This window comes from Echiichthys vipera (genome assembly GCF_963691815.1).
Source record: "Echiichthys vipera genome assembly, chromosome: 6".
Taxonomy (NCBI): Eukaryota; Metazoa; Chordata; class Actinopteri; order Perciformes; family Trachinidae; genus Echiichthys; species Echiichthys vipera.
Window position 1 is genome coordinate 20,674,829 of NC_139831.1, and position 144,179 is coordinate 20,819,007.

At 39.4% G+C, this 144,179-nt stretch overlaps 2 protein-coding genes across 2 annotated transcripts; one reads left to right on the forward strand and one right to left on the reverse strand.

The window, feature by feature from the left end:
* The first annotated feature begins 6,594 nt into the window (after positions 1-6,594).
* Positions 6,595-94,800, forward strand: ctnna1 (catenin (cadherin-associated protein), alpha 1). Its single transcript, XM_083915563.1, has 18 exons — positions 6,595-6,718; positions 8,670-8,787; positions 9,029-9,224; positions 19,808-19,974; positions 20,512-20,631; positions 24,015-24,284; positions 29,664-29,867; positions 54,119-54,199; positions 54,746-54,898; positions 62,024-62,116; positions 63,632-63,788; positions 64,509-64,709; positions 68,431-68,582; positions 73,758-73,868; positions 76,115-76,296; positions 81,460-81,565; positions 91,390-91,524; positions 92,465-94,800. The coding sequence occupies exons 2-18, from the start codon at positions 8,683-8,685 to the stop codon at positions 92,753-92,755; spliced, it is 2,724 nt and encodes a 907-aa protein (XP_083771689.1). The 5' UTR covers positions 6,595-6,718; positions 8,670-8,682; the 3' UTR covers positions 92,756-94,800.
* Positions 46,183-52,106, reverse strand: lrrtm2 (leucine rich repeat transmembrane neuronal 2; the record flags this gene model as incomplete). Its single annotated transcript, XM_083914889.1, has 4 exons — positions 46,183-47,828; positions 48,431-48,533; positions 49,148-49,369; positions 51,906-52,106. 4 exons carry the CDS (start codon positions 52,104-52,106, stop codon positions 46,183-46,185), a joined length of 2,172 nt encoding a protein of 723 aa, XP_083771015.1.
* Positions 94,801-144,179: the final 49,379 nt, after the last annotated feature.

Here is a 144,179-nt window from a genome sequence, read left to right on the forward strand (position 1 = left end):
GCTGGTATTCTAGTATGGTCACATATCCATTCGTTTTCTATGGATCACATGGAACCAAAAAGGTCCTGATGATGTCAAGGTTCTCTGTATCATAAATATTGAAAGGTTATTTCCCTTACTCGGAAGTCGTGTCTATCACATGCTGGGTTCAATTTCCAATTTGCCACAAGACTGCCTGGGTCATTCTTACTATTTATCTGGGAAATGACCTAACAGTGTTATAAAATTGCTCTTGAAATTAGCTGACTACTTCCTTTATTGTTTCCTATGGAGCCCTTGACTCGGACAGGCAGCACAATGTACCATCTACCGTTTTATAGTCTGACTCACGTCACCCTGTTTTCAGTGGATAGAACATATTCAAAAAACGACCCCAAAAGACCCTGATGCTCAAAGTACAAGCACATACAAAAAGGTCCCATATTGTAAAAAGTGAGATTTACACATTAATTTATAATAAAGCAGATGGAGGTGCGGTATAAAAACTGTAAACGTATCAAAACGCTCAATTGAAAATGTTGAACAAAATTTTTGAACATTAAAGCATGTGAAAACGTGAATATTATTGGACCTTTAAGTAGAAATTTGCTTTGATATTGTAAAAACCAAACAGACACCATACCTACGCCATATGTACTGTAAAATGTTAGATTCAGGCTTCAATAGTATTTGAGTCATGACAAGGATTTCTTGCCAGTCTTAACACCAAGTTTCTATTGTTTTATTTCTTCTTCTTCTTCTTCTTCTTCTTCTTCTTCTTCTTATTATTATTATTATTTCTTACATAGATGACATTGTTCAGCTATTCTGGCACATTAAAAGTCACAAATTCAAAACTCACTGTTCTAATTAGGAACGACGGTGCGCTCACATTTGGTGATCCGTGCCGTGCTTTAGCATGATTGTCGCCCCTCCCTCCTCCCAAGCTGGTCAGGAGCGGCTTGCACTCACATTACTTTAAAAGATCCGGGCTGCAGCACAATTGCTTCTTGCTTATACATCATCACCCCTCAGAGAGTTTTTGTTCTGTCCAACTGTTTTAAAATATTTTTTTAACCGACCAAATCTGCAGTAAATATTACTTCTCCCCATAGGACCACCACGAACCCTTCGGAGGCATCTTTTTAAAAATCCGTAGTGGGGAACAGTCATATATAAATGGTCGTCAGGACCTCCTTCAATGCTTATGCTCGTGCTTGTACGTATGCACATGCTCGTGCTTGCACATGTGCAATCGTGCCACGCCAAAGCCCCTCTCAACCAGGCTAGTCGATCCGACTTTAGCAGTGAATTGTGCTTGGGCACGGTACGAATGGTAAGTGTGAGTAGGCCCTAAGACTATAGAGCAACTTTGCAGCATAATATGTTTTGGAAACCTCAAAGAAGTCTTCTTCCTATTTTATTCTATTTCCAAACCAGTTTCACTTAAAAATTTGTCCTGAGTATAGGACACCCTACAAATACACAAAGAAAAAAAAATGTAGCCTACTTTACTGCTACAGTCAGATTTAGTTTAATTTTCAAAGCCTGTGGAACTTACTGAAAAATTAAAGCCATACAGTAATGTACCATCTGATGTAATATTCAGTACTCTTCAGTGCAAGTGATGTTTTGACCTTGTGCATGTTTAGTGCTTACAACAACAACGTTTATACTGTACACTGTATATCTGAAGCACACAGGGATCTAGTTGAAGAGCTTTTGATGGAGACTGAGCCTGTAACTCATTACAGCTTTGGAATGCATTATGTTTAATTGTGTGGCTTCCTCCACATTGTTCACCTTCCTTTTTAACTTGAATCCCATTTAGAGAGCAAGAAATTAGGCCAGTAGGTCCCTGGAGAATTTTGGAATAAAACAAGGTTTCTGGAATAGTGTGTGCACTGTAAGTGACAAGTGTGTTTCCAGTTAGTGGTCTGCTGGTAATTGCATTCCAGTCAGTAATCATTGATTGTGTAAAAATGATTATGAACATGCTATTGTCTCCACATCTGTGCGACACATCTGGAAACAGAGGTAATATGATCACACAAGCAATTGCAGGGAGAGCAGAAACCAACACCTCCTCATACTTAAACAAAAGAATAGGGTGATTACTTGTGACTCCAAGTAACGACTTATACGACCGTTCTATTTAACGTAGTGAATTGAAACTACCCACATACATTACCAATTTTAATCCAGGCATGTGTCATGGCAATGTTGGCATTTAGTTCAGATGAACAGTGTTTGGAGCCTGTGGACCTTCTTGGGTTCTGACACGTCTTTCCGTTGGTGGAATGTCACTGTAGTTGGTGGATCTCCACCATGAGTTGATATATGTGAAAAAGACGGATCCCCTTCACTTAAAATAGGGAGCAGGAGGTTCGGCTGCCCCTTGTGGCATGTAGCCACAAAAAACATTTGTATTCACATACAATGGTCAGTGAGAGCAGAGTAGAGGCAATCCCAGTCTATTTTTTTTTCACTATTTCTAGTATAGCTCCTTTAAGTTTAGGCAACAAAACCATGTGGTTAGGTTTAGGCAACAAAAATACTTGGTCAGGTTTGGAAAATAAATTGTGGATTGGCTGAAAATGAGTCACGGAGTAGAGGTTGCCGCCTAACAACAAACGTAAAAAAGGGTCATTATAAACTGCTTGCACAATCGACCAATACGGCCATTTTTTGGTTAAGGACGGTCTGGCAGAAACATACACACATACAACACTATTCCTCAGAAATGTGGAATTCTCTTTAAGTGGAATTCTTGCTCTGAAACTACTTTGAAGAACCCTATCAGACTAAGCTTGAGAGGGGCACTGACAGATCCAAGTTTCACAAGTAAACACAGACCATCTGAGGGGAATGATTCTCTAGGTTACTCAAAGGTCCCACAACGGGCCAAAAGCATGTCATTCAGTTACTTCCTGCCCTTTCTAAAGCCGAAGAGTGGTACTACATCAGAAAGCAACAGTCTTACACTACAGTCTAAACCAGCAGATGGAGCTCAGATTGCCAGCAATGTATTAGCAGCAGTTGAATCAAGATAACTGCAACCTCCTCAGTGGTCCAATCAGATGGCAGGGCTGCCTCTTGAAACCACCAAATCACTGTTCCAACATCTAACTGTAAACATTTCTGATATGTCCTCCCGTTGGATTTCTTGTTGACTCACTGCATTCATTTATGTTTCTTTTCACCCCAATAATGTCACAGTAAACAACTGCTATCGAGGATAATCATCAGTGTTAGTAGCCTGTTGATTTTCCTTTTCAACCCTTCGGTATTGCTGCGGAAGACTGACGCACACATTGCACCACACTCATTTTTAATTGTGACGGTCTTACTCGGTAAGGGAGAGCCTCCAGATGACATCATGCAGCTCTATGGACAGCTGTCAGGATGAGTCAGGTGAATGTGGGCAGACTGAAAGTTGCTGTGTTTGTTATGTCAGGGAACAAAATCCTCCTCCGATGAGGGAGCTTCCAATTCAGTCAACATCAAAGTATGAGGAACTACACTGACAGGAAGCTATAATGTACAGTAACTTCTATGTCTACAAAACAATAGATAACACAATTATGAAAGAAGCTCACCTGTGACTGCAATCACGAGTGATTCTCTTATCAGCATGGAGCAGTGGAGCAGTGCCAGGACTGCCATTTGATAAGACATTGTGTTTCCTGAATAGAAATGTAAAACTATTCTATAGAATTACTGAGCAGTAAGCTCAGACCCCCCCTCCTTCCCCCATTAATAACATAAAATATGTTTTCAATATATTGGAACAGGGCATTATGATTACAAAATAACATATATTTATCATCTTTTCTTCTTTTTTGATGCACCATACTGCATGACTCTACAGATTTGCATGTGCTCAATTATACATTCAGTGTATGACAAACATGTGCACCATTCTTAATGAGAAGGAATTATTTATAGCATGCTGTGCTCTTATCATTTGTCGGGCCCAACAGGTACAAAAAAGATTGAAGTTCAAGGACACCCAAACTTGTCCTTCCAGCAAGCTGTTACTTGGACAAACATTCATCATTCAAGCACACAATTGCACCACATCTAATCCCTCTTCACTACACAGTATTAATTGGATAAACAAATCTCTGCGACACTATGTAAGAGGCAGCTCCCCCTGTGTCTCACTGAAATTAATATTGCACACAAGATATTTCACTGATATATCTCAGTTTGCAGGCATTTAATATGCCTATTTAACGCATGACCCTTCAGCTTCGGCATGGTCAAAACTCTATGGAGAAAACAATTACTTGGCAAATTATTATTTCACAAAAAATATTCAAGGCTGTCTTCCCAGAAGATAATTATATTCTGAGGCCTTTATTAAGGGCTTTGTGAGTACATTTGTAAACTCATTCTCTTCAGGACTGTAATTCATGCTGCATTGGTGGAGCTTCTTAATTAACACCGACTCCAGCCAACTCATAGAAGTGTGTTAGTTGTATTTGCCTGCAGAACAAAACACCATTGTTTTCTTATAATGTTCTTTGTGGCGACCTTCTTGAATTGACAATAATTGTCTCTTTTTTCGTTGCATTTTTCTACATATAATTGGAATTATGACCTATCTCCTTGCATTGCTTTGACATATTTGATTATATATTTTCTTTTGTATATACACTTATCGTTAGCCAATGAGGTTTACTGAGCACACAAGCCAATGGAAAGGAAAAAAACATCATTAGAAAACTGTCAGACTCTTTCCAGTTACTTTATTAGCATGCGACCACTGTTTAAAGAAACAGCGTATCCATTGTGTGTGTGTGTGTGCGTGTGTGTGTGTCAAGTGAGGCGGGTGGAATGGCACCTGGCCTCCTTGGATAATCTATTTATGGCTTTCACACTTCATTAGGCCCAAACCAAAATAGCTGGCTCTTGAGTATGTTTATAAAATGTCTGTGTTATCAGTCATAGCAGCAACAAACCATGAAAGTGTGACAGCTGTTTATCGATCATCATAGTTTATACACAGTGGTTTTTCTTGACCTTGGAATTGTATAATGCATGGCTTCTGCAAACTCTGGCTATCTGAATAAAAGTTGTATCTGAAATGTCAGTGCTGCTGTAGTTGGGTGCTCTTTAAATATTAATAAAATATGAGAAATCAAAGCTTTAACCTGCTCATTGTGTGGGTGAACCTGATCTTGCATTAGATGACTCGTGCACTGTCTTTCTCATTTGACCTAAACAAACAAACACACATATAATATCAACAAACGATGACTAATGATACATCTACCTTACATACATGTGGGATTTGAAAGGATTAAGGTAGGATTTCCCCCAAATGGATACATAGTTCAATGAGAATTAATTGTGAGAATGCAAGTTAAACGATATTATGTATGAATGCCAATCCCATTATTCCAAGGCTCGAATAATGGGATTTTTTTTTCATTAATTTCGGTTGTGAGTTTTGAATGCTACAGCTGGACACTATAAAAAAAAAACAGAATGGATGTGACAAAGGCACAATTAAATTTCCCTACAACAGAAGATAATTAATAATTCCTAACCATGAAATCATTTACAAAGTGGCAGTATGGTACTTTGTATGTTGCCTTGTCAAAATTTGCCTCGAACACTAAACATTTCCCTTTCACTGCTTGGATATCTGTAACTGTAAGAGGTCATTTGGTAATCTAGTGTAACAAATTGATAACTGTCTTTGGGGGATGCCAGTGTGTGTTTTTTGTTTGTTTTCATTTTCTTTTATTCATCTTTACCCCTCTTATTATCTATAAGGGTGTAGCCTATCCACAGTTAGCAAGATCCACAAGTGAAGTGTTTCTTGCCAGTCTGTGTAGCCTTGTTTGAACTTTCAATGAAATGTTGAATAAAATAAATAAACATAGGTTATTCCACGTATCTGTAGCTGCCACAGTTTTTAACTTCAGTAAGGCTATGGTTTGTCATTCCATTGTGTTCCTTTCATTTCATTCTTCTTTATTTGTAACAAATTAAAAAAAAAGGAAAAAAGCAAGTGACACAACATAAAACAAACAAACAAACAACAACAATATTTATAGACAAATTACTCATATGTGTCCGAGAAAACATATTTGTACAAATGTACAGCTTTTTCACATATATCATATATTATATATAATATATATGAGATAAATCAAATCATTCATTAGAACGATCGTCATTCATTAGAATAATTTGATTTATACACTAGTCAAATATTTACAATAGCACACAAAAAAGAGAAAAAACAGTATCTCTTAGTAATATACAACCCACCGACCTATAATCATCTATCTCAATACAATCAGTGACGAACATCCCACTCACCTACCGTGATTCCAATATCCTTTAAAAAAGGTTGTTGTTCCTCTTCTTAAACTGAATTATGTTGGTGATAAGTTAGACTTCCTGTTCCAAACCATTCCACAAATCCACATATAAATCCTTCTTTGGACCAAATGTTAAGTAGGTAAAACTTGAGCCCACAGCTTGTCTTGGTCGTACACTAGATTTGTGGAAGCAGTAATTAATCCATATATGGACACGTACAGTTGGTGCCACGCCCAAAACACCTCCTCGTTGTGCAGGCTTGCTGTGTCCTGTGGTTGCCCTGCCCCGCTGCCAGGAAGTTCAGGAACTCGGTCACCGCCCCAGTCCCCCTCCGTCTCATCCATTGTTGGGCAATAGTCCGCTCTGCGACATCGAAAGCTTAACCGAAACTTTACAGGTAAGTAACAGCTGAAGATCATTTTAAGCTACTATTGTATTCACCTTTGAGATATTTTTTTTCTGAGAGGAAGTACCTATGTAGGGTTAGTAGCACAACAAAACTGAGTTAAGGAGAGGAGGAAAGGGGAGTCAAACTTTTAAGGGAAGGAACTCAGTAATTCCCATTCCTCCATTTTGAACTTTTAAACTCCAGTTTCGCAAGTGGATTTATTTTCGGCAAGTTTACAATGTTACCGTACTAACATCACTATTTATTACGTGGAGTCGCCTAGTTAATTGGACAGTGCAATAACACGACAGTTAAAAGTTTGTCGCAGAACTAAAGTAGGCTAATGGAGCCAGCGTTCATGTTTGTTGTGTCGGGTAGCATTAGCATTAGCAAGGTACCGTGTTTTGCACACTGCAAGTTAGCAGGTAACGTTAACTAACGGACGTTAAAGCTAAATTGGTGTTAGCGATGACCAACGGTAAAATGCCTTTTGAAAATCGGTAAATTTGGTCAACACCACTTTTATAGGCGGCATAGTCGAGTCGTTAACTTGCTGCGGTAGCAATTACTGTTACTATAGCTGGGTAAAACCTACGCTACTTTAGTAAACGATAAGCTCCTTAACGTTAGTATCAGCGCCTACAGTTGACGTTAGCTGCGTAAGTTAGTCGTAACGACGCTAACGTTAGGTGTTGGAGCCACCCTGTTGTTGCGTCTCCACTAGTAATTTGTTTTAGCTTAAAAGTGTTATTATCGTATATTAAATACACTTTCTTGTTGTTGTATTTGAGGTCAAATTGCTTAACGTTCACTTACTGAGAGTTGTACGGGTTTACTTCACCCACACAGCCTTGCAGTTTTTTTCCCATTTGACCTTATTTCGAGGTATTTCTCTCTGAGACTTCTTTTGCCACACCCATACAGGGGAGGTGTGAACCAGTTAGGCCCCTTTTTAAATGCAACTTTTTCCCAGGTAGAAGCAATTTCATTTGACACGGTCCTCTTACCTGATTCAAAGGTCTGGACCCAGACAACCACACCTCAACAAAAGACACCAAAACTAACTGTGAATGGCTAGATACCGGCAGGGAAAATATTTTTTGTAGACTTTTTGAAATGGCGTTTTTGAATTATAGTGGATGACAAACATTGGAGTGGGTGATAAATAATTGTATCTTAAAATCTATGTGAGTATTAGGGAAGGATTTGAAGATTTTTGTCCCATGATTAAATGAGTTACAACTTGTCAGACAATCTGCATCCATCCATACTGGCTGTCTTCTTTTGGATTAAAAGTTTAACGGAGCCATAGATCATAACAGCAAACTGATCATGCAAGCATGAATCAGTTCAATATTAATGCTGTTTACATTAAATGGTCATTATTCAAATGCTCTCCTGGTGTTGTTAATATTTTAGCCTCTTTGTTGACAATGTAGTGGCTATCTACAACATTCATCTCATAATACAGCTGGCCAACTTTTCAGTTGAAGCCATCCGTCCTCAGGGCTTGCTGATTATCTCTGCCCATCCATGTTAGATAGCTAATCAATGGAGCTGCAGTCGCTGCCTGAAAAGAGAAATCGAAATTGAGCCACAGTGTGACTGTGCTCTGCCGCTGGAAATCTTTCTTTGACAGATGGAGCATTGCTGGCTTAATGAGGGGCCTTAATATTTTGACTATTGTACAAACCTTTTGAGACTGGTCTGAAAATAATAAAGGAAGCTTAATTTAGTAATCAAACATATCCTTTTCCTTGGCAAACTGAAAGTCTACCCTGTAACATAGAGCGATAGTCGTCTCATATAAAAAATATACATTCAGTGTTTTGGAGGAAAAAGATGTTTATGTTTGATTCAGTCTAAATTGTTTTATCATTGCATCTGAATAAATTTAATTGACTCAGTTCTGGTCATCTTTTTCAACTTTTTGTTCTGACTGCCATTTCTTTATCCCCAGAATTCCAGACACCATGACAAACATCAACACAGCTAACATCAACTTTAAATGGGACCCAAAGAGTCTAGAGATCCGTACTCTGGCAGTGGAGAGGCTCCTGGAGCCCCTGGTGACCCAGGTAATGTCAACACAGTGTGCATTTTTATTTAGAATAAAAGCTCATAAGTAGAATGGCTGCACTGTCTTGGTTACAAAAATGCTTTAATATACAATCATTCAGATGTGATGCTAAAGCATAGTTGATATTAATTGATTGAAAAAGCAGCTCCTCCCAGCTATATTTTAAAAAACAATAGCAGGTGACATTATCCTGAAACAATTGTCGCTGTTATTGAACCATTTTGTATCCCTGTCCATAGGTCACCACTTTGGTGAACTCCAGCAACAAAGGCCCATCTAATAAGAAGAAAGGCCGCTCCAAGAAGGCTCATGTTTTGGCGGCATCTGTGGAGAATGCCACCCAGAACTTCCTGGACAAAGGAGAAAAGATTGCAAAAGAGAGTCAGTTCCTTAAGGATGAGCTTACTGCTGCTGTGGAAGATGTCCGCAAGCAAGGTATATTGAAAATGCATATTGCAACAGTGTGTGATTGCCAGCTTGTACAGAGTGCTATTTTTTAAGATAGGAGAGATGATAAATAAATCATAAGCTATGTACATATCATCTGCCCCGGTGGCAGACCGTGAAATAAGAATATGCTTTGAGCCTGATATATTTCTGTGTGCGATTGGCTACATATGCAACAGCAGCACAGCACCGCTGCTAAATAATTAGCGCCACTGCTGTGTAAAAATCTTCCCAAACGCAATAAACTTGTTATCTCTACTTTAAGCAGCCAGAGTCAGGGTTGAGTAATGATTATATATCAAACACCCCCTGACATTGCCACCCAATAACCAGTATGTTATTGGTTATTTGTTGTTTGAAAGCACAGTTGGTGCGTCTCGCCACTGACCTTACAGCAAAGTGAATCGGGGTGGTCCAGGGGTACAAATTCACAAATGTTAGTTAAGCTTATGCCAAGATGGTATTGGTTTCACTAGCCTATGTTGGCTCCTGTTAATGTTGTTAATGTAGCAACAGCTAATGGGTTATTGCTACTTCAGCTACTAACTAACACTGAAATATACTTCCATCAATTTCATATAAGCCTAATAATAATTCTCACTAGGCGTAATCATTCTAAAAAATGTTAACATTTCGATCACATTTCTTAAACATATGAGAGTAATAATATTACAGTATTAATATTGACAGACTTACATGGCAGACATGTTTTTTAAAGAGGATCTCTATATATATCTGTACACTTAGCTTATTAGTTAATAATAATAATATTAATAAATAATATATATATTTTAATTTTCAGATGACTTGGTAAACTGGTCGGTAAGAAAAAGATGCTGATGATGGTCATGATGAAGTTGAGGTTACTTGAATAGAACTAAAGAGTTGGGTATTTGTGTATTTGGCATCATGTACTTGTAACGTGAAAATGCCTCGTATTAATTATTTGACTACATTCTTGTAAGATGTCTAATCAGGCACTTTACTTCATGTATTCCACTATTAGACAGGGTGACAGGTATTATAGGTGAGACAGGAAAGTGTGGAAAGAGAGGTGAGAGGATGAGGAGAGGCAAGCAGTTTTGTATTTGACATATTTCGGCGTCTACAACTTGGTACAAATAGGTGTCTAAACCATTCTTGTGTCAGTGGACACACTAAATATGTTTAAAAATAAAACTGCTGGAAACAATTCTTGGAGGAACACTGGTTTATTTAGGAGGCCCATTAATACAGACTTTCATTTAAGCCTGCAGATGGTTCACATTCATATTGAGCTATACACTGTCATTACCGTGCCTCCTTCCAGGATCCAATTTAACAAGGTCTTTTCTTCAGAAGCTTCTGTTCTTGTAGCCCAGATTAAGGTTGCTCAGGAGGTATGGACTAGAGCACCACAAACCTCATTCCCTTTTCTTTTAATAGCATCCTCTTCTTTGTTTCTTGTCTATTGTGTTCTTCTTTGAAGAAAAGTGAGAGATGGTCAATCAAAGACTTGCATCTAGACCATTGGAGAGAAATAATACCATTGTGGTGAATATTGATTTACCAAATGTTTCTTTCTATGTGTTCACTAAATTTTTTTTGTGTAGAGTTTGGTACGCCCTGACTTGTAGAACAAAGCGCCATGTTTAGCTATCTACCCCTAACTACTGACATAGGACTGGAGTATACTGTATATAGAACAAAATCAAGATTTAAATTGCAATGTTGGTTGGAAAAGAAAGATATTCCACCAATAGGAGCTGGGCAGTAATGTAACGTACATTTCAGTATAACGGATAAAAAAAAAAAGAAACGTTAACTCGTTGTAACGTTTGGCTGTTGGTAAAGGTTGAATATGTAGAATCTTTATTAAAAGCTATATTTACAAAAAAATACACCCACGGGGCGTTTTGAGGGTTACCAAATGAGTGAGCGGAGACGGGCAAAAATGAGTCGGTATAACCAAGCATTCACTCGATGGACTGAGATAAAGGAGTTCAACGGTAAAGAAATGCTTCTCCTTGACCAGTAAGCTAACTTTCATGCTTACTTAGCTGTAACGGCTAACGGTAATGGTCAGTCTAACATCTCTGCAATACTTGTTTTTATGGTGCGATTTGCCAGAGGGGATGGGTTCAAACAGGCTGAAACAGACTCAGGTCTCCTGTAGGCTACTGGGCAACAACCATGGCAATCCGAGTGCCGGAATTATTTTTTTGTTATTGCGACTGCGAACTTGGGACACTAGATGGTGGTGTTCTGCTCATTCTCCATATTCAACCTATATATATGAATCCCAAAATCCCCTTAAATTAGTAGCTGTACAGTAGCTGTCCTTTGTTATGCCGCGTGAGTTCCACTTCTTCCTGACTTCCTACTTCTGAATGCAAGTATAACTGGAACACTCGCCATATACCATTTTAAAGATGCCTAGCAATTTAATTCCATCGAAAAGGTCCAAAGACCATTGCAATGGAATTCCATTGCTAGGTAACAGCCTGGGTCCTAAACGACTTCCTGTCAGAAGATGTCATTTACATCCACTTCAACAGGAAATAAACTGGGACACATTTAGAATGTTTGTTTACAACTGTGAAATAGTCTATACTGCCCCCATTAGTTGGGGAAGACTCACAGCATCGACACTTACGGTGCTTTGGAAAAATAGGTATCGTCTGAATTTTTTTATTATATATATATATATATATATAATCTAAAGGTATCGGTTTTAAATGTGTCCCAGTTTAGGACACATAGGAAGTTAACAAGGACACAGGCTTTTTCCTAGCAATGGAATTCCGGGATTATACTACTCAGCCCTGCAATATAATTACACTCGCCATCCTGCCACCACCCTTTTGTGTGAGTAGTGTTTGACCTTTGATAGAGGAGCATATAGTCAGCTCGATTTACTTGTAATAGCTAGGGGTGGCCCCGAATAGTTGACTATTCGACCCGAGGAGCCTGTTTCAACTGTATTACAATCTCAGTCAAATTGTCACAAAATGTGGTTATGAAACAATGGATTATTCCATTCTGGCTCTGGCGGTGCTGAATGTCTGATTTTACATTTCGATGCTTGGTTTCTCCCAATGAACCATGGTAAATAGTCTATTTGGGTATAAATATAAGCCTATTAATAAATACTGTTGCTAAAAATAAAAATAATTTCCCCCTGGGCTTTTAATCTATCTACTTAGTGTGCGGAGTTAACCTCCTCACCCTCGTAGACTGTCAGAGCACATCTTGGCTAGGCTTTAGATCTATCTGGGCACCAGAAATTCAACAGTCTGCTACTGTTTAATCATCAGCATCATTTAATTTGAATATTTTCCCATTTGTTGTTTTTCATTATATATAGACGTTTTATCCGACACAGTCTGACACAGCCCCGTGAAAGTGAAACTACATTTCTAAATATACCGTCAGCTATTGTCAAAGAAAGATACAAACAAAACACATTCATGTTATAGCAACAATTACTTTTAATAAGATGCCTGTATCAGAAATTAGAAATCACATCTCTCAGTGACCCTCTGCCTGACTTGCGTGGCCGTGCAGCGCTGGGCGTGAACCCGCCGCTGTCTGCTTCAGATCATTGGATCAGAGAGTTTTTCATGAGCAAAAAAACCCTGATTCGATGATCAGTGGACTATAGGTAAGATGTAACGAATCAGATTCGACTATGAAAATTTTTAGTCGGGGACACGCGTAGTGTCATTCAATTCTTACCAGTCCTTCCTGGATTTTTGTGTCAGCCTGTAAAATGGATCCGTTTGTAACCTCTGCAGCTAAAGTTGTCTGTTCTGATGCAGACAAAATCAATCAGTAGTGTGGATTTGTCTCACATTTTGTGTATAAAGTTATCTCTTGGAGTAGCACTGGTGTGACCGAATGAACAACTTGTGCATCAAGAGACCAGAATCCACAATCAAATCACCATCCAGTTACCCAATTAAATTACCTGCTTGTTATAGTGGATTTCATCATCTAACAGCCACACTTGCTAGTCTCATTTATTCCTCTCTGCTCTGGATGTCTGACTGTCTTTTGACACAGTGGCAGACCATTGAGACCAGGGAGCTATGACTTGAGGGTGGCTGTTATCACCTAGTGATGTGACATCTGTGTCACTGTGTCTTTTCTCCCCAGATGCCTAGTGAGTTAATGTCCCCTGCCCGAGCTCCGGTCTGAGTAGTTGGGAGGTAGATGACATGCCGCTAGATAGCCTGTGCAGTGCTCAGTGCCCAGGAATGTTACTGTAGTTGTGGTAAGCTGTCACTGGGCTGGAATTCACTGGCTGTTGTTAGCTGGTGCCTAGGCCTGGCTGTCAGCTATGCCATGCTGCTCAGCGGAGCGTGCCTAGACTGATAATACGGCTATTGAGCAGAGTAACCCCCACCCCCGACCACCCCCTTGGTTCAGAAAGCATTTTCCATCCAGCTGTGGCTTACCAGCTGTTTGAAATGGGAGAGAAAAAAAGTCTGATATGATCATTAAGAATGACTGTGCATACATGAATGAAGTGGCTAGTGTACTTTTCCTCAAATCATTTGAAGTTTTGTGGATGTTTTTATCCAGTTAAGGAATATTTTAAATCCTATTTTATTTACAATATGCATCACTACAATCAGTAGACGTTACTGACCCTGTTTTAAGGGGATAGTTCAGCTCTTTTGAAGTGGGGTTGTAAGAGGTACTTAGCCACAATCGAGAAGAAACAGTTAGCAGACTGCCTGTTTGGAGAAGGAAGAGTCCTAACACAGAAGCGAAGCAATGTACTGCCACTACTGTACCAGCCACCTAAAAAGACACACCTAAAAAATCTATTTTGGTTTAAATATTCTTTATATTTAGAAAGTTTTCTCCGCTTTACCTTGCTGTCAGACAGCCCTTTCCTCCACTTTCGACAGAAGTTTCCCCTCTCTCTTTCAGCCGCTCAGTCTCCCTCTGCAAAAGTTCTACTTCTGTATACTAATGAAGGTATCCTCGTTTCCACAGTGAACAGAATTTCGTTGTCGATCTTATAATCACTCATTTTTATTTTGTTGTATTTATTTATTACCTTAAATGTGGAAAGTCAGACTCAAAACAGCTGGCCTGGAGTGTAATACAATGTATGGCACTGTTGCGCTTATGAATAGCAATACGTCGAGAAAATGTAGTGAAAAGGAAAGGGCTGTCTGATGGCAACGTAAAGTGTACATTTAAGTAGGCCTTTTTTTAAGGTGACTAAATTATGTTTTGCTGCAGCTCCTGGCCCTGTCCACCGCAGCTTCTGTGTCAGTTCTCCTGCCTGCTCCTCCAAACAGTTGGTGTTCTAACTATCTACTGTAGGTAATACACTGACTATGGATAGGTACCTCATACAAGCATACTTTAAAGAAGCCTATCTATCCCTTTAAAGACTTTTTCATTACACAGCCCTTTCTGGCTCTCTTTGTCATTGTTCTCTCTGTCCTACCCTTCCCTCTCAGTCTGTGTCTTTGTTGCCCTGCTGTTTGGCAGGCTTAATGTGTGATATACATTTAATCATTTCATCATGCACTTAGTGGGCCGCAGGTGAACGGTAGATGGATGCACCTTTATTAAAGCAGCACTGATCACGTTCTCCGCGTGTCTGCGTGGGGTTTTTCAAGGTTCTCCGGTTTCCTCCCACAATCCAAAAGACATGCACATGTTAGGTTAATTGATGACTCTAAAAAATTGCCCATAGGTGCGAATGGTTGTCTGTCTCTGTTCGTCTCTATGTGCCCTGTGATAGACTGGCGTCCTGTCCCATTACGCATTACGCCCGATGTCAGCTGGGATCGGCTCCAGCCCCCCGCGACCCCGACAGGGACAAGCAGTTGAAGATGAATGAATGAATGAATGATCACTATCTGGCTTCTGAAAATGACCTTATTGTTTTTTACAAGATGGAATAACAGCCTGAGGGTCCGAACTGTGTTTGAGGTCTGTGTCGGGATAAAATGATCAGAATCTGTCAGATCCCTGTTCTACACTTTTGATAGTGCAACCCCTTTTCTCTTCAAATCAGTGCTTTACCAAATTTAAAAATGAATAGTAAAATGTCCATTTGAAAATACAATGGGCCTCATTTATCAAACGAACGTACGGCAGAAAAACGTGCGTACGACCATTTCCTGGCAAACGTCGGCATTTATCAATTTGGACGTGAGCGGGAGCTACGATCAAATCTCACGTCAGGTCTGAGGTCGTGTACGCACATTTGAGCCTGTGTATTTGCGGTGCAGCACAGCAAAATCTGGCTGAAAATAATGAACAAACCTCAGCTGTCATTAAGCATAAGCAGTCACATATTAGGAACAGATCAAAACGGATTAAACGAATTTAAAAAAATAAAAATTGTGGTTGGAGCGATTGATTGTAACCATGTGCGTCTGAAGGCATCATCCATGAATGATTACGCATTCATCAACCGCAAAAACTACCACTCGATAAATGTACAGGTGATTTGTGATGCCCAGCTGTCGCTTTTAAACGTGGTGGCCAGGTGGCCGGGGGTGGGGGGTGGGGGCACACGATTCTTTTAAATATCAAAACAGCTCGGCTCCAGCCCCCCGCGACCCCGACATTGAATGAATGAATGTGTTGGCGCGTGGCTGCAGCAAGACGCACTGCAGAGCCAAAGTCGTCTCCTCGCTTCATGGCTACCCTCGATAAATTGCATTAAATCAAACAAGGTATCAGATGATTAACATCTTGGTATGATTCTTCTAGATGACAAAGGTTATCCTCTTATGGAATACCTAATGACCCACCGGTAGCGCTAGTGTTGTGCCGTATTCAGCACCCCAGCCGTGAAATGCACCCCTTGCATTATAGTTGATATTCTGGATCAGAAGGCTGTTGTTTCCACCTATAGGAGTAGTTTATATACAGGTAACCCACAACGGTCAGAACATTGGTTACTTACAGTCTTTAAACTATTTTAAAGAGTTTAAAATCACAAACTTGGATAATAGCGAACACAAAACAACACCTTTTTTTTATGTTCTGTGGAAATAAACTGCAGCCATAATTATAAAATGAATTAAAGGGATCTTTTGAATATCACCTATAATGCGAGGGGGTGCAATTCACGGCAGGGGTGCTGAATACGGCACACCTGTCCAACAGTGCGCACACGCGCACTCGGATCACAGTGGAGCGCTGCCTCGGTTTGACTGCCTCCGTTATTCTTTTCCATACAGCGTTTTTATAGGCCCCTTTTATTCCACTCTTAAGACTGCCAAATAGCACGTCCTTATTTTGCTCCATCTCAGATGTCAAGATGCCGATCTGTGTGTCGGAAAAGTTTCTTTTCTAACCAGCGTTCTTCCTCTCCATGTTTGACCTCAGTGGGCGAGGCCTCCGAACCAGGAATATTTAGGGGCGTAACATGTTAAAGACGATCGAATTCAGCCGCCGCATTTATCAAGGCCCGCTCATTCGTACGCTGAGATTGGTCAGATACGAATGTTTCATAAATCACACGTGGGTCCTTTCCTACGACCAATTCTGCGCTAAGATCTGCGCCCGTTTCCACGCAAGTTTGATAAATGAGGCCCACTGTCTTTACTGGAATAATTATGGCTGATTAGTTGATCAACAGAAAAGTAATTTCCAATATAAGTACCAAACAACACTTAATGACAATCTTAATGTCTCGTGATAATTTGGGGCTTTACTCTTTTTCGTTTGTCTGATATCCGGCCGAATTTTCAACTAGTTGCACTCCATTTACATCTTCAGTCTGACATTGCCTGCACTCTTAATTCTTTATCATGGGGGAGGGGATTCAATTTTCCCTAACTAATCACAAGAGACTTCTGGTGTGAGCTGGCCAACTACTGGTTTAGCTCTATACTAACTTGAATAGGGGTAAATTAATTAAATAGTGCAGCTCTTCTAGACACTCCAAAATCTTATCAGACTGAATTGTTCAGATTCCGATAGTGAAATTAGTCATTTCATGGGGGTTGCAAAGCTCAAAACTGAGTTTATTTAAAACCACAGTTTTGTATCTGCAACAGTAGCAACTATAGACTGTAGCCGTGGCAACAGAGAAGGATATGGCGAAGCCTATGAAATAAGTGCTGTCTATGTAGACACTCAGCTAACGGTGTTAGTCCCGCCTATGATGCTGATGGGCATGCGTGATGCTGGTCTTCACAAAGGTTGGGAATTGTGTGCATTAGCACAGCAAGCAACAATTTTCAGGGTTTGTCAGTTTACCTTCCCCAAGGAAGGGAGGTCTGCTTTTCTTTTACTTAGGGGAGTAGCCATTATTTTTTCAGACACTGATGTTTCTCAGTCCAAATAAAGCTGTGACAGCTCTAACATTAGTTTACTGATGAGTGAGACTGCATTTTAGACAGTCTCCAACCTGTTGTTACTAGGTGCTTACTAATTGATGTTGTTCTATTAATGAATAAAATAAGGTTATCTATGATTGCAAGTCTTCCCCTGTGAGAATTTGTATTCATTGAATTTACTTGTATTCATTGAATTTACTTGATAACCTAACCAGATATTCTTACTTACAAGTAATTATTGAAATGCTTAAATGAAAACCCATGCCATTGCTAGTTTGCCAGATGATCATTCATTATATCTTTTTTTTATTTTTTAGGTTTGACAGCTTCTTTCTTTCCAAGAGTTTGATAGGGAGATGTATACCACCCTGAGTGTTAGGTGCCGAGCTGGAGCCAGGAGCCAAACAGCTTAACTTAGCATAAAGGCTGGAAGCAGGGGGGGGCTATTAGATCATGATTTTGTCATAAAGGTTAACAGCACATGTATAAATTTGGTTGGATTACTATTATCTAATCCCCAGTTCCCAAGTAAAGGTGGACGTTCAGTTAGATTTTAGATTGCTTTGAGGTGGCCTGAACGCAGGGTATGCCTGCATTAATACATGCAGCATGAATGCATGTCAGCTGACATATTTGAACATAGACAGACAGAAGAAACTTTAGAAGCTGCAAAATATGTCTGCTCAAGTTGATAATGTTTATTGAAAATATGTAGTTTTTTTGACTCGCAGGACTCAATTAGTGTTGAGATACAAGTTCCGAAAGGAGATGTCCAGAGCAAAATTAGAGAAAGTGGAGTTCCTGATGAATTTGGAAATCAATCTGTAGGTCAGCTGTCACACCAACAGTCATTTTTGTACATCAGTTGGGGGACTCATCCATTGGCTGCTTGTGGCCAGAGCACTCAGAAATCATTCCAGCGGTCAAAGCCAAGAAGTCACTTAATGTTGTATCTAAATACAGCTCCCTTGTTATCTTGGAGTGATAGAGTACACTGGCACTTTGACGGTGAAGGAAAAAACATGAGCTTAGATGGATAGGACAGCGCTACTATATATATATATATATATATATATATATAAGTTATTGGACTGCTGAGTTGCTCTTGCAGCTACCTGCTGCTCACCCAGTTCCAACCTGAAGAGAGGAGTGAGAAGCGGCCGTAAATGACAAAATAACACAATAAGAACTCTCACACTGAGTTGAAATGGAAACACTGTGCTGCAACGCCTGTCTTTCAGTTTAATTAAAGGCATTATTTTTTTTAAGGATTCTTTTTTGAAAATAAAAAACAAACATCTGAATCCCAAAATTTAAACCGATGAACCCGATGATTAGAGCTGTACCACACTTTCTCTATTTTGGCTTTGGATCCCCAATACAGACATAGCTGTTATAAAGCATTTTTTAGAGTTTTAATTTGGCTGTTCCTCTATAAAATTAAACTATTTACGGATTTACTTTCTTGTTTATATTGTGAGCTTACAAAGTCTATTTGTGTGCCCAGTCAACTGTGCAAGCCCATCCAATGTAGGACAAAGCATGGTGCTGGACAAACCAGACACTGAGCTCTTTGTTGTGGCTTTGACCTCCTTTTTTTTTTTTTTTTTTTTTTTTAAAAGAGGGCTGTGTGCATATCTGTGTGAAAGCAGAAAGTATTACTGGACATTGAAGGTGTGTGTGTGCGCGCGTGTCATTCGCTCTGTGTGACACGTGCTGACTCTAAGCAGGCAGGGGAAATGTGTCTGTCGCTTTTCGCCTACACACTCCTCTTTGTCAAATAAAGACTTCTGACACAATTAACTTGAAGCCTGGAACCGTAGTTCAGACTTTTTATGTCAGCCCCTGCAGACTTCTGCTAGTACTACTACTACTACTACTAGGCCAATAATACTACAAATAAAACAGATTAAAATGTGATGGATTATGTCTGATTTAATGGATGACAAATTTCATGTGATGTTATGATACATGGATGTAGTTTGTGGATTTTTTGTCTCATATTTCCAAATCATCACTAAGGCATATTGTGATTCAAATGAAAGCAGCTAGGTAGTAGGAAATTGTTCTTTAATGATTGCAAAATATGGAAAACGGTTTCCTTGTCACTGATGACCAGGCATTAAGTATTATTCATTTTAGTACTCTGAAAGCTAATTCGTTGTGGTTCAAAACTGTTGAGGTTATTGATGACTCATTCATTTGAAGATTCAAGTTTAAACCTTGAAGTTACAGAAGATGTTTTGATTTGTCACTCGTTCTCAGGTGATTCGATGCGGCAGGCTTCTGGAGAATTTGCAGAAGACCCCTGCTCATCTGTGAAGAGGGGCAATATGGTCCGTGCTGCCAGAGCCCTCCTGTCAGCAGTCACACACCTGTTGGTGCTGGCAGACATGTCTGATGTCTACAAACTTCTACTGCAGCTTAAACTGGTGAGATGGTTACATTCTTCCGCATATCATACATTACAAACCATTAACCCAAATGTCTCAGCTTGTTTTGGAATGAAGAAGAGGGATGTTTGAATCATTGTTTCCTTTCTTTGTCAATAACTCCTGTTTAATAAATTAATTTTCAGTAACAGGCCCATATTAAAACTACATTTTTGAATTTCTCTGGAAAAAGCCTATTACCCCCCCAAATGGATCTTTTCATTCCAAATTGATATAATTTCAGCTGGCTGGAACATTTAACTTCTTGAAACTTAAGATGAAAAGCTACAGCAAATTAAAACCACAGCTCGAGTGATTGGCTAGATTTTATTGCAATGTTGAAAATTGCTCTTTGGAATCTTTGTGTTAAGCCCCAGCTCACACCTGTACATAATAAAACATTGCAAACATGAGTTATAATTTACAAGTTATAGGTTAATATTGTCCAAACTAATTGAAGTGATCATTCAGTATGTTTGTGTGCTAACTGAAGTTTTTTCTAAGTATTGTTTAATTTTCCCCACCTTCCTGGCTCAGGTGGAGGAAAATCTTGTGAAAGTGCGTAATGCGGGAACTGAGCAGGACCTTGGGATCCAGTATAAGGCCTTGAAACCAGAGGTGGACAAGCTGAACATCATGGCCGCAAAAAGACAGCAGGTAATGTACAATTAACAAAAAACAGAGACAAGGTCAGATCATGGGAGTAGAGAAGTCTGGTGTATTTAATTGGGTTTGGAGGTTATCGGATACCTGAATGGGTGTTAGTGGTGTTGTCACTCCTAACAAAATGTGCTTTCCAACCCACATAGCAAATGGTAAGTAAAACAATGGGAGAAGAAGAGTGCCTCATGCTTCAGCTGGCTAATTAGATGCAGTTACCATGAACAATCTTCTTATTACCAATTGCAGTGAAGTGGGCCGAGAGTGCAAGAAAAGAGCATAAAGGCTTGACTCTAAATGTGACGAAACCCATTTCCTTGTGATGAGAAATGGCTCATCGTTTTTCTCCGCTGTGGTGCGAATCATGATGCATTTTCCAGATTAAACAACTTTATAAGGTTCTTGGTGCAGATCCAGGATATGCTCTCATCTGCTAATTACTGGAAATGAAGAAAGCTTAGTGAATAGTGTTTATATATACACAATACAAGAATTTTAAACTTTGATACAATACTAGTAAAAAATAAAACCGCTTTAAATACCACAGCAGAAAAAAGGTCCTAGGACACATTTTTTCTTTCCTTTTTCTTATTAACATCCTGCTCAAATTCCTGTTACAGAAAAAGTAACTGAACGCCCTGTTGTTTCATATGTGTAGCTTTGGGTTGAAAGTCTACCTGTAGCTCTGCTTTTGTTATGGTTTCGGTATAGGGAAGGGCACGAATAATCGCATGAATTACTTGAGGTGGGATCGGTTCCTCAAAGAGGGAAATCTATTTTTAGAACACATCTTCCTCGTCCTAACAGTAAGACAGCATCCGAAAGCTATCCGTCCACACTTAAACTGTTAAACATGCAATGAATGTGTGGAACAAGCTGGAAAATATGTTCCTGCAAAACAGTAACATTTCATAAAAAGCTAAATAAGGAGCCACTTCAGAAAAAGCTCTGCTACAAACACATGCACACACGCAAGTAGCCCTGGAGTGCGCCACACACACATTTCAATACATTCGATACAATCGACTGTGGATATTATATCTGGTCCATGTTGCATTGAAAAGTATTAAAGTATCTATACTTTTGACAACCTAAATACTAGGGGTGTCCCCGACTAAAAAAATTCCATAGCCGAATCTGATTTGTCCCGTTTTGCCTATGGTCGACTAATCGTCGTATCAGTTTTTTATTTGCTCATGAAAAACCTTCTGATCCGGGGTGGCGAGCCATGGACATGAAGCAGACAGCGGCAGGTGCACGTGAGTCCAGCGCTGTGCAGTCATGCGTGTCAGGCAGAGGGTCACTGAGTGATGTGATTTCTGATCTTATTAAAACAATTTATCGTTAGAACATGAATGTGTTTTGTTTGTATCTTTCTTTGACAATAGCTGACGGTATATTTAGAACTGTAGTTTCACTTTCACAACACTGTGTCGGATTAAACGTCTATAAAACAACAAATGGGCAAATATTCAAATGAAATTATGCTGATGATTAAACAGCAGCAGACTGTTGTATTTCTGGTGCCCAGATAGATTTAAAGCCCAGCCAAGATGTGCTCTGACGGTGCCGCGCGATCCTGGATAGCAACAGTATTTATTTATTTATTTATTTATTTATTTATTCATTAATAGGCTTATATTTATACCCAAAATAGGCTATTTATCATGGTTTATTGGAAGAAACCAAGCATCTATATGTAAAATCAGACATTCGGCACCCCCCAGAGCCAGAATGGAATAATCCATTGTTTCATAACCACAGGTTGTGACGTTTCGACTGTGAGCTTGGCAGTCGAATCGGGCTCCTCGGATCGAATAATCAACTATTCAGGGTCACCCCTACTTAATACATATACTGTTCACCATTATTTGTCAAGATTTTAATCAAACTAAAAGCAAAGGACATAGTGTATATATTTTATAGGGGTGTAACTGTACACAGAAGTCACAGTTCCGTTCATACCTATTATTTAGGATTCACGCTTTAGTGTGAGTTTGTTACAGCGTAAATTAACCCAAATCCATAAGGATATGTTTGGTGGAGCAACAGTGATTCACAGTCTTTGTCTTATTACAGCTCGGGCATTTCATTTAATCTCATCATAGTGTGACTCTCTCAGCAATACGCTTGTTGCGCTAACTTCAGCAAATGTTGCAAACGGTGTATAGCTGGAACTTGGTTATATGCATTACATGCATCAATCTACATATATAAATACATGTATTCTTTGTAAGGCTGTGTGAACCCTATCATGACTCCTACGGCGTGACATTTTGCCATGGATACACAAACTTACCGCCTGCCTACTTTTTTTTACACAATACTACCACAAACATCATAAACTTAAATTATAAAGTTTATAACCTTTTGCCATTTCTATGTGGTGTGCACATTTATAAACCATCAAAACTATTATAACTTGAACCTTGTTTGCAAGTAAAAAAGAGTAAGTTGATTGATGATTGTTTGATTGTTTATTGCACAGCCTCTTCTTGGTCATACTCTGACCTAAAACACATGCACCAGCAATCGTATAAAACAACTTTGTCATAGAATTTATTATGATAATTTCTGCCACTATAGGAACTTGATCCAGGCACTTACTCAGAGAAGTTAGATAATGAATATTTTAATGTTTTTTTCATTTGTCAAATCACACTGAAAAAATGATTGAAGGATGAAATTTCAAGTTAAAAAAAGTTGAAGCCCTGATGAGTACAAACATCATGCTTCAAAAGCACTTAAATAGTATCTCTAACTTCAAAATCCACCCCAAGATGAGACAATTCCTGTTCTCCATATCACCTTGAAATGCTTGCCAAAATGATCTCTGATTATCTTGTATGGAAATTGCTTTTTACTTGTAATTGCACTTTTTATGGATAGCAAAATATGTTTAACCAAAGTGAATGCACAAAGTAATGGGGCCTAAAAAGTGTTTTTTTCTTAAAGCTTGTATCAAGCAATTGTGGTGAAAAGGGCCCTGGGAGTATTCCAAATTGGAGGGAATGCTTTCATTTTGTGTATGCAAGCTGTTTTTTATGCCATAAATCTATGCCAGCGATCACTATCTCCTCTCCTCTTTTCTATGAAGATGTATCTGTAATATAATGCTGAGGTCTGAATAGCAATGCATTAATTTGCAAAGGCATATTATAATGGCCTGATTATGACTGTGTTGTGTTACCGCAGGGGACAGAAATAAATCTGGGTCATCCAGAACAAACTCTGTCACACTTAGTGTCTCCATAAGGGCATGACAGGCCCATTTTGAATCGAAGTACATTACCACCCAGCCCCCTGTAAGTATTCCATCCTCCCGTCCAACCCTTTTTTTTTCATCCTTTTATACTTTCCTATTCATCTCATTCTGCTAGGAGCTAAAGGACGTCCACCACAAGGACCAAATGGCTGCTGCTCGCGGGGTGCTACAGAGGAACATCCCCATGCTGTACACCGCTTCTCGTGCCTGCCTCCAGCACCCTGACGTGGCAGCCTACAAGGCTAACCGTGACCTGATCTACAAGCAGCTGCAGCATGCAGTCTCCGGCATCTCCAACGCCGCTCAGGCCACTGCCACTGAGGACTCAGCACTCAGCCAGCCAGCAGGGGGCGGAGAGCTTGCCTATGCCCTCAACAATTTTGATGTAAGTCAAATGAGTGGCTTAGTCACAACGCATTTGCTTTTCCACGTGAATATATTCGAGTCAACACGGCAGACTGAAAAAGTAGCTTAAAATCTTCCTTTGGGGAAGAGGTTAGAACATGCAAGGCACAGTCCTTATGTTGCAAACAAAAGTTTACTTTAATTTTGACATATAGTACAGGAACCGTTATCTACTAAAACACTTTCCATGTTGCTGTCTAGTCCTTCATATATTCTTGCTTAAAACCATTATATCTCTAAAAGTCAGTGTCATCCAGTGTTTACCTTCTATGTCCGTGTCCCTAAAATCCACAGTTGACTCAGATGAACTAGATTTAAACATTATGTTTTGTTTAAATTAGTGGTGGGACACGATTAAAAAAATGTATCTAATTAATTAGAGGCCTCTGTAATTAATTAATAGCATATCAATATTTGACACAAGTAGCAACATTTTTCAATTTAAATGGATTTTGATATGAGTTAATATATTATAAAAAAAAAAAAAACAGTTCTTAGTATGGTATATTCAAGAAAAGTGGAAACCTAACATTGCAAAAATATTTAGAATAATTTCCTTGGCATGAAATAAACAGTTTAACATGGAGTCCTTTTTCTCCCATGTTTTCAAAAACACAGAAACAAAAATGATCCATCAACTAATGACAGTCCCTCCTAGGAGGGTTGTCTGTGCTAACGTTATCTGCAACATGTTTGGCATTGGGGTGGAGCGGAGGCTGATGAGCTCCGGTGGGAGGTGAATTCTTTCTTGCACAATTTTTACACAGCCGTGCTCTTGTCCATGTTTCCACTCGCTCGTTTTTTAGAACTCAATTGTCCGCACACTGAACCCAGCAACAGCTCATCTCGCTTCTCATCGGTTTCAGTTCTCTCGTGTTGCATCCTGTGCGTCAGTATTACGGGCTGAGCGGGAACTCATGCAATGAGCAACGTTCCGCACTGAGTGCAAAAATAAATTGCGTTATGTTTTTGTCGCGTTATTTGTTCTGTAATTAATTAATCGGCATTAAGGTGTCCAGTCCAGTCCCTGTCCAGTCCCTAGTTTAAATTCATTGAATTGTATTTCTGTATTCTTCTTGCGCTTTAGTTGTTCATATAGCTGTTATTGAAACTGCATTTTTTATTTTTTTAAAGACTATATTCAATGGAAGATAACTTAAAATTACTAAGAATGTAGAACTAAAAAGGTATATGAAACATGACATACTAGTCATCATAATATTGACATGAAACAACATCAAGCTAGCAGCTGGATAAAACATAGCGCTAATCATCTTAATACTTCCTGGGGTGATAAATGCAAAGATAATTAAATTGTTTTTTTTCTCTTCCTCTGACTTCCATCAGACTTGCAAGACACCTTTTTATCTACCGGAGATTTGTTAATATTCAGACAGCTCCCAAAGATATATAACAGATCCCCATTGTGCAAGCTTCCATTGTGCGTCTCTTTCGCTTGACGCATCACTCATCTTGTGTTGATCAACGATTGCGTGTTTAACAAGTAGCAGTGTGTAACTTGATGTGTTAATCCTACGTGACATGTTTCATATAGACAAGAGAAGACGCACCCTTTGTAGTAGGTAGATTTCTATAATAATTACCTAATTTTATGATCTCAAGCAAATAACAGGTGGCCAAGTTTCACAGATGTAATTTGCACTTGCAGGTCTAATTCCTCTGTGGACATTGACAACATGACTCCTTTGATAGGATCTATGCTGCTCCTGAAGTAGCACATATGCAATCACAAAATATATTGGACAGTTTAAATGTATGCAGGTTACTACATGGATTTAAACTTTTTTTTTTTTCATTTTATTCTTGCCTCTTAGTGTTTTACATTACATATTTTTACAGTTAACCTTTATTTAACCAGGAGATCTCTTGAGATACCAGGGCTCCAGACCAACTTTTTTCACTAGGAGCACTGCGGCCCCCAACTGAAAATTCTAGGGGTGCAACCAGAAATTTTAGGAGCATAACCAGAAATTTCAGTGGCACACACCGTAACTCAACAATAGATGCAGAAATTACAGTGTGCGGTTTCAAATTCAGTATCAGATTTTTAATTGTGCTCTTTTGAAGATTAGAAGATAGAAGGAAAACCGACAGCACCATCACTGTCATGACAGTACAATAATAAAAATAATATACCGTACATTAAGAATAAGTCAACGAGAACCAGACGCGACAGGATTTTAACACTATTTTAAAATTTCAATATTTTCTTTACAGGGGGTATTTTAGTAAAGAGCTGTGGTGGTGCTGCAGGTGTCTTAGCATAGTGCTTGTTAGCCGCGGTGTAGCCTACTGTACTCACGGCGGTATAGTTCCTGTTTTATCTGTCACTCTGTTGCTGTTTATCATCTTACATATTGATATGGCGAGACATCTGGTCACGCATGTTTATGTAACTAGATGTAAAATTCATTCATTCACTCTTTCCAAGAGCGACCTGGGCAAAATGGCAACATAATGCTTAAAGTTCCCATATTGTAAAAAGTACGTATTATTATAAAGCAGGTCTTGGTGATCTATAAGTACTATGAAAGTATTAAAACATTCAAAAACTGGGCCCTTTAAATGAGCTGCTTATGTTTGTGTTTTGTAACTATACATACATAGGTAGATAAGTGCCACTTATATTATAAACACGTTCTAATAGAATCCCATGATACAAGTATGAAGTATGCACAGCATATCATGGTGAAGTTAATGTTACTAGTGTGAACGTTGCGTTTGCATACACATGTGTGCAACCACATCGGACAGTAAAACAGTTAGCTTTACTCCTGACTGCCTGGTGCAAATCTGATGGTGAAACAAGTTCATTGTCATAAAATAAACATTCGCTTAGCTTAACGTTACATCCGGGGGATATTTTTATAATTTTTAATTTTGTATCTTGTGCAGGATACATCTCTCTGTCTCTCTCTCTCTCACGCTCATTGGGCCTCCGATTGGTTGATTGGCTGTCGAAACAGGTGGCCTGTTACGTTCTAAAACCAGCCCCATGCGATTTGACAAGCTTAATCACAGGAGACAACATCAGCCTGCTAGATTCGCAACGAGACGGATCAGTTCACAACGCTGCAACTTTCACCTGTGACGTTCTAAAACATTTTTATTGCGCTGCAAATCTTTGGTCTGAACTGGGCAGTAAGATCTTTTACTGTTATGTCAACAAGATTCAACAAGACATTTTCACCTGGCTATACTCAGTGTTTAGATCCGTTGTGGTATTTATGAAAATTAGAGCATACATAATTAGTTCATGCCCTATTTGCCCATGTTAACAATGTCAAAAAAACTTGGAATACATATTTTGTTTGTCTTGATGTAGTCATCTCAGTTATTTCCGTGGTGATATCTGAAGGTTATTTTTTTCCCTATTAATGTGAGGAAATTAATGAATAGGCGAATACATAGGGTGTATTTGGGTCTTTTTCAAAACTTTCCCCTATTGGGATTCGTCAGGTTTTTTTTCCCTTACTCAGGGCATATTGAGGCTACAAGATCTGAGTATGCTTCTGTTGCAATTTGTTCAACCTTTTTTCATAAAATGACTGGACTAACTAGCTCCTCTCTGATGTCCAATTTCAAGTGAAAGGCAAAATCAGCAAATGAGTCAAACACCCAGCCCCCCCCCCCCCCCAATTCTCTCTCTTGCTGTTTCCTCCTCTGTGTCTCTCGTGTTCCTGTTTCCATGGTGATATGACACGCAAGCAGGGGAGGTCAGATGAGATGGAATGGAGGGGGCTTGAGGGCGCTGTAATAGAGGGCGGGTTTCCTAATAAAGCACATATCTAACAGATGAATTGTTTAACATTTTGTAGCAGTAAGGCATCTGCAGAGTTTGTTTGTTATTGGGGGAATTGGCTTGCTTTCTTTAGCTGCCACTAGCATCAAGGTGATACCTTAACCCTCTGCAGTGCCTCTCTAGCATGTCAACTAGTTGCCTCCCTCAGCAGGCTTGCCCCTGTGAAATCAGACATTTAAGTGTTCTCTCTCCCCCTGCAGATATAAAAGAGAGGACAGTGGTTTACTATAGCACTTTTGTGATTCAAAAGAAAGGTAGCAAAGGCTATAAAAATCGGAATCGTTTCACAAAAAGGGTAAGAAAAAGATCTTGTAGACATGGTACTACTGCCTTCTTTTTGATTCATACATCAGGTCAGAATAACTGGTTCAATTTTGTGACTTATTTTCTCTAGTCATGACACTGAGAACGTGCCTTTTGAAGCTGTATTCATAAATACATAAAAAACACTGATTATCAGCAGAGTAAGCAGGCCTCACCTGGATATAGATGTAGAAAAAAAGGTTCCTCATCAGTGCTAACTTTTTTACTTTGTGACTGACTGAAAGTTTTTGGATAAGTGTGTGTGTGTGTGTGTGTGTGTGTGTGTGTGTGTGTGTGTGTGTGTGTGTGTGTGTGTGTGTGTGTGTGTGTGTGTGTGTGTGTGTGTGTGTGTGTGTGTGTGTGTGTGTGTGTGTGTGTGTGTGTGTGTGTGTGTGTGTGTGTGTGTGTGTGTGTGTGTGTGTGTGTGTGTGTGTGTGTGTGTGTGTGTGTGTGTGTGTGTGTGTGTGTGTGTGTGTGTGTGTGTGTGTGTGTGTGTGTGTGTGTGTGTGTGTGTGTGTGTGTGTGTGTGTGTGTGTGTGTGTCTCATGCTTTTCTGACCACAGAATTTGAATTCAGAAATGTTGGTCTCCTATTTTATGCCTTATTCATCATTTGGATAAATAAGGACCTTGGTTATGAATTATTTCAGGTGAATAGAGCACAGTTGTTGTTTTTTTCTTATTTTCAATATTGTGCTGTATTCAAAAACAATTATGTTTATATTGTTATTCCTATAACTTTTTAAAATTTAGTTTAACTTAGAATAAATTTAAGAGTAAGCATATTTGTATAGTAGCTCATTTCTTTTCTTTTAAAACAAATCTCTAACTGGTTTCTTTGTGTTAACTTTTGAGTGCTTGATGACAAACATTCAACTCTTACTACTTAAGTCCTTTATATTTCTTTATTGCTCACACTGGACTGGTGACATCACATTGAATTGAAGGCAAAAGTGACCGTACCTTTATTTCCTGGTCATCATTAACGGTACATTATATCACCTCCAGTGGAACTGTAGACCAAGTTATTGTGTTTCGGCCTCTGGACAAATGAGACAGAGTAAAATATTTTCCCTGCAGATTTTCCAGCCATCCTGTCAGTCTGTCAAAGCAGCCCTCTTTGCCTGCCAGATTTCTCTCTCCGGGCTTGTAGATGGAGAGATCAGTGTACTATGATGACTTTTAGCATTTTTTTCCTCCCGCTGTAATATCCCCTCTGATCCTTTCCTTACAGAAACAAATCATCGTGGACCCCTTGGCGTTTAGCGAGGAGCGCTTCCGTCCTTCCCTGGAGGAGCGCCTTGAAAGCATTATCAGTGGTGCTGCCCTCATGGCCGACTCTTCTTGCACACGTGACGACCGCAGGGAGCGCATAGTGGCTGAATGCAATTCTGTGCGCCAGGCCCTTCAAGATCTACTGTCAGAGTATATGGGCAATGTAAGTGTCTTACCTTTTTATTTATTACCCGTTTCCGCCACACTCACCTATCCAACTCTGTATCCTCAACACAGCAGCTCTCTAAATAATTTTATATATGCATTTCTTTATTATTCCTTTATTGGAAAATAACCAGTGTTTGTAATGCCTTGTATTTGATAATAAGTGTAGAAATCGCTGGAGCCATTTTTTCCATGTTGCTTGAATGATACCTAACTTTAGTGATAACTTGAGCTGCTGTTCTCACATGACAGAGCAGAGTGACAGTTTCACAGAATGCTAACTGACATAGTTACAGTATGGGAGGATGAAAGAAAGGGACACATTAACCCTTTCACCATACACATGGCATACTACCTTGGATTACCTTGGATCTGTCTTGAGTGCTTCTCTGATACATTTACATGTAGCATTTTTAGATTAGACCTGTCTAAAGTAACTAGTTTTCTATGGGGTTGGTGCATTTCTGGGAAACACAGATGGTAAATCCTGTTTTTGTTAAACAAATAAGCTATTATGTCAGTGAAATCAACATCACTTTTTCAGGGTGAGGGTACAAATTGGTACAAATAGCATAAGCTTCACTGCAGTCCTGCATGTCAGAGGTTTCATTTTCAAACCAAAGAGACAAAAGTCTGGTGTCTCTAGTTGACAGTAGACATCATAGGCACCATAGTTACTTTGTAAATGCCAGGCATACTGTTTAAACTACCCCAGGTAACACAAGTAAGCACTTTTTTCTGTTGATTGAGTATTGGACTTTTTGTTTACCATCAACATATTTGCCCATGTATGCACTGCAGAAAATTAAACTTTCAATACAGGCGAACAGGACAAATAATGTTTACACACTGATACTGTTATCGATCGATCTATCTGGCAGATAGAACAGATTTAATATGTTTATCATATATCACAGTGTTCTATACAGTCTTTATTTGCATGGATATAGTTTGTTTTATTTTTGTTTTCAATGTGTTTGTTTTTAAAATTAGATTAGATTATTTCCCACACCTGTAGCGTTTTAGATCAATCAAATCAAATGGGTAGATGCAAAAAGAATGCCAGCACAGCGTGTGTAATGACACTCACTCGCTTATTTTCAGGACAGATGAAGTGTCTTATGAGCCGGTTCGGACTGCCGTGTAGTGTTCTCATGGTTCGTTTGGACCTCTGTGAACAGGGAAGTAAAAAGGCACAAGTTGCAGCAATGTCCTGTTTCTCAAATATAATCGGTGCTGTTGACTGCGCTCATGTTGCGATAAGAGCACTGAGTGAGAATGAAAATGCTTTCATTCATCTCTTTTTCATTTTGGCAACGATCCAACCTTCTGATGCATTAGCTGTGTCTGCAACATGTTGCCACTCATGGCCGTTTTGTCATTGGTAATGCCCACACTTTGACCACCCAACAACGTGTTTTTTTTCTTCTTTTTTTCCCCTCTCTACAACAATAACATCCACTTCACATTGATTGTTGTCTTTTTGTTTTCTGCGTTTGTCATGATGTCGGTATGAATGAATATTAATTTTGGGCATTTCATTGACTCTTTATAGGCATCTATGGGCGTGACATGAAGCCACAAAAGCTGCACCACATTTAGAGTTGATTGTGATTTATAAAGGGAAACCGGCGTAGGACGTGCGTGCACACTGTTTTATGAATCCCAACAATTTTATGTGCATGCATGTCCTATGTTTTGTCCGTACACCACCTTTGAAGTGAATCCTACGCACATTTTTATAAATGAGGCTCCGGATGTGACCATTTCTTGGTCAGACTGACTCCTTGTAACAGCAGGATTTCAGACTGAGTCAATCAACCAGAGAAATGTCATTGCTGGGATAGTGCCTTTCTTTATTTATTACTATATATGAGATTGATGTGTTTTCTGCAGTTCTTGCTGTCCTTTTTAGAGGTAAAATCGTGCAAAGATTTCCCATTTGATCAGTGAAATGTTAGTGGTCCTGTGACTGTAATTGATGTCTGGCCGGGCAGGGTGTGAAAGTAGTACAAATTCTAACTCTTATCCAAACACAGCAGTGATTCTGTTAGAGCACAGATATCATCACAATGCAGTTGATTATTAAATGGAGGCTGCTAATTTAAGCATGCCTGACTAACTTACTTACTACCTATAGTAATAACCTTCCTAAGTCAAGAGGTAACCTTACATTATCTAAATTCAGTATTTTGTGGTTATAAATGGGCCAATTTAGGACTGCCACTTCTGCTGCATGGCTGGGTTATTTACTTTAGCAGAGAACTGGGCAATGTCCTAAGCCTGCCGGCTTAATAAGTGGGCAAGTCTGCACCCAAAAGTAATCTTTGTCTACTTGGCCCTTGACCAAACTCTCCACGCAATGTCATGGAAATCTTTTAAGTAGGTTTTGAGGGATTCTTCTAAGGAACAGACAAACACACAGGACCAAAAACACAACCTCTGTGTGCAGATATGATGCATGTCTAGGTGGTACTTAAATATGAATGGCAGTTGCAGTAATCGGACATATGGAAAATGTTTATTCTTCCTCAGTACTGATGTCTTGTGATTGGATTTCATGGGATACATTGGGCATGAGAAATAGAATAATGGTCTTCAATAGCATGTTCCAAAACTGGATGCGGAGAATAAAACCAGCTAAGAAGGAAAGTGAATATAACATTTGTAAACTGATAATTGTTACAAAGTCAGTGACTGTTTTGTTTCATAGTGGCTCAGTTACAACACCATATTTTGTGTGTGTTTTCACTGGACATTGACAGGAAAAATGACAAGCAGTCAGATGTCAACTAAGTTTACATGTCATTTCCTTTCATCACTGTCCTGTCCATGCTCAGGCATCACAGCCGCAGTTGGCTCTCATTGCTCATCCAGGACACTGCAGGTTTATTTTAGGGTTCAGGCCATTCATGCAGCATCTCTGGTTTGCTTCAAAACAGGTTTTCTCCTTGACTGGACTTCTCGCTTTCACTTGTGTAGCCCTGTATGTACTTAAGAACTTAGATTTACAACAGATCTCATCACCACAGTGATAATGAGTGGACATGACAGGGATTTGTCTACTCTTTCGGCCAGATGAAGGAAACTGATGAGAAGCATCACTTGTCTTTGTCCACCTTGTGCGGTTAATGGCCTGGTGTAGCCTCTTAGAGCTGTGACTGACATGCAGTTAGCGTAGTGAGAAGGCTGGTGCCTTGACTTGCCGCCTTAAACCAATAGTAGACAGTGTGACAGGTAACCTGACTGTATCTGTGATCAAGCTTGGCAGACTAAACAAATCTCACATTGGCTGGATGAGGACGTATGTGCTCTCATTTTAAAGCAGAGCTGTTGGGTACGATGAAATATGTAATTCATGCAGGAAAGGAAATTGCCTCCTTGAGTACACACTATAGGGCCACACTTAACACTGATTTGGCTGTATGTGTTTTGATGGCCACAATTTTGTCCACATATTATTCAGAATGTAGATGTGACAGTACAAGTCATTAAACAGTATGTTGCCATTACAGCATATGGGTTTCCACTCACAGCTGAGGCTGTTGGATGGACTCCTAACTCATTTTCTTTTTCTCTTCCATCCCTTCTGTTTCTTTTGGCCCTCCAGCTACACGTTGTGTTTACCCCCCTGCTCAATTTTTCTTCCTCTTCTTCAGACTCTTTGACAAACATTCTGTTGGACATCTTTACCTCAGGATCTATTCAGAAAGACATTTCAAGAATTGGAACTTGGGCTTTGCACCGTTTCCCACAGGTTGAGAATATACTTGTGCTGGTAGGCGTGTGACAGTGCAACGTCTACTCCAGCTAATGTAACAAGTTTAAGCTTGCTCAATGTATTCTGTGTTCAGATTCCTGGCCACACCTACACAGTGAGAAGGACACAAATATATGTATAAATTTTTTTTATTTATTACTAAGTCTCTTTAAAATGCATGCAATATCATTAATAAATCCTTTTTAAAAGAGTTCAGAAGAATTAAAAAATATCCTATCTCCCTTTTGGGAAGGGCAGTTCGCTCAAAGAGATGTAGATTTTCCTTTACACCTGAGAGCCAGGAGCGGGCCAGCTTCATTAGGACTCTCTATGTGAGTCCAGCACCTGGGATTCCGTGTATCCAGTCCGCTGCTTTCAGAGAAGAAAACTCCCGGCAAAATCAAAAGGTCTGTGTACATTAAGAAATGACCAAAGAAAGGAATTTGGAGTTGATCTACCTGGGCAGGTTGTCCAAAATCATTCCATTTTACTACATTTTTTTACATTTAAAAAGAATCTATGTTGCGAACTATGTATTGAAAAAAATTATAAATTAATTTATTACCACAGCAGAGTTGAGGCTGTGCAAAACTATGATTAGCTGAAAAGAAACACACACGGACATGCACACGCACACACACACACACACACACACACACACACATTCTCGCTCACACAGCTACAAGACTAGAGGACCGATTGATTAATTGAAAAAGGTGTTGGAATTCTACATCTGTTGAGTAATGTAAATAACGTCTGTGCAAGAATCGGCTCTCTCCTATTTTTAAAGTGATTTTCTCTAATAACAGGCATTTTATGCTTGGAGTTTGTATTCAGAATACATCTCCTCAAATGGCGTCTAGAAATATGCAGGTCTCTAGGCTTGTTGAAACAGGGTATTCAGCGGATTATGTGATTCTGCTCTGAAATTAATGTCTCCATGAAGAACAGTGATTGGGCTAATAAAAGCAATGAGTACAATGACCAAAAAGCTCAATTTCAGTCTAATACACAACCTTAACCGTACGTGACCATACATAACTATTACATTTTGTTTCAAAGGTAAGATGTCAGATGTTTTTATTTAACAAAAAATTTTGTTTTTACATTGCCTTCATTTTTGTTATGTTCTTTTAAGCTCAAATTTTGAACTGTCCAAGCTGTGTGTTAATGTACTATGATGCAGCACATTTTTAGGGGGATGGGTGTATCCTTCGGTTAAATTATCAGGGAAAAGAAGGCTGACTTTGAGATTTGGGGGATTCTATAATATATAGAAGCAGAGATTGCATTAACTGAATATTTTCAGTCATTGATGGATTTGTCTCTAACAATTACGGAAAACTCTGAAGGCCGTCCTTCGTTTCTGACAGATTAGAACCCTGGGGGCTTGTCTTGTGATTTAAGGTAATTCACACCTCCAGTTAAACTGAAAACTTGGAGGATTTGGAATCAAAGCGAAAGCAAAAGTGCCTGTTTGGCAGTATTTCACATTTAAACCCGGTGCTAATGGGGGAACCTGATAATGTTAATGAGGCAATCTGTAAACTCCTGGCGGCCGCCTCTCATCCAGAATGCAATGCTGGTGCGCTCGCTCTGTGGTGTAAGCTCGGCCACAGAGGCCAGAGATCAACAGATACTGCTGATATCAGCAGCCTAGTGTCCGAAGTTTCTCTTAAAAAGCTAACTAATTGTTAGGGCACAATGGCTGCAGTGTTTTTTTTTTCTTATTTAATGTCACATTAAGATAATTTAACAAGACTAGGATAAGGTTGTCTACTCAACCAGTGAAGGGGGAAGGTGGGGGGTGGTAATGAAGCCCTGGCATGGCCTCATTTATTCTATATTGACATCACAGTTTGGCATGGCACGTGTTGAGGGTAACTGTGTCTGCCACTTTTTATTAATAATGCATCTCCAGTTCCCATCATCTGTCATGGTTTTCTTTCACAGAAGAGTGATACTAGGTTGCTTTGACATATTAAGCTACTGACATTTACATTCCTTCAACGTGAAGTGATGCATTATCATTTGGAGCTGGCTATTGCAGTGGGACCCCTGCGTCTCCCTTCACTGGATTTATTTTCTGGTTTTCCTAATACAGTCCTCCAACTCTGAGCTATTTAGCATTTCCCTTAAAGCCAAAATAAATGAAGAATGAACACACAGCGTACATAGGCAGGGCAGAGTGTTTTTTTTAAACATGCTACACAGACTCCTTCTCTAAAGTGGCGTTTCTACCAGCTTCACTGTGTGCATGTTGAGTTTTGCCAAGTGTTAATGCAGTTGGTTATGCAGTGTTTGGAAGTGTGGGTTATATTAACTAGTATTGACTTAACAGGATCGGACAAGATAATGGATACACATTGATTTCGCTGATTTTTTTTAATGTGAAATGTAAAATCACCCACAAGGTTGCTCTAGTGCCTAACATTGCCCTGTGGTACAACAAGACATACTGTAGGAATCTTTAGAATTTAATTTTATCCTTATTCCTCAGTGCCTGCATAGTTGCTGCTCATTTTATACAAATTAACTACCTGATCCTGTTCAGAGCTTCGTGTAACCTACTAAGAAAATGATAGTTACCTTTAGTTTACAAATCCTTATGTATGACAGTGTTTCCCACAGACCAGGTAGCAATGTGTGGTGCAGGGCTGTACATACACCACTTTTGGCGGGCACCTGGTCTGGATTTGCTTTGCCTTTTCTTTTGCTTTATTATCATATTTGCTTGGACAATCTTTAACCATGCCAGGTGCCTGACGGAGAAGGAAAAATGATACTGCAGCTGGACCAGAAACGCCATTATTTAACACAATTTCACGAGACTGATCAGTAGAGATGTATGGATACACTGACTGAACTCATGATTGGAATCGATTCACGATACTGAGGTTCACAATACAATGTTTTTAACAAAAAGTGATAAAATCTAAGAAATATATAGGCTATTTTCTTTTCTTTTTCAAATTAAGTAATGATTTCTGAGGTATAAACTGCTAAACAGTGCACATTTAATTTTGTATAAATATATATATATATATATATATATTTTTTTTTAAATTAATTTTAACTAAATTGACCCACATGGTCAGAATGTAGTTTAAATCAAGAGCTAGAAAACTAACACACAATGTAGTAGAATGGTTCAAAGTGGAAGAAGGTGCAAAGGGGCTAGACCTGATGCAAGATCAGCGTGAAAGCAGTTTAATTTATCTAGTTGTAATCTCATCTAAATGCATAATTAAAACAAATTACACTCTACACAATGTAACAGGGAAAAGATTTAGTGTCCCCAAGGCTTTTCGTATATTTACAACCTCCATAAAACATTGGTCTGTCAGTAACAGCCTGTCAGGCAACGTTTCCCAGACCTGGCCCTTGATCTTTTGCTGGTGAATTCTAGGCTTTTTAATTGGCTTTGCTGGCAGGTAGATAAGATACACCTCTCTCCCGTGCAACAGCTAAACAGGATCAAGTATTCCATGACCTCACAAATGACATTTTGTGATGCTACGACTGTAGTCTAACTATCCCTTTTTAGCAGTTGTATGGGTGAATGAACTTAACCTATGGGAAATATGCTTGCTGCATGTTTGTCTGCTAATGGATGATTTCATTAGCAGTTTTGGAAGCATTTTTCTGTACAGGTTAAAACATATTACTAAAATATATATATATATATATAATTAATTGTTTGACTCTCTAGTCTCTTCCCCATTTGTTGTACAGTCCAGGCCCAATGTGTTGTTCTCACCATAAAGTTGCAGTACTGATTTAAGTATGCAATTGGCCTTCAATCCTTAAAAGCTCTCTTTGCTCTGTTTTGGCCCTTGGGATTACTTAATTCCTCCAAATATCCCTTTTGTGCATACATGGCAGATGTGATGCTGCAGTGCAGTCTAATTCATCTCACATTCTTCTTTTGGATTGGAGTTTTATTGCTCCTAAGGAGTGAGGAAAAGTAATTTTGAAGGTTAAAGGAAACCCCTTTGATTGCTGCTAATGTTTTCCAGTTCTACCTCATCCCTTCAGCTGTGTATCTTAACTAGGGCACGGCCGATGGGATTTTTGAGAATGATACTGATTTTAGAGGTAAAACTTCTCCAATTGCTGATATTGTGGCTTGAATGAAAATAGACCGTTCTGTGTAGATTGTGAAAATATGACTGCAAAGGTACTCAGAAGGCTGCTTTACTAAACAAATAACTTTACTAAAGAATATTTAACATAATTATACTTTATACACTGGAGATCAAAATAAGAGATTAGTATCAAACTTATTAATACTTGATTTATTCTAAAATATTGTTATTTTTTTATTGTTCATAACTTGATAGAATATCCTCTGTGGCTATACCACTACTGTACTAGCATGTTTTTTACTTCAGCACTTCAACAAAAACTTTTATCGTATTTTGTGTAAAAAAACGGTGATTAAAATTGGAGACCAGGAACCACTGTCAGAAGAGAATATTTCAACAATGTTTTCTTAGGGCTATAGGATTCAAAAATGAATAGGAAGTGTAGAGGCCCTTGCTTTGAATGACTTCAGAACATCTGCACCCACTGGACATCACTAGTTTCTCACTCTGCTCTGGTCTAGATCTAGAGGATTTCCCCAATGTTCTCTATGGGGTTTATGGAATCTGGGCTGGCCATATCATTGTTTCAATATTCTTAGCCCCAAAAACCTGCATAACCTGTTTTGCAGTTTGACAGGAGGCATTGTCTTACATAAAAATTGCGGACTGATTTGGAGACAATTGCAGTGAATGTATTTCATGTTGCCAAAGGAGGTTCACATACATATTTGCATTCACCCTGTCATGTAGCTGTACAAGAGGCCCTACTCCTGCTGCAGTTGTTATTACGATTCAAGATTAAAGCTTTTAAATGCAGCAAGAAATTGATCCTAACTTATAACTAAATATACTAAATTCCACTATATAATGTATATTAGGGCTGCAGCTATCACATCTTTTTGTAATCAAGTATTCTGCCGATTATTCCATCAATTGATTGAGTAGTCGGATAAAAAAAAGTATATAATTTTGCGTAAAAATGTATATGCAAAAATGGTCCGTGTGGAACATTGATCCCTGCACTGCACAGGCCACATAATGCGTGAGGTAGGAATTAAACGAATCATTGAGGCAGAGATGCATCTTTGTAACCGTCTTACTCTAGTAATTGTTTCAGTCCTAATGTATATGGTATATAAAGATAGAATTAAATTTAATAGATCAGCCCCATTGCCACGATACCTGATCCAGCGATTTGAGTCAATATTGGCCTGATATCAGTATCAGATCATTGGATCCTTAGTAATCATTACTTTAATGCCTAGAAATTCTGTATAGTTGTGTTCACGAATGTTTTGTCTGGGTCTGTGCTAACCTACCGTTGATATGAGTAATGATTCATTTATCAGGAATGTAAAGAAAGAAGATGTAAATAGCCAATGTTTTTGGTTTGAGTTGGTGTCTTCTCAAAAAAAAGATCAACAGTAAATTATTTTAGCATTTTGCTGTTAGTTGGTTTGCTCATTCCTCTATTTGAATCTGGATCCCTAAATGATGGGAATAATACATATATTAAGAAGGTATTTGCTGATGAAGTCCAGATCAATATACTCTTCCGAGTAAGCATTTTCTAGAGTTATTGGAGGCAGAGTATGTGAAGCATACATGGGCTCGAGTACTTGAACCCTGTCGACTACTAATGCCATGTAGACCCTGACTCATCACTTTAGGGCTTCCCCACCTGGTACACCGCAGGTTAAGTACTGAAGCTTGATTTTTGCAGACCTCATCAAAATAGAGCAGGTAAAATCGAAATGGTTCTTGCAGTTGGATAGCAACATCTGTCTGTATTCCTCACAATGTTTCCATCTTTCAAAACTCTAATATGCTTCATACAGTAAGTTGCCTTCAGACAAAGTATATCTGTAGGACTGTATGTTTGTCATCACATGTAATGACATCACCTTAAAAAAATTCTTAAAATCCTAAAAGTTAGGCTTTTTTTTATTAAATCAAATTTCTTTAATGAATGTTTTGGCAGTTTTGTCATCATAAATCCATATAGGCAACATAATAATCCAGTAAGGGAATAAAATAATAATTGCACCCATTGGCTTATAGCAGCATTATGCAATGACAGGAACAATGCTCTGGAGTTATTGGATCACAAAAGTTGGAAACAATCCTATGCAGCCACCACTGGAATCTAATTCTACAAATTGTATACATCACTCCTGATATTAGTGTAGCTAAATCTTTATCTGCAACTCTGCAGATATGCCAGGTATAAACAGAATGAATACACCTACAAAAAATAAAAAGACATAATTTGAATGTTAATGACTGTGCAGTAAGAAAATATAGGCCAAATCCAATTTTTTTTTAAAATTTTGTATGGTGTCCCGTAAACAAAATATTACAGCATGATGTGTGAATGTGATTGTGACTACACAGGTACCGATTGTTATCATTTGGCTCTATATGTGGTTCAGATATTGTCAACAGCACCACCAATACTACAGCATCCCACTCACCACCCAAACTCCCACTTTAATAAGTGCCTGTATTCTTCATGCTCTACTTCTGACTTCTGTATGTAGATTTGTAATTGTGAAATAGAGACCCTGACATGCATTTTTTTTGTTAAAAACAAGTCAGAGCAAAAACAGAAGTAAAATGTATTCCCTCTGATGTGCAATCAAGTCAGATTTTTAACTCCGCCCCTCATATAGTTTTAATTCACTAATATTTAAAGATTGTTCAGTGAGCGTCATTGGCTAGAATAGTCAGGGCTCCAGACTATTTTTTTTTACTAGGAGCACTGTGGCCCCCAACTGAAAATTTTAGGAGCGCAACCAGAAATTTTAGGGGCACACACGGTAAATTATAATAGATGCAGAAATTACAATGTGCGGTTTCAAATTTTGTGTCACATTTTTATTGTGCTCTTTTGAAGATGCAACATATAAGGTAAACCGACAGCACCATCACTGTCATGACAGTAGCTACAATATAAAAAAAATAATAATCATACATTCAGAATAAGGGGTGTGAAGAGATGCAACATTATTTTAACAATCTTTACAAGGGGTTGATTTTAGCAGAGAGCTGTGATGGTGCTGCAGGTGTCTTTTCACAGTACTTGTGTTAGCCATGGTGTAGCCTACAGTACTCACGGCGGTAAAGTGAGATAAGAAGTGCTTTGATGACCGTCACTTGCTCATCTCACAGAACAGATTTGTTTCCATTTTGTTAAGTGGATCTACTCAAGACCGAGTTTTCTCCCGCTGTATGTGTTTAAAACATATGGACCTTAACTACACTGAGTGATCAGATCAGTTTGTGTGTTACCTGCTGCTTAACTCGCTGTTCTGGCAGTAGAAGCAAAGTCAAACAGTTCATCACTGTTGATTTCTTCCCATAGAGCTGACATAAACTATTTTGGTTAAGTAAATTTTTGATGTCACTCGGCCCGGGAGCTGCAGAAAGACAGCAGAGACCGTCTGTCCCAGCTCGTCACATACGGAGGCTTCGGTTCCGTCAAGTCCCAACACTGTGTGCTGCGTGTTACATGTTAGTGCCGTCAGCCCTGTAACACAATCTTCTTACAGAGCTTACATATTGTCCCTGTCTTATCTGTCACTTTGTTGCTGTTTAGCCACTTACATATTGATATGGTGAAACATCTGGTTAAGCATGTGCGACTAGACGTAAGATTCAGTCACACACTCAAATTTTGGTCGCAGTCTGGAGCTTTGATAGTGCATAAGTTGCTCTCTGGTCTCTATTAAATGCCAAATCTATTGATTGTCTCATTGTAATGTCTCCTGGCAACAAATATCTGTTTAAATAGTTAGTTTGACTTACCAGACAACAAGTGGGTGTTGTCCCTGTTCTAGCAAAGGTATCTATATAAACATAAAATGTGGGGAAACACAATTCTTTCCACGTATGAGTGATGCATTTTTTTAACTTAATTTGCATCCGGATGGATGACTTTGATCTTTACATCATCTACAAGCGATCCGCTTTATTTTCTAATCTGTAGTTGTTCATTTGTTAAAACCTTTTGTTCAGTTAAACAAAAAAATCACATCAATACACAGACAAAATGTACTTATCTGGAGCATGACAACTGTCAGCAAACACTCAGATGATAATAGGCACTAAATTCACAATCTCACATTTTATCTTGAGGCTGATGTGTCCGTTCCATTACTCAGAATATTTCTTTTCATTACTTGATAAGCTATTTCAGGAGTGCTGATATAAAGAGTCAGTTAAAGATTCTCTTTATAACTTGCAGAAAACACTTGTTTGCGACACAGGTGGCTGTTGGTGAACTGCAGTCAGCATCCTGTTGCTTGTGTGTCATATTTCACATGTGATGTTGACATTAGCAGACTACATTTAGCTATCACTGTCAGCCATAGGCTAGCTGAAGAGAGGCAGGGGACTCTGGAGCGCACAAAACGCTCCTTTGGAGTTTCCCGGAAAAACTATCCCGAAATCTTTACACAGAAGTCGGTCCGCAGGCTTTTATGGACAACCGAGAAAGATGACGAAGGTCTCAATTTTCAAGTTTAAAAATTGTAATAATACATGTAATACGTTACAAGCAAAACCTTTAATCGATTATTCAATGTAGTCAATTATCTGAAGTATTTGCTGCTTTCATCTTACCAAATGTTTGGATTTAACACTTTGTTGAAATATCATTATACATTAATTATATTTGCGTTTTGGACTGTTTGGGAAAGGTTAAAAGGGGGATGGTGACAGGACTGACCCATTGGCTTTGAAAGGCAGATCAAAGACATCACTTTGGGTTCTTTAAACTTGTGATGTGTATTTGTCATTATAATTAACCAATTAATGGAAAATATAATTGAGTAAGTAATTGATAATTAAAACAATCAATAGTTGCAGCCGTCTATTGAAGCTTTTTCGACTCCTTCCTGCAAAATGCATACCAAGTAGACATAATGGTAAACAGCATAGATTGTTCTGCATTGATCATTGTTCTACTTAAATTCAGCCCACATTCAGAACTGTAAAAACACTGCATCCCCCGAACTGAAAGCAGTAGTTTTCAAGCTTCTTCACATTGTGGACCCCAGAAACAAAAGTTTTGCATAACAACGTAATTCACTTTTTTTAATCATCATAAAATATGATGTAATCATTGTTGACATGCATTGATGGAAAGGAAGTTAGAATGGAATGAATCCCTCAACAGTTAGTGCTTAAAACTGTGCCTAAAAATATTAGAAATTGAGACACATACAATTTTAACAATGTACTAATGCATATCAACCTCATCAAGTACTGGGTCTGTTTCGGTTTGCCCAAGGATTGCAATACGATTTATACATTAAGTAAAACTGTAATGAAAGACCAAACCAAGTTGTGAGCATTCATCAGTTAGCAAACACTCTGTAAATTATAACCATTTTATTTAAAAAATATATGTTTTGAGGGGAAAATGATTTTTTTTTTTTTTTTCAGTTTGGCACATCTTTTTCCACTATACAGATATGAAATTGTACATATTACAATACAAAAGGAAATGGGAAGAGAAAAGCATTCATTTTGCACAAAGAGGTTGGGTAAGAGAGAGGGGATTGGGTCATTTGTTTTTGTCTTTTTTTATTTTTAGGCAGGGTGGGGACCAGGGCTAGAGGATGACAAGAGGAAACAAAAACAGTTTACAAAGAGCCAGAGTGCAAAGGGATGCATATTTCTACAAATTTGTGGATTTTCAGTCACTTAGTACAACTGTAGTCTTAAACAGTGAAATGTCAAATGATTGACAGAACTTTATAGGGATTCCACATATATCCCCACTCTTGGTGTTATCAAAAATGAGGTCTCATCATGTTTGCTGAATGACATTAAGAAATTTTCAACTCAATTGAATTTTGAACATGCAAGACAGATTTGAAGGGCAGTAGTAAAAGCAGTGCGAAGCTGGAAGAAGACACAATTAGAAACAAAGTGGAGGTGCTTGACTTTGGAAATCAGTATAATGTGTATGCAATGTTTTTCCATTGAATTCAAATGTGAAGTGTAACAATTTTTGGTTGACACAAACAATTTCTTAGAAGTTGTAGGTATCCTGTGACCATGTGTGCAGAGACATTGACACAAGTATTCATTTAGAATTCATTGAAGCCAAATGTTGACAGCCTCAATAAGGAGACAAAACCACATGGCCCCTCCAGGCTACCTCTAGGGGGCACCAGCCAACAAACTGCACCCCAATTGCTCAAAGCCACATATCTCGTTTCCAGATGCTGTGCTATCATAAGCATCTTGTTGTCTTAATCACTGACTTGGTTGAGATAAAAGTTGAACTGTGAAAAAAATACCATATTCTAATTTCCATTGTAAAGAATTCATGAAAATGCTACATTTTGAGTGTTAAGACTCGTACTTCATCTTGCTGTACTTGTTGTACTGTTAAGACAGTGGATAGCTCAACAGTTTACTTGTAATGAAAGTGTTGCTTCTATGTGATCAGTGTGCATTTCAAGCCAAAGGGGCTATGACTCAGTATAATTTCATTCTCTAAAACTTTTCCCAGGAAGGTTGCTTGGTTTTAATAAACCAAGACATTACCCCTTCGTTATCCCTCTCCATCGTCCCATCAATTCCTCTCAATCCCTCTCTCTTTTACCCTGCCCCCACCACCAAACTGAACACAAAGAAGTGCGGAGCTGCGGCAGCAGCTTTAGTCTGATGCTAATGCACATCCTCTCCCTACTGCATACAAATGTGTCCTGACCCAGGCTTGCTGTTTGCTTATCACTGGATCTCCATTTTCTTTCAGGCTATTGACCGCAGTTTAACTCGACACTTGTGACTGCTAACGAAAGAGCGGTAATAACATGTATCATTCACTGTAATCCCATTTTAATAATGTTAATGACAACCCAGATTCCATAACAAGAACAATGTCTTAAAATGAAAGGTTCAACAATGTTTTTATGTTGTACAGAGGATGAGTCTACTATAACTATGTTTGAGTGGCTGAACAATCTAAATGTTACTGGATCACTGGTGTGGGTGACAGAATATTAGATTATTTTTGCCCTGCCTTAATTGGTTCAATCTTGAGCCTGTCAGTCCTGATTAGTGTGTAAGCAGTAAAGAGCCTGGGCTACGAGGGAAAGGTTTTATTTGCAGAATGAAATGTTCCTATCTCTGCTATCTGGCATTTGCACTGGTCATTACCCTTTTACTTGCTACCCTCACACCTCACACCAGCTCATTTGTATATTGATCCTAGTATATAATAGCAAATCAGCAAAATGTACTCACTAGGTTAAGTTGTTGAAATATTATGGTCACAGTGTGTATGGCATTTGGGGGCTAGAGATTCCATGTACAGGTCATTGTACATTTGGTAGTCTAATATTTTGTTCTCGATGTCCAAGATAAGGAAGACAACCCTGTGTTTTTGCTAAGCAGCGTCGTATACTGGAGATGAATCAAAGACGAACAATGCTTAGTGTTTCCCACAGGTTGAGAATTTAATGTGGTAGTTGGCCCTTGTGAGCGAGAGTGTCCGCATACAACAAGCTGAAAAACAGCATTGCCTTTACAAGCTAACGTTGATTAAAAAGGTACTTTTTCCAATGTATATGTAATTGAGCATAAATTCACCATTTTGGCATTCTTTTTAATCGGTACACGCTTGTTTGTGCATTTCCACACATAAGAAATTTTGGATGAAATCCAAATTTAAAAAAAGAATCCCCTTTTGGCTTTTAGGGGTGGGACGCCAAAAATAAATTTAGTAAACACTGAGAGACCTTTGATCTGGAAGATTATAGACTTGCCAAACTAACTAATGTCTGATTTGGTAAATGTAGTAACATTTGTGTACACTGTATAACATTTTCAGGATTTATTTTATTTGTAAAGTAACAATAATTACATGTATTTTTCAGTTATAATTCAGAATTTGATTTTGGTCTTAGTGCCTTTAATGTATAATAGCTCTCTTTGAATGAAACTATAAAACAACATTCTCATAATTAATCAGATTAATTTGCCCCAGTGATTGAGTGATTGGCGTACAGTGCCTGTGGTGCAGTTACAAACATGATTTCAAATATTTACTTTTCAACAGAAATAAGACATTAATCACATTTCTCCACTTATGTATTCCGTTTGCAGAGGGCCGTTTGGCTAAGTATTTTCTCTGTGCTGCAGAATATAGAGACGATGTGGAGACAAATCTCACAGTTTACAATTTTCTTGTTTAAAATGATTGCCCCTGCCTGATATGAACAACCTTGCATTCATAGAAAAATAAATTTGTGACTATCTCTACATCATCCCCTAACTGTCCAACTTCTGTCATTGTAGTATTCACCATTTCTCACATATTCTCAAATCTCACTTGTAGAAATTATGCTTTTTACAGAAACTGGAAAAAAATAAAATAAAAAAAGCAAACCCTGTATCATCTGAAATGGTCAAATGGCAAACCATATGCTCTAGGAATAAATAAGAGTTCATACTTCACACTCTTTGTAAGGCAGTTGCTGACACTTGCACTGCCCATAACCATTTATGATCACAAGTGCCCCTTCTTCATGGCTGGGCTCATACTCATTATAGGGTACCTGTGTAGCTAGATCTGCCATAGGCTGCCGCTGTTGGGTCCTCATCTGTCTGCGGTTCTGAATAGCTGAACAGTGGCGTATCCGGCGCAGGGTGGGAGGGCAGCACTTCCGTGAGATATACACAACGAAAATGATGAAAAAGAATGAAAATAGAAGGGCCATAGTTCCAATGATAACCCTATGAGTCATAACAGTGTTGTCCATTGCAGAGAAGTCTTCTGTTGCAGCTGCCTCTTCCAATGTAGCAGTAGTTGCTTGAGCAGTGCGTGGTGTTGTTGTTGTTGTGGTTGTTGTGGTAGTGACTGTGGTAAAGCTCCCCAAATCCTCGGCATAGTCCTGCGTTTGGGTCGACTGCATAATTCCAAACAGGGAGCTTGTGATCTCTGTAGCCATAGTAGAGTCTGTGTTTGTACTAATGGTCTGTACAACTGGTGCTGAAAAATTCTGGCAAAGCTGGAATCCATAAACAGCATCAAGTATCTCCTCACCTTGGGCATATTCAGGACTATGGCAGAGAATGGAATGTTCCCACCTTCCCTTAAAGGTGCTTAGCCAAGTGGCCAGAGAGCAAATCCTTTTGGTACATTCCCAATAGTTGCTGGACAGCCCAATGGTACCTAGAGACTGCCACATATCCATGACTTGGGGATCCAGACTGCTTAGTTTGTTGTTATCCAGCAGCAGAATTTTTAAATTTGGCAGCGTTTGAAACACATCAGATGTAAGGAGACGAATTTCATTCCCTGTGAGGTCCAGCTTCTCTAAAGTGGTCCAGGTCCACTCCATGCCACATGTCAAGTTGCTGATTTTATTCCACTGCAGATAAAGAAACTGGAGGGCAACAAGGCGAGGGAAATGGGCCAAGTTGATCTTGGTCAGCTGATTGTGCTCCAAGTGGAGCTCTTTAAGCTTAATGAGCCCAGCAAATCCATTCCGGGCCAGACTCCGTAGACGGTTGCTGCTTAGGCCCAGATATTCCAGGCTGCGGCAGTCCCAGAAAGCTCGAACAGGTGTGGTACGAAGTAAATTGGAGCGGAGGTGGAGTATCTGGAGCTTCCTCAGTCCATGAAACAGTTCTGGCTCCAATGCAGTCATCTGATTAAAGGACAGGTCTAGTATCTGGAGATTGATGAGGTGGATGAAGGTTGTGTTGGGCAACTTGGTGATACGATTGGAGCTCAGATTAAGGTCCTTAAGCTTGTAGAGCCCTTGAAAGGCATCCTCTTGAACTGTTGTAATCTGATTGTGGTCTAGATGTAGCCAGGTGAGCTGGCTGAAGCCGTAGAATTGATCAGGACTGAGCTCAGTGATGCTATTGTGGCGTAGTGACAACCCCAGGGCCCCCTTGTCCACACCATCTGGGGGTGCCTGAAGCCCCTGGGTGTCGCAGTAGAACTGCAAATCCTCACAGCGGCATTTTTGAGGGCAGGTTGTGCACGATGCAGGAGGCAGCAGGCACACTAGAAGCATGCTGATCACACACAGACACAGAGCCACTGGTGCAGGTCCCACCAATGGCCACCTTGAATGGAAACCTGGGTGGGTTCAAAGATAACAAAATGAACTGCGGGGCGGGAATGCTTATCTCTGCAGAGCACTTATTACTAATTCATGGTGACGATTGTGCTTTTTGTGTGTGCTCTCGTTCTAACATACATACACCAGTTTAGATATTTTACATTGACAACTTTCACAATGTACGCAAGCGTGATTTCTTTTAGCTTACATTTAATAGAGATATAATTCCACACCCTTTTTATTAACATTTAGCATATTTTATTTTCACATTTAGTGCTCAGTAAATACAAAATATACAAATTCTCTAATTTTGTCCATCAGTTATTGATGTCTTTCGTAGCTCAAAAATGCTGTTGTCCTTTGAATATTTTTTTTTAAATTATAATTTATTTCGTTTTTCTTTTCTTATGTCTTCATCACCTAAGAAGTCTGCTATCTAGTACAAATGGTAATTAAAATGTATATATTCCCAACTCCTGTGTCGTTGAAGAAGGAAAAGAAATGAAGGACAATTGCAGAAAATAGACTAGGCTGACGAGCTTTTAGTCCTTAACCTCCCTCGCTTTTACTTGTATTCCCTATTCATGTCCAGACCTGACATATAAAGGGACTAACTTACCCATTCTTTTGTGCACATCGGAGGCTGCATTCAACTGTCCTTTTCCGCAGACTCTTGGAGCAACCAGATGGAAGAAAAATCCAAAGGGAAAAAACCCTTTTGACTAAGCACAAAAGGAATCAGCCTCTTTGGAAATAAAGCAATTCTGAACCCACCCAATTGAAACAAAATATGAAATTCCATGTCCCAAGATGATGGTTATTCCTGTTATTTCGCTTAGTCCCATAAAATCCAAGCTTAAAGACTGGGTTGAATCTTTTCCTTCATCCCACAAATCCTTGAAATAAATATTTATTTATTTTTTTAAGTTGATCAGTTGCGTCCAGAGCGACTCCGGTGAACAGACCCCCCTCCCTCTCCTTTTTTTTCCTTTTCTTTTTTTTACCCTTTTGTTTCCCTTCAACCGCAATGATGTCAGCTCAGATGGTTAATTGAAGATCAAGCGCTCCTCTTTCATGGCTGTGGTCTTCCAACCTTAACTTGTTGATGGCAGCCAGGGATCCTGCTTCCGATGCCGGCTCAGCCTCAGCATAGCCTCTGCAGAGCTGTGAGCGGAGTCCTCGTCTGCTAGCTGAGACGCAGGGGGAGAGAAAAAAGCAGAGCAGGGAGTCAGGGATGTTATTCTGTGCTTTTTGTTGCAGCCACTCACTGCTACAGAGTGGTGGCAGCCTGGCGTCGATCATCACTTCTGTTTCTCTCTCTCTTTTTCTCTCCCACTCTCACAAACACCCTCTCACTCTCTTGCTCAGTCACTTGCTTTCTTCCTCGCACACACTGCTTGTGCACCTCAGTCTTCCTCCACCTCCCTCTTGCATCCCCACTTCCCTCCCACTGGCTCGTCACCATCAGAATATTGATATCTTGAACGTGTTGCGGCAGCTTGCTCTTGAAATTAACCACAGCTGTAAATCTCAGCCTCGCCTTGCTGTTCTTCATGCGCTATGTAGGAATGTACACCAGAGACATAAACAAAATAACAAAAAAGCTAAACGTAGTTCCTTACATGTGGCTCTAGACATCGTAAACATAAGCATGGATGAACAAAGATATGCTCCATTTTCATCTCTCTGTATAGGAGTGAGTATGCTATAGCAATGCTAACCTAGGATGTTTGGTCTATATTCATAATTTACATATCCTGAGTGCAGTGCTGACATGTGATGTATGGCCAGCTGCTCTGATGTTAAATTAAGACAGCTTTTAACATGTAATGGACAAGGCCAAATACTTACTCAACGATGTGAACCACAAGGTGATATCAAAGAAATTAAAATGCTAATATAAATGTTTTTTTCTTCTCACATTAAGCAAATGGATTTTATTTGTTGCTTTGTTTCAAAGAAAGCTACATTTCAGTATCAGTTAGATTGCTAAACAGAATTAGATGTCTGAAGTTCAGTGCATGAAAATGCTGACTTTTCCTTAATTATTTACTGTGGGTGGAGATGTGAGGGAAATTTCAATAACCATAGTCTGAAGCAGCTAAAGACTGGAGCTAAGAAACAACATAAAGCACAGATAATGTTTTCTTTAACTTTGGCACTTTAACATATTCTATTTCAATTAAGCATATTTTACTTCAACCTGATTGCTAGAGCCCACCACACCCCACCCTTATGCTTGTATATTACTTTCATTCACTTGCTGTGATGCATTTGAACTCTTGTTGCAACTGTTAAAGGCAATAAATATTACTCAATGAAAGCAAATAATTTCCACTGTGTGCTTCGGCAGTAGATGATAGTGTAAGAGTAACAAACTGTAAATAAAATCTGTATGGATAACTTGAAAATGATGTTACTAAATTTATTCTTCCTAATTAGTTTCATTACATCATTTTCAGATCTTCAGACAAAACATGCATCTTGCTGTGACTTTCCAGGTCACTTGATCAGCATGCTGCTGTCATTCACATTAATTGTGGTAGACTACATCTCCCGCTGGGACTTTTCTGCAGAATCTGAGAGTGGAAAACATTGGGGGGGGGGGGGGATCTTAAATCTCAGGAGGCATGATGGATTTTCCCTTTATGTCATATGTGCTAATTTCCCATTTGCAATTCAAGCTGTTTAAAAAGCATTTTTAAGGGAAATGATGCAAAATTACAAATGGACATTCAACCGGAGCATGAACTTGCTGAAATAACAAAAAAACAATATCATAGAACTCTGTAATCATTTGACACTTGGAGCAAACTTTATTTCCATTGAATTTTTCCATAATCCAGTCGAGTAGTGGTTTTGGAGAAAAGGGATGTTCTTAAATCTGTCCCAAAGGAGATGGATAGAGGCTCACTTGAGTATCATAAAAGATGCCTCAGAGAAACTGCCTCCGTAATAAGCACCTGAAGAAGTGCTTTAGAACCCTCTGGCGTGGAAATGAAATATAGGCTATGCGTGAATGAAATAGGATTGAGAGAGTATGGGCAGAGCTGACTAAAACCCTACCACACACACACCCTACTCACTGCATCCAACCAGCACAAAATCCCAGAGGATTAGTGCCGTTGGAACTCCCTGGCCCCTTTACTATGTGCACAACCCCCCAATGGGCAAAGGGCAGTGGGGGATGGGGCAGGTCAATGCCACCACCATCTATGGTGTTGTACCGTAGTTAATTTGAGCATGATAAGGGGGCGAACAGCATGGTCCAACTGGTTCTTTGCCTTTTCACTGTTGCCCTTTCCCGTTCATCTAATTTTACTATTCTCCAGTATCTGTCTGTCTGTCCATCTCTCACTCTCTCTCTCTTTCTCCCTCTCTCACCATCTCTACTTCCTTCCTGAAAATTTTCCACATTTCGCTTGAGCAGTTTTCAGAATGTGACTGAACATCCCTCTGCTCTGTGGGGACCAGTATTTAGGGCTTTGACTGCTGTTTAGTATTTAGCTGTGTCTACTGCACAGTTAGCCATGTGTTGTAAATTGTAACCTCTTAAACCTTTTAACCAGCACAACATTTCATTATGAGAAAAAATGCTCTGTTGGGAAGAGATGCGAATATTCTTTTCAGTGACTTTACATTATTTGGGTTCAGTCCTGTCATGTTGATTAAATGTTTTAAAACAGCTTTTCATTGTTGATCAAAGAATGGATCAAAATAGTTTTCTGAAAATGCTGATAATATAATAATGATTGTCAACATGTCAACTTTCCCCAGGCATGGTCAAAGTGCTTTCGGTGAAGAGCAGTGTTAGAAATAGAGATAAAACGGATAAACAGACCTGCAGACTTTCAGTCGTCATCTAAAACCCGGCCCAACAGGAGATAAAAATGGTTGTGATTGGTCCGTAAAATGGAAATCTGTCTGTACTGTAATGTACCAACTACAATAATTTCCGTCCCATTTCAAATCTGCCCTTCATTTCCAAAATCCTCAAGAAAATAGTCACTACTCAACTCCACTCTCACTTATCACTAAACAACCTGTATGAACAGTTCCAGTCTGTCCTGGGGCCCCTCCTTTTCACCATTTACCTTGTTCCCCTTGGCAATATCTTCCGTAAGTACAACATCAGTTTTCACTGTTATGCGTATGACTCCCAACTCTACCTCTCCAGTAAACCCACCTCCACCCTCACCCCCCATACCACTTCTATTCTTGTTCATAGCCTCGTCACTTCTTGTCTCGATTACTGCAATTCTCTCCTCTCCGGTGTTACTCACAAATCCATCCATAAACTCCAGTTAGTCCAGAACTCAGCTCCCCGCATCATCACAAGGACCCCATCCAACCACCACATCACCCCCATCGTACAACAGCTCCAGTGGCTCCCAATAAAGCTCCGCATTGAATTCAAAATTCTCCTCTTAACATTTAAGTCCGTCCACAGTCTCTTATTTGCACTGTGCTGTTGTTATTTTTACCTGATTTGATCATTTATTTTACTCTCCATTTTTATCATTGTTTGTGTTGCACTGTTTTTAACAAATGTACGGTGTCCTTGAGTGCTTAGAAAGGCGCCTATAAATAAAATGTAATATTATTATTAATAATATGGGAGGATGACCAGAACAAATTAAACATAAGTTTGACAGCTTTGTTCTGTTTCCAGGCTGTAATGTTAGTATTGTCATTGCATCTCGGAGACTTTTGGTGACTTTGGTTGCTGCTGTACAGTATTGAGTTTTTCAAAGCATGGTTGTTCAATATGTTTTTAATGATGCCAATCCTTGCTTTGTTGAGAGCAGTGTTTTCAGGGTTTCTACAATTGTAACTAATGCTGGCCTATTAAGCCCCCAAAGAGCACAAGTGTAAGTGATATTGAGCTATTCAAATCGCAACTTACAACAGAAATGATTTTGGAAACAGTTGATTAAAAAAGACAAACCTAATCGAAATCAAGGATTCCTGAATACATTTTTAGTTGTCCCTTGAACTCATTTGAGAAGATTTAGAAGCTGCTTATACCATACTCTCTGTCTCTGTCTCTCTCTCTCTCTCTGTCTGTCTCTCTCTCTCTCTCTCTCTCTCTCTCTCTCTCTCTCTCTCTCTCTCTCTCTCTCTCTCTCTCTCTCTCTCTCTCTCTCTCTCTCTCTCTCTCTCTCTCTCTCTCTCTCTCTCTCTCTCTCTCTCTCTCTCTCTCTATCTATCTATCTATCTATCTATCTATCTAGGAGCTCTGTATCTTGCCTTTGTATGTATCTAACAGTGTTCTGTACAATATCCATGTTGAGAGGTGGGGTGGTAGGAAGGCGTGGACAGGTTTTGGATAGCCTCTTCTGATCCCTGCATGAATAATAAAATTAATTTAAATGCAGTATGCAACAGCAGCACTTAAGAGGGTGTGGTGCCCATGAATTATAGCACTGCTATAGATGCAAATCAGCTGTTGTTGTTTTGTTTTTTTAACCCAAAGCAGCTGTTCCTTTTACTGATGCCTGCTTTAAGTGTGTGTATATTATTAATTGGAACGGTTGGTCACTGTTTGTTTGTGTGCTCCATGGTTCGCTCACAATACTATCAGTTAGGAAATTATTCCAGTGTTTCAACAGAGGGAATGGTGTGATTTTGACAGCTGGTCTTCCACAACTGTTTACAAAACCTAAAAGGATCAGAAATGGATCAAGCTGGGTATCTACAAAACACTAGCTGCACTAACCTGTGAAGATCACTTTTACTCTCAATGGAACTATTATTGCATACAAATGGATGGATGAATGAATAGTTTTATTTCTGTGTCTGGTCATTTAAAAGACACACCCCTCTTGGGATTATTAATTTAACAACACAATTAATAAATATATCTATATACACCAGCATCCACAGCATAAAGTATTGATTGCATACAGAAAAATCATTTTACTGCAATTCCCTACAAAACAACCCCTTTTGATATCAAGGAAGAAAGACAAAAGAAAAGTTGTTAGCACACAATTCTTTATTAAATGAAAGACTTGCACACAGTGATGGTTCAGGAAAGGCCACGGATCACGTACTCACAGTTTCACTCCACAAATGTGGATATCGTATCGTTTTGAAAGGTGATATTGAAAAATAACAATACTTTGATATTTTTGACAACCTCAAACTCCAGTTGTCTAAAAACATTAAATGGGCTACGTTATGTCTGTAGAATTGTTCATGTAAATTCAATCTGATCTTCAGATTCAGATCTAACTAATATGTTTGGAAAAAGTTGTCACTGCACCATACTACTTGCCAATGCTTTCTCATGTTCATGTTTCAGGCTGGAAGGAAGGACAGGAGTGATGCTCTGAACACAGCCATCGACCGGATGACAAAGAAGACCAGAGACCTTCGCAGACAGGTTTGGTCTTGCACATAACCTGCTTACTGAGCTTTTATACATTTTTAAAATAATTAAATCATTTTATTTGTAGTTTGGCTAAGAACGTTAATAAGCTAATTGACAAGCCAATAGAATAGTCACTGACCCATCCAATGTTCTACACTGTGAACCTGCTACTGTCCCTCGTGGCAAATTAAATCGATTTGAAAATAAATGTATCTCTGTCTCAATAAAACTTTTGAACAGGGTCGGATAAGCGATCGGCACTAAATGATCCATGTTTTAGGGATGTCCTACTTTTTTAAAAATGTTTTATTGTTGATGTGTTTGCTTAGGTTGCGCATATGTTTTTGTATGTATAATGTTGTCTTTTATGGCTGCAGCATGGGTGAAAAGCCCAAGGCAAATGTCTCCCACTGTGGGACTAAAGTGAATGTTGAATTCAGGGAAGGTACTAGCTAGTCAGATCAACAAGCTGTACTGAAAGTGTCAGTGCATACACACAGGGGATATATTATTTTAACAGTGGCTTTTCTCGTTCTTTTTTTATTTCTTACTTTACAGCTGCGTAAAGCTGTAATGGACCATGTCTCTGATTCTTTCCTGGAGACCAATGTTCCCCTCCTTGTCCTGATTGAAGCTGCCAAGAATGGAAACGAGAAAGAAGTCAAGGAATATGCACAGGTGTTCCGTGAGCACGCCAACAAGCTGATCGAGGTAATGTAGGTTTTTGAATGCTATCAGAGTCAAAACCTGATGTGACCCAAAAACAGAACATTTATGTTATTCCTGTCCATCCCATCGGCTATGGACAACATCATTCTTTATCTTGCTTCTCTGTTCTCTCTTTGTGACTCTATTCTGTGATACAACATTAGGGATTACAGCCCCTCAGGAGATGATCTGAGATATTTTTTCCCTAATGAAAGCAAAGATGTCTTTGTCTTTTACTCTGTCTATCTCTCTCTCTTTCTTCCACGCACACTTTTTGTAAATAGAAGGTGATGCTGATTCTAATCTGATGCTATAATGAGCAGACAAGCAGAACATTGCTATGTGTGGTAATAGCAGCAGATCAAATTTTTAAGAACCAAAAGAGTGAAACAACCACAACTCAAGGATAAGTGTCACCTCTTGCCACAACAGATTGTGTGCTAAAGCAATACTTATAAAGGTAACTATCTTGAGAAGGGCCTTGTGCGTCCTGCTTCTTACCCCTCTCTGTGGTTGATCTCATGTCTTAACAAAGGTGCATGTTTTCAGAAATGCTGGGATTTTTATGTCTCCAGTGCCGTATACGTAGCAACAAGAATACAGATGCAAGGGTGATGGCAAATTGTCCGACAACAATCTTACAGAAACATGAGCGATCCTCAAAAGTGGTAATGCCTTCAGTTTCTTGAATTTCTGTGTCATGGCATCATATACTGACATTTGAATGTGACTTCTTCCCATGGGCAGATGACCATTAGTGTAGCTGAATTGATTGGACCAGCAAAAGAAGGGCAGTATAATCCTTCACTGGGGAAACTGCTGAAGCATCAGAGGGAAAAGGGGACCTCACTGGAGAGTAGACCCTGAAGGTCTGAGTGTCAGAAGTGGCATTAAAGCATGACATTGGTAGACTCCCCTAATGCTCAAGCACTACATCTGCTTACAATCACTCATGATACATATGAATAGCATTAAACTGAAAGTACTTTTCTTTAGTTGTTTAACGCAGTTGGATGTGATGGAGTTCCTCTCCCAATAGATTTGAAGACATTAGCATTAAAATAGGACTTTTTATTTAGAATAGAAGATAAAGGCCGTACAAGTGTTTTTCAGTTCAAGTGAGATATAGAACAAACTGTACTGAATACAGAATGTCCTCAATTTACAGACATGAAGACATAACCAATCACCATATTTGTAAAGTGGGACTAAACTGCTAGCTCGGTCTAATTCTTACTAAAAAGTATCTTTTGTCATACACTAATAAGGAATGGTAGTTATATATTCGTGGAGCATCACTGGCTGGCATATTAGGGCTGTCTCATTAGAATAGGACAAACTTGAATTTTGATTGTAAATATAATGCATACATTTATTTAATTTTGCTGTTGTAACTAAAACTAGGCCAGGAGAGATTTTTTTCCGACTGGAAAAACAGACTATATTGAACTGAAAAACAGACTCCAGTCAATGGTAAACAGTCAAAGGATAACAGATTGTAAAACAATGATATTTGCGTCTTAAGCATTAGGTACACTTGGTCTAAATCTGCCTGGGGGCTCAATTTAGTTGTAAATACAGTGTTGTAGCTAATTAAACTTTGTCGTTTATTGCTTTGCAAGTGCACTAGCATACATTGTACTTCACACCGTCTTCTGAAGGTAGTTTAAAAACCCTGAAGAAATTACTCTTCGTTATTTATTTGAAATCAAAAATTCTTCGTCTCAAATCACAAGTCTCATTTAAGCAAATTTTAAGAAAGACATTCTAATTACATTTCAAGATAATGCCAGTACACACACAAGAAAGGACACAAATGTACACAGCTGAATTAATGATCGGATGCTAAGTGAATTCTAGAGGCACTGTAATTGCGACCAAAAGCAATACAAAGAAGGTGGGGAGATAAATCCAGATGTTGATTCATTCTTGCTGCAGTAAATTGAGGCAAATATGCGTCTGTGTAACTTTACAGTAGTGATAATGTCATCAACATATTGACAGGTGCATGTCTGTTTTTTTTTTTTTTTTTTTTTTTTTTAATGAAATCCTGTTTTGGGGTTTTAGTAACATAGTTTCTTTAGAGCAAGCCAAACTTATTGCAGTCATCTGAGCAAAAGTTAAGTCACAGCCGGACTCTTGGTCTTCACATCTGACTCAAACGTCCCTGTAAATCCATCAGGAGAGTAAATATTGAACGGCAAATGAATACTTATAATTCCTACAGTGAGGTGTAACAAAGTGTTTGATTCCTTATCACATAAGAAATTAATATGATGTAAATGCAATATGTCCCTTATTCAGGGGCAAGAACAGCAAAGTGACATCAAGCTCTGTTTTTATGGCGTCTTGAGTTGTACACATGTAGACCGCCTTAGGGCAAATGGTCCATTAGTTCACACACATTTGTTTGATAGCAACATTATGACTGACCCACATTTATATGTAGGCTTCTTTTTAGCAGCTCCTTTACTCTTGTATGTTAAAAGCTGCTATTTATATCAATAAATACAGCATAATTACAGGTTTTACTTTATGGGTTTAGTGAAGGTGTCAAATCCTGCTGATCCACCTTTTGTAAGCTATCAAACAACAGCCTATAATTGTACGAAGTTCACTGAATCTCCTAATGAGTTAAATCGTGCTTATTTGACCTGACAACAGGCATTGCCACCACTGGGATTTTGGCTAAAATATTTCACATTGCTTTTATAATCTATTCACATTGTTTAAGATGTTTTTAGGCTGTGTTCAAATGTAGTAACATCTGAAAGGAAGGTAAGGCAATAAATGTTCATATTGCTATTTTTTGCTAAATCCACTGGCTGAGTGTTATTGTCCCATGTTACTGGGCATTTCATAGCTGTAAAATTCATCATCTTAAGAGCAGGGGGAAAAAATAGACTGAGCTTAGCGTTGTTGCCTCAAGGCCATGGTCTTATAGGTTCTTGGGTGCTTAGAAACGATGTGGAGATTTTAGAACTGCGTTAGCAGAGGGAGAATGTAGCCAAGAAAAATAGCAGAATATGTTCAGCATCTGTAAAAATGTAATGTAAAAGTGTCTTCTTTGATGTGCTCAATCAGACAAATGCATGGTCCCCATGTCGAGACCGCAAGCTTGTCAGACACATTTCTTTTCTTGCACATCTCATGTAACACACACTTTCATTTTAATAAATACATCTATCTGCACCAGCTCCTTGCAGACTCTCATCTCACAGGTGTAAATATAATCTGAAGCTTTTATTTATGCTTAATTTCAAACGTGAGGTTGATGTCAAATAAGACACTACTGCTTAATACATTACTACAATTTACTACATCTCAGGGTTTTGTAATTATTTTATCATTTAGTTATTACATTTTTATCATTATCTTTTTTTCTTTCTATCTGACCTTGTTCTTTTGATTTAATTGTTTCTCATGGCATGTTTTCTCCTTTAATGCTGGCCATTATGGATTCTGTATTGTGTAATCCTTATGTTAATGTTTAAAGCCCTTTTTTCATCCTCAGACTTTACCAGGCATTAGTTTACGTTATTTAGATTGGGTGATATTTGTTTTTGAGTGCACATTCTGTTTTAATTATGGGCTTTGAAGTGAAAAGCCATAAGTCATAGAAATTTGCAACATGACAAGGGAAGATGCAAAGATTCCTAGTTGAGGTGTGACCAGTGATCCAAAGGAATTCTCACTTTGCTAAAAGCTTGTTTTTTAATGCCTTTTAACTACAAAATAATAAGAATATAATTAAGAAGAAAGAATAAACATTTCTTTATTTGATTGTATGATAAATAACTCATTGTTTCTACATTAATGAAATAATGGAAGATATTTTTGTTAAAGAATAAGAAATTAGATTAGGATAAGCTAAATCCTTATCATTGTTTAAATATGACTTAACTTTTATCAAGTTTCCAAACTTTAGAGAGCTACTGAAAAATAAATACACAGCTACAGATGTTTACCTCTGATTTTATTTAGGATACAGTGATAACATTGCATATTTAGCATCCAAAACACACCCCCCACCCCCCTCCTCCTTTCCTCTCTCCTCTCCTGGCAGCCAAAGGGAAATTTTTACGATCTGGTATCTAACCCCGTTTGGCTGTACTTCCTTGAGCTTTCTGACTGCATTTTCTTAGCATTTCAAAGTCTGTTCATTAACATGGATACATACCATTTTGCATTATATATGGGGCACTGATTCATTTAACCTGCTTTTATTGCATAGTATTGAAATGATGCGAATGTAGAAAAGAACCAAAGCAAAGCAGGTTTGAAGGTCAATGAAAACAAAGCAACTGGTAACAAGTTTGCTGGTTTTGCATGGTGGACATAGCACACAAGAGACAGGGGGTTCTGATCGCACTGCTTTAAGCAGTGTCTGCACAGACTTAAGGCCAGTCGAGGTCCAAAGAAGACAAAGATGGGCCGTGAAGGTACCAATCAGTTACAGGCCCATGGCACAAGCTGTTTTCTCTCTCGTGGAGCTATGGTGAAAAACGGCAGCCGTCTTTTTTGTGGAAAGAGGGGGCTTCTCTTTCTGAAGAAAGGGATGTCTGACCTTTTCCCTCTGCGGTAAACAAGCTCATTTTGGCAGCGATTACTCAGGTTCTAAGGGCGCACTCACACTGTCCTTCCGCACCACGCCCGGGCTTTAGGGTACTTGTCCCCCCCTCCCTCTCCCCCCGGGCCCCAGGCCCGTTTGTACTCACACTGCCTGGGCCTCGCGCAAATGCTTCTTGCTGTCCATACGTCATCACGCCGTAACACGTCACACGCATTGATTGACGTCATCGCAATGCGTCTCTTTGTTTACAAATCTTTCCAAAGACCTCAGAGTTTTTGTGCGTCTTGTCGACTGTTTTTGAATATTTTCATCCGACCAAATCTGCAGTAAACACTCCACCTCCGCATCACACCAACGTAAACCTTTCGCCCGCCATTGTTGTTGTTGTTGTTAAATGTCCGCGCATGGTCCCTCCTTCTATTTACTGTCCGAACAGGCGCACATAAATGACGTCAGAACCGCCGTAGGCATCGTGCTCGTGCTCGTACACGTGCTCGTACATGTGCAAACGCTCTCTACAAAAGCCCATCTCTCTCAGGCAGGCGCTGGCCGCAGTTATGCGCGGAGCGGGTGCACTCACACTGGTCAAACGCACTAGGCTTTAGCCGAAAAGCCGGTTTTGGCCCGGTGCGGAAGGACAGTGTGAGTGCGTCCTAAGATGTGTCCCCAGCAGACACAAGAAAAGTCTATTAACTCGACTAGCATGATGGACTACTACAAACACTCGTTGGTAAACTATGACTTCCCTGACACTTAAAATCTTATGGTTACTGCATAATAAGTGGACTAGCATTTACTTGACTTGAGGGGAGTATTTTCGTGTTTGACTTTCCACCAGTTACCTTGTGCCGAAATTGTTTTCCCGGTGGTATCATGGTGAGGGTAAGAGAAAGCGTATGTGAAAGATCATGAAAGTGAAAACACAGGTCACTCCATAAAGTGCCAGTTTTTTTTTATGCAACCACTTTCTTACCCCTCCTCTTAGGATACTGAATGTTCTCCCTGTAGTCCCTGCATGTGTTTGCATAGTGATGTGGGATGTGTTTATATCAATGTTTCAGTGCTTTACCAGTGCAGTGGAATAAGTGCTTCTCATCAGCAAAATGGCTCAGGAATTTTGAGGTGGGGGTGGGCGTCATCTTGTAGAAACGAGGAGACTGAGGAGGAGTGGATCTTTCACACTCTCCTTCACTCTGCCACTTTTGCAGCCAGTGACGCATTTCACCACCGGTGCTTTAATGGGACTTTTTTTTTTTTTTTTACAACCTGAGTCTTATTGCTATAGATTTGTCCCACGTCTCTATGCTTTTATAACTGCATTTCATCTACCAGCTTACTTCTGGAGATCCCATACCCCAGTAGAGTTCATTAGGGCAAACATGAGCAATCAGAAGATCACATTAGATGAAAATAAACCTTTTCCTTTATGTTGTTGTAAAAATAATCAAAAATATTAAAATCAAAACCGGAGCTGTGCATCATAACCATTTGTTTGATCAAGCCCAACTCTCAGTTCTAATGTCAATCTAATCCTTGTATGTAGTTGTAAATGCAGCATGTGTTTAAAGGCAATGTATGATCATAACTGACAGTTCTGTTGCTTTCCATCTCATGATATTGTGGTAAAGCTACGGTTTTGTTTACAGCCTTTGCGATAGTTTCAATGCTTATGTTGCTGTGTGACCTAGATCTCAAGAATTCAATTGTTGGGTAAATTATAACAGAGTGATGGCTGAAACTATAACCCAGGTTGCTAAAAAAAAAAGCTTTAAGTTCTTGTTTCTGATGTAGTGCAATGATGGTTTTTGCCTTTGTAATTGATTAGGCTTCAGCACATTTTCTGTCTATTGGATAATCCCACTTTGGCACAGTTCCTCACATCATAGGCATTCTGTTTCAGCATTGTTGCCAGCACATCCCGAACAACAAATGGGAATATTCAAAATCGCTGACCTAATTTTTTGTGAATATGGGTAGATGTTACACTTGAAGATGCAAGAATATTTGGAAATAATTGTGCAAGCACATGATTTGTTGGTCAATACAAGAAAATATACTCACATACCATAAATGTTGGCAGTCGCAAGGTAGACTTGCTTAGCTCAGCACTCCAGTTCTCATTCGTTTTTGAAAGTGTCAGGAATATTTGCCTCTCTTATCCAGGAGCTTAATGGCAATCTGGCAGCCTTGTGATTTATTCACAGAATAACCACGTCTTTAAGTCACCAGTTACAACTCCAATTTACATTTTGGGGAAATGTACTTATTTGGGAAACCAACACAAAACTTGTAATTTATGTTTTCATTCAACAGCTTAGCTTTTGTTTTTTTCCTCCTGCTTCTCCGTTCCCCTCTGTGCTATCATATTGTATAATTTTAGCAGCTTTATAAATTAACCCTCAGCACTGGGTTTGTATTCCACAGGAATTTGTTGTATTGCAGAGCTGCACCATTTCCGATTCTTCTGGGTTAATTATGCTTTCTTTGTTTCTCTCAAAATAAGACTGTGTCAGAGTCCCTGGGGCTAAAAAGTGGATGTGTGTGTTTTGGTTTAGGTGGCCAACCTGGCATGCTCCATCTCCAACAATGAAGAGGGAGTGAAGCTGGTCCGCATGGCAGCATCTCAACTGGAAACTCTGTGCCCCCAGGTACCTGGCTGTTGGGCCCCCAACTTCCACCCAGCGCATTTTGTGCACCTCTTTGAGAGGCTCCCACATTTTATTTTAATACTAGCACTAGAAGTATCCAATACATCTTCACTAATTTCAGGCGATAATGAAAATTACAGCTCGGATGTTAAAAAAAGAAAGAATATTATATTACAACTTCAACTTACTATTATATTGTAACTTCTACTTACATGCAGTTAAGTATTTTATAACCAGATTAGGAATATGCAATTGCCATTTACACATTTTAATTGGGTTATAAAGTTGATGTTTGATTTAGAGTTGGCATAATACAATAATAGACCTAGCTTTCTTGTCAATCTTCTGAATCAGGGTGGTATAAATACACTGTAGTCTAATTTCTTCCAGTGTTGTGATTCTGCATTCGTGCTAGAAAGGTGGTGAAGTGAACTGGACACAAAACTGTGTGTGGGTGTTGTTTCTTCCCACAGATTCATAACAATTACACAATTAAACAGAATATGGAAAAATTATATTATATATATATTCATATAAATGAAATGACAAGACATTTTGTATAATAAAATTTAGGTTGTTCTGTGAAACAAATACCTTAGATATTAACAAATGGAAACAAGTATAGTCATACATCTGTTTTTCTCATGTGGTCATGTATAGTGACAATGTTTTGTGTGCATCTCACCTGCGATGTACCTGTACTCTTTAAACACCAGTGGTAGTTGCACATCCTCCGTTTCCAAAACGTCCTTCCAATATATCAAAACTGGCTGTAAGTGGTTTTATCCAGCTCTGTGGTTTTCATTTCACACATACTGTACTGCCCTACAAAGTCTAAGTGCAGTAACTACAAAATCACTGATAACATAATTTCTGCACAATTTTGAACCTGAAAGTATGGACGTTAGGATTTATTTGGATAATTATTATTAAATGTCAAACTAATAAACCATAATCCATCATCAGTGTGTCAAATATTAATTTGTTGGGACAATAAACAAACTTTAAAGACATTTTTACTTTAAATGTTTGCGTAGTTACTGCACTTTGACTTTGTAGGGCAGTGTAGTGGATAAGGGACAACTTGGGTAGAGTAAGGAGAAACATAAAAACATCAATAACTCAAGTCGTCTTTTCCATGTGTCTACCATTGAGCCCATTTTTTCATACCCCTTACTATTTTAACTACCAGTCCGTAATCTGTACCTCTGAGTCTTGCCAGCTTTCTCCACTATGCTGCCACTGCTCCTTTTTAATCTCATCTAATGACTCCCATTCATCCTGAACTTTGATATCCACAGATGTCTCTTCCCCAAAAACAACCAGCTATTAGTTTTATTTCATTCCTTCAAATCACCGTTTCTATAATCACTCCTAGGAATGATTTGGCTGGATGCTGCAGTCCCAACATTGGGGTGGGAGAGCGGGGGGCTTCGCCTAATCAAGCTATGCTAATGTTGTGGCTGAGGGCTATGCTGTAATGGAGCTTTAATGGCTGTAATTGGGTGATTACAGGTGATTAATGCAGCATTAGCCCTTGCTGCCAAGCCCAACAGTAAGGTGGCCCAGGACAATATGGATTTGTTCAAGGAGCAGTGGGAGAAGCAGGTCCGCGTCCTCACCGATGCTGTTGATGACATAACCTCCATTGATGACTTCCTTTGTGTGTCTGGTGAGTGGTATTAATGAGCATTGATGATTTGTGATTTATTTATTTTTAAATGTAAAAACGGATGCTGCCCAGTTGATTGGTAGATGGTGTTTTTGGAAGTATTAAGATGGATTTGCACAAAGCACTTAAGACCATTCTTAAGAGGAGGTAAATAGCTGTAAAGTATCTGTGCCATTAGTCTTTTCTGATGAGAGCCATACATACAGAGGGTGACTGGGCTTTACAGAGGAAAGCCCTGAAGCATCAGCAGCACTACGTCTGAAATTGACATCCTGTCACGTGTGTTAAAGCACACAAATGGTTTGTCGGGCATACTCTTAAAGAGTTCTCGTTAAGCATTAAGCAGAGTGACTTCTCTCACCTCCTGCCAAGGACAGACGGTAATTTACACAGTGGACATTTGCATTTTACAGGCTCCCCATTAATAAGGAGTCTTAGAATTTGTCTGCAGCCCACCCTGTCCTATCATTGAGCTTCCCAGTGGCCCTTTTAATTTGAGGTTTATGCAAACATAATGAAGGCTGAGGATACCCTGACTGTGTAAGTTCTCATTATTACTTAGAAACATGTCTTGGATGAAAAGATATTTTAAATACATTTTTTTTTAGCTATGCTTTCTCACTAACTGCATCCAAGCAGACTGATGTAATGTTTGGATTAAAGTGTCTGAGCAGTACAAAGTATACACCACTAAGTGCAACATTGTTTTTACGTCCCTAGAGAACCACATCCTGGAGGATGTGAATAAGTGTGTCATCGCTCTGCAGGAGAAAGATGTTGATGGTTTGGATCGCACTGCTGGAGCTATTCGAGGCCGTGCTGCCAGAGTCGTCCATGTGGTCACTTCTGAAATGGACAATTATGAACCTGGAATCTACACAGAGAAGGTCCTGGAGGCCACCAAGCTCCTCACTGACACAGGTACCACAGAAATTGAATTATATAACAAGCCAAAGAATTTCTATGTTTATATCTGCCCAAAGACTGCATATACATGACTATAACAGAGTATTCAGATGATTACAACTGTCATAACTCAAACTTAGACACACCAAGAGATTACTTCTCTAGCTTTTTAATTATTGAAGCATGATATGCCTTAGTCCATATTGTTTTATTGATGTAACTTCATGGATACATATAAAGGCAGACACAATGTGAAGTGGTGACAATTAAAACACTTAACCAGTGATCGAGAGGCTGAGGAACTTGCTCGACTCGCTCGCTGTCAATCATGAACCGAATCCTTGAATGAGTTTTTGTACATTACAGAGGGAAACCGTTAAAATAGCGTGATGGCTTAATAGCGAAAAGTGTGCAATAGCGTGGTGTGCAATAGCGTGGTATGCAATAGTGTGGTATGCAATAGCGTGGTATGCAATAGCGTTCAGAAAAAAGTAGACTTCCTAGGAACACCCCCTCTTCTTTTGTTCACCCGAAACAACCCAGGTGAACAGATGATAACCCTTACTTCCTCAAACCCCACACTATGTGATCCAATTAGCGTAAATTACTAAAAAAGGGGTTCCCACAATGATTATATGGCTCCTACACAATGCTTTATATTCATGCTGCTATATAAATGTAACTAGAATACAATAGGCCCTGTGTGGAAACCATTTGTTGGCCCAGTGTGATGACAAAGACGGTCAAACAATCCTACTTGTTTTCTTTCCTCATGGAGTCTCTGTCAGTAAGGTGGACATGGTGAACAAATCCAACTGTCTTTGAGATTGTTTTACTCTTTACTCATTGTTCATTGCTCGTTATTAATTCAGCATGTGTCAAATTAGCCTAACTCATCTGTCTTTGGATGTGTGTGGTACTGTGTCAATTTCATTTCATTTTATGATACAATGTTTTCTGTCATAAACAAACCCAGAGACAGTCTCCTCAGTTACTGTCTTTCCTGTTAATGCTGTGTCAAGTTTCAATGTTATTGGCATTTCAAAAATCAAAACATTTCTCAAATTCCTCAAAAATTTGCTTAGAAAATGCAGTTTCATCTTTTTAGGGAAGTTGAAGCGTATTTTCTGCTCTTATTTTCAGTGTTATGATTGCTGCATTGTGAAATCCAACCTCTGACTCGACTGACACTACTTATCTGCACAACCAGCAGTGTTCAGTTGTCAGATAGCCCTGAATATCTCAACCCGAGTTATATTATAAAAGTTCTTTTTGTCCAAATTCTGTCCTATATCATTATCAGCCAGTATGTGTGAGCTGTGTTAGCGTCTATCACTAGTAAGCTAACAAGATTGAATGATTTGTCGGTTGTCAGATTTAGAAACAGCTTGGTTTTCTTGACATTGGGCCCATTAAAAATTGGACAATGCAGGCCGTGGCTTAAGCAGGATTTCTTATGTGGTGGTGTGCCCTGAAGACATATACTATCATGAGACTTTTTGTCAGATTTTCTCATGTCATGGGATTCATGTTCAAACTCAGTCGTTCTTTAATGTTCTGACAGGCACTCTGTGACTCTGCACTGTCATCTGTGTGACAAATATAGTATTTCTGCATGTAAGCAAGAATTTAAAGTTTCATAGTTATACTTGGGATCAAGTTTCAGAGACTTGCATTAAAATAATTTGGATTTAATCAGTCATTTCATAAGTTTAAATGCTTTCTGATTTAAAGTCAAAATACATTTTTCTTTTGTTTGGCATTCATTTGAAAAACAAGAACTTACAGAAATTATATGTACATGTCTTGGTATGTACTGTGTGTTTATTAAGAATCCCAGTTGCAAAAAGCCAATTACAATGATATACAAATCATGACTATGCACTAGGAGAATAAAAAACAATGTTTTCTTATGAGATGGCTGACTGAATACATAATGATAAAGGTCTCTACTGGCATCCATTAGAAAAACATGTGTAGATGTTGTATATTGTCATGGGTTTGTTGGTGGGATTGTGCCACTGACAAGAAAGCTATGACTGGAAGTTGGTTGCAGCCCTGGAGTTCATTAGCTTTATGTTTGACATGAATGACGATACATTGTTGCAGCTTTTTTTCTTTGAATGTGAAATAATTTGAAAAACTCATCAGTGGTAGGTTGAGGGAAGTGGTTGCTGTGACTCTAACAATCACAGTTATATCAGATTTTGTTTTTCCTTTTTACATTATTTCAACACAGAAACCTGCATATTATAAATAGGCTACAAAACCGAACCCCTAATCCTTTTTTTCTGTTGCTCTCTGCCTCCCCATCTGCACCCTGACATTCGTGCCTCTCCCATGAAGGCCAAGCTGCATCCTCAATTCTGAATTTGAAATACTATTAATGCAGAGGTGGTTTAGGGCCCTGTGGAGCGGTTATTATATCATCAATGGGGGCATAGCACAGGCCTACTGGGAGAGCTTTGTGAAACCGTCTGTTGGAAAACTGTTATGCCAAATGTGGGATCTTTTCCCTTGAGCATTCTGTTCCCTATTTCTCATGCAACCCAAGAAGGCAGTAAGCAGACCAACAGTGCACAATTCCATCTGTCAAAGCTGAATGTAATGACTACAGTTTAAGCGTGTCAGTGAATATAGTGGACTCTGAATGCTCAATTAAGAGTTTGTTAGAACAGAACAACACCTTAATTGTATCTTTGATGGGATCATTTCGAATATTCTCCTCCTTCCTCAGACTGATTGTTTTGATGGTTTATATCACGTAGCTTTTTATAACCTGCAGTTTACTTTAGTTTATTAAGATCCCCATTAGTTGTACACTATTTCTTGTACAAATACATAGGATTATAGCTTTTTTGAAAACATATTTTATTACTTTCTGAAATCAAAAAACTTGTTGTCTATGGAATAGAAAGTTCTAATGCTTTAACAAACCCATCGGCTCTGTGTTGGCTTGTGTTGGATGTTGTGTCTGGACAATTAGTGTTCGCAACACATAGCTCTATCATTGTTAAAAAAATGTATTGTGTGTGTCTATACACTGGAGATAAAAATTAGAGGACAAAGTATTAATTCTTGATTTATTTCTGAAATACTTGGTTTTTATTGTTCATAATTTGATAGAATACCCACTGTGGCTATACCACTGCTGTACTAGCATGTTGTTGTTTTTTTAAATAACCAAAGCACTTCAACCAAAACCTTTATTTTGTGGAAGAGACTAAAGAAGAATGGACCAAGATCAAACCAGTCCAGTGTGAGAAACTAGTGATGTCCTGTGGTCTCAGATGTGCTGAAGTCATTCAAAGCAAGGGCCTCTACACCTCCTATTCATGTTTGAATCCTACAGTCCTAAGAAAACATTGTTAAAATCTTCTCTTTTGACACAATTGTTACTGTTTTACACAAAATAAAGGTTTTTGTTGTAGTGCCTTAGTTATTTAAAAAAAGATGCTAGGACAGCAGTGGTATAGCCACAGCTGATATTATATCAAATTCTGAACAATAAAAAAAACAATATTTCAGAATACATCAAGTATTAATACCTTTTCTTCTATTGTTGTATAACTCAAGCCCTCACTCAGTGTATGTGTTTATGTCTGTCTTATTTTACGCTGTGCTTATTTAGGTTGTCTACCTTCCTTTTTTGGAGTGAATCTTCATCAATATTGTTTTTGTTTTTCCTTTTATTTTTCCCTGCTTCCTCCCACCTTCCATATCACCTCCCCGTCAGTCATGCCACGGTTCACAGAACAAGTGGAGTCTGCAGTGGAGGCCTTGAGTGCAAACCCGTCACTACCTGTGGATGAGAATGAGTTCATTGACGCATCCCGTCTGGTATATGATGGCATCCGTGACATTCGCAAGGCTGTCCTCATGATCAGAGTGAGTCGCACTGTTTTTTCTAAGACTTGATTTTCACCCTGCCATGAGCTTGTAATACACATTTTTTGTTATCTTCCTGTTCTGTATAAATACATGCTAGGACCACTTTTTACCTTTTCATCACTATAGCATGGGCAGAGAAAACTTTCATGAGTACCGTATTTTCCGCACTATAAGGCACACCACATAAGGTTTTTAGATGCACCTTATAGTGCGGAAAATACGTCAATTAAATGCTGGTCTACTCTAGGATGTTTTCACAGGTATAGAAAAGTTTCCCTCTGGCCACATCAAGAGGCTGTATCACCTTGAAACACATTCATGTGAAAGTTCAAATTAATTTACTATGGACAATATTGATTTGATGTGGTTTGATTTGAAAAAGAAAATCAAAAAAATCATCTTATCCACAACATTATGATAGTCCTTGATTTTTGTAGTGTAATGTGAACCAGATGCTGCTTTTAATGGTATGAGAGAAACTGTATATGCGTGCAATCTGAGAAGCGAATGATTAAATTGTCTCATGCAAGAGCAGACCTAATTGACCAGACTTGCAATCTTGTGCAGCAACACCCTCAGTTGTCTGTGGGTTAATGGCCTTTGCTTGAGTGGACCTATAACTGAGACAGATGGTAGTTGGGTACCTAATTGACTGACGATGAGCTAACAGCAGAACCCACTCCAGTTAGAAAAAGAAATGAATAGTTCTTAAGGCTTTATAGTATAACTAGTTTGACTCCTCAACACTGCACAATTAGATTTTGTATATATTTTAAGAAGTAAGTGGATTTGTTAAAACCGCATCTCATGTGCAACATTACCTAAATGTGTATTTACTGCCTTGAGATACAATGTGCTGGTTGGTTGTATAATGCCATCTTCCATTATTTTCTACACTTTAATCTTTTGAATTGGGATCATTAGTCTTGACAGCACATTTTGTGTTGACAATGGTGCTTCAAAACTGTGCTTGGGCTTCCATGAATAATGCTGCTCAGACAGACAAGAACCAAATGAGAGAGAGGCCATTATGCAGTATTTGCATTATAATAAGCAATTGATTTAAGATGGAGGATTTAATTAGCATGCGTGAGTTGGACTGCGAGTCAGAGAACTACATGCACTTCCCATCTGCCCCAGCTCCCCTCTTTTTATCCAGATTGATTAAGCTGTTAACATTGGGCCCGCGGGGCGGGCTGAACACTACCTGGTTGTGAGTGTGCTCGCATGTGTGTAGATGGCTTAAAAATAACAGAGCATGTATGAAAAAACATTCTTAATTATAATAAATCTCAACTTAGAATTCAGTGGCAAAGTTTACATGTAAACTAGCCATGTTGTACTCTCAGTCCAAAGAAATATCAAATATTGCAAATCCACTGGGCACCATGACACAACTTCTCTGGAGAGTATGTTCTATCTCTCTTTCTCTCACACACATACACACACACGCACATGCACACATGCACATGCACACATGCACATGCACACACGCACATGCATACAAACACGCACATGCACACACGCACATGCACACACGCACATGCACACACGCACATGCAAACACGCACATGCACACACGCACGCTTTTACACCAATTGCTCACCAGCCATCTTTCTATAAACCCTCACATGCATGCGCAAAACAGTTGCCCACTCTTAAATAAGAAGAGACAAGTGTGGGGTCCGGGCTTCTTAAGATAGACAAGTCGTTAACCTCTGTAAGTGGTGCACAGGCAGCCTATGTTGGATGTCACTTGGATATTTGACAGGTGGACAGAGCCCTCTCCTCACCTACAGCGACATCAGAGAATATGCCTCCCAGACATCAAACTGTCTCAAAGTCAGGGAGCTGCTGACAGCGAGTTACAGGGGGCAGCTGTCGTTACCTTATGATTTGTGCAGTGCGTCACGCCCCAAGGTGATTTTACTGGCTCTGTCCTTAAAATAAAATCTGCTCTTCTCACAGAGGCTATGAGAAGAATGTCACAAAAATAATTGCAAAGGGCTGTTTTACTGTTGGACTGCCCTGTCTAAATCTGCAGACTAAGGGCGGACTCACACTGTCCTCCCGGACCGAGACCCGGACTTTAGGGTACTTGTCCCCCCTCCCTCTCCCCCCCGCGCCCCAGCCCCGTTTGTACTCACACTGCCTGGGCCTCGGCCAATCCTTCTTGCTGTCCATACGCCATCACGCCGTAACACGTCACACGCTTCGATCGCGTGTGTGTGGCTTTGTTTACAAATCTTTCCATAGTCCTCGGAGTTTTTGTGCGTCTTGTCGACTGTTTTTGAATATTTTCATCCGACCAAATGTGCAGTAAACACTCCACCTCCGCACCACACCAACGTGAACCTTTCACCGCCATTGTTGTTGTTGTTAAATGTCCGCGCATGGTCCGTCCTTCTATTTACATGTCCGAACAGGCGGACATACCGCTACTGCCGTAGGGCTCGTGCTCGTGCTCGTACACGTGCGCACGCTCATGCTCGTACATGTGCAAACGGCTCCGCTAAAGCCCACCTCTTTCAAGCGGGCTGTGGACGGTCCGCTGGCCGCAGTTGAGCGCGGAGCGGGTGCACTCACATGGCTTAAAGGTACTAGACTTTAGCTGAAAAACCGGTTTTGGCCGCGGCCAAAAGGACAATGTGATCACGCCCTAAGGGCGCGCTCACACTATCCTCCCGGACCGAGACCCGGACTTTAGGGTACTTGTCCCCCCTCCCTCTCCCCCCCGCGCCCCAGCCCCGTTTGTACTCACACTGCCAGGGCCTCGGCCAATACTTCTTGCTGTCCATACGCCATCACGCCGTAACACGTCACACGCATTGATCGCGTGTGTGTGGCTTTGTTTACAAATCTTTCCACAGACAGTTTTTGTGCGTCTTGTCGACTGTTTTTGAATATTTTCATCCGACCAAATCTGCAGTAAACACTCCACCTCCGCATCACACCAACATGAACCTTTCACCGCCATTGTTGTTGTTGTTAAATGTCCGCGCATGGTCCGTCCTTCTATTTACATGTCCGAACGGGCGGACATAACGCTACTGCAGTAGGGCTCGTGCTCGTGCGCGTACACGTGCGCACGCTCGTGCTCGTACATGTGCAAACGGCTCCGCTAAAGCCCACCTATTTCAAGCGGGCCGTGGCGGCCCAGCTGGCCCCAGTTGAGCGCGGAGCGGGTGCGCTCACACTACTTAAAGGTACTAGACTTTAGCTGAAAAAACGGTTTTGGCCGCGGCCAAAAGGACAATGTGATCACGCCCTAAGGGCGCGCTCACACTATCCTCCCGGACCGAGACCCGGACTTTAGGGTACTTGTCCCCCCTCCCTCTCCCCCCCGCGCCCCAGCCCCGTTTGTACTCACACTGCCAGGGCCTCGGCCAATACTTCTTGCTGTCCATACGCCATCACGCCGTAACACGTCACACGCATTGATCGCGTGTGTGTGGCTTTGTTTACAAATCTTTCCACAGACAGTTTTTGTGCGTCTTGTCGACTGTTTTTGAATATTTTCATCCGACCAAATCTGCAGTAAACACTCCACCTCCGCATCACACCAACATGAACCTTTCACCGCCATTGTTGTTGTTGTTAAATGTCCGCGCATGGTCCGTCCTTCTATTTACATGTCCGAACAGGCGGACATAACGCTACTGCAGTAGGGCTCGTGCTCGTGCGCGTACACGTGCGCACGCTCGTGCTCGTACATGTGCAAACGGCTCCGCTAAAGCCCACCTATTTCAAGCGGGCCGTGGCGGCCCAGCTGGCCCCAGTTGAGCGCGGAGCGGGTGCGCTCACACTACTTAAAGGTACTAGACTTTAGCTGAAAAACCGGTTTTGGCCGCGGCCAAAAGGATAATGTGATCACGCCCTAAGATGAGATTTAAGCCGGCTTTCTAGTTGTCACAATGCTGTAATTTCAGCTTTCTCCCTTTCTTCTCCTAACTACGAGATTTTGGATACCATGTGGTTATATATGCCATACAGAGGAGATACAGGTGGAACTGAATATTTACAACAGTGGAGAGTCTGACCATTACAATATTAAATATTTATTACCATATTTTGCCACAGCATGAAAAATACTATTAACATTTCATTTACTGTGAATTTGCTGTGCAAACAGCACTACCTTGACAAAATCCCCTTTAATTCAAATACAGGCTATTGTTGTCATTTCTCGACAGTCGTGTCGTGAGTGCCCACCGTGAGCTATCATTTCTGATCCTCCCACATTCACAGGTTATCTGTTGCACAGGCCACAGTAGGTGATATCTCTGCCCCACTGAGCAGCATTGTCTGGGTTGAAAGAGATGCCTATGAGTCACTACAGATTTGTATCTAAAACTATGCCCCTATTCCCTCAAGAACAAGAGCATCTCTACATCCCATAAAGCAGTTTACGGTTGTTCAGAGACCTTCAGCTATTTTTAGATGTGAGGGCTACAAATCCATTACAGAAGGGAGGTATTGAGACAGCTGGATAAGCACAAGTAGCGGCAGAGGCGTAATAATGCACCTCTATCTCTCCACATCATCTTCCTTCTGCCCATATCACCACCAAATACATTTCCCTGTCAATCAGTATTGTATTTTGCCTTAAGCATGACCTGTTGAGATTGAAATGCTTTTGAATTTTAATATTAATGGGAAAATGCTTGCTCTGAGCTTGCTTTGCATTCAAAGCCAGGGAAGAGGTGAAGGATCAGAAATGAAGTAGCAACACTCTTGAAGAACACAACTCATGCCTCACTCGCCTTTCTACCTGATAGCAGCAACAGATGGGACTCTGAAGTATTTTGCTCCCAATATGTTTCATACCAGCTTGTACCTTCATTTCCCCTCTTGAAATGCACAGGCAACACATTACACTTGATTTACAAATTCATTTATAGTTCACAGTTTCTCATACCAAGCCCCGGGGAAGAAGACATTTATTTGATGCTGCCCTGGCTGGCAGCGTCAAGACATTTCTCATAGATAGTATGCAGGTTGGTTATTTGGTAGGGCACAAAAGGCTGTAGAATGCCAATATTTTTTTAATGTTCTTCACTTGCAACACTACAGCTACCTGCTCTTTCTGACCTTTTTTCCCCTTGTTTGTTCTCCCCACCTGTCTTCTCTCCTCCTTTGCCACCTTTGTCCCTCTCTGTTGATCCATTACAGACTCCAGAGGAGTTGGACGACTCTGACTTTGAGACTGAAGACTTTGATGTTCGCAGCAGGACCAGTGTACAGACCGAGGATGACCAGCTTATTGCCGGCCAGAGTGCACGGGTAAGATTTCTATAGCTTCTTGTAGTATTTACAGACCAGTTCTGATTTCAAGTGGCATCAACAGCTGATTAGAAGTGTGAGATATGTTTAAAAGAGAAATGCATATACATAATTGAAATACACACATTTTATATTTGATATTTTTCATATAGGATATTGCATTCACTAGTGCAACACAGAACAGGTGTGAAGATGTTTAAATATTGACCTACAAGTTTGTATTACATGCTTCAGTGAAGTTGTTTATATTATTTATGATCTTTTGTGATTGTACGCTCATGTTAATGTTGACAGAGCCATTGTTGTTCTGTCAAACACTCCACCCCCATACCTACTGTTAATGGGTTCCGCACAGTTGGCTTGGCGCCACCAGGCTGAAGTTTTTCCTCCCACAACTTTTAGAACTGGGTGTCATTTGTTGTGTTGAACATAGTAGTTTCCTAAAATTCAAAGACATTAAGTGAGTTCAAGACTTAAAAAGACTTCAATTATACTTCAGCCTCTCGTCCTCTAACCAGGCATAAAAAATCCCTCACCTTTCGGTGAAATTCCCTCTTTTGAAAACAAAATAGGCGACCTACGTGAATCATGTAGGCATCATGTCATTGACACATAATGTTTGCTAACCCCTGCCCCTTTCCACCCATATTAATATGTCAAAACACTTTTTCAAAACCCATATTCATCTTGTCAAAACACACTCTTTAAGGGCTTGGTTTTTTCATTCTTCTGCAGACTGCACATTACATGAGAGAAGTTGTAAGTCTTGTTCATGTATAGCATAATGTGACTATGTATGGATAAATACTTTATTATACATTCATACTGTCTTGTAATTCTGCTTGATTTTTCTCTCAAAATGCATCAGATTGATGCTTTTAAACATGAAATAATTATTTATGCCATTTGTTCATTAAGTATCATTTCCCTGTGTCAACCAGTCAATTTGTGTTGGTGGCTAATATGTTGAATGTTTAGGTTAAACCTTTCCTACCTAAAAGACTCAGATAATGAATGATTCTGCTATTGTTTGCCCCCTCCAAAGATGAGGTGAAAATGGAGAGTTAAAATAAAATAAAGAATAATAAATTAATCTCAAAAATCCCTAGCGGTGGTGTGATCCATCAGTACATTTCCATGCTTTAGTTTTCTTAACTGAATATTATCTGGCAGTTTTTTAGGTAGAGGCTTTTCATCTCTGCACATTCCTCAACAGCTTTATTCAAGCTTAGGTGACTCCAGAGAGAGACTCCTATTTACCAGTAATGGAATGAACGCTCTCGATTTCCTGCTCTTAAGTGTCTCCCTCAAAAGCTCATTCATTGAATGTCTGATTGCCTCTTTGAAAACTGCCCTTTAAGCCCAAGAAGATGGATAGAAATGGTGCTAAACACATTTGCACATGATATTAAGTACCGCTAAATAAATGCCCTTATATTGATCTTCTTCAGTGGCCAGAGGCATAGAGTTCAATAAATGTATATTTTTTTCCGGGAGATGTCACATACTATTACTTAGTGGCTGTGAACCTCCTTTTGAACCCGGCTTTTGTAGCTGAAAAAAACAAAAAACAAAAAATTACAGTCCAGACTTAACATAGGACAATCTGTGAAATGTCCATTTTAAAAACAATATTTGCAGGACAGACAGCAATTCATGTAGTCGTATTTCAGTCTTAAAACTTCGCTCCAATTCAGCACAAAAAGTTTAAAAAAAAAAAAAAAATGTTCATTGATATATACTTATACACTTTATTAGGTTCACCTAATAAAAAAAAATCGAATGCAGCCCAATACAACATCTTAGCTATTTATTCTACCTTTACAGTGATAATAGAAAATAGGATATTTATTAGAAAGTAATTTCAAAATAATGCAGTGCAGTAAAACACCAGTAACTACGACCTCATTACGAAACATTATGTTGAACATTTTTCTGAATATTTTAACAAAAGCTATTAAAAGAACCTGTGGTAGAGCTGTTGTACTGGATTGCATTAGATTGTTTTGGTGGACCTAATAAATTGGCCAGGAAGTAAAGTGATCATTCAAGGAAGTTTAAAAAAAAACATGTAAGAATGTATGAAAGAAGTTGCTCATGCTCTTGGCTGGCAAATACATGTGCATTCATGGAAAACATAGGAGATGATGTAAAACAAAATGCCCTGGAGACAGAAATGGCTTCTGAAACGGTTTGTTGAGGGCTTGTGTTCTAACCCTCTGTGTTTCCCATAATTCCTCCTTCAGGCTATCATGGCTCAGTTGCCCCAGGAGCAGAAGGCAAAGATTGCCGAACAGGTGGCTAGCTTCCAGGAAGAGAAGAGCAAGCTGGATGCAGAAGTATCCAAGTGGGATGACAGTGGCAATGACATCATTGTGTTGGCTAAACAGATGTGCATGATCATGATGGAGATGACTGACTTCACAAGGTACGTTTGGACTAACAGCTTGGCTCACACCCAGAGTAATTTTCCTCCCCCACAAATGATGGCCCATTTCGTAATTGTAGATATTTCTCTGGCCTGAGAAGACATCTGAAGGAATGGTTTGTAGTACGGCTGCACATATTAACTTTGTAGTGTGCTACAGGACTGATATGCATATGTACTCTTACCATGCCCATCTTAATATTCCAGTGGTCGTGCAGTTAAAGCACAATGCCTCCAAGATAGAATGCATGTTTAAGTTAAGCCTAATACAATCACCCAATAAGCCTACATTTGTTTCCCAACATTTGCCCATATCTGCACAATACAATGCACCCAGTTTAACACTACTGTTCATGCATCAAAGCTCTTTATTTTCCTTAAGCAGCACTGTAGGTAGGATTTTGTTCTTGATTATTTTTCCTTCCTCCCCTAATCTTAATATGCACAACCATAAGCAGTGCATCACATCTCCCTCTCTCTGGTACATGAATAAAGCTGGGTGTGCACTGTAAATCTTAAATAGACTGTCTCACTCAGCAGAGCTGGTTTATAAGGTGGCAATATTTGCCCTTGTCAGTGTTTGTTGAGCCAATGTACATGGTAGAGAAGGGGTTTAAACAAAAACAACAACAAATTCGGAATCATAACCTGTCCTGGAGAAATGGTATGAAACATCCTAGGACTAAATATGGCTTCTAAATATGCTGCTGTTTCTGAAACCTATGATCACAAGCAGGGTGAAAATTTACAAACTCGTTTCATATATCAGAAATGTTCGAATTTCAGTATTTTTTTTTAATCTAAAAACACAAATACTTTAAGTGGGACGTATATTGCGGGTGTGCAGGTTCCCCATTCTATTACACTGCAGCCGGGTTCACGGCTGTAGCGGTCGTTTAAAAAAAAGTTGTTGCCATTAGTTACTTGCAAAAATACATGGAAAATAGAGTCCAGGTTGCAAAATACTTAATCAACATCATATAGGTTTTATGTGTCAAGCCATCCTAATGTAATGTAAAGGATGACACCACCATTTAAATAAACCCGATTTGTTACTCCCAAAATAATCAACACTCTCAGACAGTATTCATGTAATGATTTCTAATATTGTAAAATGTTGGTTTTCCTAAGCACTGTTCGTAAAACCCTTAAAAACCCTTAAAAACACAAGGATAGAACAGAAACAATTTTTTTATTTTTGTTATTTTTGGATATAGCATACAAGTTGTGTAATAGGTTTACGATCGTGTGTAAGCATGGGTTATCTGACATTGGAATTTGTCGTCATGTGCTCATATTGACACACTCTGATGTGAGTTGGACATCATTTCTGTCTCTGCGGGATCGTCTAGCTCACACAGTGCGACTGCGTTTGTGTGGAGGATGTGAGAAGACATTTTGCCTAGCTGTGTTTGTATGACTGTGCCTTTTTACAATTTTCAAGTTAATTACTCAGAGGACATTATGTGCCTAACTCTGAGTCACATCCGTAATGACTATGAAATGCCGCCTCTCCATCTTCTGAATGGGTCAAAGATCCCGTCTCCTCGGCCAAAGAAGTACAATACCGGAAAGTTGTAGAAGAGTCTCAAATACTAACACAGCCAGTGATCAGACTGAGGTCACACATAACCCTGCAATCTTTTATTTGCTGCTTATTCATCCAAAGGACCGAGAAAAAATAATTGCAGCCTTTTGCATTACAACCACTGTAGACATGCATGTGAATGGAATGCAAATGATGCTGCTACCATCCATGCTTCTTTATTAGATGGCGCCAGCTGTGTGTATATGTTTTAAGAGGTTATTGATCGCAGCAACATCTTTACATAAGGCTGCTTCTCTCTGTTTTACAATATATAGCAGACCCAAGAAATTCAGGGATTCAAATGGAAAATATCTCTCCAATAAGGAACACAGCCTACTGAAGTTTTTTTTTTTACTGGAAAACATCTAATGCATGTCCACCATCAATGTTTCTTTATCAAGTAAATTTATTCATTTTGCAAGATTCCAAATTTGTTTTGGTGGGTCCTCCCAATCAAAAACAACAAAGCTACTCAGGCAGGAAAAAAAATAGCCAATAGATATTTAAGAATACAAAAAAAATAGAATACAATTTTCATATCTTCCACTGAATGCAAGATGAGCATATTTGGTCAGGTTTTTGCATCTTTATACTAATCATAAAGATATTGTGTTGGTACTGAACATCAGGTGTTCTTTTTGCTTACGTGTAGCTGCTCCCATCTCATCCTGAGAGCAAAAGCTAAGATCACTAAATCACATGCCAGTTAGGCTCCAGAGAACGGTTACTTCTGGACTACTTCACAGTAGTTTACCTTTGAGCAATACAAAGAGAAATGCTGTTTTGATTGGATGCCCTGACGAGGCTCTTTTTTATAGGCAGTGACTGGATTTTAAACCATAAAAAAACAAGTCTCTTATCTCCTGCATATTTCATCTAGGATTTAATAACAAGCAAACACCCTAAATTGTCTTAAATAAAAAAGATGTTTCTAATATGGTTCCATAGTTGGATCATCAGTAGCGAACGTGTTCCTAATTAAATGTGTATTGGATATTCACCTGGCTAACCTGTGCAACTGTCACCTAGCACCGACAACCATGTGATGTCCAGAGCTTATGAGTGTTCTTCACGTTGTCCTGATTTCAGCCTCGCATCTGGATTTGCATTTTAGAAACTTAACTAAGATGGCAGTTCATGAATTACTTTATTTGTTCTTTGTTTGCATCATTCAGTAAACTATAAAATAAGTTTTATTTGTAGCTCAGGTTTTGAATACCTTAAAAACAATATTGTTGACTAATATTTATCTTGGCTTGCCAGGTTTTGAATTCCGAGTATTTGTGGTAAAGATTAAATGTCTTTGACCTTAGTTATGGTCAATGAGTTCAGATTCACTTTCTAAGTTTTTTTTTACTTTTATGACTGTATTGTCAATATTGCAGTTTCTATTGCGTTTGCTAATATATGGGTTAAGATCACATCTTAGTTCTGACTTTTCTTGGCTTTTTGTGACTTTTCTTATTTGTCATTATGAGAACTTGGATTTCCGTCTGTATATGCCTGTGTGAGTGTCTGTCGGGAGGAATATATATATATATATATATATATATCTTCAGATTATGCCTTGACTCTCACATGCGGCAGTAGCACATGGAAGGTCAGTTGCTGGCTAATTCAGCCAGGCACAAATGATTGCCCCCTTAACCTTGAGCTGGCTCAAAGCCCTGCCAAGGTTAATGCTATATGAGGTAAGTGTTCTGGACCTCTCTCTTGACAAATCTGCAGAGAGTGAGAGAGATTCTTGTCAACTCCTGCATCGCTTATGGTCGTATGGCAGAACTCATGAATAAGGCATGTGGCTTGGAAACATGCAACATATTTTGGAGCTTTTTTAGACCCTCCTGTGCTGTGGACTGCTCGGTCTGATGTGGCTTGCACCCATCTGGTGGCCTGCAGCTGTCACCAGATCTCAAGTCCCTGGTTTTTTCTTCATTTACAAATCCACTACAAAAATATTGCAAGGTAGTCCTCCTGTCAGGAGTTCTTGTCTGTCGCATTGGCCTCTTTGTGCTGTTACCTATCGTAATTTCGCCACTCAAGCGGAGCTGGAGAAGGTGAATAAATTTAACAGCTGGCCCTTTATTTCTCGAGGCTAAAGCAAGAGATATTTTTAGAAAAGAAATCAGTGGTTAGGGAGAAATCAGTAGTTTCTATGTTTATGCATTGTGGTGGGATGTTTTCTTATTGAGGCTAACTACAGCATTAAACTAGCAACACTATTAAACACACCCCATGCAGGCTTTCTTTCTTTTTTTTTCCAGGACCCATCACAATACATCCAGCTCTATCTCAAGGGGTTGACTTGTCCCCCAAAAGCTTTCAGTCTGTGCTTTGACGCGTGGCCTCTTCCACTAGGACCCTGACTTGCTTTACAGCATAGCAAGAGAGGGGAAGGGTTAGAGATGAGAATAAAGAGGAAGCGAGAGAACACACAACAAAATTCCATCTGTTCTGGGTTGGATGGCTCATTTTTTAGCCTGGAGAGAGCAGCTTTGAATCCAATTTGTGCTTCTTGCCAACTGTGTCCCAGAGTCCCTTGTGGGGGCATGAAAAAAAGGCAAATAGCTGACGAGCTTTACAGCGGGTCAGGCCAGGGCTGGACTGACCTGTCATGGGACAGGCTTCGTTTGGCCCTTGAATAGTCAAGGTTGGATGTTTAACATCAGGACAATAACCAAAGTCATTGAATGGAATCATAGTCTCATCACTCTACTTTCAATTCCCTTTTTTTTTTCTTTGGCTCTCCTTTTTTGTCCCATTCTTGGATGAAAATGGCAATACAAATGACAAGCTAGTGTGTTTTTGTGTGTAAGGTTTTTGAGGGCAACCGACATTTCTCCGCCAACAGACATGAAACCAGTCTGATTTGTGTCTTAGTGTTCTAATAAACCCCTCAGAGCTGTTTGAATAAAAGAGACCAAGTATGAGAATCTGTGTTGTGATAAAAACATGTGATACTTTTGACCACAGTAATATGACAGCCTCTTGATTCATGGTTTCTTTAGAATTCCTTAGGATTTCCTCGCAACTGACCGTTACAACACACAGTATACCAGAAAAACCAACGACTTACAGACAGCTAAAATACAATTTGCTATATATATATATATATATATATACATGTGTGTGTGTGTGTGTGTGTATATATATATATATATATATATATATATATATATACACATGTGTGTGTGTGTGTGTGTGTATATAATATATACAATTCTTATTGTTGGTTAATGGTTCAAAAGTTAATCAATAAAATCCCTAGTACAACAGCATAAACGGAATGCGGCGCAGTTGAGGGGCGGGCGACACTGCTGGAGCGGTTTTGGTTGACCGTTTAATGTTGATATGGCATATTGATGAACAAGGCCATTTGAAAATGGCACTTCATATGAAAAAGGTTGCCAACCCCTGCCATAAAATTAAGCTTCTCTATCCGTACTTGCCTTTGAACGAAAAAACAACCTTCCAAAACAAACAGCTGCCTCATGTAGGAGATGTTGCTCCTGCATATTGAATGAGGCTGCAGCAGATCAGAAACAGTGACTGATCTTTTCACTTTTTTTCCCCAGGGGAAAAGGGCCACTGAAGAATACGTCTGATGTCATCAGCGCTGCCAAGAAAATTGCAGAGGCAGGATCACGAATGGACAAGCTGGGCCGCACCATCGCAGACAATGTAAGTTGTTGATGAACACCCGCCCCAGAGGATTTGATGTAGCGTACACCTTTGTGCTAGCAAAGCTACAAATTATGCAATTTCCTTCTTTAACCCTTCTCCAGTTTCCTATTAACTATACTTTCCCTTCACATATTGGTGATGTAAGACCTCAGAAGGAGCTCTAAGAATCTGAATTTCATGTGCATATTCTGTGTTAAAAGACAAGGGCACATCTGTCAAGTATCAGTCATGTATTAATAATGGGTGCATTTCATATTTGTGATGATGACTTATCTACGTCCAAAGTTATATTTACTATCGACCAAGTAATGAATGTTTTGACTATGGTACACACAAGTTAACACCATGTGTAGTTGAGTAAAGTTTTTCATTACCCAAATGCACAACTCTTTCTCTGCTCCCGTGTTGCTGAAGGAACTGACATTTTTGCATGCTTTTGTGCTCGTGCAGAGTTTAAAAAAAAAAAAGCAAAGCTTTCATCCTGATTGCATCTTGACATCCCTTCCTTTTGTTTCTAAATGTTGTCCTTAACAGCACTGTGTGTGAGCCTGATTTAAAGACTCGGAATAGGAGTTATGGAATTTTCTGTGCCCTTATTACTTTAAGAGTTGTTTACAAAAAGTAACAAACCAACATTCAGTACACGGTGAAATGTATTTTTTGCTTTGTTTTTCATTATTTAATTTTTTTTCTCATTTGCACGTTTAGGAGCAAATCCAAGTAGAAGGCTCACACAGCAGATCCCTTCAGATGTTAACAACTACTATGATTTGCGTTATTCATGAGACACCCCTTACCAGTCTTTGCCAATTTCTTTCAGGATCAAACACTCCCTCCCTCTCTCGTTCTTCCATCTCCCACTCCCCAATTCCCGATTCCATCATCCCTCCACATCTATCCCTTACCTCAGAGACTGTGGTCCTTGACATTGGGAAACACACATTCAATTATCCATGGCCTCATATTTCACTTAAATACTTGCACTGTACCACTCCTCAGGGAGACACTCTACATGATTTATCCCCCAACTTATTCATTTGCCATCTCCTAGGCGGAGACTTATAGCCTCTTTGTCTGCAATATGTATACATTTTGTTGTTAAATCATGGAATAGTTTAGTTTTGATGTTTGCAACAAGACATGGTTGTCAGATTGAGGTCTTGTCCTGTGAAGACATGGGATACTTATGTGGTTTAGATGTAGCAGCTGTGGGTTTGTTCCATTTCTATTTAAGAACCCAGTCGCTCAGGAAGGCACACACTGCCTTTAGATGTTTGTATTAAGATCTCAGTTTTGATAACACCAGAGGCTTTGTCAGTCTCTTTTGCTCTGCTTTTGTTGACATTTCTGTATGTCAAGTACCTTTTTTTCTTTTTGTTAGCAGTTGTTGGCGGGAATTATGCCAACACTACTGGCCCTGCACGACTGATATATTCTTTTAATGTGACCTCAGATCAGAATCAGAAATACTTTAATAATCCCAGGGGGAAATTGTTTAGATCCCTAATAATACAGGCCCATGACTGTCAAGAAATAAAAATTGTATCTGTTCTGACCTAATTGCATCCGAATCATCTGAATAGGGAATAAGCCGTTCTGGAAAGCGACTTTTTTATGCCTCACTGCCACTTTTGAAGATGCTTATTCACTTTAATGAAAACACTGTTATCCTCCAAAGAAAACAGATGGGCAGGTGTGTGTGTGTGTGTGTGTGTGTGTGTGTGTGTGTGTGTGTGTGTGTGTGTGTGTGTGTGTGTGTGTGTGTGTGTGTGTGTGTGTGTGTGTGTGTGTGTGTGTGTGTGTGTGTGTGTGTGTGTGTGTGTGTGTGTGTGTGTGTGTGTGTGTGTGTGTGTGTGTGTGTGTGTGTGTGTGTGTGTGTGTGTGTGTGTGTGTGTGTGTGTGTGTGTGTGTGTGTGTGTGTGTGTGTGTGTGTGTGTGTGTGTGTGTGTGTGTGTGTGTTTCATGTTCTCCCTTGCTTGACTATTTGTAGGTACTTGTTTCTTTTTCTTATCCTCTGTGGATATGTTTGTGTGTGTGTGTATACTATTAGGGGATTTTGGGGTATGAAGCACTCAAAGTATGAATAAATGAAGAGCTTTGGCTGTTGGAACAGACGTCTTTGCCACGAGTGAGGACCCCAGCAGCCTCTGAACCAGTCCAGCTGTCCCTCTCAGCCTTTCTCTCTCAGCAGACACCAAAACACTAGCAGGCCAGGCGACACTCACCCCTTACACATCAGCCAGGGATAGACATGGGGTGGGGAGGAAATGATAGAGAGATGGAAGAGGTAGAAAGAAGGGGGAGTGAATCTGTGTGGAGAGAGGAATAACCCTCCTGAGAGATGAATCCATTAAGAGTGCTTCGCCTTTTAATTAGGAATATAATTGCCAGGTGGCGAATTTTAAAAAAAATGTATTTATTTACGCAGGCAGTTTATATTTAGGGCCATATCGCTTACAGTGAAGGAGATGCTTCAGGCTTCCTTACAGCAAAGGCATGGTACGTTGTGATGGTCTACATACTCCAGCAGCAAAGTTAAGTGAATCACCACCAAGATGCACACATACTGTCAGAGTCAGAGGAGCAAAGGCAATGCTGGGACTGCTCATTAACCTAGGCATATTAATCACTTGTGCTCTGTGCCTCTGGCCTGGATGGTCTATGAGGGTTTACTTCTCATATAAAACACATCAGCAGATGGTCCCAGACTGATAGCACAGCATCTCACCACACATTTTCCTTCGCAAGATTGTGTCATGGCATGTTTTCTTGCGTGCATATTGTGTTCCGCTGAGATGTTTAGGTGGACATGGTCTAGTTTAGGGGTTGCTGAAAAACAGTTAAATATGTGTAATAGAGCCTGATTAAAGTTTAAAGAAATGAGTGTAGTGCAGAGATGAGCTACAGGATTTAGGTCAGTGCCGTACAAAGGTCTGCACTGCAGTTTATTAAGAATTTATGACCCTCCTCTGCAGGGCACCTTATGAGAATTCCATCTGAGCAGGCGGGTAAACAAATAATGCTATGTAATTGAGATTTATAATGCAAATGTGTAAGCCACAATGTAGCCCATAAATTTATGCTGCTTGCTCACCACATAAACACTTGCATGTACACATACAAACACATGCACATAAAATAAGGCTTGCTTATTTAGAGAACATGTGTGCGCGTGTGTGTATGTGTGTGTGTGTGTGTGTGTGTGTGTGTGTGCGTGGTTGTGTGTGTGTGCGTGGTTGTGTGTGTGTGTGTGTGTGTGTGTGTGTGTGTGTGTGTGTGTGCGTGCGTGTGTGTGCGTGTGCGCGTGTGTGTGTGTGCGCGTGTGTGTGTGATTTTCATGATGTATACTGACATACATAGTGTACTTTTCCAATTTGCATTCAATCAGTGGAGATTTATGGTGATCCATGGGCTCTGTTGCTGGTCACAGTCTAATCCCAGCTCTGGCCCTAGACGCTTTACAGCAGACAGGGTTGTAAATTACCTACCGCAGTGGAGAGGCAAAATCACCCAGAGAGCCCACAAATTCTCAGCTCAGCAGTTCAAGGGTCAGCCCTCAGCCAACTGCAGTTCAGCCCATTTGAGTGAAGCCCACCTTATTTGCTGGTTGGAAAAATGTATCAACTCCCAATTGATTGTTTTTGGAATACATCTACCCATAGTAATTCAATATTTTAAAGCTTTCTGACAATCCTGAAGGCCCAATAAAGTAATTTAGTCTTGAAAGAGCCATATTTTGGTTCCCAAAGGGTAGCTTATCATTTGGGGGGGGACATAGAAAGAACAGCCAAAGAATGTATTGAGATGTTTGTATGACCATGATTTGCACAAAATAGTGTATAGCTATTTTGTCTGCCAAAACTTTGAAGGCCTTAGGTATCAACATGCAGTTACTAATCTGAGGTTTTGGGGCAGTCGACGTTCAGGCCAGATAAAAGTCAAAGTCTGAATGTCAAACATTAATATATAAATGTTTTAACATGTCTGTTGGTACTAACCTATTCTGCAGCAGCCCTGTTAAGTTATAAGTTTTGCTTACAAGTACGACAGGGAAATGACTGACAGGTGCAGCATGAGCATTAAAAATTGATGAGGGACATTTAATTGGTCCCTGTGGTTACTTCTAAAGTCTGTCTTTTTGGCTTGCCCCCAGCTTGATTTTCTCCTGTCATACCCGGACTCTCTGTCTGCATCAGTGTCACATTAACATTCCCAAGTGCCAGTGTGATTGAATTGTCCCCACGCAAATATGGAGCATCTTTTTAGCAGATGCATCGAGGAGAGGAGATCTGGCTATCATCATTCTGTTTGAAATGAATCTTGATTGATTTTGGTAGACCATGGCAGATTTATATTTAGCCATCAACAGTGACATAATCAGCACCAGACTGACAAAATCTAATGTACAGCACATAAACGGTAAAGTCCATCAACTAGGCTGTGCACAGAAAGCAGCGGCCTACTCAACTCCATCAGAGGTCCTGTGAGTAGGAAGTTTTCTCTGTTCGGGGTTTTATCCACTATTGTTTACTACATCATTTTTTCTGTGTTGCAGTGTATTCATCTTCATTGATCATATCCTGTCTCAGTTTTGTCACATCTTCTACATACGTTTCTGCTTAAAGTAGCAAAATTGTCTTTCCAATGGGTTGTATCCTAATTGTACACTATATGTCCCAGTGGCAGTCAGCACACTGTAACATATATTATGTATCCCTGCATCCCCTGTGGCAGGTGTGAGGTGTAATTGCAGATAAAGGTTCCCAGTGGTTTCTTGTTCTGAAGGTCCTTTCTCAGGTTAGGCACAGTTAGTTATCCACAGCCTTCTACCGCGTACACAGGAATACAAATGTCAGATTTTTTTCTCCCTCCCCTTGGAAGATGTTTTGTATATCAGATCAGTTAAGCAAAATGGTGAAAGAGGTTGGCTGGCCTAAGCTTTTGGATTTGTTTCCTTCTCACTAAACAGTGAAGCTTAGGTGTTTGTGTTTGTTTGACCTTGTCTTTTAACTATCAGGAGAACAAATTGGGCTGCCAGTACGTTATGATATATTGGGCTGATTTATAGTGTTAAGGCATAGTTATCGGTAGGGCGAGGCAATATGATGATACATATCGTCAAAGTACATTTTTTTTCTATTGCAGTGTCAAAAAAACAGTAGATGCACATTTGGATGTTTACATTCTGATCCTTGCACATTATGTTCATTTTGCGCTAAAGTTCTTAATGAAACGAGAAAACACTTTTCAATATTCATATATATATATATATATATTTATATTTATATTTATGAACTGATTTATATTGCGGTAGAAGATTTTGGCCATTTTGCCCAGTCCTATTTGTCAGTATTCTTTTGGAATTAAAAACATGTACTTTTTAGCTGTTTTACTGTACTGCCTCTGGTTCTCTAAACGCCCCACTGATAACTGAGGCCAGTGGGAGTATCAATTATGTCATGATAGGAAGTAACTGTATGACAAAACCTATCAGAAAATACTGCTGTGTTCATCGCCCTGTGGCACCCACCAACAGGTTGCTGGCAGCACCACATTAGAATGCTGCCTTGTCAGTAAATATTGGAAATTGGCATTTCCTCTGGATTATGCGTCCTGAAAGGTCAGTGCTGGTCGGCAGCTTCACAGTGGCTCTGCCTCTGTCTTTGTATAATGGAATTCAGCGGAACTGCATGGCATTTCCAATGATGGGACCTGACCTTCCTGATCATCTTTTATATCATGGACATTACCCAACACGTAGCCCAGTGAAATCTTTTTGTTCGATATCCTGCTCTGTCATTGTTATTGCCTCATTTCCTTTTCTTATTTTGTGGGCTGTGTGTTGTAAAGGGAAAATTATTTTTGCTTTGGTTTACACTATACTCTGAACCTTCTCTCGAGCAAAAGCGCTGACATGCTAAATAATGCAAAATAAGAGAGAGCATCCCACACACGTATGAAGTGAAAACCTCATTAGTATGGTATATACTTTAAAGTCATGTAAGGCATTGTTACTTAAAGGATTCAGTTATCAAATTATAATAATGATCTGCTATGTTTTGGCCCAACTTGGATGTTTCACCTTTATTTTCCTGAGAAGGCACTTATAGCCAGCAGTGAAGAGGTGAGAACAACCCAGCAAGAACCATTGACATTTCTACCTGTGCTGCTGGCTCCTTTTGAAAGATGGTGACTCACCTTTTCTATTGGTTTGCCTTGAAAAGATATCCAGAGTATTGTGATGAAGTCTCTAGTTCCTCTCTCCCTGCTTTGCCATCTCTCAATAGTAGCTGACCAAGCAAGGTTAACTGTCCCAGTTCATAACTGGCCACACAGCAAGAGCCTATATCATCAGGCTCGAGGAACGTTTTTCAGCAGCACTCAGAGAAGACGAGAAAAAAAATGTAAATGATAGCCTCTAATGGTTGAAGTCACTATTAGAGGAGCCCATCACTCAGTGGGAACAAGAACAATTATCCTTTTCTCTTTCACACCAGAGCAAATTTTGTTTTGTGAAATGGAAATTAATTGTCTGAATTGTGAGACAGGATGTGACTTTTAACACGACTGCTTGGTTATGGCGCTTCTACGAGCTGCACAATTACTTACAGGTTGAACATATACCCACATTATTTGCATGATAATTATTCATACCATTTGGTATAAAAGCAGAGAGATAAGAGGTTTCTTTGTGACATGTGAGTAATCTACTGATACATGTGGTTTGTGGAAACATCGCTGTAGCACAGTGCAGGTGGTCCCTGAGGTACTTAGGCTCCTCAAACAATGATCACCTTGAGCACCTGAGCAAACCCAAGCCCACACACAGGGCTACTATTTGCATTACCAAAAACAACCCAAGGTGTCTCTCGTCTCTTCTCTGTGCAACTTCTGTATTCACATGTCACACTCAGAGCAGCCTTGCAGAGTTTCCTGAGTGCTGAGTGAAGCCAGCAGCTGAGCTGAGTATGAGCACAAGTGATGCTTTCACAGTGCCCTGATCTCAGCCGTCTGAATACTTCCCCAAGCCCTCATTAGCATGGCTGCTGCATTCAGCCTCATCCCAGGTCTTTGCTATTGCATGTGTGTGTTTGTACACACAAACGCACACTCTCTTACTTACTTAAACCCACCCCACCCCCCAAACTAAAGTTGAATCCCCCTGTCTACGTCCCATTTTCCCAGTTGGATTTCTCCCCCTTATTTACTTCTCCATACTGTTCCCCCTCTGGCTCCCTCTTCATCCTCGTCTTTCCTCCAACTACTTATTTTTCTCTGGTTCTTTCCTTCTTTTTTTTAAACCTTCCTTCCTCACGTTTTCCTCCGTCCCTCAGCCATGTATGCAGATCATCCCCTCCAGCCCTCTTTCCCCTCATCTCCTCTTCCTTACCTTTCTTTAATAGAATGTCAACTTTTACATTTCCCTCCTCTCTACTTAACCCATTCTTCTATTAATCAGGAATAGATGGTAGTGACGGAAGACTTAGTTTTTTTTCTTAATATTGTCAGAGGACATCTATAAAGCTCTTGATAAGGAAAGACATACTTGTAATGGTTTTAGTTTTATTTGTTTTTGTGACCTTTAATAGATGGGGTGGATTTCTTTGGTTATGGTATGTATTTTCTGTCCATATTTCACTATAGCACCTCATCATGTATGATATGTATGAATGAGCACAGTTGTGCTGGCCAGGGTGGTGTTTAAATGCGTTCAGCCATGGTTGTATGTCTGGGAGTGAATGCACTGCACTATATTAAGCAGAGCGCTCTACATTCCCACCAGGGATACTGACGCGCTCAGCAGGATTAGAAACATCATAAGTCCTAGTCTGTTTGAAGTGTCAAAAAATCTTGATACAAATATGTTTCCCATTCCTTCCTTTGCATAGAGAAACGAAAACAGGGGGTTCTTCAACCTATGTGGATTTAAAGCACTTTATTAGTGGTAATGGCATTATTGAGAGCTGTCCATTCTGTGTTATTTGCTCACTTATGGTCAGACAAAAGACCTCTTCAGTTTGTCTAGACACATTCAAACACTCTTGCACACTTCTGCTCGTCAGCACTGACCGCACCATCTCCTTCCTGCAGAGATTTCATCAATTAAAAGATTGGCTGCTATCGCCTCCCTTTAACCTTTTCCCCGCACTGATTAACAGCTGCCAAAGGACTCCTCCTTCAGACTGCCAAGCACCTGCAAATGCTGGTGTTTCAGCCAGTATTTTCTCTTGGCTTGCTCACTCGCATGGTCACCCCTGTGCTTTTCACAGGTACAGTTAGTTTAGTAGAGGATGTGAAAAGCTGGCAGCCTCTGATTATCTCTTACACACTCAGTCTCACCATGTCATGGTCATTGCTGACATACTGTTAGTGTGTCAGGTCACCCTGCTGAGATCTACAATCTGATATAAAGTGTAAGAGCCCCATCAGGGTGCTTACATCGCTCACTAGATGAGCAGCTAACAAGAGTACAGTGGCCTAATTACTATGCTGGCAGGGGACTTGTTTAGCAAAGTAGGAAAGAGATTGGAAATGGTGTTTCAAGGTAGAACCCGGGTCTAATTATGATGAGATGACATAATTCAAAAAGATTGCCAATGCTAAATGACATGCACTTCTGAAGCACCGACCATTCTGCCACTTTCAAGTGGGTTTTTATGGTAATTTACTGGATTTCTTGAAATTGATGGTATTTTTTTATGGCGCCAATGCATTGTGTTTTTTGTTCATAGCTGACTTTCAACAATATTGTAATGCCTTGTTGGGAACAAGAAAAAGGTTGTTTTTTTTTCAACTTGGTACTGAACCCCTGGTCTCTGTTTTGCCACATATTTTAAGCTTACTGTCATCCGCTACATGTTTCCTCTGAGAATAGTTGTATTTATTGAAGCCACTTTGAGTGCTTCTCAAGCTCTGAGCAGCTTATTCACACCTTTTGTACCTGAAGTCATTGTTTAAGTTGTTGGGATGGAGGGTTCTCAAACCGGCGGAAGGTGGGGTGATGACTTTGTTACGAGCCACGGCAGTGACACCTAGTATTGTGACTACTTGTGAGTCTGTGTGTAGGTGTGTAATAATGGCAAAATGTGGTCCTGGAGACATGTACTGTAGCGTGAACTAACACTGAGGTGGTTTTAAATATTTTGCCAGGTGTTTGTCTATGGACAGATTTTGCTCCTGCGATGACGTTGCAAACCTTGCAAGATGCAGTCACGAAACTACACGGGTGTATAGTTCAAATGTAAATGAAGGCATAGCTCAAAGATGGAATCCAAGCAGAATGTCATCTGAAGTAGGGAGGGGCCATGGTCTGGTGTTATCATATCAAAAATGTTTTCTAGTTATACATCAAATTAATTTATTTTCTACAAACACGGTTGCTGTTTACACTTTAGATCCAAACACTTTTGTTTCCAAAAAGACTACACAAGATTATTAACACCAATGTAATTGATTGACAGCAGTGTTTGCCTCCAAATATAATTTGCATTCTGTGTGACTTAATCGTGCTTAACCCTGTGAAGATGAGTTATCAATCTAGCAGGTTGTGGGCGTGCGTTATTCATTTTGGCTCTGAGCACTGCCCTAATGTGGGTGTCTACCTTACCCGTCACACTGCTACTAACTCATCTTGATAAATTGCGACATCATCGCGTCTGTAGAATCAAATACATATTCAGATTGAGTAGTACCAGCAAATGACTAAATTGATTCATTGTACAACGGCAAGCAGGTAGTATTATAAGCACAAAACGGCTTATGCTAATGTACTAATTAATGTGTATGTGCATTAGTTGACACGTTGTGGTTCTCCCTTGCAGTGTCCCGACTCTACCTGTAAGCAGGACTTGCTTGCCTACCTGCAGCGAATTGCCTTGTATTGCCACCAGCTGAACATCTGCAGCAAAGTCAAGGCAGAGGTGCAGAACCTGGGAGGAGAGCTGGTTGTCTCTGGGGTAAGTTCAACATAAGTTTAACATATGACACATTGTCTACAGTTTACAATCGTCATTGTGCCAAAGGCCCATGGGTAACTAAGTAGTAGTGGAGCAGCTGAAATGGGAGATTTGAAACCAGTCACAAAAAAGGTAAAGTGAAGTAGAAAATGCAGTCTTTCTCTGAAGGCTTAATGATACAATGTATTTTGATGAGAAAGAGAAATTGCATTTTTTTAATATGAAACCTCGAGTAAGAAAGATAATTTAATCAATAGAATGCATTGGATGCTTTCTAAAATGTTATCATCTGGTGTTGCCTACATACATTAAAAGACTTGGTGGCATCATTAGTTAATGATTAATTCTCTGAACTTTAATCTGCATTTCCTATTAATTATTGAGAAATTGATAACAGAAATAATGGCTTTCACTGTTCTGGAAATAACTAATGTTGCCCAAATGTTTTCTAACAATTTTACTACTTAAGATAAGGGCGGTGTTTGCAAATGCTTTAGGCATTAATTAACCACTTAGTTGCCAGTCAAATTCATTCAAATAGTTTTTTATTTGTAGGAAAGGATGAATTCCTCCCCCTTTTCTGTAGGGCTGAAAAAAAGACTATGCTTCTAATGCCCCCAGAGAGGTGTCACCAGTGTCACTGAGGCTATTAAATTGTGGAGATGAAATTAGTGTGACCTTTTCCATATTCTCAAATTTCACACATCTGTTTGTATGCCAGACTCTGAAAGGTCGTTTATTCTTCAGTACAAACACTTGAGTCTTGGTTTTGCCCCTGGAAAACTTGCAATAAAAAACTGGAAGGTATAAGAAAGACAGGAGCATTTTTGCCTCCATGTGACACAAATTCAAAACGGATGTAAATTCAAAACTAACATTTGTTGCTTTCACCATTTTATAAGGCTGACCGTTTCTCTTGTGTTCTCTTCCATGTACTCAGTTGGACAGCGCCATGTCCCTTATCCAGGCAGCAAAGAACCTGATGAACACGGTGGTGTCCACCGTAAAGGCCTCCTACGTTGCATCCACTAAGTACCAGAAGAGCAGAAACATGGAGGCCCTTAATATGCCAGCTATCTCCTGGAGGATGAAAGCTCCTGAGAAGAAGCCTCTGGTTAAGAGAGAGAAGCAGGACGACGGCCAAACCAACAGGGTCAAGAGGTCCTCTCAGAAGAAGCATATCAACCCTGTGCAGGCTCTGAGCGAGTTCAAAGCCATGGATAGCATCTAGACTCCCCTATTTGTGATTCAAGAGAACACAACATGTTGACCAATGAGTTTATATATAGATAGAGCTTGTCATTCTATCAAAAAAGAAAAAGGTTTTATCATATTCGTTCCACCTGCATAGACAACATAATATTCCTACACTGCCTCATATCTATTCCATAAATTCAGATTTGCTCTAGTCTGTGGCATTAACTGTTTCTTCTCTGGAGAAGGCAGTTGGAGGGAAATCAACTGGACAAATGCATTTTTCCTTTCACATTTCCCATTTTTCTCTTTCATGTTCATGGGAGGAAGGGGAGCGGATTGCATAGATATTATAACAACTAATTCCAAGAGGCTTCTGATTATTTTATATTCTAACCAGTTTTATAATAATATTGTGGGCTTGCTGGTGTTTTCCACTACAATGTTTGAGATGAATACCTTCCGTACGGCAAATATCAACTATGCAAAATCTGTCCGCCTTTTTTTTTAACTTGAGCAATAACTGGAGTTCATGTGGATGTGCTGGGCTAACTGGTAAGATTCTAAGTATGTTTTGGTTCAGCCGTAAGGAGCCAAAGTCAATTTATTTCCATGTGTGCCTGCCTTTTCTAACTTTATACATGCTTTGTTATGCCACTAAACAGCTCAGATAAGTGTAAACTGATCTAAACACCGTTTTTAGTGCAAAAGACTAATGACTTGTACTCTCTTCCATTTGGTCAAAATGTAATTTCTTTATAATTTAAACATCTCAAGTTGAATTTTCTGTTATGTTTTTTTGTTGTTTTTTCATCATGCATCAAGGTGACAGAGTATTCAGCGTCCTGTTTTGCTGCATAACTGGTACTTGTGCTAATGGCACACAGTTCAATCCAGTGCAGTCAAACTTTGTAAATAAGCCTCGGTCCCTCAGAGTCCGGGAGAACCCAGTGAGCTAAACAACGAGTAGATCCTGTGTCGTTACTCTCCAAAGCCGACAAGCTTCATTAACTGTCAATGAGACCAAACACCTCCACAATATAACAATGTTTCCAAATTGAGGGATCAATATGTTTTCTCTCCACAGCTAAGAGATAGGTGAGGAAAGGAGGGGATTTCACTGACTTTAAACTCTGCTTTTTTTTTGTTATTATAGTCCTTGTCCTTAAGCTTGAACACAATCTTTATACAAAACTAGAAACTATTTACCAGGAGTTTGAGCTTTAAACAGGAGTGTTTTTGTTATCTTCATGTAACAACTGTGGGCTGTTTCCCAGTCACACATAGTGTCTTTGTGCATAGTGGTGCATTGGTGTACAGCAAGGCTTTGAAACCCTCCTGCTTTGGTCTCAGGCTGAAACTTTGCTTTGATCGTTTGACATCTGTGAACTATAACAGGATGGGTATGTGTGGTTATCTGACAGGTGGATTTTTACTGTAGAACCAAGAATTTCGACAGTTTGTCTTTTGCTGTATTTGAGTTTGGATTTGAATCTTGAGTGATATCAAACTACTTTGCTGTGGATTTTTTGTTATTGAGAGCTGACTTATTAGTGCACAAGTTTCTTATATTCATGTGCCTGCTTTATATCTTAATAAACAATTAAATGAAACCGGGCATTTTCTTCTTTCTTATCCGCAGACTGAATAATTTTCTTCCTCTGTCCACTTTCCATATGTGCTTTGTTTTGCCATTATACCAGATCTGTGTTGTAGAAATCAGGGAAGTTAATTGTCTTTCTCAACAGTAAAATTAGTTTTACCACATACTCTAAATCTGCTGTTGTGCATAATTGAGGCATTATATTATTTATACATACCGCTGATAGTCTGCGTTACTTACTTGAGGGCTATATACATTATGCTCTTGTAATTCTGTAATTAGGTTGCTCCACTGTTGTGGGTTATATTCTCTTGAAAAATAAGTGCAGCTTGTAACATCAAACACATTCTTCAGTCTTCTGGTGCTATCCCTTTCACAGTAGCCAGTGCAGAAAATGCAGTGGGAGACCCTGGAAGTTGTCTGGTGACTTCATCCAGCCCTTACTGACAGATGTTTCCGAATCTTGTCGTCTCCCCAATTACACATTTTTGCTGTCTGATTCACCCTTTCTTCACCGTCGTAGGTTTGTTGTCTTCCTGTGTCGACTGCAGCATCATAGAAACGTCATAAACACACCCATTTGCTCTGTGTACACACCGGGCAATGAGTGGCTGCGGCTCCTTTCGCCTATGGGTTCATAAGGAGATTAAACAGTCTTTTTACTGAGAGGGTAAACTACTTGATGCCCGGTCCAACTCAATCGGCCATTTGTGTTCTCACATACAGTCCCGCCAGGTAATGTCTGCATTTTTCAGGTTTGCAGTGCATGTGTGAAAGGGGCTAGGTTACTTAAGATTGGATTTCTTTAGTGTTTCAGAATCACTTTGAACAACCCACAGAGCATGTGAAATAAATGGAGAGCACCATAGTGGGAGGAGAGTGAGGCTTCTCAGTTCTTGAACGCTGCCTTACTTTAAGATGTATTTTACAGATAATGGTTCATCACATTAGATATTACCGTAATAAATAAGGATAAGTATTGCAAAGCCGGAGGCGGAAAGTAACACAAAACACTGACTCAAATGGGAACTAAGACAACACTGGTCATCAAGACTCTTAAAATAGACAAAAAAAACAAAATAAATATATAGTATATATCACTCCTGTCCAATTGAATTAAGATGGGTGCTGTTCTCTGTGGTTCTTGCCAATAATAAAAGCATTTTTTCAAAAATGTCATGAAATTCCTGGGTAAAGTAAGCTTATAGGTCAAAACACTCCTGAACCAGTGTTATGATTAAACTCCAAATACGGTATTTTATCTAAATTCAACAAACATTAACAACTAGGTGTATAGCTGCAGCAAATTATTAAAGGGAATTGGAGGAGGTCTCAAAAAAACATTGCTTCATATAGTTAATAGTTGGTAATAAGACAATGTGTTTTGGGTTGTATATTTGTAATGATCTCATATCTGACTATGCATTTCGATATGAAGGTTTTGGGGAGTATTTATACGTGGTAAAGGAGTACTTCCAAAAACATACACACCACTTAAAAAACAACAACTGAAGACATAGCAACAAGACTGTTATCTATATATTATGGAGATGGACCCTTTTCAGCCTGTCAGTGAGTGCAAAGCAAGTGTGTGAATATTAGCAATGGCCCTTTTTGTGTTTTAAGTTATACTTCTTAATGTTGTGATTTTATTCTTCTTTCTCGTATATGTATTGTTTTTATAGTCAACATAGATGTATTTTTGGGACGTTTTTTTCCTATGAGCTTGTATTTTAATATTGTGTAAATAAATAGAAAATATCAACGATGGCTCCAGACGGTCCATGAAGTGTCATAGCTGATGTTAGCCATACCAATGAGTGCGCATGCACAGCAGCAGAGGTTAGCCACGTTAGTTGATTCCACCTGTGCTTTAATGAGTCAATGTATGCCATGAAAAACCGCCACAGTCGAGTTAGCTTCTGAACCGACAAAAAAATAAACTGGTAAATGTTAAAATGTTACTTCCTGCTGCTCTTTTGGACTTACGAGACAAACCAAACCTGTATGTTGACACCTAGACCGTTTTTACAAGCACTTTGATGTGTGTATAAAGAGATAATAGTGTTGTGGCAGATGCTGCTGCTGCTGCTAGAGTGGCTGGGGCACACAGTGGACCTGCATCCCCCAGACTTTGGACATTACCTTCGTTTAAAACTTGTAAAAACATTGTCCTTGAACAATAACAAGTTACACCCTGGAGGCCCAGCTGATCTTCAGGAGAAACATTATTCACCGACATAATAAGATGTTGTTGTTTCAGCAGCTACACTGTGTCCTCTTTGGTTTAACGGCATGTGATTTCTTTTTTTCCATAACTTTATTTGCAAATTCTCACAAACATCATGTGGCACAAACAGGTGTGGGTGCAGGAAGTTTCCCTTTCAATGAACATTACATTCTTACACTATGAAGACTTAAGTAAATTGAAGAAGAAAGAGTACTTAAAGGTTGAATATGGAGAATGAGCAGAACACCGCCACCTAGTGTCTCAAGATTGTAGTCTCAACAACAAAAACTAATTCCAGCTGTCAGGTTGCCAGGTTCGTTGCCCAGTAGCCTACAGGAGACCGGACTCTGAGTCTGACTGAACCCATCCCCTCTGGCAAATCACACCATAAAAACAAGTATTGCATATCGCCATTTTGGGCGTGCATTTTAATACTGTTGAACTCCTTTATCTCAGTCCATCAAGTGAATTCTTGGCCCATACTGACTCTCGTTTTTGCCTGTCTCCGGTGCCTCAGCTGCCGGGACAAATAAACAGCTGCAGGATTGGCAAACTCTATTTAACCCAGTGCCAGCCTACAGTAGCTGCACCCAACAACAGGCAACCCGCAATGCCCAAAGCTATTGGCTGGTACAATGTAAACAGAACATGACAGAAATTCATTGTCACATGCTGTCAAAATATTTTTAATGAATAATTTTATTCATTCATTCATTCATCTTCAACCGCTTATCCCGGGGTCGAGGTCGCAGGGGTTGCTGGAGCCGATCCCAGCTGACATCGGGCGTGAGGCGGGGTTCACCCTGGACAGGACGCCAGTCCATCACAGGGCACATAGAGACGAACAGAGACAGACAACCATTCACACCTAAGGGCAATTTTTTAGAGTCATCAATGAACCTAACACCTGCACGTCTTTGGAATGTGGGAGGAAACCAGAGAAAACCCACGCAGACACGGGGAGAACATGCAAACTCGACACAGAAAGGCCCAGGCTGGGATGCAAACCTGGAACCTTCTTGCTGTGAGGCGACAGTGCTAACCACTACACCGTGTAGCCCTTAATGAATAATAATAATAATAATTATCATTATTATTATTATTATTATTATATTTATTATTATAATGTTTATGTAAAAGCAATACTTTGATTCTGCACCCCCATGGGTTAATTATTATTTTAATTTTTTTAAATTATTATCAAAAATATATAACTTTTAATAAAGATTCTACATATTTAACCTTTAAGAACCAATACAGGGGTAGCAAAAATAAGTAAATAAATACAAAAGTAAATAAGTAAATAAATACAAAAAAAGGTAGCCAATATAATCACATTTCCTTGAATAAATATTGTAATATATCGGCTGTATAAATATTTTTCGTAATAATAATTAGGATAGACTCAATTTTGAGGGGAATGGTAAGTGAAACTTACTTTTATTTTTACCGCTGTTGTTTTTGTGCTTCTGTTATGTTTTGCACACACACACTGTCGTCTGCTTTTGCCTGTGCTGTTGTTGATGGATGTAAGGCAGGGATTCATTATATATTTCTCACATATTGCGGTGTGTTGGTGTTGTGTGTGTGTATATATGTATTTCTGATTTGATCTTAAAACCCTTGATGGCCTCGGAGTCTTGCTTGTTTCTCCTTGTTCAGCAGCCTTGCCGCCTACCTATAAATCTTGTTGCTCTGTGGCACAGAGTGGGATGCTTGTGTCTGGTGCATGTGTTACAGTAAAGTGGTATCTGAATGAGGGCTATGGTTCTATGAGGCTGCAGTCTTTGCACAAGAGTAAAACTGTGAACGCAGGACCTCTAATCTACACCTAGATTGTTTGGTTGCTACTTTTTGTTAAGTAAAGTAAATGAAAGAAATGTCAGTGACATCTTCACTGAACTGAGACAGGTGCTGGGCACATACTTGTCTCAGCTGTATTTAGGCTTGTACCCTTAATTCACTGTAGGAATGGAGTTCCATAATGACCCATTCAACATTACCTTTATTTATTATTATGAAGAGAATTTTAAAATTTTAAATCTTCCACTTCATCTCTGGGTAAAGCGAGCCCTCACTGACTAATAGAAGCAAATCTGCTCACCGCCACGGTGGTTTGAATGAGTCTGCCTGTAGAAAAGAAGCAGTAAAGTCTGAAACTGTAAAGGCCTCAAACATCAGTTAATGGAGAGAATAAATGTATTTCAGTGAGTCCCGTGTGTTGACGTAGCCTTTGACATGGGTTGACAGTGTGCTAATGCTTGAAGAAAACAATACAACAACCAAAAAACAAGTAACCTGCTCTGTCAAATGTTGCAGTTACTCTCACTTGAACATGCGCATGTAGACCGTAGGTAGCACACTTCATAGGAGAATGAAAATTGGACACAATGTATAGACAACAATGTTGTGAAGCAAAGGTACAGGGGAGTGTAATTGGTTTCTGTTGCCTGTGAAAACACTCTTTGCTGTTGCTGTATTCTTCCCCATGAGTTCCTGCCCTATCCACAAAGAAAAGCCTCGTCCATTCAGTCGAGTTTATGAACCCTAGAGGTCTCAGTGAGAATGGGGGAAAAAAAATAATAATAATACAATTTCATTGCAATAACGTTTCTTCATGACTTGGTTCATTAGGCACGGGACACGAAGAAAATTATTTTTAAAATACTTACAATGTACAATATGATCCAGATAATTATCAAAATATGCTTTAAATGGCACAAAAAACACTGGAATCAATTCAGTCACATTTTATTTAGAAACAAATACACACCCTTTTTTGTTGTTGTGAAAAACAATGTTACACAAGTTAAGCATAAGATCCCCCCTATAAAATGTCATAGAAGAGTATGCCATAAAACATCTCTGCGGAATGGGCTTGAAGTGATCAGAGAGAGCGGAAATCAGAGAAAACTAGTGGAAATGCTGTTTTTCCATGCATTCAGTCAATTTAATGATCAGCGTTGTTCGGTTGACAAATACATGCAAAGCGATTGTATGAAAAATGCAAATGTTACTTGATTTGAACTGTGACTTTGCCTGAGATGGAGCTGTCCAATCTGTTGTGGTGCTGATTACTGCCTTGTGAGTACAGCAGCTTATTCAGTGTCAAATGCATCACTTCAATTACAGCTGAAATGATCAGTGAGGTCAGCCATCTTAATTGGTTAACTACTAGACATACATTAAGTCATCAATTATTTTGTAAATAAATGAGTTGTTTTAGTCATTTAAAAGCAGAAGATGGCAAATGTTGACTGTTTCTGACTTGCAAATGAGAATATTTCCTGGCTTTTTTTGGCCTGTATGATAGTACATTAAATATTATTGGGTTTCAAATGTTGGACGAACAAAACAAGCAATCTGAAAGCGGTGTCTTGGGCTTTAGGAAACAGATTGCCATTTCTCGTTTGACATTTTATTGACTAAACAATTCATAGATTTATTGAGACAACCATGGGTAGATTATGGGCTATCGAAGCCATGTCGTTCTTATTTGTGGATGTGAATTTTATACATATTTTAGATGAAGCCAAAATCTGCCTCTATTTATACATGGTTTATGTATTTGTTTCGTTCAGGTTTTGTGAAATGCAAAAGCAAATCTGCAACTTTGTTAGCATGCTCATATAAATAAAGTGCCCCTGTAGCTGGACTTAAGGGTGGGGAATATGACTGCCAGAGATGTTGCCATACCACTTAGTAGTAGTAGTTATCCATTTAATGTCTCTGGGTGTATTAGGTCATTGAGGACAGTGTTGCAGATCAATGAGCAGGACTTGTTTGTGATATTATTGGAAATTTTGGATTACCAAAAGAGTCATCCCGGTCGTCTGGTATTTTTTTTTTATCCCTAAACAGTTTCTCAATTGATTCTCAATAAAATGTACTCTGTTACGATTCATATTGATAAAGTAATATAAAATGACACATACTGTGTGATTTGGATTGATCCATATGGTTTGCTGATTTATGCAGAATGATCCTGAATACTTTCATACAGCTGCAGCTCGCCCATGTCACCATGTAATCTGTTGTGAGTGTTTAGAAGCAAATGCACACAAAAAAGAAAAAACATCTCACAAGATCGTACATTGAAATGCCCATCTAGTAGGACTACACCTGCTGTTACAGTGTGTTGGTTCAGTTTCTAATAACAGGACACATTTTCAGGGCACTGCCTCAGAATGGTTTGTGCTTTGTTTCTCCCATCACAACTGTTCAGGGTAATTCATGCCCTATGAGGCAAGTCTCCTCAGTCATGTTAGCGAAATAGTAGTCATACAAAGCACAATTAGCATTAGAGTTGTCTGAGGCATGTCAAATTTTTGTATGCATGCAGTTAGGCTTATAAATTCTAAACCTGGTTAAGTGTTTTATTGCTCTCACCTCATGTTGAGCCCACCACAGTTGTCCCCACACAAATACATCTCTCTAAATAAAGCTGGTCCCCAGAGACTACTTGGGTCTTGACAGACAATAAGCAATACGACAATAAGGTTCCCCTCTGCCGTGAAACAGGAGACCTAAATCTTCCAAGACCTTGTAGAGTAAAAAGATAGTGTGGCTGTACGAGGCAGCACAGACCAGCCCCTGATGTCAACCCCACCCCCACCCCTGTGCCGCCAGTTTCCTCTCATTTGTGTTTTGCTGTGTCACTCAAACTGCTGTCGTCGCATGACATGTTTGAATGAAGTTTTATCAATCACAGTGGTCAAGCGTGACAGTTTAATCAATAGAGTAAGTTCTCCCAGAGATTCCCATTATTTTAATATTAGAGGACCTTGGCTGGGGGGAGGCAGGGACCAAGTGGAGGTAGACCAGGTTGTTGAGATAGGGGTGAGTAGATGTCGAGTAAACACAGTATGCTGTATGTAAACACAGGAATAGAGAGGCTTCTGAAGTATAAGCCCTGAACCAAGCCAGAGAATTGACAATAAACACAGGCTGCTGGACTGGCAAATCTGTCAGTGCTAAGGTTGATGTCCAAGATAGATGGACTTGGATCTGTTGGGAGTATAAATGTATGACTGGTTGAAATGACCACTGTACCACACCATACAGGGGGCGACTGTGGCTTAGCGGAAGAGTGGGTTGTCCTCCATTCGAGAGATCGGCAGTTCGAACCCCAGTTCCCCCGGTCTGCATGTCGAAGTGTCCTTGGATGGGTGTGTAAATGTGGTCTGTATGGTTAGATTAGATGGTATGTAGGTGTCCACTGCCATCAGTGTGAATGTCTGTGTCATATAAGTACAAGTCCATTTACCATACAGATGCCAGCGTGCAATCATGCTGAATTAGGTGGTCCTTACTAAAATGTCAACTGCTTTCCATACGATTCAAGAGACCGGTGAGTTTAGCAGGACTCCCAGGAAGACTTAAGAGACCCAGGGAGTTTTAATGCACTCAAGTTCCGACAAACACATCTGAGCTTCTCTTTTATTTGTTGTGCTGACCTTGTTTGTTATAAAATCATTTGACAGGTGAATGTTTCATATGTTTAGTATTAAACCAAAGGAGGTATTGGATCACAGTGTGTTTAGTGAGATGAGTTACTTAACACTCACAGCACAGACAATGAAATGTCTCTTCTCTATTTAACAAACACTAGAGGCAACAGGGAAGAGTAGAAACCTAGAAGTAAATGGGATGTACTTAATTCAATTTGAAGGTCTTCCATCAGTTCCCCTGACCTTATGCGTTTAACCTTTCCAAGGCGTCATTAATAATGACATATTCACACTAATAACAAAAAAATTGCCAGGAGCTGTCTGGAGGAAAAAGGTTCCATAAGTCCCCTAAAGCCACAGCCTCAGGCTGAGAGCTGGGAATTTGGAAGAACATTAATTATCTAAGGGCCAGCAGGAGAAATGGTAACTGTTGTAAGGTACTGAACTGTACATTGGCCTGGCAGTTACAGGTTTATGGTGGGACAGTAACCCACTTATTATGTTTAATGGAAGTATTGTCCTTTGGGGGATTTCATTTTGCTTTTCTTTGTAAAATTATAATTAGTGATGTGGTATGGGGCTTTCAATCTCCACAGCCTTCATCTCATAAAGTTTAGAATTCCTCCCCTGTTGGCCAGTCAGAGATTTTTATTGTGACTGCTGAGTCTTACAGACAGTCTTTTTATAGGCATGAGTCTGCTGATGGCGAGCCATATTGGCTAAAGTCGAGAAGGAGTTGTGCATCACATGCAGCACTACCACTCAGCTGTCAGCACTGGTTGTGGTAAACAAGTGACTAAATGCTATGGTTACGTAATTAAGTTTAAAATTAGACTCTTAATGGCGCATTGAAAATTATTTATGAGATATTTGTGATTATTGTGAAAATTAAACATTGACACTAGTTTGAATAGGTCAAGTAAAAAGAAAAGTAAATTATAGGTGGAAATACCTAGTCTAGTCATAAAATCCATTGCCTTTTTCCTCATAAAGACTTGTCACACTCATGGTTGTCTCACTGAACATAATTTCATACCTTCTCCTTTTCATGGCATGGCGTCTGAGGCCAGTTACATAAAATCTATATACTAAAATCACCTCTCTCTAATGGAAGTGCAGGACCAGGGTACTTATCCATGGGGTTGTGAGTCTGAAAACATTGTCGAATTGGATGCTATGTAATCCAGTGAAATGTTGCCAGCATTAAAAAGAGCACTATCTTTTCATTTAAAGTCACTTTTTATAATCAGCTCCCAAGGAATCACAAAAAAGGCAGTAAAAAGTAATAGAATCAGCAATGGCACAGACATAGGTAATTATGTTAAAAACTCCTTTCACAACACAAGCATGGGAGAAAAAAGCTTAATACTGTAAGCCTTGCAGTCAGGGCTGCTGTCATTGTATTGCAAATAAATGACTGTGGTGAACATGTGTGCGCTGTCCAGGACGATTTGTGTGATGTAATTGGACGTAAAATGCTTTTTAGCTGGCTCTTTAATTGACTTTTGGCTTGAATGATTTGTGGCTATCAGGTTTTTCCCTCATGGCATGGTGTTGTCTTCAGTCAAGGCCAGTGGATTATTTGTAAACACCTAAATCCAGTATCTTGAGCTGGACAAGTTCGATCAGCTCTTCAGCTTTCCTTGGTGTGGAAGTGGATTTCTATAGCCTGCAAGGGGAATTTCTGTATTTTTCTACCTCAATCCTTTTTCCCCCATGTATTACAATCTGAGCCTGTCAGTGATGAAAACAAGCATTTTTAGTAGGCGTATTGGAATAATTAAAAAAAAGAGTTGTCGCCATTCGTCACTTGCACAAAAATACATGAAAATTGGGTCCATCTCAAAAAAAATCAAGTTCCCCTTTTCAGGGAGAACTGATTTAAGCATTTAGTATATTCCTTATTCTAAGATTCTTTCAATGATACTCTCTGGTGCTTTTACTTGAAATACATCCTGACAGCTCTTTAAACAGACCCAGATATTAAACATTCAGTTGAACACCTTTGCATAAGGTAATTCAGTAGTGTCATACAGCATTGCTGACTACCAATCATCTCATACGTATTCCGGGTACCCGGCACTGTATTTTAATGGCTCACATCTCAGGGCTGCAATTCAAGTGTGATTTATATCTTCTCAAGTCATCAGTTACAATCAGATCCAAGGATCTGACTTAGTGCTCACTGGACAAGCATAGCTAATACACAGGGGAAGCAAAATAAAGCGATGTGTCACTCTCCCAATTTTTGTGAAAATTTGAATCAAAGCTGCTGCAGGAGGGGTAGAGAAGGTTAGATAGAGAAAGAGAGGGGTGACAGGGCTCCACATTGGTACGCAAGCCTGTGTCTCATCCTTAAACCAATTTCCTTCCTCAATACTCTGGGGAGTGGTCTGATTTGCACCTTTTCCGTTTCGTTTCCTTTCTCTGAGTAAGTGTTTATCCTGCTTTTACAATTAGATCTCGCTCCCAGCTGCAGCATTAATCAAATAGCCAGACATATTCTCTGGTTTGAAGATGGAGGGAATGTGTTTTACATGTCTTTTGCCATGGTAACAGGCTGTGAAGCAGCACAGTTATTTGTTTTGAAAGTGTCCCACACATAACTACACTGATTTGACAGGTCAAGAGGATTGCATAGAGCTCTGAAAGAAAGCCAGAGTAAAGGTTAATGAGATGACCAGTTGATAATATTAAAATTGCTGTTATTTATCTTGGTTTGGTATTTTGCAGTGTGTTTGAGACACATTATAAAAATAGTATGTTGTAAAGTGCACTTTAGAGTTTTGAATATCCTTAGATGCTGAGGATTTTTATGGACCTTGGAGAGGAAAAAGGAAGGCAAAAGAATACTTGAGAGTTGTTTTAGGAAGAGCCTGTAACACTACTACAGAAACCATGAACCTCATAGTTCATGGTGGCCGTACTGTGTGGGTGTGTGTGCGTTCCTCTCCCTTCATAGCATAATGTCAATAGAAATCCACTACAATCACTTAATGTACTCTACTGCCCCACTCTACATATGGGTTTTAAATGCTTTAATCGAAGACCTGCTCATTTTTATTGGTGTTCTTTATAGGTAAGGGTAGTGATGATTTTCAAATGCACTCTGTGATTTGTGGCTAATTAGGGCGAGAGTTAGTTAGACCACAAAAATGTATGTTTGCTCAGGGCCGTGAGTCGGCTGGTGGATAGGGCCACAATACACAGAGGGACCAAATCTCCTTTGTAGAAACGGAGCGAAGGATATCTAATACAGAGTGAGATGAAAAGATGAGCCTGTAGTGTGGTTATTGCTATACAAAAGGGGAGAGCAGCATTGTGGCATCTCAGAACGAGATGATTTACCAATCGGACAGTTGCCGCTGGTCACCATGGTTACCTGGTGGTGGTGAAAGTTGCGACATTCAGCCAGGAACACGGGTGACAACCAACTCATTAGTCTCAAATTATTTTGAATAGAGCCAGAATTAGGAATGATAGAGTGGGATGGTGAAGATATAAATCACTAATTGGTCTGTTGCTTTCCCTATGATGCTGTGTTCTGCTGGTGTCACATGTTAATTATTATAAGCGAGACCTGCAACAACAGCTCCAGCATCAACGCTGTATCCAGCTTATTATTCACTTATTAATCCCTCCTCAGTTCTCAACTTTATCTGCTGTGAAACCTGTCTCTCCACACTGGAATTGTTTATTCTGTATTTTTCCCAGAGTGCTGTCTCTGCCAACTATATAAGCATGTTTTTTGTTGTTGTTTTTTTTGTTTTTTTTGCTGTGTTGGCCTAAATTATTTCCATCCAAATGGAATAGGATAATGCAGCCCTCAGGTAGGGGAGTAACCACTTTATGTGTACTGTATTTCAATATTTAATGAGCTAAATGCCAATGTGTCCAAAAGAGTCTCATAAAACTCTGTGATGCAAATTAGTTCCCCTGGACAGGAATTCTATGAAGATGATGTCCCTCCACCACATATTGGAATAGGTCAACAACACAAATTGGACAAGTAACTTCCATCTATGTGTTGTGAGGGCTTGCTTATGGTCAAGTGTAGGCAAGCACAACAACTGTGGTTATGCTAACTTTATTTTGAACTTCTTTGTTTTTCCTTTTTTCTTCACTTAATTACAGTACAAGGTTTTTTATTTTTTTTCTTATCTGAAGACCTAAATCTTTCACAGGTCACAAATGCAGTACATTTTCACATTTAAAAAAAGACTAAATAACACGGACAATGGAGTCCTTTGGCCACAATGAAAATATCCTATTACTAATTGGCTACACAGTTTTTGGTTTTTATACTAATGACCATAAAGAGATTGCACATCACCAGACAACTATACACTGTTATACTGAAGTTGATGTCAAAACTAAGGCTCAGGCTAACAATAATCAGCATGATCTTTTATATTTTAGCATTTACAATCGTTTGGCCTTCAGCCCTATTCACACAGGGCTAGTATGTATCATGTGGTACATTTGCATGAGATAAGAGAAATCAGTATTTTACTTGAATTTATGGACATAATACCCCAGTTATTATGTCTAGTCCCTATAAAAAATATTCCAATTTTCACTGCAGCGAATATAACAACCAATCACCAAGATGAAGATTCACATAGAACTAATATTATGACATGACATGACCTCTGTCTGTGGCAGAATATGGTCTGCAATTTGTGGTGAGTTTTACTTGACCAGTTCCAGACATGGCAGATTTACAGACGACCTCCACAATTATCACAAATGTCCCCAAGTAGTACTGGTCCATTTCAAATAGGGCTTTAGGCATAATAAAATACTGTCTGGGAGCTGAACCTTAGTTGAGAATCTCAAGATAAAGTCAACAGTGAACACCCTTGTTTTGCACTTATCTTTCTGTGTAAAACCAAAGCACTAGTTTTCATGCTAGGAAAAGTTTCTCACTTGTTGTGCATGGAGCACATATCGTCCTTACTCACTAGCATTTTGGACGTCCAGACTTGGGCATTAAGAATGAATCAATTCCACGAAGGGCAAGTTTTAACCTTCAGAAAACTAATGCATGCACAAGATGCCAATGCCGCCTTTACTTGGTGTCCCTTTGGAGGTCATTTAGAATAATGCATTGCAAAGACCAGCGCTATTCTTATTCTGCTGTCAGTTCCCATATTACCCCTGTCATGTGTGTTGTAATGTTTGTGGGCCTGCAGTGACACCACTGTGCACGGGGGCGAGTCTGAATGGATGCAGACGAAGGCATAAACGCCAATGAACTGAGTCAATCAACTTACCATTGTAATGAGCTGCTGCGTAGGCTGACTTAATTAAAAGTGATGTTAAATAATTTCTCTGTGGTGATGGTGCCATGAACTCAACTCAGCCTCACAGCGCGAACCTGGTACTCTTCTCCACGCCTGATTTAAGTCATCATGCACACTTGAGAAGCTGTATTTATACGAAAGGGAGCATTAATCTTGCCTTACAACCCCACACACTCCTAGCAACCCTCTACAGGGCGAGCGAATTGGGCTGATTGTCCGTTTATATATCTGATGAAGTGGGGAGCAGAACAACGGAAAAATTAGGCTCTGCTTTGGAACAGTGCCTCAGGAGTGTCTGATTTCTTGCCTTGATTGCTCTGTGTTCCTTGACCACTGTGTAATATGAACGACAGTACAATATGAAAGCAGAGGGAGGGAGTACTATTAAATTTGTCTAAGGGTTGACTGAACTTGTCATGGCAAAACACACACACACACACACACACACACACACACACACACACACACACACACACACACACACACACACACACACACACACACACACACACACACACACACACACACACACACACACACACAGACCTACCCTGTTTTTCCTGGAGATTGATTATGTCGCACAGAAATAGGCTTATGATGAAGTCATATATTACAACATGATTCAGCCTCATTAGAACTCCTTCACACAAATACTTTAGTCCTGTTTAAAATGTACATAGTTTTATTTAGCAATCAACTGAAAAATAGAAGAAAAAAAATACATTTCACATTTAGAGATGTTGTAATTACCATGTCAAATATAAGAGAGTTGTCCCACGAGAATCATTAAAAATGAACCAATATCTCTTAATATGTAGATGCTTAATTTAAATTGTAATTATTGTTGGAAGTGTGTAATTTAATATTCTTTATCTTGTCATATCCTCAGTCAGCCAGTTCCTCAAACAGCCCCCAGCCCCCATCAGCAGTAGAACAGCAGAGTGCTGACAAGGCAGCCGCCGTCACACTGCTTTTATAATAGCATACATCAAGCCTTAAACGCTTCGGAGAAACACTCAAACATCTGCGTGTGGGTAATTTTTGTTGCCCTATAGATTCTGCCCAGACAGACAGAGTGCAAAGTAATAGGTATGCAACAAAATGAAGAGCACACTGTTTCTAGCGGCAGCAGTGATTTTTGGACGTTGGTAATCGCATCTGCAGAGGCCTCATGCTTTTGCTCTTGCCCCAGGCGGTGCAACTAACTTGAAAACTCAAAGGGTCTTAATGTAAATACTTCATAGGAAGCTGAGTGGCCCTATGAATATGTGATAAGGATACATGCACCAATTTGAATTAAATGTTACATGAAGCAACCATTTGCATAAATGTGTACTTTATTTTAGACAGTCGCACCCCTATGACAGTATATGCATAACAACAGCTGGCTTCATATTTGAATGCATTTACTTTTATGCTGTGTGGGTTTATCTATTTTAAATAAGGTTTTAGTGAGGTGTGATAGTGTTTGTGAAATGTAATGTTTTGTAGCAGTCAGCTATAGCCGGCCAGTGGCCACCTGAACTGCTCTGGTGTTCAGTGTGACAGCTGCACTGGCAGCCGTCACTGCACATCATAGCTGATGTTGGGATGAACTCAGTGCTCATGACTGCAAAAATCTCTGGTTAATTGACCTGCAATAACTCCGGTCAGTGTTCCGTCTTCAGGGCCTGCATGGTCAAACAAGTCCAAATATTTTCTGTAAAGCTGGCGTTGTATCCGTTTACTGATAGACACAGATGCATCGTCCTGATCTTGTTTTTCTTTCATCACACATTTGTTTGTTCCAGGCAAAAAGGCTTGAAAATGGGCCTCTACTCGGGAACAGTATTGCAGTACAACCCAAAAGCTTATTAGTATGTCCGTCAAAAAGTGTCGGTCTGAAACATGAAATGATGAAATGGATGAGTTCCTTTTGAGTTCTGTCGGTTGACATGACAACCGTGCCCTGAAATAAGAACACAACATCTGATCAGTTAATAATTGGACCTTAGCTCCTTGTTAAAATGTCTCACATGTTGAAGGTTGGTTGCTTCACATCTGTAGCCAGACCTGTACCTCTGGGGAATAAGCTTATTCAAATTTCCCACAAGACTGATCACTCAAAATTGAATTTGTGCTTGTAACGCGCTCTTTTTAAAATGTGCCAACCAACATAAAGTGTTGTTAAAGTTGTTTGTGTCCTGCTGCAGCGCACCATACACTTTATTACTGAGTTTTTCATAAATGAGGTCCATTGTGGGTTAGTATATCATGGACACTTTCATTATTGTTTCTTGTAGCTGCAGAGGACATACGAGCAAGCACCAATTAATGAAGCGGTTAAATCATGAGCAGACTAGACGTAAAACACACTGCTGGCCAATTAGCTTCTTCACCAGAGTGTGATCTGAGGCTCTGCACCACACTGCCTCTGGCAGTTCTCTCTCTCATCGTGTTCAGAGAGTTTTGTGAAGTCCAGCATCTCACCCTATGTAACCTGGAACTGGCTGAGCCTTACTCTTTTGTAGCCTTCCAGTTTCAGACTGACAGTGACGCATTGGTTGCTGCTGGCAGAATTAGATAGATAAATACAAAGAAATCTGTAACGCCCCAACCTAGAGTCTGTGTCTCGCTTATTGATTGACGGGTCATGCACCAGTAGATCTCCATTTGCCTCTAGTACATCGTGCTTTCCTTGAGGATTACCCTGAGAATTTACAGATATCAACAACACTTCCTCAAACTTCAGAGTCCTGGAAAACCTTTCATGAAATGTTGTTTATATATTAACAGTGTTTCATTCATATGTATCCCTCTTTTGCTGAGCTCTCACGGAAAGAGTTTTGTAAACAGTGAATCATGGGACAATGTACAATGTCAACGTGCTTTTATTGCAGCTTTGCTGCCAATGCCCAGTAGTGTTTAAACTGGATCATAGCAGAGCGAGGACTGATGGATGTTTGGAGCTGCTTTTTTTCACTGTGTGGTTATTACATAGCCCTCGCATGAAAAATCCTTGGGGACATAAATTCTCACATACCATTAAGTAAAATGTAATATTAGTGAGGATATTCTTCCTCAAATGGAAAGGGTATATTACAGAGGATGTAGCTTAGGAACTGAAGGTCTGGCTTTATATCCAACATGACATGTATCATGTAATTCTCAACCTAAAGTGGAGAATAGAAAAGCAGAGTGAAAAGGTAAGAGAGAACCTTGACGCTGAGATGTGCTGAGTGAGTCATCAGTTAATGTTACCAGCCACTGTGTAGACTTTACTTGTCCTCTTTTAAATGAATATCACACTGAACCGTACAAAATCACAAAACCAAAAGTTCATCTTTCAACCAGTTGTGTTGCAGATGTATCACATGGTTCTTTAATCTCTGCTAAATATATCGACGCTATGAACAGATAACTGCATTCTCATAGCTCAAAGCACAAACCTCTGCATCTTATCTGGAGGGAGTACTCACTTCTTCACAGATTTAAGGACTCTGGACTCCTCATCTGCATTTATATAAGCAACCATAAAAGCCGGTTTCTGGTCTTTTTGCCTCTCTCTTCCTTGGACAGTCTTGAAGAACAGGAATAGAATTGAGATGCTGGCATGGGCTACTTACTCGACGGAGGCAGCAGCTGCATAAACAATGCTTTATTTCACATCCTCTTAGTGTTTATTCACTGGCTCCAATTCGTACACTGATAGTGCTGAGTCACACCCTCATGTGCACGCTCTCTAATTATTCTGTACCATAGCAACCGTAACTTAGCAATTGCTAAACCTCTTCCATTTGAGAGGTTTAGAGAAATGTGATTATTTTTCTCTATTTATCCTTTCAAACTCAGGAAAGTATGAAGTAAAATGAGCAGTGACTACATTATTTTTGAATTGCTATCTAGCCATCAAGGATGAGTTCTGTCTCCTCTCCCTTATATTCTTTGTACAAACAGCTGCCAAAGTAAAGGCCAGATCAGACACATTATAAAGTTTGCAGAAGATTCTGTGAGCCTCCTTTGTGAAGAGGAACCAGGTCATGTACCAGCAGTCGACGACTTAGTGTGAGGAAAGTTGAATGTGTCTAAAACCAAGGACATGATTATGGACTTTAGGAAGTCTGCACCCATGCCAACACTTACTGTATATTGAAGGTAGGGATGGACATGAGTAGTTAATTTGAATATTGAGGCATCACATCAATTCCTCAAGGGCCAATCGAGTACTTTTACTCGACTATTTTAGAATGCAACGCATCTTCCTGCAGGAATAATAATGCACAGCATTACAGCCTACCCAACACATACATAATGCTTATTCTCAATCAAAACAGTTACAGTTACCCTATAAGGATTTTTTTTTCACAACCACAACTTCAAAACATTGTTTCTTTACAAAAACGTAATTAAATTTGGTAAATGATCAGCCCTGCTGTGGAGAACATGTGCTCTTCTGGCACATAGGTGGCATCAAAAGGTATTGCTTTGCCAGAAAGCTCAGTTTTTTGTACCGGTGCCTGTTAGACTTCCACCACTCCAGTGGGTTTTGCTGAGGAAGAATGCATGGCTCACTGAATCAACAACAACTTCTAGCTTGTTGACACTCATATTTTCGAGTTAGTCCTCTCCGAAGAAGGTGTCCAGTGCCTCAACGTTGCGGCCCCGAACATCACTGCTTAGCCCCTCACATCGTCTGGGCTTTGCACAGTAACTCCGTGATGTAGGTCACAGAACTTCTCTCGGATGGTGAGGCAACATGCTGGTTTTAAAAATTGAAGGTGTTTGTGTCTCGGATCAAGCACAGAAGCAAGAGGTGCACACACATGTGCGCACACAACAAAAACTTGAGTGAGTAATTTGAAATGAGGACTACTTGGGGAATCGATTACTCATGCCCATCCCTAATTGAGGGAAATGAAATTGATCTGGTGCAAAGTCCAGTATTTGGGTACTGTGTTTAACAGCAAACTGAGCCTCAAATCAAATGCAGAGGAAATCTGTAAATAGATCCAATATTGTGTGTACTTCATGAGAAAAATGAACGCATTTGATGTGTACAATACAATGACTCTGCTCTACAGACTTTTCATTGAGTCGGTTCTGTCCTTCTGTATTGTGGTATGGTTTGGGAACCTGGATCTGGTCATTAAGAATAGGCTTTGCTGGCTTGTTGAAGTGGTCAGCAAAGTTATAGGCTTGAGTCAGCTGCTCCCTGACCTCTATTATAGGCAGGTCTTAAGGAACGCCCAGGCCATATTGGACTGTCCTGAGTTTGAGCTCTTGCCTTTTAAGCCCTAGATACAGAGTTTGTTCTCACAGAACAAAAAGATATATGAAGTGTCTTTTGTTTGCACAGCAGTTAGTTTCCTGAATTTGCACGAAGCACTTTATGTATCCAGTGTTTTTTTTTTTTTGCAACTGTCTTCATCTGAAGGGATCTTACTTTTTGTACTGTTGTGTGATCTGTCTTCCTTGTATACCTGGATGCAACTACATTTCCTGTGGTGGGATAATATAGTTTGACCTGACTTGACTTAATCTCTCCATGAATCCTAACCATACATTTCCTTTTGTGATATGCTAGGTTAAGGTCTTTAGAGACAGAGTGAAGTAATTAAAATTGACTTGCAAATGACTTGTAAAATTAGGGAAGTACATTGTTTCATTAAGGTGTAGGCTATTAAAATGTAGTACGAGACATATATCTGATGTCCTTTCTGCACAACCATGCAGCACTGTCTGGAGGACAGCCGCAAGGAATTCTGGGCTCTCTGACAACCAGTGACACTCGCTCTAAGCTGATGTGTCGTATATCACTTTTACACACAAAACTGTTGATCGCACAGGGTATAATACACTCATCCATACTAGAATTATGGTAATAGGTAAATACCAAGACGTTTGGATCCTAATCTTTAACTGTCATAGATGATTGGTGCTACACAACTGTGTTATGATAAACAGCCTTGTGTCATGTGTCCGACCGTGCTGTCCTGTTTGCATGTTGGTAAAGCAAAAAAAAAAAAAAAAAAAAGGTTGTGGAATTTGCTAAGATTTCTATATTCATTCTGCTTTCAAAACTTTGTCCAGAAATTTACACTCCAGAATCCTGTTGTTGCTTTATAGCAAGCCCCCTCCACAGCGACTTCCTGGTTAATCAAATACGGAAGTGCCAAAAACTGCAGTTCTCCAAGTGTCCACTAGTAGTAGTTTCCACAGTAGAGCAGTTTCTCATTGACCCCCCAGAAGTAGGCAGTTTTCACAGCATAATTAAACCTGTTTGAGGCCTGGTACAAAAAACATTCTAGTCTGTATGTTTAGGTCATATCTCTGTGACAACACTGAGGGGGGTGAATTTCTTTGAACCAGACTAGTTTTTAATTTATTGGAGGTTAATGTTTATGAATAATTAGGGGCGCTGCCTCTTGAGTGACAGTTAGCCTCTGGCCCTCACTTCTCCTTGGAGGCTAGTTGTCAGGATTAGCATGCTAACTCCATCATCTTGACCTGGACTGCGGTCATTCATGTGGTGGGGTTATCATAAGTGACAAGATGGTTTGCTCTTCGATCAACTGTACCAACAGATGGTTTAGGAACACTAGTGTTAACGTATGCTCTGTTATACTAATTAAATAGCCGCACTTGCACCATGACTTGCAGTACAGCCTGCTATCGATGGAACACTAGATGCTAATCTGGAGCACTGTGAGGGTCGGTGTTTTACAGTCTATGGGCATTGTACTGTGTTGAATATCAGTTTAAATCATAGATCATAAATGCTGGCTGCCTGCACTTTACTCCCGGAGCCGGTGTGTTTTCCACAAGACTGACACAGGAGTGCCTCTACTTGACTGGCGCAGCCAGTGTTATCTCCGCCAGAGACACGGAGTGCTGTGTGAGTCCCAATAAAAAAAAAAATGACCGCGACTCCCTCCAGGTCCCAGAAAAATGATCTCAACACTGACGGTGGAGCTAATGTGGCTGATTCAGTAAACGTCAGCCAGACAGACTTTTCTCCCTTCCCCCAACGTCGCATCAATTCCCTTTTTTGGTAAGAGGAAATGAGGAGGAGTCAGTGTCAAGTTGGCGACTCCCAGGGGCGAATATGATCGGATCAAGTTGAGAGAACGGACCCTGACAGAGAGGTTACCTCCATTTTTTATACAGTCTATGCTTTATAGCTGTGAAGAGTGAAATCTCTGGCTGAGGCAGCTGGAAGTTGCGATCTAGCTGCCATATAATATTTCCTATAGAGATGGGAATTTGTTTGAATATTGTTGTTGACACAACTTTTACACAACTGCAACCCAACCACAGAACATATAAGAGCTGATCTAATTTTGTTTTCTGTTATATTGCAGCTACTTACTAAAGCATATTAAGCACCAGAAAAGCACTCTTAGAACCACTGAAGGGTTCACACTGATTACACCTGCCCAGCTGCCATAGCGGTGTTATTGATAAGCTGTTGCTTCCAATGTACAGGCCAATCATTTCTAACCTGGACACGGCTCATTTACAAAGTGCTTTAAAAGAAAGTATAGGATAAATTAAAATATCACACTCACTCACTCATCTTCAACCGCTAGCAGGGGACCCCAAACTTCCCTTTCCAAATTAAAATATGTTAAAATATATTAATCTGTTGTCCTTCTATTATTTGGAATCTGACAAGTATCTTTTGACTTGCGTAAAACGCTTGTCAGGTGTAGGTTTGCAGACCTTCTGTGGAGCAGCTGACATGTTTTGACCTCTTTAAATTATTAATGGGTTGTTGAGAAGAAATTCCAACAGAAAGGTTAACTTTGCATAATCTTTCTTTTAAAAAAAAAGAAAAAATTGGTTAATTTAGCTTAGCTTGACCCCATCAGTAATAGACTACTGGTTCGGCAGGGTTTCTTCTTGCTCTGACATTAACATGCAACTTGTTTCTACACAAAATGGAAACATTAATCTGTTGATTTTTGCATGGCAGCAACTCCCTCAGAGCATAAAAGAGAATCAGAAGAGCTACTGTGCAGAAGAATGACATGTGGAACGAGTGTGTGAGAGTGGATGTTTCCTTTTTTGCAAGCAAAACATGGCCAGTTAGAGATTCATGTGGTGGAGGATAAACTAAACAAATCAGATTTAAAGTGTTTATCCATACAATTTCAAACAGCTATATTTTAATGTTCTCTCATTTTCAACTGTTTGACTTTAATTATGAATTGATGTGAACCAAAGATAAGGTAAATTTAAGCTCACAGAGCTGCTATTCGGTTTTAACTAAATTTACTGTTATATATTTTGTATTTATTTTAAGTATGTTCAGCTTTCCCAGGTTTGCATAAATAAATAAAAAAAGCAAACAACTACTCAATGCCTTGGGTAGAGACTACATTCTGACTGGTAATGAAATGCACCATGGGAGACCAATTTTCAGGCAAACCTGGTGCAGGTATTTGGTGCACACCAAATAATGGCATTGTTGACACCTGCTCAAACAACCAATTAAATGGAATAAACTTTCCAAAATCCAAGAAAATGGCCACAAAAGTGCTGGGTATGAACAGACCCTTATGGCTGTGAGTATCACCTTGTCTGTCTCGAGCTTCCTTTTGTTGAAAATCCCCCTGAAATGTCTCCTCTTTTCCTTCACTGACTGTCTTATCTTGTTTGTTACTGACCAGTCTCTGAGCTTGACTGTGCCTGATGCATTACACACACACACACACACACACACACACATACACACACACACACACACACACACACACACACACACACACACACACACACACACACACACACACACACACTCTCTTCCTTTCCTGCCCTCGCCCAAGGGTTTGGTTTGATTCATGCCCTTTGTCAGATTTTGAGTAGGTCTCAAAGAAATAATGGTGCGACTTCTCTGGGAGTGTGGTGCCTTCCTTAATTGGTGTCTTTTCTCACATGTACATCACATTCACCCTTGTTCACTTGAAATCACACATCAAATAATCTAAAAAGTCCTCTCCTGCAGTGTCAACTTGAAGTTCATACCACAGAGGTCCTTAAAGGATCTGTACATCACAAAATGGGAGGCAAGGCGAAAACAACTAGCTAGAGCGAGCCAGCATTACATCTATGATAGACATCTAGTGTAATTCCATGAATACCTTTTGAGACTTTCTAAAACACAACATTAAACACAATCATTGTCTTATTATTTTAAAAAACCTACAATCACTGCAGTCAGTAAAATGAAAACAATAGTTTGTTTTAAATGCTTCAATATAAGCAGAATTCCACATTTAAAAGATATTATACATTTCAGAGCCTCTCTGTAAACACACTGTAACCAAAACAGTGGTGTCAATTGTTATTATTATTCCAATTTGACCCGAAACATGCCCTTTTAATATCGAGGAAACAAGATTTTGTTGTTCTACTTGCGGCAAATATAGGTATGGTACAGGACGCAGTTTATGTAGTGAAGGAAAGCCTCTGCTCCTGAAAACCACGATTCCTTTCTTATGATATAAATGTTAACAGTTCCTATTTAATAAAGAGCGCCACACTTAACATTCTGTATATTTTGTTTACAATTGTTATTTGACTACAATCATGAATGAATGATCTTTCTGAAAACTGTTGTTTTGTTTTTCACCAACCCACACATCAGACAGCCAATTAAGAGTTTTTCATACAAAACATGATGTCACGTGATCCCAATAAGCTGTGAAATGACATCTAAACACAGGAGATGTTTGTAGAAAGACAAGTCATCTCAGAAATAATTGAATAGATAATTATAATGAAACATAATGTCTTCCCCAGCTGTTTGAAACGCTCTCTTGAATGATGGGGAACACATGTCTCATACAAGATGGTAGAATTTAATCCGTAAAGGTTTTTCCCTGTCACCAGCAAAAATTAATGGTCATGTTTTTATCCACTCAGGTGTGAAATTGCTGCCGTATTTGGCAGATCGGTGCGGGGTTAATGTACTCTCTGAGGTCTTACTTCCTATCCCTTTGCACCACCCTGGCTAGCACGAGCAGTCCGTATCACACATGGTGTAGTGGTTTCACAGCAGCTACTTTGGTGATAAGATTTGTAAGGGTGCTTGTGTGCAGGAATGTGTTCAAATGCGGAAACATGGGCGCAAACTGCTCTGATGGATCTGCCCAAATGGCTGTAACTCCTCGATGGTCACGCTTATTTACTGGTTCTCCCAAATGAGGACAAGACTGGACTTTAACCCCCCCCCCCTCCACACACACACACACACACACACACACACACATACACACACACACAGTCAGAATGATAGTCATGGCCGTTTTTGATAGCTGGTTGTTTTGGGGCAAAGGGGACAGGGAGCCATTAAAATTGCTCTGCTCTGCACCTGCCCATTTTGCAGCACTCACCTCTCATTCTCCTGTGCACTCAAATGCCCAGGTTTGAGTCGTTGCTTAGTCTGTCTCATCTGTGCATTGATCGCTCTGTTTTGGATCCTCTTTCATCTATAAATAATGTAGTCATCTACAGAGTGTAGTCCCACTGAAACCCAGGGAGGCAATCAGCCCAACCCGGCCTGTCACGCCTGTGTATGATAATTGTTTTATGGCTGCCACTCTGACTTTCTCTCTTCTCTCTGTGTTAAGCTTTCTCTGTGTCTCTGCCTCTGTCTCTCTGTGGCAGATGATTGCACATTTCAGGTAGACCGACAGTTTTCCCCAGTTCGTCCCAAGTGCAGCTTAGACCCCTCACACCTACCCCCTGACGGTCATTCATGATATCACTAACACTGCATCAAAGGGCTGATGCCAAAAGGCCACAGCTGATACACACTAAAGGGGCAAATAACCACAAGAGTTGACTCGACTTGCCTTGTACGTGACTGCAAATATTGCCCATGTAACACTCTCTCTCTCACTCTCTCCCTCATTATCAATGCTTGGGTGCGTGTCGTACCCAGTGTACTGTAAATGCTTTCAATAGCAATCTGGGAGGGCTGAGATTGTTGTGATTTCCATTCTGTTGCACATTTCTCTCTGCTGGTCTCCAGAGAGTTGGGGGATTGCCGGGGCTCCCCTGAGGTTGGACACCATGCCCCAGGCAGTGTGAACAGACTAGGTCCAAGATGGAAATTCACATTTCTGCATTTATTTTTGTTGTAGTTATAATCTATACTGTTGTTTATGTGCCACAGGGCAAGATATGCCTTTGTTTTTGTCAACTTACAGCACATTGTAAATTACTGTAAATAGAAATGCTGTCATTCACGATATGTGTTCACATGCAATGTGTTGTGAAGTTGTCTTGAGAAATGAGATGTTATATAATGGGAGAGTGTTTGTTCTTTCTTCTTACACTGACACTACTTCACACTAAAGTATGCAAATGATGCCATGACTGCTCAGAGATGTTGCATCTTCTGTCATTGTAAACTGTGATGAGCCTTTCCGAAGCACCTGGTAAATGTGGAATATCACAGTTTTTTTATTTCTTCAGAGACACCACGCTTGAATTCCAGTTTAATCTGGACTGTATACAAGCCAAGGAACTGTGGGAAAATCACATCAAAAAAGCAGGATTTATCCTTTAATCTTTCCCTTCACAGCAGTGTCACTTGACAAGGGCACTGTCCCATTATGTGGCTTGTCAGGATCAGGGGCAGGGTTCTTTTTGATGTAATATGATATCTCAAGTAAGACAGAATTGTAGAATAATTATGGAAGCAATAGGAAGAAGCTTGTGTAGCTTGGAATCATGTTGTTGTTTCAGCAAGTATGTGTTTATTCTGTTTTTATTTAACTAATTGCCAGCTTTCATGTTATTGCCAGAAAAAAATATGAGAATATTTTCCCACAAAAACTAGATGGGTCTGAATTCCCATTGTTCCAAACAGTATGACCGGACTAGATACCTCTAATCTCAAAAGGTTCTTGCTCAGGAGCATACCTATGGGAGAATACTGCCGCGTACTACAAACTGATAAATCATTCTGTTGAGGTTTCCAAGACACGCTTGGCTAAATGGCTGCCAATAAACAAGACTCTGTAGAACCAAATCACTGTCGCAATCATCCTGCTGCTGCAACAGTTCTTGAAGACAGGTGTGAATCAGCATAGCATTTTCTTCTCGCACAGCTGAAAAAAGTAACAAGAAGAAACTGTAAATGCCAGGGCTTCCTTCTAACAACCAAATTCTTGGTTCCTGCTGTTCGAACATTTTATGTTGTATTTTTTTTTTTTCCCCACTGTAATACATGACATGAAGAAATAATATATAATGCATCAAATATATAAAATTATTATTATTTCTGAATAATATATGTTGTATTTATATGCTTATGTGCACTGGTGGGAAATCCTTTTCTTTTAAGGTGGTTTGGATGTGCGTCCGACACACTGGTCTCTACTTTGAGGTTTCTAGCATTTGTGGTTCATTTCTAAAATAGTTGAATCGGTGGATCAGTTTGCAGAGTATAGAGTCTTTCCTTGCAGATAGTTTTGGTTTCATGTGCTAAAATATTTGCCTCAACTCAAAATACTCTTTTGAAGGAAGAAGAAGGCATACTTTGTTAATCCCTTAAGGGGAGAATTCCATTTGTAATTTTTTTACACACATATGCCTGAAATGCACACGCAAGCACAAACAGGACCTATACGCATGTATAAATATATGAAGGAATGTCAGAGCTGCTTCAGTAGCAGCTACCAGTCCACTTGATCTTCACACGGCCCTGACCCTGCCATTGCTCAAGCAGCCATTTGAAGCAACACAACAAACAATCAATGCATTCACACACAGAACAACAACAACAACAAAAAAAAACAACCAGTAAAATACTTTTAACTTTTGTGGTCCAACAATGTCCAACACCACAGGCACATTATATCAAAAAGTATTTTTACATTCAGGCAGTATAAACTCATGAAGAGCATTTGTGGGTTCATTGATTGTTAAATCTTGGTCTTTTTTTTTTGTCAGATTTTAAAAATATGGTGATTTTTTTATATTTGTTGTGACCAACATCTACATATGAAAGAAAAAATCAAAGTGACAGGAAGCGACTAACATTGAAAAGATAAAGGAATTCATATGTAAGGTAATTTATAACTACGGTCGGATTTATATTGGTGAGAAAAATTATAATCTGTTTGATGAGTTGATCTAGATGAAAATAAGTAATATGCTTTTCTTTTGTACATGAGTTTGCATTATTTTCATTGCTCAATACAATGGATATGAAATTTTGGTGCATTGCTAAAACCAGTAAAAAATGAATAGAGCACATTTGAAAATCTCTAGCATCTTCTAAATATTTAATAATGTAACGGAAAAACGGAAAATGATCCACTTGAGAGTCAGTGTTTGACATCAAATGTTCATCGCTTTGGTAACCTCTTCGTTCTGTTAAAATAGCCTACAGCCTATTAAAAGCACGGTTTATAGCAACGAATGAAAATAAAGTTTCTTTTTTTTTTAAAGATGTCAAAATGTTTACAGCCAGAAACGGCAAGGAAAGTTGTTCAGTCGAATATGTTTATGATTACACTCATTATGATGATTATCATTTTGATGAGGAGCTGGAGTGTTGGCAGCAGCCCTGCTCATACTTCCAGCCACAACATAAAAATCAGAGGAAAATGATGCTTCGCTCTGCTGCAAACGGACATGGTCGACAAACACTCTTAACCAGCATATTAAGACACAAGATTAAAATACAGGAATTTTGCCAGTGCAACAAAAATATCAAATAGAAACAAGAAAGAGAGAACAAGGAAGGCTGTAATAGCCGCTGGATAAATTGTGCTTAATAGTGTAAAAACCTTTAAAATTAATTGAGCAGCCAAATGTTACTTCTTCCTTCTCATGCATGCTTGCAGCTATGGAGAATCCTACTACAAATGGAAATGGCTTTGTCCTTTTCTCAGAGCCAGGCAAATGTGTGGACATCGTATTCATCACATTATTCTTTTTTATTAGGGCCCATGTATGTGATTCCACAGAGGTGGTAGATTATAGTAGACAATACTTTGAATATGTTTAACACCAACAATCAGTAACTTCACTGCAATCAGCAGCTATTAACTGGATGTGGATTTGCATAAAAAGTAGATAATTTACATGCTCAGACTACCACAATTCATCATCAAAGGGAGGAGGTTCTGGCCCTTTTACACCATGAACTGTTTAAGCAATGCAGAGACATGCGTGACAAAACCTTTTTAAGTGGCAGTCTAGCTTTCAGTTAAAAAAAAGCAATTGAAAAGGAAAAATTGACCTTAACATATATTGAAAGCCAGTGAGAAGAAAACTTGGAGGTCAGCTTTCAAGAGCAGTTTGGAGTCACAAATGGCTTCAGTCCAATGTTTTCGATTATATTGCATCTCAGTTTGCTTGACAGTAGGTGTGGGCAAATATAAAACTCGGGCTACTGTATCTATGTGGTCTGAGATTGTTAGCTGACCCAGTATTCAGCAGGGCTTCATGCTTCACAGAGCCTTCTGCAATCTACTCCACTGTAGTACCCAAGAAATTAGGGATGGGAGGGAGCTATAGTACCATTGATACGTTTCATCTTTGCTCACTGAGCTGTCTTTCTCATGTAATCAAAAAGCTGGGGCCCCAGCAGCCATAGAGTCCTGCAAAAAAAATATATGAATCTGTGCTAAGCCATAAGGGTTTTATAGGCTATTCCCTTGAAAGCAACAATTATTCCATTGTAATGAATGCACACACGACTGTAGTGTGGCATACCACATGACCATCTTCCAGATTGTGAACACATCTAATGCCGATGGCAAACATTTCAATCTCTCTAAAAATGATTGTATTCACTGCTGTCAGTATGGCTCTGCTGCAGTCATCACCTTACCTTTTATAATGTCTGAGGATAAAAAGAAAATGTACCTGAAAGCCACGAATGGCTTTCAGCTCTGATGCAACATCATAGTCACAGAGTCAAAAACATGATGTGTATTCGTCAATGAAAAGACAGAAATTGTAGTGCTGTGCAGTGACTAGGACCACAGAAAATCTACATGTTCTGTCCCCAGAGGCTGTCTGGTTCATCCTCTTCCATCTTAACTCAACGAGTGGGTATTGTGGATCCAGCCTAAGATAAATCATATTGGTTTAAATTGAGCAATGATCTAATTTCTGAAGTGCTGAGGGACAAGAGAGGAGAGGAAAACACTGATCCTACAAAATGCAATTTTATGACTCCTCCTGTCACATCTACTTGCTTTGTGAATTTAGCGCTAACACTGTTGCCTTGGGGCCTCAGCATGAAGATGTGGTGTGTAGATGTACCAGCCCCAGTTGCCTCAACTGCTGGAGCATGCAGGAGTGGACATAGCATCTCTAACATTATACAGTTAGTTTCCAAAGGTCAGGCATGGGGGGGATAGGGGGTTCAGAGCATTTCTCATCTGAACAGGCTTTTTTAATTAATGACTGTAAATCCCTGAAAACATTGTCTCTCAAAGTAAAGTGTCTACAAATCGACAAAAAACTTGAATCTACAACCGGGGAAGGCTCCCGACACATAAAACACATTGGGGACCAGGGTTACATTAATATACTTCACATCCAGAGAACTTCACGGGGAACCACAAGGACAAAGCGACATCACCGATCTGTTTGATCAGAATATTCTCTGGTTTAGCTCAGAAAACACAAGATCCAACAGCATGTTAGCGTGTCGTTTTGTGAACGTTAAGCTGCCTGCCAACTTATCTTCACTTCACTTGTTCAGCTGACTTTAGCAGTTTAGATAACAGGGACTGGACTCGAATTTTGTGCTGTTGTAACAGATTTGTGAACTAACCATCGACACTTGCCTCGTTCATCGAGTCACAGCGGTGCACTGCTCCAGAATGGATATAGGGAAAACACTGAGCATGAGTTTCAGATCCTACCTTCTGTTTTCCAGCTAAGATTAATGGTCCTAGATTAAGGCACTCGGTCATTCCCACCATCATTTACCTTTTGAGTCCAGGCCAGGGGGACAGGTGATAGCTGTGATGTTGTTGTTTGTTGATGATGATGGTTGTGACGTTATAAATGCTGGCTAACTGTGCCGTTTTGTTGGATCATGTTGACATTTTGATTTTAGTCTCCCTGAGTCTGCAACATTCATGCCCCACCCCTTGATGTATCCTACGTAGGCTTTTTGTATTTGATCCTCTTGTATGTCTTTACCTTGCTGCAAAACAATTGCACTTTGGGGACAGTTGGAGTTGAATATAGCACAAAATTCATCAACAGGCATTGCAAGATCGAATATCATTCTGTTATCGTATAATCTTGTCATATTGCCCTATCCTGTTACACCTGCTAAACCTGTCCCTGGCGTTCATCGCCACACAGAAATGAAGAGCGTGTTGTTTACTGACACAAACAGACCCACACTGAGCCATGAAAAACAGCAGCCAAACGTCAGTGTCGGGTTGACGTCTATGTTGCTTGTGTTTATATGGCTGTTGCGTGTGACACAGTTGTTTATGTATTAGACTAAAAAGGCTCAGAAAGCCTGTGGAAGGTAGTGAACTCTTTGCTCACACATCTCCCAGCTGGAGCAGGGCTCGGTCTGCTGGTGGCGGGTGAATGTCACTAACTGGTCTACTCATTACTTACTTTCTGAGCATCTATGTTCGGAATTGAGACATAAAGCAAAAAAAAAGGCATAATGTCTCCTAGAAACACGTCCTGTGCCTGACAGGTGTGTGGCCGCAGAGAATCCTCCTCCCTGCAGTGTTTCAGCACCAGACAGCAGCAAACTGAAGCAGTGAGAAGTCCGAAATAATAATCAAATTAAACGCTGCTTATAATAGCCTACCTTTTATTAAAGTTAAGTACTAGATTATCCTTGTGATAATGCAATTTCTTGTTTGTGCTGTGATTTAAATAAAGAAACATTATTTATGTGGACATTCATATTCATTCAATCCTGTTAACAACCATCTAGGCTATCGGAGGTTTCCAAAGTGTGAGGCCGGCCCAGGCAGTTTCAGAGGAGGCTCAGTGACAGATTATTATATTAGTTATTGCATTAGTTATCAAAACATGTCATAGGATAACCTAAATGATTTGGTTAAAGAGAGAGTTCAGAGGTATAGTAGTATTGTGAAATATTTCCCACTTTACAAGAGTCAGAAACTAATGAATGCTTTAGGACAGATCTTGTTTCATGTTTATATCAAACAGCAATATTAGACCGTCTTGATTCAATCGTTGAGTGTCTATGGGATCAAATAAAACAATCGTGGTCTCATAGGTATCCAGGAGCAAAGCAAGTAAACTAAGGGGGCTTTGTCTTAGGGGAGGCCCACTCAGACTTTGAAACCCCTGATCTACATAATGTGTTAAGAAATGGTTAGTGTGTAGAACTGACACAAAATATAACCCTTAAAATGTATTATGGAGGATAATTTTTGGATGTGTCTAAATTATGTGCTGAACCCGATTTTGCACTACCCATACAAAACAGTACAAACTACAAATTCTGTGTATATTCAACAATGTGTGGGATGCTGTTTCTTTTGTGCATGTGTCGACATTCATGAATGTTTTTGTTGCTGCTGTTTTTCAATCACCATGGAAAACTTTGCTCTTGTAACACAAAAGGAGCTCTTGCTCATAATTCTAAATCCATTTTATCAAAATAAAAAAACACAATTATCTACAAGTCATCATTACAATCTGTCAGGTCGAGAAAGAACTTACATGCATAAATGTCTGCAGGTCTACTGTGTTGTTTCTTTGATTTATAATTTTAAAATTACCATATTTTAATGACATAATAACTGTTATCACATGATCATTGACAATATAACTAAAATATAAAATTACACATATTTTCAAAAGCAATCTGGGCTGATTTTAGTTATCTGATTACATAATACCGATTTACATGTTATCAGTTACTTACCAACCCTGTATGCTATAATTAATACAGTAGACTACAGTACTACAGGAAGAAAAGTTTATGTAGGAACTATTTTTCAACATATGGGATTTAAATGATTTTTTCTGCAGTTCCCATGGTGGTGCGAATGGCTTCACTAATTTGTGAGGTAATGAAAATAAATAATTCCTGTGGAAGCTCTGTAAACCTGCAATGGTAAAACATTGTAACCTATTGTTTGTCGTTGTAAAATATACTGTAAAATGGTTTCCGGCTATTGATGTTGAGAACAAAAAGTAATGGTCCGGTAATCTCTTGTGTTTTGTGGTGAAATAAGTCAAGCAGCGTTGTCTCAGTTGTCTTTGTCTCCATGTCTCCTCTTCTGACATTTGAGTTTTATGTTGCTGCTACTCAGTATGTGAAGTGAACAGGAGGTGCTGCTCCTCCTCATGGCCATAGCCGATTAACGGGATAAAGATGGTTACTGTGATAGTCTAAACCTGCTGAAAGGTGATATTCAGTAATGCCTGGGTCTGTCCGAGCTGCAGGCTTGATGTCACAAAGTCCCTCCACAGGATTCAGCCACGGGCACTGAATAGGTTTGCATTTAATATTGACTGTGACATTTTAACCTTTGTGATGAATTTTCCAGATTAACATGACTTGCTATCTCTGTTTGTGTACTGGTGGTGGCTCAGCAAGCGCACAGGAAGAGTTCAATACTGAGGAGACATAATCTGCTTAGAAATGGCGGATGAGAAGAATCAGCATTCATCTCCTCTGTGCTCTATGGAGGTGTCTGTGGCCTTGACAACGACATTACATGCTCACCAGGTGAGGTGTATGACCCTCGCCACCTCCTCCTCCTACCCCAGACACACACATAAACACATATACACACTATACATATCCTGCCATGCAAAGGCTTATCCTCGCAAGTGTTATCTTTACCGAAGGCCTTAGAGAATCTAATCATGAGTGCTCTGTGTGTAAACCTGAGTGCAGTTTATTCTGCTGAGCTGTACTCCTAGATAGCACTTCAATACACTTCTCCTCAAACAGGCCACATGCCACACAGGGCAGCATTAAGTCCTCACTTCAAACAGATGATGCCCGTCAAACAGAGAACACAACACGCCGCTGCAGACACATAGAGATAACATGGTATCGTCAAACTTTCTGTAATAAAATCGCTACTCTTGTGGCTCTGACTGTAAATGGGCTTTAGTCTGATTGCTGCCTCACAGAGCAGAGATTCTCCAGCGGATGAGTATTTGTACAGCAGCAGGAGGGGCCTCATATCCCCGAGGGACAGGTAGAAACCTAGCCATGCCTACAGATTGCAGCCCTCTGGGAGGCAGAGAGGCTGGCAAACCTCTTGAGAGAGAGAGAGAGAGAGATGAGCATGGGGTCGCATCTCCATGAATGTTTCGATATACTTTCCTGGGAACGATACTTGGGAATCATATTTGTCTCTCTGCCTCTGTCCTCAATAGAATGAGTCTGAGACTAGTTGACTGCACGCTAAATTGGTTGCTCCTTGGTCACAGTGACATTTGAGCTGCTAATTAACCACTGGCTCTAAATCACGCTTTGAACATCTCAGGTCAGGAGCGGACCTTTTCTCAGCTTACAGAAAAATTGGAGTCTATTATGAATCAGAATGCAGCCTAGTAATCCTGAACATGTTATTAACAGCCCATTGTATCACCAGACATGTAATTTGGAAACCTGGATCTTTAATTTTCACTTTATATGTGTTTTTTTATACTTGTTACCTTTTTCATTTGGTTGACAATTTTGTACCGGAAATTAAGTTTTCTTTATCTTTTTAACTTGACAGTGCTCAACCCTGAAGCTCAATAAAACTCCTAAATTCAGACACTGCCAGGGGTAATATACCCACAGAAACTCCCTGTTCACTCTCACTTTGATCCTTTCATCTTGTCTGCCTTGCAAGTAAAGAAAACATGAGAGAAGTGTACACATACCATGGCCTCTGTCCTCCAGAGAGCTCTTTACCTCACAGAAGTAATCTGTGTTAAAAATGTTTTTTTTTTTATCATTGCTTTAATCTAGTTTTCTTTTGGAGTCCACTACATCTGAAAGTAGCTCTATTAGACAAGGGCAAAATGAGATCAAGATGTCTCCAGCCTCCCTGTCAGGCGAAAACTCTGAAGCTACATCTTCACTCACCAATATCCATCTGTTCAATGGCCAGCATCGTAACATGTCTCCTTTGAACCTGTAATCATTATCCAGTTTTAGAGCAAATCCTGTGTGTTCCTGCTTGACCCGGTGTTGCTGTCTGACCATGGGAAATCACTGTGGTGCCCCCCGCCACACGGTCCCCACTGGGACATATCCACTGCTTTCAAATGTGAGAGGTTATATATATATTTTTTTTCATCTTCAAAGGATGCTAATTTTAAATTCAAGTTTCAAATGACATGTTTCCCTGCACGCAATAAAGAGATTGCTTTCAAATATTCTATTCGAAATAACTAACTACAGAAACAATGTTTATTTAATATCCTCAGGCGCCTCCTTTAGGCACAGTGAGTAGTGAGAGGAGTGCAGGACAAATTCACTACGTGCAGTCTTCCCAGCATTTTTTTTAACCAGCTATCACCTAAACAAGAGCTTTACCTTTGTGTCTATTATGTAGAGCATTAGCAGCAACTATGTGCCACATTATTTGCTTTAGGATCTCAATGTGACACAATCAAGAGAATGGGAGACATTGTGCTTCTTTCAAAAATGGGAAAATGTATCTTCCTCTACTTCAGTGGCAGTGCTTTTAAAAACTAGACTTATTCAGGATTTGAGAATATAATGCAAGACACTTATTCAGTCATTTTTTAAATTGAACTTTTATTTCATGTTTATTTTTAATTAATAAGACATTTGTTTTTGACAAAAAAAAAAACAGGCGAATAAAATCAATAGGTCTACATTATAAAAACATTATAGACTGAGGGAGGTACTGACTTTAAACAGCAAAGTGTCCTGATATTTAAAGTATGTTTAAATGAACATTGGGAAGGATATAAAAGATGATTGATTCCAGCCCTTTGATGGATTCCTGCTGCATGCAGGATTTGTCCCAGAAGTGCTTCACCTCCTTGATGTATGTCAGGACAGTAGGTGTAATCTTCCTGGCCAGTCCTTGGAGCTATGGGGAGAAATTTTCCTTCAAAGTACCGTCTCCACCATAGTCCCCGCTTCTGTCACTGACTAGTAAATTCCCAAATTGGTCGCTGCCAGTTTCCACATTTACTTATGTGGGGCTGCATATTGTCCCTCCGTTGTAGAAGATCATCGGGTGATCATAGTTGCTTAAATAAGCATCCTTTGTTTATGTTTAATGACCCTTTTAAATCCTAGAAGTTAGACCATGGGGCTCTAATGATGCAAATATTGTCTGGTTTAAAGCACTGTGGTCACATGAGCATTGAAGTGGTAGTACTGGCTCTGGGGTTCAAGAGGGATTCACACTTTGTTTTTCAAAGATTAGAGGTTTTATTATCTATCAGCCCGTTAACTAGAGGGGAAAAAATCAACTGCTTTCTTGCCATCATTTCTCATTTTCTGACCTACATTCCACATTATCCAGAGGCCAATTTTAATTGTACAGTTTCATATTATCATTGTAGACGCTTCCCATAACATATAAGAAGATACAAAATCCCCTTTGCTAATATGCTACTCATAAAGGCAATAATTCAATATAATTTAAAGGCTTTCAATGGAATCAATATCGTGAAAAAAAAATCACATCAAAATTTCACTATACACTCATCCCAATCAGAAATTGTTATCTTAAAAACCTGAGGAAATATTATTTGAAAATTACAACTTTGTTTTTAGAATCAAACTTTGCATTACCACACAATTCAATGCAGTTAAAATCGAATGGACTACATAACTCATGATTTCACATATGGGCGCATACTGGAATCTATTGAGCTCAGTGTTCTATTTAATCATTTTCTACAATGTTTAATCCATGTTAATGTTTATATTCACTTCTATCTAACACATATTTAATGTTTGTTTATGCCTCATTCTGTTCTGTTTAGGTCTACTTATTCTTAGACTGACAGATGGAGCCAACTGTCATAAAGGAGGGAGGATTACAATGGCACTGGCGTGTCAGGTGTGACTTTGTGGCAATAGCAGGAGTTGCCAGATTGAAACTAAGTGTAAATGTAATTTTACCTTTAACTTTTTTTTAAATCCTCTTTTCTAAAAAATATTTTAACAGTGTCTGTTCAAGCACTTGTAGATGCATTATTCTGTTGTGGTTCAAGGATGAACAATGTGGTAAAGTAAGGATAAATAAACATTGTTGTTCTACTTAAGTATCCTGACATGAGTGCCCTCCTTCAGCTTAGATAAACCTTTAGAGGAGCTGCTAAACATAACTGGCCGTAGCAAAATCTATGGTGCAGAAAATTGCCTAAAAATAGCAGATTTCTTAACTTACAAGATGTCAAAACTAACTAAAACTAGGCTTTATGGAAATAAGGGTTTTTCAACGTCCAGCTGTGAGAGTGAGGCTGTGTGTTATCTATACCCCGTGTCTATTCATGCACAATGAACGGAATGATTTTTACGCTGCCTAGAGAATTTTATCCTGTAAATCCAGTGTTTTTCTTTTGTTGAAACAAATTCTCAGACCTTGATTTTACCGTTGGCAAGGTCACACTGAAGTTATTTCCTTGCCTGCCCCAGTTTGGTATCTTGATGACTTGCTGTGAACCACAGAAAAAAAAGGTTTATTCCAGTTATGGCAGGAATGCCAGTGAGGCAGAATAAAGATTTAGTGATTCTTACCAGCCTTGTAATCTAAGATAGTTTGTGACCTTTCCTTTAAACTGGTGACTCTCTGCACAGCCATCTGAAGGCAGCAGGCATTTGTCTCATCTGCAGTCTCTAACTGGAGTGATGTTGCACACTGACAAGCCACAATTATGCACAGCAGACCCACCCAGTTTCAATTTTGTGCAACCAGCATCAGACTGTTGTAAAATAATCACAGAAACCTTGTGCATGCACATCAAAAGTAGTTGTTTGGATTCATTATTCTACACAGTTTAATCCGTGCATCAACAGGCGTGTTGTCTAGCCTAACAGCCAAAAAACATGGGGTGTGTACAAGGCGTGACAGGGCTGTCGCAACAGAGGCTCCCCATTATATCCAATTGAAGCTGCAACATGGACCACGGAAGCCGTGCAGCGCATCCATTTGTTTCTAGCGGTAAAAAAAGGAGTACACTATGTTTATGATTAATACAGTATATACCACATTGCACCAGAGGGCAAGTGGGGCAGCACAGCTTCCAAACCCTCCTGAACCATTTGCATTTTCACTTAGCAAAACTCAACATGCACACAGTGAAACTTGCAGCAGCAACATGCAATTGACTGTCTGTGCAGCAGGTAAAAAACCCAGCTGCACCCCGCCTGAGTACGCTGCATGACCGGTCCCTATGTATTTGGTCTGTAAGGCACTTGGAGAACCACACATTTTTAATTACAATATACATTACAATATACCGTATTTTTCGGATTATAAGTCGCTCCGGAGTATAAGTCTCACCAGCCGAAAATGCATAATAAAGAAGGAAAAAAACATATATAAGTCGCACTAGAGTATAAGTCGCATTTTTGGGGAAATTTATTTGATTAAATCCAACACCAAGAATAGACATTTCATCTTGAAAGGCAATTTAAAATAAAAATAGAATAGAGAACAACAGGCTGAATAAGTGTACGTTATATGACGCATAAACAACGAACTGAGAACGTGCCTGGTATGTTAACGTAACACATTACGGTAAGAGTCATTCAAATAACTATAACATATAGAACATGCTATACGTTTACCAAACAATCTGTCACTCCTAATCACTAAATCCAATGAACTCTTCTTCCTCTGTGTCACTTTGCATTAGCAGGTAGTGTTGTGGTTTTATGTTATTGCGTGACTATTGTTGTGCGCATTGTGGGTCTCTATGATAAATATCACACATGGAGGCGAGGCTGTAACATGTGCTCTTTTAGTAGCCGCACAACTTCATAACACACATACAGGAACAATCAATCACCGCACACACCAAGTGACACAGTCATGAACAGTTGAGCACCGAGTGCTCGATCAGATACACCACAGGTAGCATCTTTTTTTTCACAATGCACTTCTGCCATGACCCGCCCCCGCCGAATTTTGATTGGTTGACGTGTGTGACGATTGCTGATATACGCCTAGTCTTTTACGTGACTGAGATAAATAATAGCCCGGGCTATTATTTGATATTCTACGGTAATGTGTTAATAATTTCACACATAAGTCCCTCCAGAGTATAGGTCGCACCCCCGGCCAAACTATGAAAAAAACTGCGACTTATAATCCGGAAAACACAGTACATGTGATGGATTGTTTGGGTTCAATTATATAGCGTTGTTCCCACAGTCACAATCTATTTGTTGACCACTACCTGGATCATGTTTATGTGGCAATATGAAGATTAAGTAGGCAACTAACCAAATTAAAGTTTGAAAATAATTTTAGAAGACTAACAAGCAAAAAACTAGACCACATATTCAACACCACTTTCCTTTTATTTATGGCACGACCTTGCAACTTCCAGACAACAATTTTGAGCTCTGTCTTTAAAGGGGATTAAAGTAGGGATTGTCACAGTGCTCCCACCTATAATGTCTGATATTATGTATTTTCCCTTTCCCACATTCCACTGGTGCACCAAAGGAGCCTGGCCATAGAATTAGCAAAAGCGAGTCTGGCACGCTCTTGACGCACTTGGCAGGGCACACTTGACTGTGATCTGGCTGCACTTCTGCAAACAAACCCATGCACAGAGAAAGTTCTGACACGGCTAATTCTAAGGACAGACTGGATGGTCACGAGCATCGATACTTTGGTTCCAAGTCGATGCCAAAAGTCTGAAAAAGTGACAGTGCTTGTATTTCTATAGCACAGCAGTTGCAATTCTTGAAAATGACAATGAAAAAAGACAGTTTTGCAGTGTTTTCTGAGTCAGCAGCAGCTGGGCTTAATATATCTTTAAATACCCTCTAACATATTGTTTATCCTGCTGCAATTTCCACAGATTTCACTTGAAAAAATTGACACTTCATGTAAATGAATGTCTTAAAGGTTATAATGTATTAAAGGTTGTAGAGAATATATAAGTTGTGGTGTTTATGAAGGCAAGAAAATGGAAGAACAACTCCTTTTAAATGAAAATTGTGAAGTAGAAAAAAAGACATTTATACAAAACAGTTATTACCCCGGTAATTGAAAAACAAAAACAAAAAACTAGATTCAATTTGACCCCAATTTCCCTCACTGATGTGAACTCAGTCCTTGTGTCCAACAACCATCATCCAAAACCAGCTGATAGTTCTGTTCATACCACAGTGGTATGAAAAAATAAATATGCTAAATCTTAAATTGGGGCGGCTATGACTCAGTGTGAGAGTGGGTCGTCCTCCATTCGAAAGATCAGTGGTTCGCATGTCGAAGTGTCCTTGGGAAAGACACTGAACCACGAATTGCTCCCCGTGCTGCGCATGGGTGTGTGAATGGTTAGATTAGATTAGATGGTATGTAGATGTCCACTGCCATCAGTGTGAATGTCTGTGTGAATGGGTGAATGTGACAAGGAAAGTTTTAAGTTTACTCTTAAATATGGGGACAGTGTCTGTATTCCACCGACTCCCAAGTGTTATTCGGAATACAGACACTGACCCCATATTTAAGAGTAAACTTAAAACTTTCCTTTTTGATAAAGCTTACAGCTAGGGCTTACGAGCCCTTAGCAATGTTGTTATTTTTAAGCTGATTTTGTTCAGCTTAATGATGCTGCTATAGGCCTAGTCTGCCGGGGATAATACTTTTCCAGATATTCTGAGCTTCTCTCCTCTCTACCTGTATCATTCATGTGTCATCAATGCATGTTACTAATTCAACTTCTTCCCCGGAGTTGTTTGTCGTCTCGCAGGTCTCTGCTGATCGTGGTGGTGCCTGCTGCCGTGGTCCTGCATGACGCTTCCTGCTACTATTATAATCTATAACCTTAGCTGTGCTTGTTTCTACTATTCTGCTGTATTAACTGCCATAAACTTTAAGTTATATTCACATTACTATAGATATTATTATAGTTACTGGAAGTGTGTCTGTCTCTGTCTTTGTCTTTCTCTTTCCCTCTGTCCGTCTTTTCTCTCTTTCTCTCTCCTTTTCTTCCTCCCCAACCGGTGCAGACAGATGTCCGTCCTCCACAGAGCTGTTCATGCCTGTAATAGGGAAGGTTTTTATTGTCACCGTACTCTACGGGGGAATTGTTGGGTCTATGTTTATCATAAATAAGTCATAGAGTGTGGTCTTTACCTAGTTTGTAAAGTGTCCTGAGATAACTTTTGTTTGATTTGGCACTATAAATAAAATTGAATTGAATTGAATTGAATTGAAAGCACCTTGAGTAGTCAGAAGACTAGAAAGGTGCTTTATAAGTACAAGTCCATTTACCATTTACCAAAAAATGGAGCATTTGAAGCTGTTTTTCCTGTTTGGTGAGTTTCTATGTACTTTTTGGGTGGTATCTTTAATGGTTGAATGCATATATTGGAAGTTGCTTTGGACAAAAGCAATGAATTAATTAAATGAAATGTAATGTAACTGTGGTAGCTGCAGTTGTTTGTCCTACTGCACTGAACTAAGTCTGTAGTTCTGTTGGGCTGTAACTCGCTATCAAACATCAAATAGTATCCACAATCAAACTTCAGATAGGTCCATCTGACATGTAGTGGGCAAGGTCAGAACTCACACTCAGGCTTATAATCTGGAATAGTGGATCATAAAACATGAAATATATCTTGTCTTATTCTCTCATTGTACTCCTATATTACCTACAGAAAAACAATTAGAACAAATGAAACATTATTAATTATAAAATCCCATTACCAACAAGAACATAGTCATTTCAGGTTTCAGGGAACGGTGGTTACTAAAATAACCTCTACTCAAAATTTAAATAAAAAGGAAAACATTCCCTCCTTTACATGGCATAAAATGGCTACATCAATAGCAGAAAAAAGCATGTGCCTTGTGCCATGCAATTGCAGCCTACAGTCACATGCAGAAAATATAGCGTGCAGTTTAGTGTACTTAAGACACAAGTTAAGGTGCTTAAAACAACACACATTCAATATATATATATATATATATATATATATATATATATATATATATATATATATATATATATATACATCTATGTAACAGATATGCAGTAGCTAAATGTATATATCACATTGCACAGGTTTATACTTAACTTAGCAGAAGCCGGTGGCATTATCGACTAACACTCTCTGTTACGCTGATTAATATTACATTTGGCAGCAGGTAACGTTAGCCTGCTGTTAGCTAGTAGCTAGCTTTAACATGGTTAAAATGCTTCAGGTCTAACTTTAGGCTGTATTTCACTCAAAGGGATTCTAACACTGTAACGTCACCAGTCTGCAGCTAAATACACAGTGTAATATCAGCTCACAAGTAGCCTACAGCTGCACTCGAGAGTCGGAGATGTCAGAGTTATTAGAACTGTTACATCCTCCTGCTTCCCTGAACTCACCTGTGTGACTTTTTTCCTTCCTCATGAGTTATGTCAACCAAAAACAAATGGGCTCCAAAGGGAATTCATATTGCATTGTAAACTGACAAACTCAAGCTGTTGTTGTACAGTGCCACTGGCATCTAGTGGCTCTTCTTTTTTCCTGTTTACCAGAAGAAGAATTTGCAACTGTAAATGAGAATTGTCAGGGCATAAAACCTATGATCTGTTGATTTGTGAATTAAAACTCCTTAGTTCAACATTGGCATAGCAGACACCCATTGTGTGTTGGCAAAAGTACTGAACTAAGACCAGTTGTTGATAAGACCAGCCAAAGGCACCACATTGAAAATAGGAGGATTTATGATGGACTCACCCGCCTTCTGGTGGGGGATTTGGTGTTTGCCTACTAATGGGGCTGTGTGAGGTCAGTCAGGCTCAGTAGGAATGACCTTGGAAGGGGGCCAGCACCTCTTTACATGATCTAAGGTCATGGCTTAGTGTCATGTCTGGGGTGTGACAAGCAAACGCATCTGGGTTTGCCTCCTTAAGCTTATAGAGGCTAACTAAATTTGTCTGTATGCCTCTGCAGTGCATTACCATCCAGGTACTGTTATACTCCCATTCCCATTGAGGAATAAAATAACTCTACCAACTAGAAATGGCAAAGAATATGGTCGAAAAGAAACCATGACAAAAACAAAACCAGAAACAACATTTCTTAAGAATACTCAAGACTTCTTAATCCATTTGTGCCCTGAACAAGTTCCACTTCTGATATGTGCTCTTAAATGAATTAGCTGCTGTTAGTTTGATGGTGATTGAATATTTGCCATGAAATTGATGGAACTTTGCGTTAAACTGTGAATGGCGCCTTCAATTGTTAAAAAAAATAAAAAGCACAGGCAAAATGTGACTGTTTATTTAATTTGCTTTATCAATTTTGGTGGCTATGTAACCTTAACACATGGAGCTTTGGAGATAAGCTTTTTTTTCAGCACACATTAACTTGTCATAGTATGAAAAGCACTGGCGTTACTAATGTCATTAACCATGGCTTAGGTGTCACAGTAAGCCGTGACAGTTAACCAGCATGCACAATACCAGTATCCTGAAACCAAAGCAACATTTCAATATCATTATTTACACCTGTGTATTTTCTACTTTGACGTGAAAAAGGTCTATTGTAGAAGGTTGTATGCAGTAAATGGAGAAGCAATATCTCTGCTGTAGAAAATGTAGATAAGGGTTTGAGTTATAAATGTTTTTACAGCACCGGCCGTCGTTGAGAGAAAAGTATGTGAAAACATAAAATATGTCAAGATAATTTAGAAAAGATGTAAATTGCAATGACTCCTTAATATTTTTTCTTAAAGTACTGGTTAGTATAGAAGTCTTGAAACAAGTGACCTGGTTTCATAGCCCACCTTTGCAGTGAATTATCTTCCTGTATATAATTCTTTATGCATGAGCTGACCTTGCAAATCACATTTAGATGTCTATGACACACTCTTGAATAAATTAAACGCAAATGAAAAGGCAGATATGTTAATGTATATTCAAAACGTAATAAGGAAGACGATCAAAACACATGGGTGCCCACTATAGGCAATTCCGTGGTGAGCCATAGTTAGTTGATTATACTGTACTCTCTCAGACAAGTTGCCATGGTTTGATTTCTGATTGCAACCTATAAAAAATACTTAACTTCATAGGGAGGTGTTTTAATCATAGACTGTATAAATAATCTCCCTGATAATCTAAAAAAAGACAAAGAGCTGGAATGTGGTGGAGCGGAGGCAAAATGAAGGAAGCTTGGCTCAAAGCTCCAAGTTAGTGAGGCTAGCAAGACTACTGCATGGGTGGAAAGCCATGGGCAGCAGCCTGGCGAGTACCTGAGTGGCTGTATCAACATAAATTCAGGCAGCGCACAATTAAATGCACAGCCGTATAAGTTGTCAGATATTTGTAGGGCTGCCCCCAAATAGTCGACCAAGCACTGGTTGACTAAAATTCCATTAGTCCATTGGTCTCAGGAAAATAAAACATTTGGAGCTGTGTCTTGTCAAAATTAATTGAAAATCTATGTGAATGGTGGCTGGCCTAAAAGGCTGAAAGGCTTTTAATTTAACTTATAAACAACTTTCAGATGAATGAGGTTTTAATATGTGAATGTAGCTTAAACTAAAGGTCTCCACTAATTAATTGCATGGGTGTCACTTAAACATGTTCACAGAACTCCTAAAATGTGTGCCACTATCAAGAATCAACATAATCTAGTATCCTTGCTTGATTCAGTCAGTCCCGACACAGGCAAGACCAAAACCTAAAGTTAGCAGTTAAAATATTAGATCACTGTTCTGTGCAAGTTTTTCTTCAACGGTTTTATCTCCTGCATGGTCTTAGTTTGTAATTAAAATTCAATATTGACTTTATTTCACTGCCTCCGTCAGATTGTCTCCAAATTATAGCTTTTTATATTCCAGTCGACAAGATAAAAAAAAAGGACTATTTTCTCTTATAATTTCGCCTGCTCATTTTGTGACTTTTCACTTAGTTTTGGCCATTAGAGCACCACAGTTTGTGACTTAATTTGTGTGCATTTTAACATTTATTTTTACATAAAATAACCCTGACATAGAAACTAAGGCTACATTTTCATATGTGGTGAATAAAAACTGTTACTCACTTGATGACCCGTATTGATTTTAATAATGAAGCTAAAGTTCTCAGCAGATACAGAAGGGCCTGCACAAATAGAAAAAGGCAATTAGGCTGAAAATCATCATTGGAGGTTGAAAAGAAATGAATGCAAAGAAAGTAGAAAACATTTAGGTTTAACATATATTGACTTACATTCGTAACAATGCTGACAGAAGGATAATCCTACTGTCTCTGTTGTCTCTCTCTCTCTCTGTTAGAAGACCTGTTTGTTTTGAGAAAAACAAACAGGTCTTCTATTCCATCCCTTGCTTTCAGTCTAAATAATCAACTTTTGAATATTAAATGTTAAGACATATGAGACTTGTTTTACATTTAAAAAAAGTTGTCTCCTAATGGTGATGTAAGAGCTCTCAGGTATCCCCCTGTCCATGAACCTCCACCCAGAATGTCATTCTATAATATGATGACAGAAGATGCAATCAGTGTTGCAATTAGCAGGATGAAGTCATCCACTTGTGTTCTTGACCCTATTTCAGCCAAATTGTTTAAAGCCAGCTGAAATTTTCTTAAAAGAAACAACCATTATAATTAAGTGTTCAGGTCTCATCCTCAAAGCTTTCAACGTAGCTATACTGTATTAAAACCTTTGCTTTCAGGTATTTTATGTAACATTTCCAGATTTAAATGTCTAAAAACGACTAGAACTATGTTATATTTTTTTTTGTTGAGTACTTACAGTACATTACACCAAATGTTTTCATCAGTGGTCAAATAACCATATAACCTTTACCCCACATATATAAAAAGTAACAGTAATACAACATTTGTTCTGCCACATAGCATTTTTTCATTATTTGCATGCCATTTTGCAACACAGTTATCCAGTAGAGACCTCATTTAATGATTGCAATTTCAATCCGGCTAACTGTGATGTGCTACGGCAAGACGGAGACGGGCCTTCAGTTGGCCACTGAAGCAACCTGCAAACAAGAGGTCACAATGTGCTGGTGGGCCTGCTGCAGGGTCTAACCAGCAACAGAAAGTTAGCTGAACTGGCAGGGTGTCTGTGCGGTTAAGCTGCTACCTGACCTGCTCAGCTAAACGACCACCAATAGAATCAAATTTTGCGTCATTACATTGACGTGACATAACATGAATAAACGTCGTTAACATTATTGGTGCCATCTGAGTCACCTCAGAGTTTTTTTTTTTTTAACAACAAAACCTCCATGATCCCACACTATCTCTTGTCATCACAAAGTCAGTATTTTATTATTGCTTGGATTGAGAGTCCCATAGCAGCAGAAATGATTGGATTTTAAAAAAATAATAATTTGAATTACACATTCACCTGGATTGTGTGTGAGATATGAAAATGAATGCAAATTGCAAGCACATTTTGTAAAATGAATGGAAAACATGTGATGTTGACAACAATGATTAGGCCAGTTTCAAAAGCAAGTGTTTGTCTTTATGTGTGACAACAAGGTTTATAAACATACATATCATAATGCAAAATGTATGAGTCCCTTACATGAAGTACAAGATCCATCATGCTGTATCAGTTCAGTTTGTGTCTTTAGATGGAAAGTGCTTCGCCTTGCCATATGTCCCTATTACTAAAGCATCCAGTTCCCCTCTGGGACTTCAGTCTTTAGGTTTCTGATTATAGGTTGGCATAAATACAGCACTCCGTGGTTCATAAGAATGAAATATTTTTGGCTCGAGCTGAATTTAATCTTTTTATTGAAGTAAAGTCTCTACAAAAATATTTCTCTCACTGTCTTGGTTTTGCATTCATGCCAGTTTCTCTAACATACATCATAAATTCTAGGCAGGCACAACCCATTCCCTAAAATCTGCAATTTGATATATGTTGTGTGGAAATAGCTGAGTGAAAGACTGAGCATGCTTTGGCCTAGACCTTGATTGTGCAATTATTTCCAAGTGGATCATACAGACAAGTTGTGAATATGAGGCCTTCTGTTACATTTTTTGGTGTGGTTTTGGGATTCTTGGTAGTCCAGGAGGAGTCAAAAGTAGACTAGAAAGTAGACCAATGAAGTCTAAACGTTTTTAAGGCATGGGCAGTCGTAGCGTGTTCTCCATCTGGTCAGAACTCCAAACCAAAAAAAATCCAATGCATAATTAAATTTCTTACACCAAATTTAATGTGGAATTCTTGGCATTGGCTCATCTGCTCCACATTTCCCAAAGCTGCATTTTGTTGTGATACTCAATCAAATTAGCTTTCAATTCCAGTGATCATCAGGCTCATTAAAATGTGTTTATATTGCAATCAATTTTTCCATGCCTCAGTAAAAAGGCTGTTGCAGAGTCTTAGTGTGACAGCCAATATTCCATCCCTCTGAAGTTTGAACAGTCTTCTTATTAGGAAACTGTTCTACACAAGCCCTGGCACATAATTTACTTTTACTTGTAACTTGTTGAGTACTTAATAGTACAGTATTTTATGTAGCTCATGTTAGTTTGCCATTGTAATTTAATGGCCCTCCCCATTGAAAGCCCCTGAGCTTTGAGAGTCTATAAAGGATAAAAACTCTCGATAGATGTGCATGCTTATTGCAAGAATTAAATCTAAAGCAGATATGTAATTCAATAAATATGGATTACATTAAGAGAAATCCATCTCAGAGATTCAATTTAGGACTTATGAGGCTTGAATCATGAAAGACGATTACTGTCTGCCTTCTGCCATGAGTGCATAAGAACTGAAACAGAGAAGTGTTTTATCAAAACCCTCTGACAGTTCATATAAGTCATTTTTATAAATAAACTGGAGTGAAAGTAACTATTAGGGGAGATGAGCATTTTGGGGAGATGATGGTTTGCTTTAAAGACTTAAACGGCAATTGAGGTCAGCATCATGGGGCATATATTTTCATCTGCAATGCAATTGAGAACAGTTGCAGCTGTTTTTAGTGATTAGCTTGACACATCATGTGGTGTGTACAAAGTGCTACCAGGCTAACAGCTGAGTCAAAAGTAGAAGACAAGACCTCCTAATGGGATTTTCAGTAAAATCCTTTTTTCCCTTTTTTCCCTTTTTTTTTTTTTGATTCGCTGCTCCAGTCTTGGTGGAAGAAAAGTAAAGTATCCTCCCTTAAAGGTCTCAAATGAAAGTGATTTGCATTGTATTATTCAAATTGCAGTTAAGTGCATAATACGCTCTAATTACACGGTACAGTACTGAGTGTGTTTTGAATTCATGCATTTCATTTTTTCAGGCAGACTAACACAGAATGAATCACAAAATGAATAATGGAAGGTCGCTATTGTGCAGATGTAAAATAGTTCTTCTGGTACTCACATTTTACAGGGAGAATGAGGAAATTAAATTATATTTCCATGTAAACATTTGAGCGCATGCATGCATATACTGTACACCTCTATTTCTGCCAGCATGTATGTGTAGCGTATACACAAGGGAAAACCTCTGTTTGTGTGAGAGATCCTGGTCAAGTAGCATTTGCAAATTGATTTTCAGCACTTGTTTTGTGCACACCTGCTGTTTGACTATAGGTCATTGAGGAATGTACTTCATTTTGACACAATGATCTGTTTAAGTGAACTGTGGTCTTAATTGCCTTGATATGGTAATCCCCACGCATTTGTTATGCTAAGCAAGTAAACAGTTAGTGTTGTATTTTAAGCCTCCTGTGTGTGTGTGTGGCAGGGTAAAATGTATACCGTCGTATTTCACAGAATGGCCATATTATAACTCTAAGTGATGTCAGTTTGATATTAATGTTGCTCAAAATCAACCAGTCGATTTAGCATTACTGAGTTTAGGGTGAAAACATCCCTGAGCCAGAAAAACACAGAGGGCTGCATTGCCAGGGTGTGTAGTTTCAGGGATATGATGAAATACAGTCCAGGAAAGCTAATTTGAGTGTTAAATGTTGAGTGTTGAGTGGTTCATGGGTTTGAAGGCGTATCAGACACCACAACATCACGCAGCATTCTATAATCAAGTCATCCTCTGTTGCATTAATGTAGAATCAAGCCATTCACTTTAGAAAAAAAGAGGAGTGTCTTTTTTTATTCTCCCCCTGCATAGAGTGAATGGGATGGTACGTTTTTTTCATGTTGTACTAATGCTGGTTCGAACACAGCCTTGGCCAGGTAGGCAGACTTAGCAATAACATCATAATCATCATTTAACCTTATGATACCATACGTACTGTATCAAGATACGGGGTCCACGATATGATTTGTATCACAATGTTGACTTCTATTAGGGATATATCTGTTTCAAAGATCTCAGAACTAATGCTGTAAATTGTATAAGGAACCCTATAACCTGCTGCATTATTAAAATGTTAATGTTTACATTAACAATTGACCGCAAAGCAGTTTCATTCATATTATATTTAACATGAAAACTCTACAGCAGTCAACACAGTTAAGAGCAACTCAGTCAGTGAGTATTGACTGACTTTTCTTTAATAGATCTTGAGGTCAGTGGCTGGGTCAGATATTCCCATAGCAAAATCTAGCCTAAATTTAGAGCTTTATTTAACCCCCTTTACGACTAGCTAGCAGGGCGTTGTTGGTATCAATAGTCTTTTAGTCTTTTAGTTTCAAAAGTTATCGATACTTTTAAAAATGCGGAATATATAAAGGAACAACTTCCTGTAGATTTCAGTCAAAACAGGACATGCTGTGTATGTTCTCCAAAATGTGTCAGATCAACACAAAACTTGCTAATTTAGTTTCCTATTTCTCACTGAGGCCTGTTACAGAATTTGACACCAACCAACCACTAGGTGGCGCTGTTATGCAGAATTCATCATATTTTAGCAATTATAAGTCGGATTAACAACAAACTTAAATCAATAGTTTCTGATGCTCGTCTGAGACTTTGAGAAAAATATGACATCAATCAGCCAGTAGGTGGCACTGTTTTGAATATCACTCATACTGGAGCATTAACCGTACAAGTTATGGAAACAAAACCTTCAGGCGAGGTATAGACTGGGGCCCCTGCAGAACACACCAAAAATGATGTCCACCACAAGGTGGCGCTATAATCAAGGAAAAGGCTTTTTTGTTTGCAGCAAAGGGCTGCAGATCGGAATCGACCTTCAGCCACATTAGATGGGGCAACTGCTCTAACCACTCAGCCACCGGCCGCCCCGTGATCACCACAAAATTTTGCAGGAATTATCCTTGCATCATCTTGATGAAAAGTTATCAAAAGAATTGTAAAAGTCCAAAACTTGTAACTTTTATCTCTGCAATAATTAGTCTGATTAAGATTAAACTTGGATTGGTAGATCTCAATGGTAACTTGAGGATTTGCACAAAATTTTAGGTCAATTGGACATTAGTTGGCGCTGTTACGCAAAATTGAAAAATACACAAACCATTCAAAACCTACTTTTACACATTCTTTCTGGGCTGAGAGTCCCATGAGCATGAAATTTTGCACACGTAATCTTTCTAACCCTATGATCAAAAGTTAGCAAAAGATTTTTAATAATCCAAACAATGTTGAAGTTATAGAGAAAGGACGTCATTGTAGACGTACATTGTCATCAAAACACGAAGTGTTGCGTTACTGCAATAGTTTCTCGGATTACTACACAACGTAAAAGTAATTTCCCGTGCTGCACTGAGGGTCCTTGCAAAATCTGATGTCAATCAGCCACAACCTTTGGGTGATTTGCTAAATTGAGTAATATGTGCATTATGGAAGCATTACGTTTTGCCGATGGACCCTAAACTGCAAAAAAAAAAAAGAAAAAAAAAAAAGGATCTTATTGACACAGGAAATAAACTGCCCACAAGAGCTGATGGCTTCCTACTTTCTTCTTTGTGGTGCATTATTCATCAGATTATTATTGATGCAACATGTTTTAGATACAGTTGTCAGATCTGTCTGGCCCACAGAATCAGCACTGGTGGGTGCTTTTTTTGCTGCACAGAGCGGTTGTTTTTATCTCTGCCTAGCTGGAGTGGGAGTTGGGTTACGGCTGCTTTTCTGCTCACATGAGGACATGAGTTAAAACAAAACAGGCACAGGATTTAGAAAAGGAAAAAGTGTGAGATGGTATACATATCAGCGTTCTCTGCTTGCTGTTAACCACCAGCTCCCTACACTGTGAGCAGAGGCGATGGCATGACACAGTGACGTCAGGGTGGTAAGGTAGATCCATGTGTTCACCCATCAAATTTTGAACAAGTTACAGGTTTTGCTTATAACATTAACAACAGCCCATTTTTTTCCAAGTGTCCTAGTGAGCCAGGGTGCACAATACCAGGACCCTGAAGCAGATAAGTGGAAATGGAACTCAAAATGGTTTGTTCTAAGGTTGTCAAAAGTATTGATGCTTTGCTGTATTTTGAATATCACATGTTTAAAATGATATATGATGATGGATATCTACATTCAATTGTATCAAAGTACCAAAGCTATAAAATAAAATTAAAAAGCAGATCTACTATCAGAATTTCAACCCAAAGCTCCACAAATGAAACCGTGAACTCTCTTTTTTCATGGTATTTGATCAGTTACTTTATCTTTACCAGTAATGTGTGCAGGATGCTAATCTTGTGTTCCAAAGATTATTTTTCTTTTTGCTGCGATATCGAAAGAGGTTTCAGGCATAGAGTTTCGAGTTTTTTATTTTGTGTTTACTAGTATTGTATCTAAGTTTAAAATTCTGGTATTGGAC

What these genes read in the sequence shown, in the direction of transcription:
- ctnna1 (XM_083915563.1), top strand. Translation starts at nt 8,683, where the DNA reads ATGACAAACATCAACACAGCTAACATCAACTTTAAATGGGACCCAAAG. An exon ending in TTCTACTGCAGCTTAAACTG is followed by an intron (nt 19,975 to 20,511) that starts GTGAGATGGTTA and finishes TTCCTGGCTCAG; the next exon opens with GTGGAGGAAAATCTTGTGAA. An exon ending in TGGCCGCAAAAAGACAGCAG is followed by an intron (nt 20,632 to 24,014) that starts GTAATGTACAAT and finishes TCATTCTGCTAG; the next exon opens with GAGCTAAAGGACGTCCACCA.